This window comes from Macaca nemestrina, chromosome 17 (genome assembly GCF_043159975.1).
Source record: "Macaca nemestrina isolate mMacNem1 chromosome 17, mMacNem.hap1, whole genome shotgun sequence".
Lineage (NCBI taxonomy): Eukaryota > Metazoa > Chordata > Mammalia > Primates > Cercopithecidae > Macaca > Macaca nemestrina.
In genome coordinates, this window is record NC_092141.1 from 35,132,210 (window position 1) to 35,271,446 (window position 139,237).

Here is a 139,237-nt window from a genome sequence, read left to right on the forward strand (position 1 = left end):
GCGCCCGCCACCTCGCCCGGCTAGTTTTTCGTATTTTTCAGTAGAGACGGGGTTTCACCGTGTTAGCCAGGATGGTCTCGATCTCCTGACCTCGCGATCCGCCCGTCTCGGCCTCCCAAAGTGCTGGGATTACAGGCTTGAGCCACCGCGCCCGGTGAAGGTGGATATTTCTAACCTAGAGCCTGACATATGAACAACAGGAGCTCAACAGACGCCAAGATCCTTCCTTCCTGGCTTTGCAGTGGGCTTTCCCTGTTCACTCCCTCCAATGGGGCTAAAGTGGGAGTATCGCTTGAGCCTGGGAGGTTGAAGCTGCAGTGAGCTGTGATCGCACCATTGCACTTCAGCCTGGGTAACAGAGTGAAACTCTGTCTTTAAAAAAATTTCTTTTAGGGGCAGGCGCGGTGTGTCCCCCTTGCACCCCTTGCACCCCTGTTGAGACATATATTGAGTCAGAAATGGAAACTTTCCTCTCAACACCTCCCTAACTCTATTCATCAGCTTCCAGTTCCTGTTCTCTGGGTCAATGGGGCCCTCAAGTCCAGACTTGGGCCATGACCTTTCAAGTCTCCAGGTATAGTTCTAAAGGTGGCTGTTGAGTGGAGCCTGGGTGTCCCTACTGCCTCAAATCCTTCCCGCCATCAGCCAGGCCTTTACATCCCTCCCTCCCTGCCAGGACAACCTGTTTGCTTCACAGCTGCTGTGGAAGAGATAGGCAGCCTGGATTATCAAGCCAGACAAGGCTCCTTGCTGACAGTTCCCACCCACCCAGAGGCAAGTGTTCCTTAGCCCTTAACCCCCTCTGTGCTGGGTCTTCAGGCCTAGGGACTTGGCACAGCAGGGAAGATGGGCAGGCCTGGTACCCTCTATACCAAGTTCCCAAGTCTGGTGTCATGAGCACAACAGGGTAGGAAACAGCATCACCTGTAGGCTCCAGGTGACCATTCTGCATACTAAGCCCTTTCCTTCCTGGGTTCATGGAAGTTCATGGTAAAGAGGGCCTTAATAGGCCTCTGAAAGCTTAGGCGGAAGGCTCTATACTCTCCACTCCCTCTTCCTGAGGCTGGTTCCAGGCTCCGGGGACAGAGGCCTGGCTTTCTCCATTCCGGGGGTCCACTGGTGTTAGCACAGGTGCTAAGGCATCTTCTCCTCACTCCCTATCCCCACATCATTGCTCCTTCCTCCTCTCCAGCACCCTTCAGATCTCTATCAGCAAGGCCCCTCCCATCTTCTTGCTGAAGTCACTGTCCTTGACACTTAGGACAACCTGGACCATCTCCTAGTTGGGTCTCATTGCAGCCACTGAGGACTCCATTTCCTGAAGGTCAACAGGAAGCAGTGAAAAAAGCAGTAGTGGGCCAGGCATGGTGGCTCATGCCTGTAATCCCAACACTTTGGGAGGCTGAGGCAGGTGGATTGCTTGAGCCTCAGGAGTTCGAGACCAGCCTGGGTAACATGGTGAAACCCCATCTCTACTAAAAATACAATTAGCCAGGTGGTGGTATGCGATTGTAGTCCCAGCTACTTGGGAGACTGAGGCAGCAGAATCGCTTGAACCTGGGAGGTGGAAGTTGCAGTGAGCCGAGATAGCGCCACTGCACTCCAGCCTGGCAGAGCGGGACTCCGTCTCAAAAAACAAACAAACAAACAAACAAAAAATTAGCCAGGTATGATGGTGCATGCCTGTAGTCCCAGCTACTCAGGAGGCTGAAGTAAGAGGATCACTTGAGCTCAGGGAGGTCAAAGCTGCAGTAAGTCGTGATGGTGCCACTGCACTCCAGCCTGGACTACAGAGAGAAACTCTCTATCTCGGAGAAAAAAAAAAAAAAGTCTGCTCCCTCAAATATTTTTCCCATTTCAGTAAATAGCAACTCCGTTCTTCTGTTCTTCCAGATGGGACAAAGATCTTGGAGGCAATTTATTTTCTTTTTTTTTTTTTTTTTTTTTTTTGAGACGGAGTCTTGCTCTGCCACCCAGGCTGGAGTGCAGTGACTGGATCTCAGCTCACTGCAAGCTCCGCCTCCCGGGTTCACGCCATTCTCCTGCCTCAGCCTCCCGAGTAGCTGGGACTACAGGCGCCCGCCACCTCGCCTGGCTAGTTTTTCGTATTTTTCAGTAGAGACGGGGTTTCACCGTGTTAGCCAGGATGGTCTCGATCTCCTGACCTCGTGATCCTCCTGTCTCGGCCTCCCAAAGTGCTGGGATTACAGGCTTGAGCCACTGCGCCCGGCGGCAATTTATTTTCTTAATTAACTTTTTGCTGAAGTAGAACATATATTCAAAAAGTGCATGACTCATAAGTGAATTATCACAAAGTGAACACACCCATGTAATCACCATCCAGTCAAGAAACAGGACATTCTCAGGGGGCTCCTATGCCCTCTATCTCAGTCTCTTCTTCCCCAAAGGTGACCTTTGACCTTACTTCTAATGTCATAGCTTAGTTTTGCCTGCTTTTTTTTTTTTGAGACGGAGTCTCGCTCTGTCACCCAGGCTGGAGTGCAGTAGCCGGATCTCAGCTCACTGCAAGCTCCGCCTCCCGGGTTCACGCCATTCTCCTGCCTCAGCCTCCCGAGTAGCTGGGACTACAGGCACCGGCCACCTCGCCCGGCTAAGTTTTTTTGTATTTTTAGTAGAGACGGGGTTTCTTTTTTTTTTTTTTTTTGAGACGGAGTCTCACGCTGTTGCCCAGGCTGGAGTGCAGTGGCGCGATCTCGGCTCACTGCAAGCTCCGCCTCCTGGGTTCACGCCATTCTCCTGCCTCAGCCTCCTGAGTAGCTAGGACTACAGGCGCCCGCCACCGCGCCCGGCTAATTTTTTGTATTTTTTTTAGTAGAGACGGGGTTTCACTGTGGTCTCGATCTCCTGACCTTGTGATCCGCCCGCCTCGGCCTCCCAAAGTGCTGGAATTACAGGCTTGAGCCACCGCGCCCGGCAAGACGGGGTTTCACTGTGTTAGCCAGGATGGTCTCGATCTCCTGACCTCGTGATCCGCCCGTCTCGGCCTCCCAAAGTGCTGGGATTACAGGCTTGAGCCACCGCGCCCAGCCTTGCCTGCTTTTTGGACTTTATATAATGGAATGATACAATCTGTATTATTATTATTTTTTTTTTTGAGATGGAGTCTCGCTGTGTTGCCCAGGCTGGAGTGCAATGGCATGATCTCGGCTCACTGAAACCTTTGCCTCCTGGGTTCAAGCAATTCTCCTGCCTCAGTTTCCCAAGAAGCTGGAACTACAGATGTGTGCCACCATGCCCAGGTAATTTTTGTATTTTTAGTAGAGATAGGGTTTCACTATATGTTGGCCTGGCTGATCTCAAACTCCTGACCTCAGGTAGTCCACCCGCCTCGGCCACCCAAAGTGTTGGAATTACAGGCGTGAGCCACCATACCCGGCTATTATTATTTTTGGGACAGGATCTCGCTGTGTCTCCCAGGCTGGAGGGCAATGATGCAATCTTGGCTTACGGCAGCCTCAACCTCCCAGGCTCAAGCAATCCTCCCACCCCAGCTTCCCGAGTATCTGGGACTATAGGTGCAAACCACCATGTCCAGTTAATTTATTTTGTATCTTTTGTAGAGACAGGGTTTTGCCACACACTCAAGTGAACTACCCACCTCATGCTCCCAAAGTGCTGGGATTACAAGTGTGAGCCACTGCACCCAGCCTATGTCTGGCTTCTTTCACTCAACATTAAGTTTGCAAGATTCATTCACGTATTCGCACGTAGAAGTAGTTCATTTGTTTTTATTATTGCATAGTATTCAATTTCATGAATATGATACACATTTTTCCTTCTACCATTGATGAACATTTGAGTTGTTTGAATTTGGGGGCCATTATTCATAATGCTGCTGTGAGTATTCTTGTATCCATATGTATGTATATCGCTGTTGGGAATGAAATGGTTGGGTCAAAGCGTATGCTTATGTTCAGCTGTAGTAGATTCTGTCAAACAGGTTTCCAAAGTGGTTGTATTGACATATATTTCTACCAGCAGTGTATGAATGTTCCAATTGCTCTTCCTCTTCACCCATACTTGATATTATAACTTTTTTTTTTCATTTTAGTCATTCTGGTGGGTGTGAAGTGATAATCTCATTTTGGTTTTAATTTGCATTTCCCTGATGACTAATGAAGTTATGCATGCTATTCCTGCCATTCTTTACTATATAACAAATCAACCTCCAACTTAGAAGCTTAAACAATGAACAGTCCATTTACTATCTCATACAGTTTCAGGAGTCTGGATTTTAGTAGGTTGGCTGGGCAGAACTGGCTTGGGGTCTCTCCTACAGATGCAGCCAGATGGGGGCTGGAGGTGCTGCAGGTATCTCTCTCTCTTCACATAGCCAGGGCCTAACCCTGTGGTCCCTCTCTTGGGGCTTCCTTACAGTACAGTGGCCTCAGAACAGTCATACTGCTTACATGGAGGCTAAAGGCTTAAAGAGAGAGTATTCCAGCAAACAAAGCATAGGCTTTGCCATCTTTTGTGATCTAAATTCAGAAGTCAAATAATGTCACTTCTGCCATACTCTTTATTGGCCTAAATAGCCACAAAAGTCCGCCAGTTTCAAGGGAAGGAAGCATAGGCTCTACCTCTGATTGTAATGGTCAAAGTGACACTGTAAGAGGAACATATAGGATGGAAGATATTGTTGCCACTATCTGTGGAAAATACAGTCTGTCACACACATTTCATACATCTATTGGCCACTCCTTTGTCTATTCTTCTGTGGCATTACCATTTCTTCCCTTACTGATTGGTAAAATATATTCTGAATGCTAGTTTTTTTTTTTTTTTGCCAGGCATATATCTTGCAAATATTTTTTCTGATTATTCTGAGGCTTGCCTTCTCATTCTTTTTTTTTTTTTTTTTGAGACGGAGTCTCGCTCTGTCACCCAGGCTGGAGTGCAGTGGCCGGATCTCAGCTCACTGCAAGCTCCGCCTCCCGGGTTCACGCCATTCTCCGGCCTCAGCCTCCCGAGTAGCTGGGACTACAGGCGCTCGCCACCTCGCCCGGCTAGTTTTTTTTGTATTTCTTAATAGAGACGGGGTTTCACCGTGTTAGCCAGGATGGTCTCGATCTCCTGACCTCGTGATCCGCCTGTCTTGGCCTCCCAAAGTGCTGGGATTACAGGCTTGAGCCACCGCGCCCGGCTTTTTTTTTTTTTTTTTTTTTTGAGATGGAGTCTTGCTCTGTCGCCCAGGCTGGAGTGCAGTGGCGCGATCTCAGCTCACTGCAAGCTCCGCCTCCTGGGTTCACGCCATTCTCCTGCCTCAGCCTCCCGAGTAGCAGGGACTACAGGTGCCAGCCACCTCGCCCAGCTAGTTTTTTGTATTTTTTGTATTTTTTTAGTAGAGACGGGGTTTCACTGTGTTAGCCAGGATGGTCTCGATCTCCTGACCTCGTGATCCACCCGTCTTGGCCTCCCAAAGTGCTGGGATTACAGGCCTGAGCCACCGTGCCCTGCCTTTTTTTTTTTTTTTTTTTTTGAGACACAGTCTCTGTCACCTAGGCTGGAGTGCAGTGATGTGATCATAGTTCACTGCAGCCTCCATCTCCTAGGCTCGTGCGATCCTCCCACCTCAGTCACCAGAGTAGCTGGGACTACAGGCTCAAACCACCATGCTCAGTTAATTTTTTTTTTTTTTTTTTTTGAGATGGAGTTTTGCTCTGTTGCCCAGGCTGGAGTGCAGTGGCACGATATCAGCTCACTGCAATGTTCGCCTCCTGGGTTCAAGCAATTCTCCCTGCCTCAGCCTCCTGAGTAGCTGGGATTAAAGGAGCCTGCCACCATGCCCAGCTAATTTTTGTAGTTTTAGTAGAGACAGGGTTTCGCCATATTGGTCAGGCTGGTCTCAAACTCCTGACTTCAGGTGATACGCCCGCCTCAGCCTCCCAAAGTGCTGGGATTACAGGCATGAGCCACCATGCCTGGCTGGCGAAGACCTATTTTGATGATGCAATATATCAAATTTTTCTTTTATGGTTAGTCCTTTTTTTTTTGGTCTTAAGAAATCTTGCCTATGTCAAGGTTACAGAAACATTCCCTGCTTGCTCTATGAACTTTATGTTTTGAGGTTTTTTTTTTTTTTTTTTTTTTGTTTTTGTTTTTGTTTTTTTGAGACGGAGTCTCGCTCTGTCACCCAGGCTGGAGTGCAGTGGTGTGGATCTCGGCTCACTGCAAGCTCTGCCTCCTGGGTTCATGCCATTCTCCTGCCTCAGTCTCCCAAGCAGCTGGGACTACAGGTGCCCACCACCATGCCTGGCTAATTTTTTGTATTTTTAGTAGAGACAGGGTTTTACTGTGTTAGCCAGGATGGTCTCGATCTCCTGACCTGGTGATCTGCCCACCTCGGCCTCCCAAAGTGCCAGGATTACAGGCGTGAGCCACCACGCCCAGCCTATTTTTGTAGTTTTTAGTAGAAACAGGGTTTCACCATCTTGGCCAGGCTGGTCTTGAACTCTAGACCTTGTGATCCACCTGCCTAGGCCTCCCAAAGTGCTGGGATTACAGGTATAAACCATTGTGCTTGGCTGCAATTCAATTTTTTTTCCCCAATACAGACCCAGTTGTTCTAGCACCATCTGTTCCTTTCTCCCTTGAATTGTCTTGGTGCCTAGAATTACCTTTTAAGGTGTATCAAATGGTATCACTCCTTTTTCAAAGCCTTTCAGTGGTTTCCCACCTCAGAATAAAGGCCAAAATATGCCTCATTAAGGTTCTACATGATCTGGAAAAATGAGATCCTGACTCATCTTCTGATACCCTGACTTACTCCCTTGCTCCAAACATCCTGACCTTGCTATTCTTTCATCATGCCAGACACTCTCCCGCCTCAGGCCTTTGGATGGAAAGCTCTTCCTTCAGATATCCACATGGCTTATTCCTTTACTTTCTTCAGGGCTACGTTCTTAATGAGGCCTTTTTTGGATCCCCTAAAATTTCAGCGGCCTCTCACACTTCTTATTTCCTTCTTTTCCTTATGACTTACCATTATCTAACATACTGTATGTTTAATTTTTCTTGTTTCTATCTGAATGTAAGCTTGAATGGCTATGCATTTATTTTGTTGACTCATCACTCTGGCATCTGAGACAATGCTTAGTACATGGCAAGCATTTGATAAATTCATTAAATGAGTAAGAATGTTGGCTGGGCGCAGTGGCTCATGCCTGTAATCCCAGCACTTTGGGAGGCTGAGGCAGGTGGATCACGAGGTCAGGAGATCGAGACCATCTTGGCTAACATGGTGAAACCCCTTCTCTACTAAAAAATACAAAAAAATTAGCTGGGCGTGGTGACAGGCGCTTGTAGTCCCAGCTACGCAGGAGAGTCTGAGGCAGGAGAATGGTGTGAACCCAGGAGGCGGAGCTTGCAGTGAGCTGAGATCCGGCCACTGCACTCCAGCCTGGGCGACAAAGCGAGACTCCATCTCAAAAAAAAAAAAAAAAAAAAAAAAGGATATCGAGGCCCAGAAAGATGAAGTTACTCACCTAAGATTACAGATAATAAATAACAAAGCTAAAATTTAAACCTAAGTTGCTTTACTTCAGAGTCTAAGCTCTTAAGCCTGAGAGATGGGCTCCATTACTGAGTAGGGCTCAGTATACTGGTACAGAGGTGCAGTGAACTGGCAGGTTCCTCCACCTTTTCTTTTTTTGTTTTTTTTTTTAAGAGATGGAGTCTTGCTATGTTGTCCAGGCTGGACTCAAACTCCTGGGCTCAAGCAATTCTCTCACCTCAGCCTCCTGAGTAGCTGGCACTACAGGCATGTGCAACTGCGCCCTGCCAGCCCCCTCCACCTTCTGCCTGTGATGGAGCCAGATGTTCCAGGGCTGGGGTTTGACCTCAGCATCTTAGCCAATCAGGCATGTCCAAGGCACAAGGCGGGGGCGGTGGCGCAAGGCCAGTGTGCTGTGTGCTGTTGCCCTCCAGTGGCTAGGGTGGGGAAGAACAGGCTAAAAGCTGCCTTGAAGCTGAAGAGGGATAGGGGACGTGGTTGGTTCTTGGTTCTCTCCTCACAGAAGACACAATGCAGGGGTGGGCATTAAGAGATCTTTATTTTACCAGAAGGGACAGGCAGTGGGGCAGTGCAACATCCAAGCCCCAAACCAGACATGCAGCATCCACATGCAGGAAGAGCTACACAGGCTGGGGCAGGGCCAGGGTGGGGTGCTGGGACCACTGGACATTCACAGCACCCCTGCCAAGACGCTTGGGTCCTGGGCTCTTCTGCCTCCATTGGAGCAACGAGACAGAGTATTGGGTTGCTTCCCCATGGCTGGAACCCCATCACTCTGGCCAGGAAGAAAGATGGCACAAGGGCTCTGGGGTCTGGCCAGGTTACAACACTCTATTCTGTACAGGGTTGGCACAGCCTTGTCCACCAGAAGGGCCCAACACCCAGGACAGTGCAGCCCTAGCAGGAAGAAGGTCTACACGCTTTTCTGTCCCCAACAGGGCTAGACCCTTATCTCAGAAAACTTAGCAGAGTTGGCACCAAGCCCCACCGCCCCAGCAGACACATGCCCATGAAGAGGCCTTCCCTGAGCACAAGCAGGGGCCTCCTAAGGCAGTAGGAAACTGAGGAAGCTGCTGCAGACAGGAGGCCTTGCCTCTGTGCCCGTGGGGTCAGGGAGAAAGGACAGGGTATGAGCGCCAGCCGGGGTCTTGGGCAGATGAGGGGAAAGACAGTGGTGCTAGGCCCTGCAGGTCATGGCTGCCCAGACCTAGAGGGGCAGCAGCAGGTGAGGCTGTGGGCTTCCTGGGGCAGGATTTAGGGCTGGGAAGACCAGTCCGGGAGAGAGGACAGTGACCGTCCTACATAGAACCCCTGCCCATGCTGAGCTCTGGCCACAGCCATAGGGAGGATGGGCAGATGCACAGAGAACTTCAAGGCACCAGGATTCTGAGGAGCAGCAGGGCCACCCCCCACAGACAGAGAGTGATTGTAATAAACATCTTCAGCTTAAACTACATGATGTGCATAGGGGGAAAGAAAAAGAGATAAAGGAAAAGACACACAGGGAGATGAGACACAAACCTGATGAAAGTGGCAGTGAAAGTGGGGTAAAAGAGAGGAAGAGGAGGAGGTGGGACAGAGACAGGAGGGACAGGAAGACAGCCAGAGATGGCCTGAACACGCAGCACTTCTGGTCCCTTCAAGATAAGGCACCAGAGTCAGTAACATTCCCGTTGTTCTGTGGGATTAAAACGGGTGCTGGAGGGAGGGCTGGGTGGCTGCTGAAGAGAGTGGGCCTGCAGGAGCCTCACACCTGCACACCGGTGGCCTTCTTGATCAGGGGTATCTGCAAGGATGGGACATGCCATGAGGCCTTGGCTCCAGGACCCAGGACCACTCTGCCTGGCCAGTCCAATAGGCTGCCCAGGCAACCCCACCGCAGCTAGGCAGGCACACACCTTAGACAGGTCCACGCCCGTGAGGGCATGCACAGAGGCAGGCAGCTCGGCCAGTAGTCGGTTCACTTCTGATGTGACCTTGCTGTTGTCTCCACTGAGGACCACAATCTCATCGACTTTGGTAAGTGGGGCAGCGATTTTGGCAGCGATCTAGGAGGTAAGAGTGGGAGGAGAGCCTGGTTGGCGCCGACTCCGTTCCCAGCCTGGTTCAGCATCTTTCCCTCCCTTCCTCAACTCACTCCAACCCCAAAGCAGCCTGGACGGCCCTTAGTGAGCCATGGTAAGAGAGGCCCTGTAGGCCAGGGATGGCTTAGGTCTGTTGTAGGGTTCCTGCCCCCTGCTGAAGATGCTCCTCATTTAACCCTTCTAGCCACCTGTCCCTGTGTTACTCGCAAGGCCCAGAGAAGTTCTGGCACTTGCCCAGCTAGTCAAGCAAGGACACTTGGACCCTGGGACCCACTTAGGTGGAAGCCTCACCTGGGGCAGGGCCTCCAGCACCAAGGCCATCTTGGCTGCATCCCCGTATTTCTGGTAGGCTTCCGCCTTGAGCTTCATCCGCTCAGCCTCCGCCTTGCCCATTGCCTCGATGACTGCTGCTTCCGCCTCCCCGATTTTGCGGATCTTCTCAGCCTCTGCCTGTGCCAAGAGGACTTGCTTCACCCTGGGGGAGCCCAGGCCAGGCAGGATCAGTGGGATGTACCAGGGTCCCCTCAAGCCTTGCCTGGGGGCCAGCAATCCTTCAAATACTCTGCCTTGGGGGCTGTCAGGGGTGGGAAACATTTGAACGGAGGGGGGTGGCCTCACCTTCTAGCTCTGGCCAGGGAAAGGCCACCAGCTCCCAGCTCTCAGTGGGAGGGGACAAACCAGGATGCTGTCTATGCCCAAGCACTACAGGCACTGGAGCCTCCTTTATCTATTTAGTCTTCCTAACAGCAGTCCCACAGGGTACATGGGGTTATCCTCACTTCACAGTGAGTAAGAAGACACAGTGGAGGAGAAGTGGCTTCCAAGCTGTGGTCAGGAGAGTACAGGGAGTGCACTGAAGGCAGAGGAGGCTGACTAAGCCCTGACCCTGGCACCTGGGCGGCTCTCACTTTTCACCCTCGGCAATCTGCTGGATACGGTGGGCCTCGGCCTCGGCGGGCCGACGCACTGTAGCGATGAGCTCCTTGTCCGTACGCAGGATCTCCTGTGCCTCCACAGCAATCTGTTTCTTGCGCTGCACAACCTCAATCTCAATCTCTTCCTGCCGGATCTTCTGCTGCTCACGGGCCCCCTGCAGCTCATAGGCCAACTGGGCCTCAGCTGTCTGTAGCAAGAGGGTGGTTGGCATATTAGAGTCTAGTCACCAAGTCCTGATCCCTGAGGCCCAACCCAGGATGCCCTCAGGCTGCTCACCTTGATGTTAACCTCCTCACTGAAGGCTGACTTTTGCAGCTCGAAGGCTCGCTTAGAGTCAGCAATCTTGGTGTCTGCCATGAACTTTACATCCAGCATCTCCTTCTTACACTCAGCTTCCTGGGGGCAAAACGGGCAGGTGAGTGAGTAGAGGTCCCGAGTCATCATGGTCCCATCACCCCTGAGCTTCCTGTCCTTGAACCCACGTACCCGGATGCCTGCGTCCCGTTCAGCCTCTGCCACGCCAATGTCAGCATCTCTCTGCACCACGGCAGTCTGCGTCTTGCCCAGGGAGCTCAGATAGTCCACTTTGTCATACACGTCCTGGGGAGGGAATGGGGTAACAGAGGCTCAAAGGAGCAGCCAGAGGCACAAAGATGCCCCTCTAGCGAAGCCACCATCTGCCAGAGGGACACCAGGAGATACAGCTTCCCATCACATCGTACCTTGATGGTGAAGCTGAGGATCTCAATGCCCATGCGGCCAACGTCAGGGGCTGCCACCTCCCGCACCAGCTTGGCAAACTGGTCCCGGTCCTGATAAATCTGCTCCACTGTCAGGGTACCTGGGGGCAGAGAGATCAGGGGCTGGCTCCCCAGGGACCCAGCCAGCTGGGGAAGGGAGGAGGCATGCATGTAGAGGTCGGGGTGCATGCAGGGTGCTGCAGTCTGAACTGGGTCTCCTGGGGTATCTTCTCAACAGCACTCAACACCGAGCCTCCTGCTGCACAGTCCAGGCTGGACAAGGAAAAGTGTCCCAAGCAGCACTAGGTTCCTGAGCAGACTGACAGCCCCCATCCCACCCCAGTGCCCTCTCCTTCACTCAAGTCACCTGAGGTTTTGAAATTAAATATTTGAGGAAGAACGTTTTAGCTTGAAACACCAGTGAAACAAGTCCCCTGCCCAGCCCTGCACCCCTTCCTGCCTTGGCTTAGGGGCCCCGTGAGGCTCCTCAAAGGCAGGACAGGGCCTCACCGAGGATGGAGCGCAGATGTCCCTCCAGGGTCTGTAGGACGACGTTTTTGATGTCCTGCACGTTCTTACCCAGAAACTGCTCACAAGCCACAGCCAGGAGCTCCTTCTCTGTCATAATCTTCACCTGCCAGTGATGACAGAGGCACTTCAGCCAGGCTGGAGTGAGGAAGACGGAGGCCCCAGACCCAGAGGTAGGCAGGATGATGGCTGTGCCTCCTCCCTTCCTTTTTTCAGACCTGGAGGCCCTAGGGGGCTGGAATCTGTCTGAGGCCTCTAGTGGGGAGATAGCAGCACAAGGGCTTCTCACACTGTGAAACTTCACCTGCACTGGCAGCCCCAGGCCCTGCCATGGCCTCTCATGGGCATTCGGGACTTGTCTCCCCACCCCTTCAGCCTACTGTCCCCTCACCAGCCAATTCCTCCCTTGCAGGCTTCCCACACGTGGGAGACCCTGAGGCTGAGGAGCAGAGAGTATGACAAGCAGAATGAGCAATAGGGACACAGACAGAGAAGGAAAGCGCCTGGACAGGGCATGAGAGGGTTGGCGGATGCAACCAAGGATGCCTCTCTTTCTTGAGGTACTCAGCCAACCCCTCGCCGAGGCCTACAGCATGGCTGAACCTTGCTGCCCTGTGATGCCAAGAGGTGGATCGGGGCTGGAAGCCCTCCCCTAGGCCCCCAGCTGGGAATATGACACAGCTTCTGACTCCCAGAGTCCAGAGCTCCTCTGCCTCACATGCCTCTCCCTCTGGGCCCCACCCCTCCCACCCCATACCCAGGGAACAAGGAAGGCCTGGATTCTGGGGCTTGACATTTCCAACACCTGCAAAGAATGGGGGTGGGGTTAGTGAGCCAGGAGCCCTCAGCACTGGTTCTGTCCCTCGTGGGCCCGCTGAGGAGAGAAGGGGTGTCTGTTAGTCCTGCTGGGTGGCCAAAAGGGCCTGGTGAGCATGTTCCAGTGGCGACGACCCGACTGGCCCTCTCTTGCGGGACTTGTGGGGGCTGGGGCGCTGGAGAGAGACTGCCCCTGGCTGCCGTCCTCTCCTCCTCCCCCCGAACCCGAGTACAGGACCAGGCAGCTCAACGGACATGCGCAGGGCTGCTGAGTTACTATACCTGGGCGACACCCGTCACAGTTAAAGCTACCCCCTCGGCCGTCTCTACGTCCTCGCAGCGGGGCTGCAACGTCATAATCTCTAGGGAAATCCTGCCAAGAAACGCAAAACAGGGGCATGGGTCTGGGGGCGCAGGGCCTGGTGGTGTTGGGAAAGAGTCCAGTACCTCACTGCTCCGGCTGCGTCCTGGTGAGGAAGGTGGAGGAAGGACTCTCAATGGGGCTGAGATGGGAGTGTCTGAGAAGGAGGTGGGCAGGAGGGCAGGTGGGTGCAGATGGCCCCAGGGGAAGGAGTGGAAGTGAGCTGTGTATGTGCACATACTCTCTGCTCAAGCCAGCCTGGCTGGTTGTGAGGAAAACGAAGTAGAAAGAAGTGGCTGTAGGTGGTTGGGGGCTGGTGGTTGGGGGAGAATTCAGGTGTAGCTGTGTGTATGTTCTAGGATAGCAAGTCAGTGCTGGTCCTCCTGGCTCTGCTGCGTAGGCCATCGTGGATGTCATCTGAGCCTCCTGCAGGGGCCCTGGCCCATTCCTTGATCTACCCAGCACTCCAGGGTGCCCCAGGAAGCTGCCCGGAAAGTTCTGTCTGATTGCCTGGCATCCTGGAGTATGCGCACTGCTGGGCTAAGATGGAAGTGATTCTGTACCTGCCCCTTGCCAGAGAAGCCCTACCGGGTGGCTGCAGCCTTTTGACTTGAAACCCACATCTGGTATTAGGCCCAGGTGGGTCACATGGGGAATGCACACTGAGGTCACACTAGAGCTTCTTGGCCAAGGAGTGTTAACCCTGGAAAGAGTTGTTCTGGCCAGGCAATCTGATTCCTCCAGGGTCCACAGTCACCCGCCTTAAAAGGGATCTGGGCATGTGCAGGTGTTTCAAGTGCAGGTGTGGGTGTGGAGCGGGACAGGACTGCATCAAATGGGGTGTTGAGGGAGGCCTGGACCCTACCCCTTCCACACAAGGTACTCCAAGCCTCTCAGGCCTCTGCACTTCCCATGGCTACAAGGGCTAAGGAGATGGGGATGGTCCCCTTCCCCATTAGAGACGGCAGGATGGGTGAAGAAGGGAGTGGTGGTATAGTGTTTTTGCCTAAGTGGAGGCTGAAGGGCAATTTAATGCAGAGGGAAGGGGTGAGAAAGATGCAGTTCAGGCCTCTTTCAGCCTGGGAACCTGCTGGCACACAAGCTCTGAGGGGGCGGGGGCTTTTTGTTGTTCACTCCTGCAGTCCACATGCCTCGAATTGAGAAGGTGCTCAGTAGAGAGCTGGTGAATGAAGCAATGAAGAGGGGAACCCACACATGACAGAGTAAGCATTTGGAGCTACTTAACACTTAAGCCCAAGAATAGATTTCACCAGCTATGGCTGCATGGTAATGAAGGCTTGGCATCCAGGGACACTCACTGGCAGACTTGGCAAAGCTTCCAGAATCCCTTGCTGTTTTCCCACTTGCAGTCCAATAGGCAAGGGCAAGGGACCTGGGGATCTACAGGGATCCATACTGGCACCCAGAGCAGTTGGAAGAGAGAAAAGAGGAGAGGGAGGAAGGCACGGTCTCAGGAGGGGAGTCCACTGGCTCCTGTCTGCCAGGCCCCGCAGGGCAGGAAGAGAGAAGGTTAGACATGGAGGAGGAAGCAGGTGGGTTATTACCTGTGCAACCCCTGTTACGAATAGTGGAACCCCCTCCGACGTCTCAATATTCTCACAGCGACACAGGATGGTCATAACCTCCAGAGACAGTCTGAGGAGCAGCCAGGGGATGGGGAGAGGTAGGGACAGGAAGGGGAGGAGGGGACACAGCAAACACACACAGTAGTTACCAGACAAGCACCGATGCCTGATGCCTGGGGACGGCGGTGGGGGGGCATGCTGTCAGTAATCCAACCCCCCAACTGCCAGCTCAGCTGAGGGCTGCAGGACAGCAGAGACCCCCGGGCTGCTCCAAGGCCTCTGGGTCTCTTCTCTAGCCCCAAACCCTTCTAGTGAGGACCTGCTGGGCTGGGGAAGATGCCTGCTGCCACTCTGGGCCTGCGGCCTGAGGTCAGGAGGCTTGTGCACAGCGTACCTGGGTTGCCCGCCACCTCACTTTCCCAGGGATCCTGTCGCAATCTGGGAGACTGAGCCTTAGCCCCCTGTCTTCACACAGGTAAACCTGTGTTTCCAGAAATCGGGAGTAGGAGGCTATTCTGGGGACTCCTGAGCTTTAGCAAATGCTGAATCCACCAGGTCTGCACTTTCTATCACTAAGAAGGCAAGGCGAGGCCAGAAAAGCCCAAATGTTCTGATGTGGGGGTCAAGGAAGGCTGGGGGAGGAGAAAGTGTGTTCCTGCCAGAATATTCAGGGACAACTGGGAGATAAGGGAGACATTTAATTGGGAATTTCCAAAGTTTTCCAGGGGCAGAGAGAAGATTATTGGCAAAGAAAACAAGGTGCCTCGAAGCTCCCTGGGCCATGCTGGCTGGGCCTCCCTAGGCAGTGTGTGTGCAGGGTGGGTGTCTAGACAGAGTCTAGGCTGTGGACAGTGTGGAAGGTTTCCCTAAATCAGAGGAAGGAAGAGAGGACAGAGGCCGAGGGTGAAGGGGCAGAAGCAGGTGGAGGGGTGATAAGCAGCAGCAGTCAATGTGCAGCCCCCATCTCAGCCCTGGGAGGGGCCATCCCCACAGTGCCAGCCCTGGGGCTCTGGCCATGCAGATGTGAAAAGGTTGCCTTCGTTTGAGCCCCTAACACTAGCAGCCTTGGGCCTGAGAGGATTCTTGACCCGGCTCAGACGGGAACCCACCAAGCTCTCTTCTGGGGAAGGAGAGAGGGAAACAGGGGAGAGAGAGGGAGGGAGGAAGGGTAGTGGGGAGGGAAGAAGGGAGGCTGCAGCTCAGATGCCAAAGGTGGAAGAATTGCTCAGGTAAGAGAGAGCTGCCCACATCAGGGCCTCGGGATAGTATAGGATGTGGCAGCAAAGTGTAGCAGGAGGGGTCACTGAGCCTGGAAGAAGAATGGCTGACCCCAAGGGCACGTGACATATAGACAGTTGCGGAAAGGACCTCGAGAGGGAGGCTAAGTATCCAGGCTGAGTTAGAAGCCTCTACTCTGACCCGAGAGGCTCCTGCCAGCATAGGGAAATAAAGGCCCCAGCCTGTGGAGATGTCCCCCAAGCAGGCTAGGGATTGGGGAAGAGGCTGCCCCCGAAGAAAAGGGGATGAGGGAAGGACTACTGGCTCAGACTACCCAGCAAGTGAGACCAGAGGGAGGATGTGGAGCCTGGGTGTGAGGTCAGTGTCCTGGGAAGAGATACAAGGCCCTTCTCCTCTAACTTCCAAACTTGCTGTCAGAAAGGCTCGGCCCTTCTGTCCTGGCTCTGCCCCCTGGAGCAAGAAGGGAGAGCAGGGGACCAAGAATCCAGAGAACGGACTGCAGAGGAATTGGCCTAGCAGTGGCTGCCCATGCAGGACAGGTGTCTGGACAAGATACTCTGTTGTGCTGGGAATGCACAGTGTGCGGGCTGGCGGTATGTCTGCAGAGGGCTCCCCACGGCTTCTGACAGGCCACTGGCCCACTCAGGTGCAGCCAGGATCCTCTTCAGTGGAGGCTGTGGCCACTATTGATTACTCTGACACTTTGAGCTTTAAACCAGAAGAGTCCCCCAGCATCGCTCACCTCCGGCCAGGTAAAGTGAGGGAGAGGTGGGAGAGTTGAGCGGTTACTGGGAACCAGTGAAGTTAATCCATTGTGCCATGCTTCCCAATTCCCCCTGACCCTAGCAGATGCCCTCAGACTCCCAGGAGCCTCAAGCACTAGTAGCTTGGTGCAGACGTGAGCTGCTGACAGGTGGGGGCTGGGGCAGAGGGAGTTTCCACTGGAATCTCCATGATTTCCCCTGTGGGGTGACCGACCCCCTTGCAACATGACAGCTCTGCTGCCCTTGTTGCCTGGGTCGTGGTTGGGAAAGGTCTGCTCCTCTCCTCCCCACCACCCTATCTCCCATAATCAGGAAGGGGGCAATTGTGAAAAGGTAGCTGGCATGCCTCATCTCTTGGGTGGGCAGTGAGGGTGCCAGGAGAGGCCAGGTCTGGCCCTGCCCTAGGCTCTGCAGGCAGCGGCAGGTAGCGCCGGATGGTGGGTCCTCTGGGGAGCTGAAATCTCACTTCCTCTAGTAAGTCTTTCCAGACTGATTTAGGAGGTTCAGACCTGTCTTGCTCAGCCCCAGCACTAATTCATTAGGTCCCCCTCCCTGTCTAAGTCTAACTCACCACTGTCATAGAACCACTTTTGACTATATGTCCATTCTCTGCCACACAGTCCCTGACTGCAGTCCCCAGGGCCTGCATAGGTAAGGGTGTGCATGGGGTCTCTCCAGCCTTTCCTTCGTTCATATGCCCACTCCAAACTGGGTGTATAATAAAAGACTTCTTAAATAACTTTGAGTTGTAATCAGGAAATCAAGATTCTGCCTGGGATATGACCCTGAATTCTCTGGGACAGAAGTAATGCCACCTCCAGTGGAAAAAAGAACACCCACTAAGGAGGGGGTGCCCATGACAGACCTACCTGACGCGTGTCTCCCGCACCCCTGTGCAACCCCTCTCACATGCTTCTTAGGAGGCGCCACCTTCCCACCCCTCCAACAGAATGGAATGTGGAAACGGTGGATGCTCTAGCTGACCCTCAGGGTGAAGCAGAACAATGCTGGAAGCCCCTATCTCCCTGGCCCACTCCATGACAGGTCCTAGAGCCCCCAGGTGCTTACCTCTGAGTGTCGGAGATACACCACCAGGCCCAGGCCCAGCCGCCAAACACGTACTGTTTATAGTCGGAACCACAGCAGCCCCCTGGGGAGCAAAAAAACCACCACAGGTCAGTCTGTTCTTGGGTCTGTCTACCCTCCAGCCCACTGAGCTACTTTTGTCCTTTATCTGCTCTGATACTTTTTTTTTTTTTTTTTTTTTGAGACGGAGTCTCGCTCTGTCACCCGAGCTGGAGTGCAGTGGCCGGATCTCAGCTCACTGCAAGCTCCGCCTCCCGGGTTCACGTCATTCTCCTGCCTCAGCCTCCCGAGTAACTGGGACTACAGGCGCCCGCCACCTCGCCCGGCTAGTTTTTTGTATTTTTTTTTTTTTTAGTAGAGACGGGGTTTCACCGTGTTAGCCAGGATGGTCTCGATCTCCTGACCTCGTGATCCGCCCGTCTCGGCCTCCCAAAGTGCTGGGATTACAGGCTTGAGCCACCGCGCCCGGCCTTGCTCTGATACTTGACAACGCCTACTGTTGGGTGCCTAGTGCTGAGGTTACACATAAATGAGAGAGAAGTTCTCCCTGCCCTTATGGGACTTAAAATCTTGCTTGGTAGACAGGCAATTTACATAAAGAGAAGGATAGCCAATGAATAGTTCAGAATGTAAGTGCTTCCAGAGAACAGAAGAACAGAACAGGACAATGGGCAGAGGTGATCTGGAAAAGCTTTTTTTTTTTTTTCTGAGACGGAGTCTCGCGCTGTCGCCCATGCTGGAGTGCAGTGGCGCAATCTCAGCTCACTGTAAGCTCCGCCTCCCGGGTTCAAGCCACTCTCCTGCCTCAGTCTCCCAAGCAGCTGGGACTACAGGCGCCCGCCACCATGCCCGGCTAATTTTTTGTATTTTTAGTAGAGACGGGGTTTCACTGTGTTAGGCAGGATGGTCTCAATCTCCTGACCTCATGATCCACCCGCTTCGGCCTCCCAAAGTGCTGGGATTACAGGCGTGAGCCACTGCGCCTGGCCTCCATTTTTTTTTTTCAGACAGAATGCCACTGTGTTGCCCAGGCTAGAGTGCAGTGGCGCAATCTCAGCTCACTGCAACCTCTGCCTCCTGGGTTCAAGTGGTTCTCCTGCCTCAGTCTTCTGAGTTGCTGGGATCACAGGTGCCCCTACACCACACCTGGCTAATTTTTGTATTTTTAGTAGAGACAGAGTTTCATCATGTTGGCCAGGCTGGTCTCAAACTCTTGGCCTCAGGCAATCTGCCCGCCTTGGCCTCCCAAAGTGCTGGCATTACAGGTGTGAGCCACCTCACCAGGCCAGCTTTTTTTTTTTCTTTTCTGGAGACGGAGTTTTGCTCTGTTGCCCAGGTTGGAGTGCAGTGGCATGATCCCGGCTCACTGCAACCTCTGCCTCCCAGGTTCAAGCAATTCTCCTGCCTCAGCCTCTCGAGTAGCTGGGATTATAGGCATGTGCCACCACACCCGTCTAATTTTTGTATTCTTAGTAGAGACAGGATTTCACCACGTTGGCCAGGCTGGTCTCGAACTGTTGACCTCGTGATCCACCTGCCTTGGCCTTCCAAAATGCTGGGATTACAGGCGTGAGCCACCGCACCTGGTCCACTTCCATTTTTAATTAATTCAATCAGTAAACAAGTATGCCCTGGAGTTCACCTGTTATCACGGTGGGTGTAGACAGAGAGGGAACGCAGACGGGGACAACACTGGGGAGCTGGGAGGGGAGGAAGAGTCTCCCAGCCAAGGTGAGGGGGTTTGCTCTTCTGCCTGGCAGACACATCTCAGTGAGGCTGGTTCTCTACTTTCAGAACATTCAGAATGACTTTGTTCCCCACCCGTGGGAACGGGTGGGGAAGGCAAGGTCTCAAAACAAAGGCTAACTTGTGGTACCAATGGGAGAAGTGAAGACAAAGCAAAAAGGCCTAAAAAGGAACTGGTTCGGCCGGGCGCAGTGGCTCACGCCTGTAATACCAGCACTTTGAGAGGCCGAGGTGGGCGGATCAAAAGGTCAGGAGATCGAGACCATCCTGGCTAACACAGTGAAACCCCGTCTCTACTAAAAATACAAAAGAAATTAGCTGGGTGTGGTGGCGGGTGCCTGTAGTCCCAGCTACTCAGGAGGCTGAGGCAGGAGAATGGCATGAACCCGGGAGGCGGAGCTTGCAGTGAGCTGAGATCGCGCCACTGCACTCCAGCCAGGGTGACAGAGCGACTCTCCATCTCAAAAAAAAAAACAAAAAACAGGCCGGGCGCGGTGGCTCACGCCTGTAATCCCAGCACTTTGGGAGGCCAAGGCGGGCAGATCACAAGGTCAGGAGATCGAGACCACGGTGAAACCCCGTCTCTACTAAAAATACAAAATATTAGCCGGGCGCGGTTGTGGGCGCCTGTAGTCCCAGCTACTCGGGAGGCTGAGGCAGGAGAATGGCGTGAACCCGGGAGGCGGAGCTTGCAGTGAGCCGAGATCGCGCCACTGCACTCCAGCCTGGGCGACAGAGCGAGACTCCGTCTCAAAAAAAACAAAAACAAAAACAAAAACAAAAACAGGAAGTGGTTCTTGGAAACAGTGTGTCAACTATACAGAATATCTAATTCAGCCACAACCCAGATCCATGATTTAGACATGTTCTACATGTTCCCTATACAGAAATGAGAAAAATCAATTCCTAAGATTCTTGTAGTGAATTCTCTTGTTAATGTCAAAATTCCTCAGCAAGTTCAAGGAAACCTTCATAAAACTGGACAGGCAGTTAACTTGCAGTGCCAAAAAATGTACAGGAAACAAAATTCTAAGGAAATAAGTGATCTGGGAAAAACCAGAGAGTGTTATCATTTCTTTTTTTTTTCTGAGACAGGGTCTCATTCTGTCGCCCAGGCCAGAGTACAGTGGTGCAATCACGGCTCGCTGCAGCCTCGACCTCTTAGGCTCAATTGATCCTCCCACCTTAGCTTCTCGAGTAGCTGGAACCGCAGGTGTGTGCCACTATGCCCAGCTAATTTTTGTATTTTTTGTGCAGACAAGGTTTCACCATGTTGCCCAGGCTGTTCTCCAATTCCCGGGCTCAAGCGATCCACAGGCATTGGCCTCTCAAAGTGCTGGGATTACAGGCGTGAGCTGCCGCGCCTGGCCGAGCATTATCATTTCCACGTTCACAAATTTAGGTTTTCATGAAATCGTCAAAGAACCTCAAAAGGTTGTCTGACTCCCAAGGTCAAGGGTCTGGGGGAGTTTCATGCAGCTGGGTGTCTCTGGGGACTCACAGCAGGGAACAAGGCAAGAGGAGGGGCAGACGGCAGATCACACAGTGTCTTGTGTGTTAGGCCAAGAAGCTGTATGAGTGAGTGACAGGGAGCAAGGTTACCCTTGAGAAACACATAACACTTTGCACAAGGAGGAAGACACTGGGATCAGGGAGACTGGCCTCTTGCAGTAATCCAGGCAAGGCATGGTAGCTGATACTGGCAGACAACTTCTAGAGCAGTCTTATCCGTGACAACTTTCTGCAAGGGTAAGAATGTTCTATATCTTCTTCTGTGTTTATGCTGTGCAGTACAGCAGCCTCTAGCAACATGCAACTGTTGTGCACTTCAAATGAGGCTGGCATGACTGGGGAACTGAATTTTTTATTTAATTAATTTAAATGGCCACCTGTGGCTCCTGTTCACATTGGACAGTGCAGCTCTAGAGTCTGGGATTGGGTGGATGGTGAGGACAATAATAGAAACAGACACAATGGAGACAATGGGAAACTGGGGACAAATTTTGGGTGGGTGGAGGCAAAGAAATAAAGACCTCCCAGTGGGCTTGAAAGGTTGGAGAGCTGGCATCTAATACTGCCTACCAGGCAGGTAACCCCGTTTTCTGGGTCTGCTGCCATGCATGAAGTTCCAGTAGCAGAGCCAGAGGTTCAGGGATCAAAGAGCAGCCCTACAGTGTGGGCAGGGAACAGTAAGAGGGGGTCCTGGGTCTCTGTCTGTCTGTTTCTCTGGGGTAGAACTACCTGCTTACAGGGCTGCTGTTCAAGGTAAGCCATTCCGGGCTTCTCTGACCTGGGAAGTGGGGTGGGGAGGCCTCTGAGGACAAGCACTCAATCTGAAACCCAAACCATCTCAGGATCAGGTGAAACTGGAAGGGGACCAAAAATCACAGCTTATTCTACATCTTCTGGCCTGGTGGGGGCTGGGGCATGGTTGCCTTGGGCTAGCTCCAGGGGACCTCTCAATGTGCAGTGGGAAGGTGGTAGTGGTGGCGGTAGGATGAGGGAGTGAGTGGGGTGGGGGATGGACAGGGTAGATGGCCACTCTTTGTTTTCCATTTTGTTTTTTTTTTTTTTTTTTTTTTTTTGAGACAGAGTCTTGCTCTGTCGCCCAGGTTGGAGAGAATTGGCACAATATTGGCTCAATGCAACCTCCGCCTCCCAGGTTCAAGAGATTCTCCTGCCTCAGCCTCCCAAGTAGCTGGGATTACAGGCAACCACTAACACGTCTGCCTAATTTTTAAATTTTTAGTAGAGATGGGGTTTCACCATGTTGGCCAGGCTGGTCTCAAACACCTGACCTCAGGTGGTCTGCCTGCCTCAGGCTCCCAAAGTGCTGGGATTACAGGCATGAGCTACCGCACCGAGCCCACCCTTTACCTTTAACTTATTCTTTGGCTTGGGGAGCAGGCTGCCACAGCTCAAGCTGGGCCTTGGCTAAGGGCAACATGGCCAGGTTCCCAAGGGTTGCAACAACAGGAAGCTGAAACTGCCAGATTGCCCGCCCCTACCAGCATCCTCCCCTGGAAGGCAACTTCCTGCCAGTTTCCCGATCACTCAGCCTGAGCACCCCTCCCAAGAGGCCAGTTAGGTGCCTTTTTCTTGACTTCTGTAACTCTTACTCATCTCAAGACCTGGAAGTTTCTCCTGACTGTATCTCACTCTTTTTTTTTTCTTTTTTTGAGACGGAGTCTGGCTCTGTCACCCAGGCTGGAGTGCAGTGGCCGGATCTCAGCTCACTGCAAGCTCCACCTCCCGGGTTCACGCCATTCTCCTGCCTCAGCCTCCCTAGAAGCTGGGACTACAGGCGCCCGCCACCACGCCTGGCTAATTTTTTTGTATTTTTAGTAGAGACGGGGTTTCACCGTGTTAGCCAGGATGGTCTCGATCTCCTGACCTCGTGATCCGCCCGTCTCGGCCTCCCAAAGTGCTGGGATTACAGGCTTGAGCCACCGCACCCGGCTACCTCACTCTTTCTAATCCAACTTGCTTTCCCTTTCTACAATTAAGCTGAAGAACCACAAAATACTCCATGATAACCTCTGTTCCACTCTCTTAGCCCTTCTCCAGGACACAGCCCCACCACTCTGCCCTCTCAGGAGCATCCCCTGCCCTTCCTGGCCTTCCTCTACCTTTTTTTTTTTTGAGACAGTATTGTACTCTGTCACCCAGGCTGAATGCAGTGGTGTAATCATAGCTCACTGCAGCCTTGAACTCACAGGCTCAAGCGATCCTCCAGCCTCAGCCTTCCATACACTGCCATGACTGTCTAATTAAAAAGAATTGTTTTTGTAGAGACAGGGTCTTGCTATGTTGCAGAAGCTGGTCTCAAACTCTGGGCCTTAAGTTATCCTCCCACCTCGGTCTCCTAAAGTGCTGGGATTACAGGTGTGAGCCACCATGTCCAGCCCACCTTCTTCCCACTAGTCAAGAAGTCCAGGCCGGGCGTGGTGGCTCACTCCTGTAATCCCAGCACTTTGGGAGGCCGAGGCGGGCGGATCGAGAGGTCAGGAGATCGAGACCATCCTGGCAAACACGGTGAAACCCCGTCTCTACTAAAAATACAAAAAAATTAGCCGGGCGTGGTGGCGGGCGCCTGTAGTCCCAGCTTCTAGGGAGGCTGAGGCAGGAGAATGGCGTGAACCCGGGAGGCAGCGGAGCTTGCAGTGAGCGGAGATCGCGTTACTGCACTCCAGCCTGGGCGACAGAGCAAAACTCCGTCTCAAAAAAAAGAAAAAAAGAAGTCCATATCCTGGCTGGCATGATGGCACATGACTGTAATTCCAGCACTTTGGGAGGCTGAGGGGGGAGGATTGCTTGAACCCAGGAGTTTGAGACCAGTCTGGGCAACATAGGGAGACCCTGTCTCTACAAAAAATTAAAAATTAGCAGCCAGGCACGGTGGCTCACACCTGTAATCCCAGCACTTTGGGAGGCTGAGGTAGGCGGATCACTTTAGGCCACGAGTTTGAGAATAGCCTGGCCAACATGGTGAAACCCCATCTCTACTAAAAATATAAAAATTAGCCGGGCATGGTGGCGTGTGCCTGTAATCCCAGCTACTTGGGAGGCTGAGGGATGAGAATGGCTTGAACCTGGTAGATGGAGGTTGCAGTAAGCCAAAGTCACACCACTGCACTTTAGCCTGGGCAACAGAGGAAGACCTTGTTTTTTTTTTTAAAAAAAACACTGAGTGTAGTGGCATGCACTTACAGTCTCAGTTACTTGGGAGGCTGAGGTGGGAGGATTGCTTGAGCCTGGGAGGTCGAGGCTGCAGTGAGCTGTGATCATGCTACTGCACTCTACTAGCCTGGGTGACAGAGCAAGACTGTGTCTCTAAAAAAAAAAAAAAAAAAAAAAGGCCCTATCGTACTAGGGAGTTTAGCCTTTCTTGAGCCACATACCCCTTTAGCAATCCAGCAATGCCTAAGGACCCCTCCTCAAGAATATTTATTATTTATTTATGTTTTGAAACAGGGTCTCACTCCGCTGCCCAGGCTAGAGTGCACTGGTGTGATCTTGGCTCAATGCATCCTCTGCCTCCTGGGCTCAAGCGATCCTCCCACCTCAGCCTCCGGAGTAGCTGGGACCACAGGTATGTGCCACCACTCCTGGCTAATTTTTCTTTTTGGTGCAGACAGAGTTTCGCCATGTTGCCCAAGCTGGTCTCAAACTCTTGGCCTCAAGTGATCCATCTGCCTCAGCCTCTCAAATTGCTGGAATTACAGGAATTAGTCTGGCGAAGAATACTTATAAATTCATAAAATAAATACATAAGAAATTATATTGAAAGTTATCAAAATTTAAAACCAAATGTGCAATATAGTAATATGTCGTTCTTTATTAATACATTAAATATTAAGATCTAGTGGTAAATCTAATTACTAGCTTAATTTCAAAATGTAAATTATTTCCTTTTTTTTTTTTTGAGACGCTTACAAGCGCGTGCCACCATGCCCGGCTAATTTTTTGTATTTTTTTTTTTTTTTTTTTTTGAGACGGAGTCTTCAGGCTGTTGCCCAGGCTGGAGTGCAGTGGCGCGATCTCGGCTCACTGCAAGCTCCGCCTCCTGGGTTCACGCCATTCTCCTGCCTCAGCCTCCTGAGTAGCTGGGACTACAGGCGCCCGCCACCGCGCCCGGCTAATTTTTTGTATTTTTAGTAGAGACGGGGTTTCACTGTGGTCTCGATCTCCTGACCTTGTGATCCGCCCACCTCGGCCTCCCAAAGTGCTGGGATTACAGGCTTGAGCCACCGCGCCCGGCCAATTTTTTGTATTTTTAACAGAAACAGGGTTTCACCATGTTAGCCAGAATGGTCTCAAACTCCTGACCTTAGCTGATCCTCCCGTTTCAGCCTCCCAAAGTGCTGGGATTACAGGCATGAGCCACTACGCCCGACCAACAGATTTTCAAGGTACCAGCAATAACTGTAGTGTAGTAGGAAAATTTCTGCTAATACTATCATGAATTGTTGCCAACATTCATAATCACAGGAAACACTAAATTTCAGTTAGGGTGAGTGAAAATAAAATTATGCTTTTCTCCCCTCTTATCCCCACCCTGACCCCATCCAAATGAAAATGATTCCCCTTTAAAATTTTCAAAAGTAGAGAGAAAAAAGTTTTATGTTACAAACTGAAGGAGGGAGGTTAGATAAGAAAGGATGGAAAAGATGACCATGAGATGTATTAGCATCCTCCTTCTGAAACTGGGCTGGGTGAGATGCCTCTGGTCTTAGATGCAGGTCCAAGGCGCAAGGTAGACAGGTGGGGGCAGGGGTGGGAGCAGTTGCTCTGCTCTCTCAGGAGTCCACACGCAAGAGGGAGCTGGATCTCAGCTTGGTCATCTCAAATCCCAAGGTATCATTGTGCCAGGCATTATCCGCCACCCTCAACCTTCTCTGCTTCCCTGACTCCACATTCTCAGTTCTCAGCATGACCTCCTCTTCCCATCCCTAAAATGGCTTTGAAGCTAACAGTGCATTGACTTCTGTTCTGAACACCAGGTTCTCAGTAACTGGAAGGCACAGAGCAGCCCATCTCTGGGGCTCTTCTTGCCGCTCAGTCCCAAGACTTTCCACAAGGATGCAACTGTAGCTTTTGTCTTCTCAGTCCAGAGTCTGGGCTTCCTGAAGGAAATTCCACAAGAAAAACAAAGTGCAGTGCAGATTCTGGTCTCTAAAAACCTTCTCTAAGGGTGTGGACTGGGAGACAGGTCCAGGTCATATAGAGGAGCAAGTCTGGCTTCAGCGTTCTCTGGGAGTCTCCCTTCTGTCCCCAAGGCTATTTCTGGTCTTCAGGGGGGTAGGGTACTTATCTCCCACACACTGGGGATGTCCCAGTGGAGAGACTGATTTTGAGACCCAAAGTGAACTTGAAGCCATGTTTTGGAATGAAAATTCCCAGTGGATTTATCACACCTCTCCAAGGGTTGGCAGCTATAAGGCCTGGCTCAGGGCTTCTACCCCCTTCTACCTCTTCAGTAACCAGTTCTACCAAATCTGCACGCAGGCTGAAAAAAATCAGCACTGATAGTGGGAAGACAGAGAAGAGAAATTCCTCCAGCTCCAGGTCTCCAAGCTGTCAGGCACCGGGACCCCCCACCCCCGCCGCAACTCCTGAGAGTCAAGAGCTGCACAACCTGGTGGCTTGCAAGGTATCAGCCGCTTCTTAAAGCACCCCAAATATAAAATCTCAATAGCGGCTCCTTTTCCCCAGTACCGCAGTCCCCATGCCCCACCTAGACAGAAATAATGGAACTTGCAGCATTTTGCAATCCCGAGCTGCACAGCCCAGAACCGGGTTTCCCAACCTGTAGAGGCCGCACCCGCGTCTCCCGGGCGGGCAGTGCCAGTAATCCCCAACAAGCCCCAGCGTGTTTGGAATTAACGGGTCTGACTGTGCCCAGAGAAAGGACCTCCATCTCAGGGCCCCTCCCCATACAGGCACCTGCCCTCCGGGGCTGCGCGACCCGCCCCCAATCCCGGGTTCTGGAATCCAGCCAAACCTCCGCGTTCCCCAAACCACTAGTTCCCTCCTTCCTGGAACCCCACAGCTTCAGTTCTGGACCCCCCACCACACGGTGGAGCGGCGGGGAGGCCCCGCCTAAGGAGGGGGAGGGGGAGGAGAAGCAAATAAACACAGGAAAACACGCAGCGGGAGGGGGAGCGCCCGAGGGTGCGCAGCAAGGAAAGCGTGAGTACAAGGGGATCTCTCTTGTCAGGGGCCTCAGGTGCGGCCCGGGGGCCAGAGCCCTGCGCCGCGCGGTAGACTCAGGCCCAGCTCTTCCCTGTGCACTCCCCAGCCCTGTAACCACCCCGAGCACCCTCCACAGCGCCCACCTTCCTCGCCGCCCCCTCACCTGAAACCACCAGCGCCTCGTTGGGCCCCACCGTGTGGCAGTTGCCCATGGCGCCGGCGGCACTGAGGGCCCTCGGGACCGCACAGACCCGAAAAGCAGCAGCGGGTCCGCAGCGCCGGCCGCGCCCAGCCTATCCCGCCACCCCCAGCGGCCGGCCGCCCGCTCGCCCGCGCCCCTCTGTGGTCGCAGCCCCGCCGGAAGTGTGGCGGCGGAGGGCGGGGCCGGCGCGTTGAGGCAGGAGCTAGCGTAGCCTCCGCGGTCAACGCGCTTTTATTCCAAGGGGCTCCAGATACAGATCACCCCAGCCCTGCATCCGCCCGGAAGGCGTCCCCCTACTCCCATGGGGCACCTCGATACCTACTGCCCTGCCCTGACTCACTTCTCAGCACCCATCTTACGGCAGTCGGCCCTGGCCTCAGACCCCTGGGTTCAAATCTCAGGCCCTCCTCCTACTCACTGTGAGACCTTGGGCAAGTCCCTTAGCTCGGGAGCCTTATTCAACCTCATTAACATGGGGGTAATTTAACTACCTAGCTAGACCGTTGCAAAGGGCTCAATTCACTAATTCTCAATGTTGGCAGTGCATCACATTGCAAACTCCCTGCCTCTGCTCCAGAGCTGATCAGAATCAATGAGGGTGGGGCCTGAAAATACTAAATCCAAATTTCCGAGAAGCACAGGGTCTAGCATATTACCCCCTATCTCTCCATCTGGGGTTACTGTCACTCTCAGGAAGAAATAATCACCCATTATTTCTTCAACCAGGAAAAGAGATGTCCAGGGCACAGCTTGGGGCCCCAGAAAGTAACCATGGAGGTCAAGATAATAAACCCATCAGTGTCCAGGGCATGGCCTGGCACACATCCGAGGTTTTCAAGGGCCATGAAGTGCCATGGAAAGCATCCTGGCCTGAGGGTTAGGAGAGCTGGGTCTCAGGCTCAACTTTAGCCTGAATTCGGTGAGTCATCTTAGACAAATCTGGTGAGCTCTGAGGGCTGGGGTAAGGTTGAGAAACTGTGGGCTCCTCAGGGTGGGTGGTGCTCAGAGAAGATGGGGCCCCTGAGTCCTCAGACTGGGAGTCTTCATCGGGTTCAGCATCCTCCCCAGGCCCAAGCCCTGCCAGCCTCTTGCTGGCCTCCCATAGCCGATGGGCTGCCCGGTCATCTCGGGCAGCTGGAGGCACCTCTTCCACATGGCAGTTGGCAAAATATCTCCCACTGAGGGGCTCGATGCCCTCTTGTAGAGCACAATACAGGGGTGTCTGGGCACCCCCTCTTGGTGCCCGGAGCACCAGCCAAGCCAATGGGCGCAAAAGTGGGCGCAGCCATCCAGGAACATGGCGCAGGAACAGCTCCGAGTTCACAGGCCCTGTAGGCAGGAAGAAAGAAAGGAGTTGGGCTAGGCGCAGTGGTGTGCATTTATAGTCACAGCTACTCCCGAGGTGGAGCAGGAGGATTGCTTGAGCCCAGGAGTTTGAGACCAGCCTGGGCAACATAGTGAAGCTCTGTCTCTTTTAAAAAAAAAAAAAAAAAAAAAAAAAAGAACAGAGCTAGAAGAATAGGGACAGAATCTGGTTTCAAGGGAACCAGGATAGTATTTACCAGGCATTCGGGACTTCTGCGAGGTGACTTCACTCATTTCCTGCATGAAGCCTCTTCCCTTCCATCCAAACTGCTTGTTCACCTCACATCCCAGATTTTGCTCATGCTGTGTCCCATGCCTGAAACAATTCTCAGTCTCTCTCCATCTTTTCTTCTAGCTCAAGTCTTGTTCCTTGTTTAACCAACATTTATTAAGTACTTGCAGTACACCAGCCACTATTTTGGACATTAGGGATATGGAGTGTAATAGAGGCTTAATAAAGGCTAATTGTGATCATCGCTATTATAATTACTAATGAGCTTTAGGCAGTGACTATCTAAAATGCAGTATGGTAATATGAATACGGCAGATCTTGTTATCCTGGTATAACCTCTTGCATAAGACAAAGTGTGCCTCTGGATCCCCAATTATCTCACTCAGAGTAAAAGTCAGAATGCTTATAGTGAACCTCCCTCCAAACCCTATAGGACCCAGTGCCTCTCTGTGACCTCACCTCTTGCCACTCTCCCCCTTCACTCTGTTCCAGCCACATTAGCCTTTCTCAAGCACACCAGGCCTTAGGGCCTCTGCACTTACTTTTTTCTGTTTTGGAGACAGAGTCTTGCTCTGTCACCCAGGCTGGAGTACAGTGGCGAGATCTCAGCTTACTGCAACATCCACCTCCAGGTTCAGGCGATTCTCCTGCCTCAGCCTCCTGAATAGCTGGGACTACAGGTGCCAGACACCATGTCTAGCTAATTTTTGTATTTGTAGTAGAGACAGGGTTTTCTTTTTTCTTTTTTTGAGACGGAGTCTTGCTCTGTCCCCCAGGCTGGAGTGCAGTGGCGGTATCACAGCTCACTGCAACCTCCACTTCCTGGATTAAAGTGATTCTCCTGCCTCAGCCTCCTGAGTAGCTGGGATTACAGGCACACGCTACCACGCCTGGCTAATTTTTGTATTTTTAGTAGAGACATGGTTTCACCATGTTGGTCAGGCTGGTCTTGAACTCCTGACCTTGTGATCGCCTGCCTCAGCCTCCCAAAATGCTGGGATTACAGGCGTGAGCCACCACACCTGGCCTAGAGATGCGGTTTCACCATATTGCCCAGGTTGGTCTCAAACTCCTGACCTCAAGTGATCTACCAGCCTCGGCCTCCCAAAGTGCTGGGATTATAGGCATGAGCCACTGCTTCCGGCCCCTTTGCACTTATTATTTGCACTGTTCTCTCTTTTTCTGGGCATCTCCCCAGTGAGCCATGTATCTTTCAGGCTTCTGTTCAAATGTCACCTTTATAGATATGTCTTCCTTGACTGCCACACCATATTCCCATTCCATTTGCCCCTCGCCCTGTTTCCTCTTTCCTCAGAGAACTCTTATCACCACCCCTCATTGTATATATTTATTGGCTGTCTCCGTCTCCTCCAAACTAGAATGCAAATTCTGAGGGCAGGGTCTTTGTTTTGTTCACTGCTATATCCCCAGCACTGCAAATAATGCCTCATACAGAGTAGGTACTCGGTAAATGCTTCTTAGATGAATGAAAAATTATTAGCTATCATCATCATCATTATCAGTTCAGTCAGTGCAGATGGCTCCTGGGGGTGGGAATCCAGGTCTTATTCATGGCCATACACCCCCCAGGGCTCAGCACCCAGGCTTGTGCTGTGAGAGGAAGAACCTAAACCAGGAGAGCCTGGTTCCAAGATCAGCAAGGAACAGGTCTCTCCTTGGACTATGCTTCCTTCCTGCTCTGAGATTCTGTGACTCAGTGAGGGATTGGGGGTGGGGAGGTGGTAGTGGTGTGAGGGGCACAGGATAGGGCATGGAAAGGAGAGGGGAATCGGAAGCCGAAGAACCAGACCTCACCTGGGTGCGCTGCATAGCAGGTGATGCCAGTGCCCTCAAGCTGGTTGGCAAGCTCCCGGGCAAACAGTACATTAGCCAGCTTAGTGTCAGCATATGCCCGCAGCTCCTGCCGCCAGCCCACCACTGGGCGGTCCAGGCGTTTGAAGTCGAGACGTCCCCGACAGTGGGCAGCTGAGGCTACCACCACCACGCGGCTAGGGGCACATGCCTTCAGGCAAGGCAGCAGCAGATGTGTCAGCAGAAAGGGACCGATGTGGTTCACCCGAAGCAGCAGGTTAAACGCCTCGCGGGTCCGGCCACAGGAACTGATCCCTGGGGCAGAGGCTAGATGTAAGTGGCTGCTCCAGAAGGAGCTCTGCAGCCTTGGTATCCCTATCTATGAGATGGGAGTAGGGGGCATCCTTCCCATGTGTCCACTGGCCCCAGCAGGGCTTCCGCTGGAGGGGGCAGCTGCCCCTGGCCACCCGCCACCCCCCACCCCACAGGGACTGCTGCCCCTCACCGGCATTGTGGATGAGGATGTCCAACCGTGGCTCAGAGCTCAGGAAGGCAGTGGCAAAGGCCCGCACCGAGGCCAGATTGGCCAAGTCCAAGGCCATGAAGATGACCTCATTGTTCCCACTCTCCTGTGGAGCGGCAAGGGCTGGGCTTGTCACCAGGCATCTTTCTCCTCTTCCCTCTCTCCCCAGGAACCAAATTCTGAGAGTTCATCTCCTACTGTTTAATAAAATCTGCCCCTACGTCTTAGAGTTTACTAGATAAGTGTGTGGATTCAAATCCTGACTTTGCCTTTTACTAGAGTGTGACCTTGAGCAAGATACTTAATCTCTTTGGGCCTCAGTTCTCTCACTGCATAAAGGGAATAATAATAACAGTACCAATCTCACCCAGCTGTTGTGAGAATGAAAGGAGTTAACATGTGTAAAATACACTCCAGCAGCACTGGGTAGGTATTTGCTATTATTATCATCTCCTTTCCCCATTACCATTTACCCAAAATCTGTAACAGACTTCTCACTGGTCTCCTCTCGCCCGCTCTTGCCCCTCCACTCCAAGCACCACGCAGCCACAAAGGGGTTCCTTCCAAAGGCTATTCTGACAGTCCGGAGCCTACTGAGGGCCGTTTATGGTCTCCAGTGGTCTGTGCTGCCCAATCTATAAAATCCAAGCTTCTCAATAGGCTCTAGAAGGTCCTCTAGCCCCCTCATTTGCCCATCTTCCTCATACTTTGTGCTTCAGCCTCGTTAAATCTTTTTCTCAGTTTTTCAGATCAGTCCAGCTCTCTTGCTTACTGAGGGCCTTTGCTTATGCTGTGCCCTCTGCTGTTCCCTTTCCTACTAATCATTAACCCAACTTCTACTGATGCTTAAACGTCTCAGAACTGCAATTACCGCCTTCAGGAAGCCCCTCCCCCACTCGGCTCTGGTGCGCCTTCCTCGGGTGACCCCGGCGCTCCGTGCATTCCCTCTTCGCGCTCAGCCGCCCGCGCCGCACTCTCCTCCCTGGACCCGGATCCTCCGCAGCCCCTTTGCTGGCTTCTCTGTGTCCCGGCGGGTTCTCGGCTCACGATCCCACGCGCCCCCGCTGCCTCTCACCTGGCGGAGGTCGAAGGCAGCCGCCTCCCCGCGCTCCCGGCTGCGGCAGGCCAGCACCACGCGCGCTCCCCGGCGCGCCAGCTCCAGCGCCGTCATCTTCCCGATGCCGCTGTTAGCGCCTGCGGACCGCAGGCGCAAGCCGAGCTGAGCTGAGCCTGGCGGGCTGCTGCTACCGCCGGCCCGGCCTCCCCTCTGCGCGCCCCGCCAGCTCGCACTCACCCGCCTCCGCACTCACCAGTGACCACGGCCGTGCGACCCCGCAGGTTGCCGATGCCGCCGCACGGCGGGGCCTTCACCAGGTTGTAGTAGACAAGCACGTAAGCGCCCAGCAGCAACCCCGTGCCCAGCAGCAGCGCCTCCATGCCGGCCGCGCCTCCCGGCTCCCGCCCAGGCCCCGCGCCGGCCTGGATCGCCGCCAGGCGGCTGCCGATCCGCTCCGCACAGGCCTGGAACGGCGCCGGGGCGCGTCAGCCTCCGAAGGCGGAGGCTGGTAGGAGGCTGGGCAGGGGTGTGTGTGCGTGCGGGTGCTCGCCGGCCCTGCGAGCGCCCCCTAGGCGTGCGTCGGTGTCCTGGGGGCGTGTGCCTCCGTGGACACCTTTGAGGTGCGTGTGTGCACTTGGGCCCTGGGAGCGCCCCCTAGGTGTGTGCCTGTGTGAACACCTGGGTGTCAGTGTCCACGGACACCCTGGGAGTGCATGCTAGGTATGTGCATGCATCTACAACGCTTGTATGTGAATGACCTCCAGGTGTGTATGTGCCCATGGTCCCTAGGATCACCCTTCGGGTTGTGTGCGTGCCTCTCGATCCTGTGAGACCATGTAAGCACCTTGTAGGTGTTTGTGTGCATTCCGTCAGAGTCCCTCCAGGTATGTGCCTGCATCTGTAGTCTCTGCCAATGCATGTGCTTGAATATCTCCATATGTTTACTCGAGGTGTATGTAGCACGGTCCCTCCCTTCTGAAGTCAGGTGTGTACATGAATATACGTGTGTCTTTGAGTCTAGTCCTAGATGCTTTTCCCTCTAGGAACAAATCCTTTTCTTTCTTCCCTTCCTTCCTTTTTTTTTTTTTTTTTTTTTTTTGAGAGGGAGTCTCCCTCTGTTGCCCAGGCTGGAATGCAATGGCGCCCTCTCGGCTCACTGCAACCTCTGCCTACCGGGTTCAAGTGATTCTCCTGCCTCAGCCTTCTGAGTAGCTGGGATTACGGGTCCCTGCCACCACACCCGGCTAATTTTTGTATTTTTTTTTTTTTTTTTTTTGAGACGGAGTCTCGCTCTGTAGCCCGGGCTGGAGTGCAGTGGCCGGATCTCAGCAGCTCACTGCAAGCTCCGCCTCCCAGGTTTACGCCATTCTCCTGCCTCAGCCTCCCCAGTAGCTGGGACTACAGGCGCCCGCCACCTCGCCCGGCTAGTTTTTTTTTTGTATTTTTTAGTAGAGACGGGGTTTCACGGTGTTCGCCAGGAGGGTCTCGATCTCCTGACCTCGTGATCCGCCCGTCTCGGCCTCCCAAAGTGCTGGGATTACAGGCTTGAGCCACCGCGCCCGGCCAATTTTTGTATTTTTAGTAGAGAGGGGTTTTTGCCATGTTGGCCAGGCTGGTCTCGAACTCCTGACCTCAGGTGATCCGCCTGCCTCAGCAGCCTCACAAGGTGCTGGGATTATAGGCGTGAGCCACCATGTCCAGCTGTCTTTTTTTTTTTTTTTTTTGTGATGGAGTTTTGCTCTTGTTGCCCAGGCTGGAATGCAGTGGCATGATCTCGGCTCACTGCAACCTCCGCCTCCTGGGTTCAAGCAATTCTTCTGCCTCGGACTCTAGGGTAGCTAGGATTACAGGTGTGTGACACCACACCTGGCTAATTTTTGTATTTTAGTGGAGATGGGTTTTCACTGTGTTGGCCAGGTTGGTCTCAAACTTCTGAACTTGTGACCCACCTGCCTCAGCCTCTCAAAGTGCTGGGATTACAGGTGTCAGCCTCCGCACTGGGCCAAATCCTTCAATTTTTTTATCTTCACATCCAGCCCCCAGCTTCTAGGATTCTTCCCTGTTCTCCCCACACAGGCTAGAGGGGATACTGTTCAAGGTGGCACAGGCAGTTAAGGGGTGTCAGAATTCACTCCTTAATTCCCGCTCTGTATCTCCCTACCTCAGCCCCACTAGTGCCTTCATGGCTGAAGGGAAGCCGGAAGAGATAGACAGTAAAATCTATTATTGCCTTTCAGGAGGAAATTTGCCTTTGGAATGGTTCTCACGGGTGACAGAGACAGGCAGAGAAGCTCCATCACTCAGTTACAAGTGACCATGATGGCAAGAAGGGTGGGGCCAGCTAGGAACGAATGCGTAAGGGCATTCCAGGGCAGAAGGCCGTTGCCTGAGAAATTCAGTACAACCTGGAACCTGATATTTGGTACTTATGCTGTGCCCAGCAGTGTAGTTAGATTTGGAAATTCTGAGCGGAAGATATTCAAGTTTCTGTCCTTAGGGAGTTCAAAAAGCCCATCAGGACACCGGGAGCAGAGTGATGAAGCCTAGATGGGCAGATGAAAGTCAGGGACAGACCTCAGATTCCAGGGCCAGTTTCCATTGTAGATGCTGTGGGATGAGGCTGGGGATAGAATATTCATTCTTTATCCCTAAGGCAAAATCCTGACACACAAGCAGATGCACCTACACAAACAGTTCTGGAATATACACAGAGGTGCTCTCCATCTGAGGAGGCTGTCCTCAGGAAAACTTCCTGCAGAGTTTTTCACTAAGATCTGGGAGGAAAGCATGAAATTTGGTTTAATGAAGGTTCCCGGGACTTGAGAATTAAGGTAATGCAGCAGACTCATTTTCTGATGAGGAATAGCAGTTGTAGAGAAGCATGACTGCAGATTACATGACTAGAAGTGACATGTCAAGACTGGATTCTACTATCAGTCAGGGTTCTCTGAAGAAACTGCCCCCGCGGCCAGCAGACGCACCCATGTCCTTCCATTGTCCTCCATCCACCCTGGCTCACTTTTCTCCAACACTTCCCCTCCCAAACTTCCCTATGGGAATGAGACCTGTTCAAAAGGCCCCCCACCTGCTAGACCCAGATCTAAAAGAGGGTCTCCTCTGAGGGTGATGACAGGTAGGACAGACAGTCAGAAAACATAATTTGAAGTATTTTTGTTTTTTATATACAGAATACAGGAAAGTTTCTGTAAAGTCTAAAACATTACAATTACTATGTACATTGGTACTGGTTGTGGGGGTGGGAGGAGAGGAGGGAACCAGGGGCAGGAAGAAGAGGAGAGAAGTGGCGAGAGAACAAAAAAAGGAGACAAAACAGGTTTACGACAAAAACATTTTTGCTACAATAGACAATTTGAGAAAACGCTCTACCACATGTAGTACTGTACACGGTTTTTAAAAACATTGAAAAAATGTCATCACTAGATGTATTTACACAAAATCCAAATACACTTTTCCTTATTTGAAATAAAACAGATGGACAGCCAGAAAAAGAATTCATTTCTCATTTGTCCATAATACACAGTAGCTACCTGTAGTGCAACTGCTGCAGAAAGGGAAAATAACGTGGAGGGTGGGAACCATGGAAGGAAGGTGGGTAGCGATCTTTATATTAAATAAAACAATGATATTGTATAGATTTTGCTGTATGAAAACTGTATTTTTTCTTTTAATATAAAACTATTGTCACTGCCACAAAATAGAACAAGTTTCTGATTATTTTACAACGGCGGGCGAGGGGGAGGGAGTAGGAGATGGGTGGGGAAGGGTTTTGTGTTGGAGGAAGTGTCCAGACCATGGGTCTTTCCCTCCCTGCCCACGCTGTTCCTCAGCTCGGGTTTGCCGCTTTCCCATGAAATGTTGAGTACAAATATATGTGCAAATGCCCCCTAGAACTTGAGGAAAGAAAAAGGATTTTTAAAAAACAGTCAAAAGGTTTTCTTCATTTCATGCAAAGATTGTAGTTGAAGCGTTTCTGGTAGAGTATAGAAAACACCCGGGCTTGGTTTGTGTACATTTTTGCATTGCAGAAGTCTTGGGTGGGTGTACAGGCCAGTAGCGGGGTAGCTGCCAGTCCTAGGGAACGGAGTTGGAGCGCAGCACAGGGCCCTGGTGGGGCTTGAGAGAGAGCTTCTCGGCCAAGACCCCATCCTGCAGCAGGCTGGCATCGCCTTTGGGCTGTTTGGTCGCAAACTCAGTGATGCTGAAGACAAACTGCAGGCAGCCCAGCTTGATGTAGCTGCCATGGTGCAGTAAGGCCGTGCCCTCCCAGCCGGCCCCACTGCCCCCAATCAAGCTTGAGCTGCTGGCTTTGCAATTGCAGGGTCTCCGCTGCGGCCCTTGGGCCTGGGAACTCATCATGGCTGCCTCCTCACTTGGCTCTTCATCCTGTTTCTGGTGCCGGCGGCGCCCTGGGAAAAAGGGGGATGGTCACAGAAGAGGAACAGTGAGCAGCCAACCCATGTGGGCTGTTTGCCAAGGTTGGGCTCCTGCATCTCCCCATTCCAACTGCTGCATGACTACGGATGAAGGATGCTCAGAAAGGGTTGGTGGAGTCTGAAATCCCCACAGGTGTGTACACACATGGGGGTACTCAGCACTTGCTTCTCTGTGGCCTGCCCTGGGCCCATGAGGAAGTAGAGCTTGGCCAATAGGACTAGGAAGGCAAGAGACAGACCATGGGCAGCAAGTCAGAACCACCCTGACTGCGGTCTCAGCTTTGTGGCCACAGACCTCTGCTCCAACTTACTGATGACACTCTGCACTTTGGCAACAATACTGCTTGGGGGTGTTGGCGGGGTCTTCTCCGAGAAGTCACATGAATACAGCACATTGTCCACCGTTGTCCCATGCTCACTGTAGTTTAACAGCTCATAATGTTTGGTATTCTGAGGAGGAGGAGGGGAGATAAGATGTGTGGTTGGCTGTGTGGGGCCTGGGGCTAGGGGGAGAGGACATATGGAGAAGGCCGTGCTGCTCTACCTAGGGAGCCCTTACTTGCCTCCCCAGTCATGGCCCCTGTCCTTTCAGAAGGGGGCTGCAGATACCTCCTCAGGAAAGCCTTCCTTCCGGTGTCCCACACCCCCTACTCTCCCAATCCTCCTTCACTCTGCCTTCTCAGCACTGCTCCTCTTGGTGTGATACTCACTGGCCCGTGATGATAATGAAATTCACAGGGACACATCCACAGGGCTTGGCTTCCTTCTACGCTGGTCCCCTCCCCTGCTTTAGGGTAGGCTCCCTCTGCTGTGCCTGTGACTAACCTCAGGAAAAATGGTAGCCCTGCTCCTGTGAAGCAGGTACCCCTGGTAGGATGCTGTTTTACATCAAGACTGTCCTCCTCCAGGAATGACAGGGAGGGAAGAAAAGGAGAGGACTCCCAATCCCTCTTCCCTCCCCTCAGGGCACTGAACAAAAACCTACTGCCTGGGAGAGGCCTTAGGTTGGGAAAGCTCCCTCCCACCGCATCTCCAGCCCTCACCTCATCGTAGAATATGCAGGCATGTTTCCCGGACACGTAGTTACAGTGACCATAGTTTGTAAGGCACACATCCATGTCAGCTCCTGCAAGATGGCAGGAGTAGAGGAAAAGGAAGGCAGAGAACAGATTGTAAGGTGCATGTGTCGGGGAGGTGAGACAGGGAGGGAGTTAGCTTCTGGGTTGGCACTAGCAGAGACTTCAAGGGTGAGTAGCTCAGGGCCCTCCCCTTTTATTTTTGAACAAAAACTGATGTCTTTTCCAAGCTCCTGATAAAGAACAGCTGTCCCTGCCAGCTGATCTGCTTTAGAACATGTGGCTGCTACCCAGAAGGGAACAGTGAGCTACTGAAGAGGATGGGATATTTCTATGAAAATACAAGAAGAGGGTGCAGAGCCTAGAAAATCATATCACCTTAAAGAAAGGGAAGTTTCTAGGGTAAGGACTAATCTGTCTGTCCTTCTGTACCAGATATAGAACTATCTGTCTCTAGGACTTCTAGGGAAAACAAAACAAAACAAAAAACAGATACAGGGCTAACTGAAGATTGGGTATGTGTGAGCCTATCACTCTTTCAAAGACCACCAGGGACAAAGCATCTGCCTTCTCCTTGGGTTCTTCCCCGCAGTGTTTAAAGTGCCTCCCTGGGCAGTAGTCAGAGCTGACTTTCATCTCTGCTGATGCAACACTGGGCAAAGCCAAAGCAAAAGGGCCTGAACAAGGGAAGACAAGGAAGTGATCGTCTCTTTTATTTTTGAGACAGGGTCTCACTCTGTTGCCCGGGCTGGAGTGCAGTGGCATGAATAGGATCACTGCCTTGACCTCCCAGGCTCAGGTGATCTTCCCACCTCAGCCTCCCAAGTAGCTGGGACTATAGGCATGTGCCCAGCTAATTTTTTTGTATTTGTTTTTGGTAGAGATGGGGTTTCACCATATTGCCCAGGCTGGTCTCGAAGTCCTGGGCTCAAGTGTTCCTCCTGCCTCGTCCTCCCAAAATGCTGGGATTATAGGCGTGAGCCACTGTGACCGGCTGATTGTCTCTATTCTTAATTTCTCTTGTCTAGCTATCCACTGGTTTAAAGCAGTCAACTCTGGAAAGGGCTTCCCTCACCCCTTTCTAACTTCTGTGGGTAAGGGTATCAGTCTTTAGGGCTGAACAGATTAAGTGTCTCTCCCAGCTTCCTGGCTGGCTCACCTGTCCCGATGTAGAGGGTTCGATAGCACATGTTCACAGCTCCTCCCAACCCTAAGAGGGGGTAGAACACAGCTCGGGCCTGTACCTCCTTTCTTTGCACTACAAGACAAACATAGGAATAGGATCATTCAGAAACTCAGATCCTGTGATCCAAACATAAACCAACAAAATCTGGACTTTTGGCTCATGGCCTGGAGAAAATCCCGCTGGATGACTCATCTTTCCAAACTCACATCCAACACTGAGCTGCTGCAGGGTAGACTTTCTCTCCCCACCCACAGCATTTCCAACACAGGGTGCAGAGGACCATCTTTGAAGATAGTCAGAGAAGTCAGAGATGACAGTACTCTGTAAGTTCCTGGGCTCCTGGTTGGCTAATCTGGGATATTCCAGCTGGTACTATAGGGAGAACATGGAAAAACAGACCGCATGGACCAGTGTTTCTCAAACTTTAATGTGCATATGAATCGCCTACATATCTTGTTGAAATGCAGATTCTGATTCAATAGGTCTGAGGAGGGGCCTTAGCTCTGCATTTCTTTTGCTGTTTTCTTTAAAAATAGGCAAAAAACCAATGCACTGAGCTCTGCATTTCTAACAAGCTCTCAGGGGCTGCTGATGCTGCTGGTCTGGGAACCACACTTTGAAGCAGCAAGGCTTTTAATGGCCAGTGCTCAGACATACCTGAAACAGAGTTAACCACTTGGGGAAAATTTCCAGAAGGCTGGCCTACGGTTATTCTATTTCTCACCTTGAACTTGAAAAGTTCCTTCTTGGGAAGCCATTCTTTTAAAAATTTTATTTATTATTTATTTACAGACAGGGTCTCACCCTGTCACCCAGGCTGGAGTGCAGTGGTGCAATCATAGCTCACTGCAGCCTTGACCTCCCAGGCTCAAGCGATTCTCCCACCTTAGCCTTCCAAGCAGCTGGGACTACAGGTGTATGCCACCATGCCTGGCTAAGTTTAAAATTATTTGTAGAGATAGGGTCTCACTGTGTTGCCCAGGCTGGTCTCCAACTCCTGGGCTCAAGTGATCCTCCCGCCTCAGCCTCCCAAAGTGCTGGGATTACAGGTGTGAGCCACTGCACTCAGTCGGAAAGCCCTTCTAATTCAAATATTTGAAAGCAAGTAAGCAGAAAGTACACTACATATACCCAAAGGTACTGGTAGCTGCTTTGCTGTGTCTCAAAGTGGACTTATATATGAAAGAAAGTTACAGCAGACTTCCCCAAGTCTGATAAGAAAGCTGTGGTTGCCATCTTGTTCCTGCTCTCTTCAGAAAAAAACCATGGTGCTTTATTAAGCCCATGAAAAGCACACAAGAAGATTTGAATACTGGAAGCTCAGATTCTCCATGGAGGCAAGGTGACCATTCGCACACGTAGAGGGGAGATCTGATGATGTGGTGACAGGTGTGTACATGCGCACCTTCTGTGTGGTGCCCTCCAGAAGCCAGCTGATGTGTCCCGACACTGCCCGGTGAAGGTTGGACCCGGGAGGGGAAAAGCTGATGTATTCTCTGCAAGGCCAGAAACTTGATCAGCTTCTCGTCCAGCATATTTATCTCGATTTCTATTAGCCAAAGAGAAAGATTAAAAAGCTGCTGAGATGGAAGTGGAATGTGGAAGCAAATCAGGGTCACAGAGCAAATAGTTCGGCATTTCTAAAATCCAGTCAAGTAACTTTTACTCAAACAGCATTGAGTACAGAGCATACAAGGATCTGCAGCTGGGCATTTCACTTGCTATTTGCAGTGAGATGGGTCCCAATGCAGCCTGTGCAGCTGCCTCCTGTAGTTGGGTGAATTGATTTTAATAGTGCTCCTAGAACGGCAGAGTGGAATAAACCACTTGCCTGTCTGTGGGGGAGGGCCTGGATGTCTGATATTGAGACTTGAATTTTCTACCCACCTTGTGTTCACAGAGATCAAGATCTGTCCCTGTTCTCCTGGACTTTAGGGGTTTCCCACAGATGAGGTCCCTCCTTTGGGAGTGAGGATCCTAGTTTTATTCTGCAAATCCAGGTGATCTGCCTAAAGTGATTTTGTTTTTGTCTCACTGGTTCAGCTTGGCTCTGTCCTCCCTCCATCTTTGATTATGTGTATATGCACATGTAGAAGGCAGAGCTAGAGAAGGAGCTTTCTTTTTCACCCTACCCCCCTATCCAAAAGGATACTCCTCATTCCCATCTCCCCCTAGGCCTCTGGGATCAGGTGCTCCTTCCCTCCCTTTCTGAAATGAGCTGAATGCTGTATAGGAATAGCACCTTCAACATAGCAACCAATGGAACAGCAGCAGCTCATTCACTCACCTCCATTGACATCCATAAATGCTCGAAGTGAGTTGGTGAGGTCCACCATGGCAGTAGAGTTGGCTGGGAAAGAGGGTACGGTTAAAGCGCTTCCTATGGATAACGTGCCGGGGCTGACCTTGCCATCTGGGGACGGAGCAGGAAGACTGTTACTTACGTCGCCTGAGGGAAACCCACCGGTCCAATCCCCCACTGCTGAGACAGGTCTGGATTTCGGACCCAAGGTGATGTTCCCTTCTTGATTCTCAACCCATAGGCTCTGGAACTCCTAGAGCTAAAAACGTGTGGTGAGGAAGGGCAGATGGAATGACAAAGCACCCGGGCACGCAGGAGTCTCCAGAGCACTGGGAATCATTGAAATCCACTGCTCTGGGGAAAGTGGTGGGGCAGCTTCATTCTTTGGGCCATGACCACCTCCCTGCTGCCTCTACTTTTAAATAAGTGGTGCCTGCCCTTATAATTCCTGCCTACTGAAATATGACTCACAGCATGGAAAATCTACCCACACTGGTATTAAGCGATAAACAGAGACAGGAAAACAGCCTGGGAGTGGGGCCATCCTGGGACCAGGGGCCCCCATGCAGAGAAATCACAGTCACCTGGTTACCGAGACTCCCAGCTGACTAGGAGGCCAGCTTCAGTTCAGACGGGAGAGACCACAGGGGGTTCCGGCAGCATCTGAAACCTGGTTCAGATGCCGGGGTCAGCAACCTCAAGGTACTGAGTGCTGTCTGGGGACAGCTGAGAGAGCAGGTCCACAGTAGGCCAAGTACAGACCTAAAGGACCGCCCTTTGGCATGTGGCCCGAGGGCAAGCTTCTGGGCTAGACCAACCCCTGTGGGCATCCCACTCTACAGCTCCTCTGAAAGACAGTGCTGCTGTCTATCCCTGCTTCCTGACACGGAAGTCCATCAGATGAACTCTGAGAATATGCATCAAGCATGAATCCATTCTTTTGTGTGGATCTAACAATACTGAGGCCATCACGCAGAACCTCAGGCTGATCACAGTAATTCCAGAGAGCACCCTGCCTTCTTTTAAGGTGACAGAACAAAACAGGCAGGAGCCTAGGCCTGGAAGGTGTGGGATGGAATCAGGAGACCTGGGCTGTGGTTCCAATCCTGCCACTGACTCCGTAGGTCAATTTAAGGAAATCACTGAAGCTTTCAGAGTCTAAGCAGTCCCATCTATAAACGGGACAAGTTAACATGTGCTTCCTCTTCTATTACGGAAATGGGAGTAAGACAAACAATACAGAGGCCAAAGTCCTCTGAAGTATTCACAGGGATATAAGTGCTTTTGGAATCTTGTCTTATTTGCCAGAAAGAGCATAAAATTATTCCAAATCACCCCAAGGCTGAGCAGCACTCACCTGACGATGGCGCTGGTGAGCTGAATCGTTGGTTGGCTCCTGTGGCCAAGATACCATCTCCTGCTGCTTGGGGGGGAGTGAGCACCCGGGTGGCATTTGGGGGTGAGCCCAGTGGCCTTGAATCTGTCAACGGAGGTCCTATCTGTGATTGGACAGTCTTTCTTTGCAAAGTGCTGGTGTTCTCGATGCTGGCACAAGAGCTGGGAATGGAAGGGGGCAGGCTTGGGACAGGAACCAAACTCCTCTGGGGGCAAGAGCTGGGGTCAGTGGCATTCTCTGTCTTCACAATGATGCCGACGGTGTGGTTCTGAAGGCCCCCAGCCGCTGGTGGCGTGAGGGGCCGGGGCCAGCCTTGCCGGTGTGAGAGGCCTGGTAGGGGGGTGTTAGCGCCTGGAAGTCGCCGGGGGTCCGTGGAATCAGTAGGGCTGCTGTAGAGGTGTGGGCCATTAGCTTTCACCTCTGTGTTCACTGGCCCATTGGCAGTCCCACAAGGGGTTTTCTTGGATTTTTCTGCACAAGAACTGCAGCCGATGTCCTCTAGGGCTGGGGGCTGGTGGGGTGGAGAGCAGCTCAAGGAATTCTGGGTGCTAATCCCTGAGGGGCAGGACAAGGGGTAGTGGGAAGGTGTAGGTGTCTTGTCAGCTGTTTGCAAGGAGGTGGTGATTGAGCCGTCAGTCACAATAACAGGCTTAATATCAGCCTTCTCTGTCTGTTCAGAGTCCCAATGCGAAGGCATCTGCTTAGCAGATAAATGTTTCAATATGCTGCACTGGAGCGCAACAACACTACAGAGCCACTGCAATGGAAGGAGAGGAGAGGAGACGGGGGTGAGAGGTCTGAGAGGTGCTGGTCCTTCCTGCCACAGTGGTTAGGGCTGCAGCAAAGCTGACAAGCAGTTTCCAAGGTCCCATTGCAAATGCTCACAAAAAGTGTGCTTGACTCCTCACAGAATTCCATTTCCATTCCCAAGCAAGACTTGTGGGTACCCTCAGCAGGAAACACACCCTCTGGCCAACAGAGCTTGGGATCTGCATTTTGACTCTGCCTTTAAGGCTTACTTGTGACCAATATTCAGCAAGTACCCCGAGCACCTGTGGTATGTCCAGCACTATCACCTAACCTCTCTATGGGTCTACTCATCTCTTTCTACAGTATAGATTTGACCATCTCACAGTGCACTGGGGTAACAACGGAGAGAAGTAGACCAGGTGCCTTTGTAGATCTCTTACTTGCCTTTGGGATTTGAGTCAGAGGTTCCCCCTGGATTACTCAACTCTTGAGGGGTTAGGATGAGGGTGGGTGGGGACTGGAATAAGAATGACACTGAGGCTACTTCCGATAACAGCTGTGGTGACATGGAAGGAAGATTGGGTTTGGAATCCCAGCCCTGCCTTCACTCACCTCTTGCTGCTCTGCTTGGGTGGCTAAGTGCTCAGAGTTCAAAAGGTGCATCTGTGATTCCTCAGGGATCCCATTGCAGATCAGCTCCCCGTCCCGAATGGCCGCGGGTGCAATGAGAGGGGGTGGAAACTGGTACTGAGATTTTATAGCATCGGGAACCTGTTCAGGATAGATAGGAGGAGGAAGGAGAGGGAGATAGTTCCAACATGTCCAGTTGATTCTGCCCTGGTATGCTGTTCTGTCTGTGGTGCTGGTGCTCAAGGGACCATCCACTCTGGGGTCCGCTGAGGAAAAGGAAGCTCAGAAATGGAAATAGCAGGTGGGGCCTCCACTTTTCTTCATCAAGGTCTAAGGCCTGCAGAACACAGAAACCACTGCGAGCTGTCTTCTGCTTCAGCCTGAAAGGTGTAAGACTGGCACTGGACAGGACTTCAGAGTGGTACTCTGGGTTCTTATTGCTCAGTGTCAAGTTTGGGAGTGGGTGAGCAGTCACTGAGACAGAAACATGCTTGACATGAGGCCTGGCTCATGATAAGCACTCAATCAATGTTAGTTTCCTTCATCCATTCATTCATGACTCATGAAACAACTACAGACATTTTTGTGCAACAAAAACAGAAGACACACTCTGAATCACACCATGTAAGAATGAAAGAGCCACACAAACAAAGAGTCATTCATACATTCAACCAACATTTATTGAGCACCTCCCGTGTCTAGGCACTCTTCCAAGTTCTAGAGATCCAGAGATGAATAAAACTTAAGACTTGCCCTCAAGAAGCTCACAGTCTAGTGGGGAGATAAACACAGAAATATTATAACACAAGGTAATGGGTTCTAGAATAGAAACATGTCTAAGGTGCTATTAAAAACATAAAGAGTGCTTATTTTAGTTTGGGGGACAGGAATTTAGGATTAGGGACGATTTTATAGGAAGTCAGTATTTGAGTTGACACTTGGAAGTTGAGAAGGATCTTCCAGGCAGATAAAGGAAAAATAAGGGAGGGGGAGAAGCATGTAAGGCATAGAGATGTGATAGCACTTTGTGGATTTGGAAAACATCCAGAGAACCAACAGATTTGGTGACAAAATCCTTATGGTAGACAAGGGAAGAAGAACTGAAAATGGTTCCCAGAATTTGGTCTGAGGGACTGAGTAGTGATCATTGTTATTTACTTTAATAGGAGACACAGGAGGCAGAGCAGATGTGGAGGCAGAAGACTTTTGGTCTTAGGGAGGTTCATCCTGAGATATCTGTGGGATGGGCAAGCAGATATGAGTCTGGATATAAGGAGAAAGGCATGGAATATGGAGTTGAGAGTCATCACCAAGGGCTGGTGATGGCCTTAGCTGGTGCCATGGGCTTTCCGAGATCACCCAGGAATGAGAGGAAGAGGAATGGAACAGTGGACTAGTCTAAGGCTACCCCTGGGGAAGAGTGAAGGGCTAAGTGGAAGAGAAATTCACAACCAAGATACAAAGTTCTCAGCAGATTTTTCCTGAATTGCTAGAATCAAGCAGGAGAGAGCTGGGGTTCTTCACCAATGTTCTATGGTGCTACAGTCCTCATTTCATTCTCAAACCGTCCAAGTACAAAATGCTTTGCAGGTAACTCATGCCCTTTGAGTTTCCTCACTCGAGAAACACTTAAAAAGCGGGGAGGGGCACCATACAACAACAGGATTTTTATCAAGGTCTCCTGGACTGTTCACTTCAGCAGCCATGTTCTCTGACAAATCTATACGGTGAATTACACAGTCTGGATTACTTTTAGATCTGTTTCACTAAGATAAGGCATACTACTTTTAATATCATCCATCACCAAAATATTTGAATCTAGTTTTGGAAAATCTATGTCTCCACTGACGTGTAAATATTTGCCCAGTTAAGTTTGTTATACAGTTTTCAACAGTTAGCATCTTGTTAGGACTGATACCCAATGAAGGTAATGGCAGCGGTGTGACTGATTTTTTTTTTTTTTTAGACAGAGTTTCACTCTTGTTGTCCAGGCTGGAGTGCAATGGCGTGATCTCGGCTCACTGCAACCTCCACCTCCCAGGTTCTAATGATTCTCCTGCCTCAGTCTCCCGAGTAGCTGGGATTACAGGCACCTGCCACAACGCCTGGCTAATGTTTTGTATTTTTAGTAGAGATGGGGTTTCACCATGCTGGTCAGGTTGGTTTCGAACTCCTGATCTCAGGTGATCCACCCGCCTCGGCCTCCCAAAGTGCTGGGATTACAGGCGTGAGCCACCGCGGGTGATTGATTTTAAAGTGTGGCTGCCACCAAGTGGTCATACTTGAGAAGTGCTGGTTTCTGTTAGCACATAAGACTGTGGGATCATTTCAAAAGAGAAAAACAAGTTTATATATGGGTATATAGTGTTGGGCCCTCTAGGTTAACTGAATGAGGGGACTGAATGGTTTAAAAACATCCTCACTACCACCAAATGCTTTTCAAGGGAAATTTTTCTGTCAGTCTCTGTAAACACACTTTGGTCAATGTCAAGTGCATATAAATGTTAGGTATTATTACAGCTATGCTACAATTTGGAGTACTGGTGATATATTAACAGCAGCCTGGAAAAACAGATTTAACTTTTCTTTAGATATTTTCCACTTAAGTTCCTGAGCTGGGATTAGCTCTTCACCTTCCACATGGCTCTTTCTGCTTAATCACCCCCACCTTTACCTTGCCTTGTGGACAGAGACCATCCAACAGAAACAGATAGAATGAGTGGTGAGGGTGGCGTAACAACAGAGCACATTTGGGTTTGGTGGGATGGGCTGAAGAGTGCTTATCCTTTGGAAAACTAGACACTGGTAGACTTCGAAGGCTAACTTGAGGTTTGGCCCTCATAATCCTGACCATCATCCCCAAGTATTAAAATGAAGGTCACACTCATTACTCACTAGACACCACAAACACATCTCTGGGGCTTCAGTTTCCCTGCCTGTAAAACCGGGACAGTGATCCTCTGTCTAACCCATGATGGCAGGCAGACCACCATCTTGCCTGTCCCTGATTGTGACTCACCTTCAAGCTTCTTCTTTTGACTGACTGGAGCACACGCCGGTTAGGGGGGTGCTTCTTGTGGATTCGGTTCAGGAAGTCCACTTTGACAACATGCTGCGAAATGGTGTCCTGGAAACGATCAAACACCTGGCACCGATTGCTCAGTGTCATATTCTTCTGGTTCAGCTAGGGACAAAGCAGACACAACCCTGTGGTGAGCCTCAAAAGGCACCTCCTGTCCCAGTTAACCCCATTCCCTGTGTTTAAAAACTAGAAGCCCTTGGCCACATGGGTTCCCTTAATTAGAGACCAGGATGTCGGCACTCTTGTCAGAGAGCAAGGGAACATGGACGAGACTTCCTACTCAGCCCTGCCCAGTCCAGTGGAAGAAAGCCAGTATGTTCCCGCTCCCTAGAGAGCCTTAAGGAAGGCAGGAGAAATCAAGCAAGAAGTGCCCTTCCAAATTCAGCCTCTGACAGTCTTCTGTTCCAGCTCAGAGAAGCCTTTGCAGGGTCCTCTAATAGCAGCACAGGTTTCAGAGGAAACATATGCTTTGACCTTTAAGAGACCCAGACTCCCTTCCCAGCAAGGGCCTCTCTCACAGGAAAAGCAGGACTGTGTTCTACATAGGAGCTTGGCTGACAACTGGGTCAGAACCAGAACTCTGTGTGCTCTGCTCTATTCCTACTCCACGGTACCAAGGAGCGTAAGTTAACCCATCTTGGTATCAGTCTTCCTCTACTGGAAAGGAAAACCCTGGATTGCTCTTAGAGGCCAAAGGGAGAAAAGAAAGAAGAGTTTCTGCAATAATATACAGAAGGCATACTGAAATTATGCCACTTTTCCTCTTCTACATCTGGGCCCCTACATTTTAATTCAAAAGAAAGGACCTGTTGTGGCAGCTTCCTAATTCATAAATCAGGAAATACCTTTAAGTGGCTAGTAAAAATGTAACCAACTAAGAAGTTGTCAACTGCTAGAAAGCTGCTCTTTAAGTTTCATATTTGGGTAAACTGCTTATGGTCATTTTTTTTTCTGGTTCATCAGGAAGCAAAACAAGACTAGGAGAGATACAAGGAAGCAAAACAAGACTAGATTTTCCTCCAGAAAAATTTTTGAGTAGCATGAGTCAAAAGAACACAAAGTAACTCTTCTCTTTCACGTGTGCAAATCTTTAACGTGTGCAAATCTTTAACCGAGGTTCCTCTCAGTGTAAGGTCAGCAGCACATTGCCATGAAGGCCAACGGTCATTCCATGGTTATCATCATTTGACAGACAATGTCTTAAGCAGTAGCCCTGTTAATCTGGAAGGTTGCTCTTATGAGGGAGCTCCTCCTCCTCAAATCCTCTCCCATTCAATCTTGTGAGTGACTGTTCTAACTGCCTATAAAAAGATGTCCTAAACTTCTTTTGGAGATAGCAAGTGACAGCTCTGTTCTAGCCTCAGTCTGGAAAATAAACCCAAGACTCTTGGAAGATAAAGCAATAGGAACCTTCACACCATTATTCATTCAACAGCTTATTTACTGAACTTCATTTGGTGCCTGGGACACACATACCCCCAGACAGCCAACGATTTATTTCCTTAAGGTTGGATCTAATATACTCCCCTTTTAGGGCTGTAACATCAACTGCTTAATTCTCTATAGGAGAAGTCACTTACAAACAGCAAAGCACTAGTGAGTAAAGTCTGTGTGGGTAGCCGAAACAAAACATTGTGAGAAAAAGCATAGCTGAAATATGTCAAATATTTGGTAAATATGTGGTAAACTTGGCACCAAGCTGACCTTAATATGCTTTCTACTAATCAGTCCACGCTCCAGCTATGCCTGTTGATGACTGAATGGACACTGCTGTGCTTACCACTACATGTTCGATGTGATTTGGACACATCCATCTGCCCAGGGGCATGGCAGTGAGCGGCGGCTCGAGGCAGTCCATGTGAAATAGGAGAGGGCAATAGTCACACTGGATGAGAGGAGCCATGCGGCAACTCCTGCAAAAAAGAGATGTAGGCCATTTCTGTGGCAAGAAAAGGAAAATTCAAACTAACTCTTGACCTATGGAACAGCCTCCTCTTCTTAATCCTAACATTCTCCCACATCTTCTTCCAGTGATTCAGTTACACTCATGATTAGAAAGATGGATGGGGCTGGCACGATGGCTCATGCCTGTAATCCCCGCACTTTGGGAGGCTGAGGTGGACGGATCGCCTGAGGTCAGGAGATCAAGACTAGCCTGACCAACACGGGAAACCCTGTCTCTACTAAAAATACAAAAAATTAGCCGGGCGTGGTGGTGGGCGCCTGTAATCCCAGCTACTCGGGAGACTGAGGCAGGAGAATCGCTTGAACCCAGGAGGCCAGAGGTTGCATGCAGCAAGCCAAGATGGCACCACTGCGCTCCAGCCTGGGTTACAAAGCGAAACTCTATCTTTAAAAAAAAAAAAAAAACCAGATGGATGGATTTGGGGGCTCCCATTAGGTTCTCCATTATTCTCTTTTCTAAGAATAATGTGTCTTGTGGGAAAGTGAATGTTTAGTTGGAGTACAGCTAAAGTGGCTGTCAGAGCAGGGATGATCAATGTTCAGTACTCACTAGGGGAAAACAGTGAACTCTGCTCTGATCTCCCTACTTCTTAAAAGAGAGAGGCTACTTCATTAAAAAATCACTAGCAACCTTTCTGGAGTCTTAACTATAGCAAGAAAATATTTATCTTCTGTATGAAGCACTCAGCAGAACTGACAATTAGAGGTGTGCTGGAAAGATGATTTTGTAATGTATTCATGTAAGCAGGGTTCAAGGGAGGAGGACTAAGCAAATGACAACTACAATTTGTTTTTTTTTTTTTTTTTTTGAGACGGAGTCTCGCTGTGTCTCCCAGGCTGGAGTGCAGTGGCGTGATCTCGGCTCACTGCAAGCTCCGCCTCCCGGGTTCACACCATTCTCCCGCCTCAGCCTCCCAAGTAGCTGAGACTACAGGCGCCCGCCACCACGCCCGGCTAGTTTTTTTTTGTATTTTTAGTAGAGACGGGGTTTCACCATGTTAGCCAGGATAGTCTCGATCTCCTGACCTCGTGATCCACCCGCCTCGGCCTCCCAAAGTGCTGGGATTACAGGCTTGAGCCACCGCGCCCGGCCGACAACTACAATTTGTAACTACAATACTTCTGGGGTCCCCAAGATGCACTGGAGCCACAGTTTGTCCTGGCTCAGAGTTCTGCCACTCTACTATCTAGTTCCCTTTCCCTATAGCTTTTGCTGTGAAATACTTCTTTTTGATAGTTACATTCTCTTACTGCTCTGCTCTGACCATAATACAGTACTTCTAACACACCTAAGCCAACAAGTCCAGCTTCAGTAACTGAAACAGCTGGTTTCTGTCAAAGAGATCCTATTTGAAGGAAACCTGTGTCCCAGACACTACAACTGGGGCAGCCCTAGGGGCTTTTGGAAGTTATCCAGTCCAATATACACTATCACAGATCCTTATACTACTTTTAAACTTATCTTAAGTGATTCAAGTTAATGTTTAGTTTAAGTCCAACTCCTCTCGTTCTAGTGTCTAAACACAGTTTTTTTGAGATGGAGTCTTGCTCTGTCACCAGGCTAGAGTGCAGTGGCGTGCAACCTCAGCTCACTGCAACCTCCGCCTCCCGGGTTCAAGTGATTCTCCTGCCTCAGCCTCTGGAGTAGCTGGGACTACAGGCGCATGCCACCATGCCGAGCTAATTTTTGTATTTTTAGTAAAGATGGAATTTCACCACGTTGGCCAGGATGGTTTTCATCTCCTGACCTCGTGATCTGCCCGCCTTGGCCTCCCAAAGTGCTGGGATTACAGGCGTAAACCACCACGCCAGGCCATTGTTTTTGTTTTTAAAATACAGGGTCTTGCTCTGTTGTCCAGGCTGGAGTGCAGTGGCATGATCACAGTTTAGCCTCCAGGGCTAATCTGCTTAAGCCTCCTGAGTAGCTGGGACTACAGGTGCATATCACCATATCTGGCTCATTAAAAAAATTTTTTTTTTGTAGAGACACGGTTTCACTGTGTTGCCCAGGCTGGTCTCAAGCTCCCAGGTTCAAACAATCTGACTGCCTTGGCCTCCCAAATTGCTGAGATTACAGGCATGAGCCACCGTGCTCAGCCTCAACACAGTTCACAGTACTCTTATACTGTGATTCTTCAGAAAATATGTTGTTAACACATACACATTAATGGCTCTCATCAGTCCATTAGTCAGTCTCTGTTTACTCATACCATCAGAATATGGGCTGTTCCCATTTAACATACCTGGTCTGGAAGAGGTGATGACAGAAAAAGTATCATTTGCTAAACATGAGAAAGAGCCCCTTAGTATGAAAGAAAATACCTGTTACACGTGAAGCAGACTTTGACCGGTAAGGGAACGAGACCATTGTGATCTAATTCATGCTGTGTCTTCTTAACATTTTTCCCTGTTGTTTCCTCCTTTCTTCTCCTCTTGCTAGAACCTAGAAAAGAAAGTGATGGTGCTGAGCTATCCCTGGCTTCCGAGTTCCTAGCCTGCAATATGGAAACAACATAAGGGAAAAAACAGATCTTAAGCATGTGCCATGACCTAGGCATGGATTTCTCTCTAAGGCCCCTGGGGTTGATTTTAAGTTAGAAAAAAGAATGAGAAAGGAAGAAAAAAAAGAGACTAATACATAAGTCAGAATCAGAAGTCATCTGTTCTATGGCAGAAACACATCTAACTGTTTTGCAAACATAAAATGGTCAGAAATGCTAGATTAGATACTGGCAACCTAAGAAATGTAAATGTCCAAGTCATGTAGTCAACAAGGACTATTCTGTGGAGTTGGCCTGCAACTTTGAACTACTGGGCTCAAGCAACCTTCCTGCCTTAGCCTCCATATTAGCCAGGACTACAAGTGTGGGCCACCAAACTCAGCTAACTTTTTTATTTTTATTTTTTGAGAGACAGGGTCTCATCATGTTGCTCAGACTGGTCTCCAATTCCTGGCCTCAAGTGATCTTCCTGTCTCGATCTCTCAAAGTACCAAGATTACAGGTGTGAGCCACCACACTTGGCCCACCCACATTTTCATAAAAATCAGAGAAGCTTTGATTCCATATGCATTCTTCTTAAGTCTACCAATTTCACTTTCTCTGGGAGGAAAAAGTAAGACGTAGAAGCTTTACGGTATCAAGAAGCCAGGACTTAAAAAAAAAAAGAAAAAAGAATGGAGGACAATTTGGCAATATCTATCAAAACTATAAATGCATAGTTTTGACCCAGCAATTTTATTGTCCTATAGATATAGTTACACATCTCTACATGTATACAATGATGTATTTACAAAGTTATTCACTGAAGCACTACCAGTAGTAACAAAAGATTTGGAACCTAAATGTCCATTAATAGAAAATTGGTTAAATTAATTATGACGTATCTGTATAATGAACTACTATGAAACCATTAAAAAAAGTGAGAAGGCCAGGTGCAGTGGCTCATGCCTATAATCCCAGCACTTTGGGAGCCTCTGAGGCAGGAGGATCGTGTGAGCACAGTTCGAGACCAGCCCTGGCAACATAGTGAGACCCTGTCTCTATAAAAAATATAAAAATTAGCTGGGTATGGTGGTGTGCAACTGTGGTCCCAGCTACTTGGGAGGCTGAGGTGGGAGGATTGCTTGAGCTGTGGTCACACCACTGCACCACAGTGCAGTGCAGCCTGGGTGACAGAGCAAGACTGTTTCAAAAAAAAAAAAAAAATCTATATTAATATAAAAAGACTTCTAGAAAATATTTTAAAGTGAAAACAACAACAAAAAAAGCAAGGTGTAGAATGGGTTACCTAGTATGTTACTTAAGGGGAAATTAATCAGCATATATCTGTATTTGCTTTTACATGCACAAAGAAATTTGAGAAGAATCAACCAGTGGTTACCTGTGAAGAGCAGGAAGGTGGAAAGTAGGCAAATGGCAGATGGGTGGGAGGGAAATTTTCATTGTAGCCCTTAATATTTTTTGATTTTTGAACCATGTGAATGTATAATATACATCCATCTATCTATCTATCTATCTATCTATCTATCTATCTATCTATCTATCTATCTATATTTTTAAAGATAATTCTGGGGCCGGGTGTGGTGACTCACACCTGTAATCCCAGCACTTTGGGAGGTCGAGGTGGGCGGATCACCTGAGGTCAGGAGTTCAAGACCAGCCTGACCAACATGGTGAAATCCCATCTCTATTAAAAATACAAAAATTAGCCAGGCATGGTGGCATGCGCCTGTAGTCCCAGCTACTTGGAAGGCTGAGGCACGAGAATTGCTTGAACCTGGGAGGCGGAGGTTGCAGTGAACTGAGATCGCACCACTGCACTCCAGCCTGAGTGACAAAGTGAGACTCTTTCTCCAAAAAAAAAAAAAAAAAAAAAAAAAAAAAGGGAAAAAGGTAATTCTGGGGGTGGGGCGGTGGGAAAGGAGTTCAGAAACTGAGAAAATGGAAAACTGAGTAAGCTCTGTAATGGCTAAGACCTTCAAAGATCTCTCCAAGCAGAACCAGGAACAGGAACCCAAGACAGTAGCTACATGAACAGTGACTCCACAGGCAGCACTGCTTTTGTGCTGGTCCTTTGGGGAAACTGGGGTTGGGGAGGGATATGATGATGGTTTGGCTGACCTGGTAGTGCAGTGGTACAAGTCAGTTCATTGGGCAACTGAAATTGGGTGGGGTTCCGCTCCATGGCGGCAGCAATCAGCAGCTCAAAGGGCCGCCTCAGCTGGGGCTGCACATAGTCTGGCTCCGCTGCTACTGGTTCCTCATCCACGTCAATAATGTCTTCGTCAACATCATTCTGCTCAGAGGTGGGGGTCTCTGTGCTGGCATTGGATGTGGGCGTGCCAGGCCTGCTGGCTCTCCTTTCCAGGATCCGAGCATGGGCAATGGCCTTTAGTTCAGTTTTGCTGGTCGATCTGTCCAACAAGTCAGTGTCACTGCTGGGGGATGTAGTCCGTTTGCCAGATTTGTCCACCAGTCCATTGACATGACCCAGCTCCTTTTTCTGCTCTCGTTTCTGTGCAAATGAACAGGTGGGCCCATCATGAAAAGTATCATGAAACAAAGAGATGGGTGCTACAAAGTCCTGGTAGACCACTAACCAAAATTGTAAAAGGCCTTCACATATCACAGACTCATCTACCTGGTGACTTGGAACACTGGTCTGTTAAAGTTGACACAACTATAATTGAACTAAAGCTGATAAAACTGTTGCATCAGAGAATCACCAAAAAGCATGGAAAGTTAGGAATAACTATACAAAATATATATCATTAACACTAATTCATCATATGACATACAACATCTATAAAGTATAGGGTAAAGGGCTAAAAAGGTAACACAGTGAGAATAAATTTAGTGAGACTAATAGTAAAAATCAATGGGCCAGGCACGGTGGCTCATGTCTGTAATCCCAGCACTTTGGGAGGCTGAGGCAGGCAGATCACCTGGGGTCAGGAGTTCAAGACCAGCCTGGCCAACATGGTGAAACCCCATCTCTACTAAAAACACAAAAATCATTTGGGTGTGGTGGCACACGCCTGTAATCCCAGCTACTCAGGAGGCTGAGGCAGGAGCATCGCTTGAACCTGGGAGGAAGAGGTTGCAGTGAGCTGAGATTGCACCACTGCACTCCAGCTTGGGCAACAGAGCAAGATTCCATCTCAAAAAAAAAAAAAAAAAAAAAAAAAAAAAATCAATGAGATCACTATACAGCCTCCCGACCTCTTGAATGGTTTTAAAAACTTTGCTCAAAGTAAGTGACACTTATTAGAAAGTGGGGAAATGGAAAAAGATTAAGTGTACTCAGTAGGACTGGATATCTATATGATAGAACATTTTCCTCCAGGACTCCAAATAGAGTAGTCAAATGAAGGTTTAACACTGATCTCCAGGTAGGAGACCTGTGATCTTGTCCTACTTCTGCCACTGATTCCCTCTGACCTTGTGGTGACTCATGCTGGTGGGCAAGAATTTCTTCATCTGTAAAATGAGACAGAAAAATCTTTCTTTTCCTCTCAGGGATATGGTGGAGGGAGATAAAAAGGGTCATATATATGAAAGGGATAATTTGGAGTTGGAGTAGGACCTAGTGCTTCCACTACGAATCATGATAGGACCTGAATGTCAGGAGCTGATGAAGGCCAGAGGATGTATTATTTCAGTTCACTTCAGTGTAAATACAGGAGCCAAAGGGGAGTAGTGCTGGTGATGGTGGAAAAGGCAGACTTGGCACTGGTAGGCAAAGAGGTCCATGTGAAAGGTAAGAGGCATCTTAGGAGAAGTGCCCTGTTAGAAAAGGGCATCCTATAATCCCCAACAAGTAGCTCTGCTCCTAGAAAACTGATGAAGACGTAACAGAGGTTCGGAATGAGAGAATTTGGTTCAAATATTGGTTCTGTCAATTCCTTTGAGTCCTTGGGAAAGTTAATCTACATTTTTGAGCCTCCGTTTCGTCCTTTCTAAAATGGAAATCTACTGCCAGCATTCGGTATCCATCTATGGCTGGATGGATAGATAATGGGATAACATGGCCGGGTGTGGTGGCTCATGCCTGTAATTCCAGCACTTTGGGAGGTCAAGGCAGGCAGATCACCTGAAGGCAGGAGTTTGAGACCAGCCTGGCCAACATGGTGAAACCCTGTCTCTACTAAAAGTATGAAAATTAGCTGGGTGTGATGGTGAGTGCCTGTAATTTCAGCTACTCAGGAGGCTGAGGCAGGAGAAAAGCTTGAACCCGGGAGGGGGAGGTTGTAGTGAGCCCAGGTCGCACCACTGCACTCCAGCCTGGTGACAGAATGACATTCTGCCTCAAAAAAAAAAAAAAAAAAGTCACAGAGATAATGGGATAACATAATTAAAACACCTGGCATACAAACTAACATAGTATTTCCTTTTCTCCACCCTCTTTACCTCTTTTCCTTCAGCTCCCCTAAACCTTTTCAGGTCCAGCTTTTTTGAGTGGCAAGTTTGAGAGGGCTCTTAGCTGGCAGGTGCCTCTAACTAGCCCTGCTCTTACCTAATTAGGGATGCACAGGAAAGGATCTTGGAAGGTGGAGAGGCTGGAAGATAGCTTGGTTTATGGAGAAATTTAACTACAGCTGTGGTTAGGTGGTTGACTGGGCTTTGGCTTGCTTTTTAATATGAACCCTTATGCACATATTTGAAAAATAATGTCTGCTTGTTTACTTTCTTTCTTAAAGGCTGAAACTGTTACACACATAAACCACAACCTGAATCATCTCATCCTGTTTCTGCAACCAAGGAAGTCATCATTCATTGTGACATCACGTTCAGGGACCAGGCAAATAGAGGTGAGGTCACAACATAGGAAAGTTGCTTGGTGTATAATTAGTGTGGGGAGCACAGGGGGGTGGATTACAATGCACAAATTCTAATCCATAGCCTATAATTTGAGGGTTGGGTCAATCATAATCTGGGTGCAAGCACACCTACTTCCTTTTTTAATAAGGGAGAATATAGCTCTTGTTGCCCACAAGAGTTCTGAAAGTAGAAAATAATAAACCATATTCTTGAAGCCAGTACTAAATTATCAAAGTTGAAGGACGGGAAGCTAAAGAAAGATAGGCAACCTGGGGTACAAATGGGTTCAAAATCCTCTCCGTCAGTATGACAAGTCTCTGGATACCAGTGACTTATTTGCCTTGGGGTGAGAGAAAACTCCATTTTCCATCAAGCTGGAGAAGCAGCCTTCGTTCTTCAGTCATGGATAAGGCTGCCACATTCAGGCCACTTATTAGGAGGTTAACAAGAAGATAAGACTACTCCTGTCACTAGTGACTAAACACGGCTCAGTAAGTTAACACACCTCTTCTGCCCATTTCAGCAGCCCATGTTTGGATTTTTAGGCCCTACTGGATTCCAAACAGTCACCATGGGAAGAGTGGGGTGATTCCAGGGCTGGAAGAGACAAGAAGAAGGGACAAGAATGCCTTCAGGGCTAGGCCGTCTGAGCTCTAGCATATCAGTGCTCTGGATCAGGCTTTCTGGACAGTCTTCAGAAAGCAGCATTATTACCTTTCGGCGAACAGTGCACCGGTGACACATCCACTCTCCAGGAGGCAACATTTCTTCACTCAGTGGAGGGTTACTGTGGGGAACAGACAAGGGCAAGACTAAGTAACTAGCCCTTTGAGGCAGTAGGAAAAGCCTAGCTAGGTTTGCATGTTCCTAAACTCCTATTGTGGCCAGTTCTGCAGGACTGCTAGGGTTGTCTCCTCCTTCAAAATGCCTAAGTCAGCATCACTCATAATAACCTAAGGAGTGAGCATCCCTTCCCATGCCTTAGAGACAGAAGCCAAATCCAGAGCTATTAACACTGGGTTTAAGGTATAATAACCCAGTGTTAGGGAAAGGTATAAAATACCTGAGAGGTCCTCCACACTGTTTTCTTAAAGCCTGTTAGTATAGGGCCAAGCTTTTCTAACTGCTATTCAAAGCCCTGTCACATGGTCCCATTCCATCTTCCCAGATCCCTTCAGGTGCTCTTCCCACTAATCAAATGGAAGACTTCCTATTTCTTCCTCTAGAATACCCTTCCTTTAGAAAGCTATGCCTGTCAAAACTCTATTCATCCTTTCATATCTGCCTCAATCAGCTGTGATGGATTAAAGACAGCTGCAAATTATTTGCTCTGCCTCCCATCCACAGGTAGTCCCTTTCCCTCCTCTTGAATTGTGCTTGTCTTATGACTTGCTTTGATCACAGAATGCAGCAGAGGTGACAATGTTGCAACTTCCAAAGCTGGGCCTTAAGAGATCTGCAGATTCTACTTTTTAAAAAATATGCTTGGAAAGTTCCATCTTAGAGCCCTGCTGTCATGCTATGAGAGAGGACATGGAGGAGACAAGGTATTCCAATCAACAGTTTTAGGTCGGGCACGGTGACTCACACCTGGAATCCCAGCACTTTGGGAGGCTGAGGCTGGTGGATCACTTGAGGTTAGGAGTTCAAGATCAGCCTGGCCAACATGGCAAAACCCCATCTCTACTAAAAATATAAAAATTAGTCAGGTATGGTGGCACATGCCTGTAATCCCAGCTATTTGGGAGGCTGAGGCAGAAGAATTACTTGAACCTGGGAGGTGGAGGTTACAGTGAGCCAAGATCGCACCACTGCACTCTAGCCTGGGCAACAGAGCGAAACTCCATCTTGAGAAAACAAAAAACAAAAAAACAGCTTCAGCTGAACTCCAAGCCAACACACAGCAGCAACTACTGCTATGTGAGTGAGTCATGGTATGTGACATACCAGTTCAGTGAAGCCTCCAAATGACTGCAGTCCCAGCCAACATCATGTGAAACAGAAAAACCACCCAGCAGAGCCCAGGCAACCCTCAGAACTGTGAGAGATAATAACGAGTTTCTATACCAGGCCACTGAGTTTTGGTGTTGTTTGTTATGCAACAATAGATAACCAAACAGCTTTTCCATGAGTTCATATTACTCCTGTATCTTGGACCTCTTGCTGCATGGTTTAGTTCTCTTTTGGTACTTCTCATGCTTTGCCCATTTCAGTAGTTCTCTTATTTATTTTATTAGAGGGACTAGGACAATGATTGGATCTCTTCCCTCCTTGTATCTTTATAATATAGAGGTTGTGCACACAGCGGATCACCTGAAATCGGAAGTTCGAGACCAGTCTGGCTAACATGGTGAAACCCCATCTCTACTAAAAATACAAAAATTAGCTGGGCGTGGTGGTGGGCACCTGTAATCCCAGCTACTTGGGAGGCTGAGGTAGGAGAATCCTTTGAACGCAGGAGGCGGAAGTTGCAGTAAGCTGAGATTACATCATTGCATTCCAGCCTGGGCAACAAGAGCGAAACTCCATCTCAAAATAAACAAACAAACAAACAAACAACCAAAAAACAGGCCAGGCATGATGGCTTAAGCCTGTAATCCCAGCACTTTGGGAGGCCGAGGCAGGCGGAACACGAGGTCAGGAGTTTGAGAACAGCCTGGCCAACATGGTGAAATCCTGTCTCTACTAATAATACAAAAATTAGCTGGGCGTGGTGGCGCGCACCTGTAGTCCCAGCTACTCAGGAGGCTGAGGCAGGAGAATGGCTTGAACCTGGGAAGCAGAGGTTGCAGTGAGCCGAGATAGTGCCACTGCACTCCAGCCTGGGCGACAGAGCGAGACTCCGTCTCAAAAACAAAAAACAAAACAGACTACATCTATGCTTAAGAAATTCCTATCTTTGATGCCGGGCACAGTGGCTCACGCCTGTAACCCCAGCACTTTGGGAGGTGGAGGCGGGTGGATCACCTGAGGTCGAGAGTTCAAGACCAGCCTGACCAACATGGAGAAACCCCATCTCTACTAAAAATACAAAATTAGCTGGGCATGGTGGCACACACCTGTAATCCCAGCTACTCAGGAGGCTGAGGCAGGAGAACCACTTGAACTGAGGAGGCGGAGGTTACGCTGAGCCGAGATCATGCCATTACACTCCAGCCTGGGCAACAAGAGTGAAACTCTGTCTCAAAAAAAAAAAAAGAAATTCCTATCTTTGGGTTCTTGGTTAAGTAACCTACTTGGAATGGTATGCAGGAAATTTTTCTTCGAAGAATGGGAGAAATAGTAAAACAAACAAACAAACAAACAAACAAAAAAAACCAAAAACCAAATGAGTATTTTTACTATACAAGGACTCTCCTTATTTTCTCAGCACTTAAAGTTATGCTGTTTTACCATTTCTACATAAAATAGCACTTGACTTGGCAAATTTTCTTAGCTCCCTGTTTCCCCAGAGCCCTAAGCATACACGTCAGATGCCCATCGAGGCTTCACAGTTCATTACTTCCCTTGCTTCCTGTTTCCTTAGTGAAATCTCAGGAGGATGCTTACCAGGAATCAAGAAACTGGAAAAACAATGGCCTGCTAGGACAGGTCTCCAAGCCCTAGAGGATCACAGGTGAATGAATGTTACCTGTAAGTCTCCACTCATTCTCGCCAATGTAATTCTGCAAAAGGCCATATCTAAACTACTGAAATGCATGCAAGTAATTTTCAAAGGCCTACAGGCTCTGCTATGCTTCAGTAGCTGTCCTATCAAAATTAACCCTGAAGGGTGTCACTTCTGATTCTGTTTCTCATCACTTCTGTTCATCTGCCCACTGGCTTTGTACCAAGATATCCTACATCAAACATTTAAAGTAGAGAAGAGTAAGGTAAGGTGGAATGGGCTTAGATCTTTCACCAAGACGTGAATGGTCTCTCGGCCACCCTTCAGGCTTTCCTCAATCTATTCTCAACCTTGCTGGCAGAATGATTATCCAAGACACAATTCTCATCATATCACTCTCCTGATTTAAAAGCCCTTCAATGATGCCCCTCCCCGACCCATTACAAGATAAAGTTCAAGCTCCTCAGTATTGAAGATAAGACCCCTGTGGCCAGAACCCTCTTCTTTCTCCAGCTCGATCAGTTGGCCGGCTCCCTACACAGCCCATACTGTTTCTCATCTGTTGTCTCTGCTTACTCCAGGGCTACTACCCACAACTACATTACTCTTCCCCAGCTGCTTCACCTGGTAAACTCTTTATCTTTTGAGACTCAAGTCAGGTATTCTTTCCAGAAAGCTTTCTCTGAAAGTCTCTGGTTCGCCAGAGTACTTCTGCACCACGCTGTATTCAAACTATTACATGTCTGAATCCCCTTCTCCATGCCTCATTTGCCTTTGTACTCCCACACCCTGTACAATGCCTGGCATGTAGTAGGTACTCAATAAAGCTTTAAAGACTGGGGAACACTAAAGAATGGGCTTCTAGGAAGTGAGTGTAATCCTTCAAAGCTATGAAGCAAGGTAATGCAACTGGGCAGGCATCTGTTTTGTTGGTTAAGTCACACATGAAATTACTTATGTTTTCTTTTTTTTTTTTTTTTTTTGAGACGGAGTCTCGCTCTGCTGCCCAGGCTGGAGTGCAGTGGCCGGATCTCAGCTCACTGCAAGCTCCGCCTCCCGGGTTCACGCCATTCTCCTGCCTCAGCCTCCCGAGTAGCTGGGACTACAGGCGCCGCCACCTCGCCCGGCTAGTTTTTTGTATTTTTTAAAGTAGAGACGGGGTTTCACCGTGTCAGCCAGGATGGTCTCGATCTCCTGACCTCGTGATCCGCCCGTCTCGGCCTCCCAAAGTGCTGGGATTACAGGCTTGAGCCACCGCGCCCGGCCGAAATTACTTATGTTTTCTAAGTTACCAACCAATGAGATGAAACAGGAGTCCAAGTCCATACTGGCAAACCTGAACTTATTGAACCATCCCACCTCTACTCATTTTAATCTTCTTTAAACAATTTGATTTTTAATCTCGTTTATCTTAACACAGGGGTAAAATGCTTAAAACTTGTATTAAGAGGCTCTCAGAAGTAGCATCTTGCTGGTTTATTTTCTTTTTTCCTTTTTTTGAGACGGAGTTTCGCTCTTGTTTCCCAAGCTGGAGTGCAATGGCGCGATCTTGGCTCACCGCAGGTTCAAGTGCTTCCCCTGCCTCAGCTTCCCGATTACAGGCATGCACCACCACGCCTGGTTAATTTTGTATTTTTAGTAGAGATGGGGTTTCTCTATGTTAGTCAGGCTGGTCTCGAACTCCTGACCTCACGTGATCTGCCCGCCTCGGCCTCCCAAAGTGCTGGGATTACAGGCATGAGCCACCACGCCTGGGCATATCTTGCTGGTTTCTAAAGGATCACTTTTAGAGTTACCAAGTTTAAGAACACACCTCTGGCCGGGTGACATGGTGAAACCCCGCCTCTACTAAAAATACAAAAAATTAGCCAGGTGAGGTAGCATGCGCCTCCAGCCCCAGCTACTTGTGAGGCTGAGGTGGGAGGATCACCTGAGCCTGGGAGGTAGAGGCTACAGTGAGCTGTGATCGTGCCACTGCACTCCAGCTTGGGCAATGGAGTGAGACCCTGTCTCAAAAATAACAACAAAAAACAAAGAAAACCACACATTTCTCAGAATTCTAGATAATGACCATAGGCTCCTTTTGTTAAGTCTGCCCTAAAGTATGGATAGGGGCTATGAATTTAGGGAGTAGTCCAGGGAAACCCAAGCATTGTCTCCCAGATGAAGACAAAACATTTAAAAGACTGAGACCATCCTTCCAAAAATTTTTTCTTTTTGAGATGAAGTCTTGCTCTGTCACCCAGGCAAGAGTGCAGTGGCGCGATCTCAGCTCATAGCAAGCTCCGCCTCCCAGGTTCACACCATTCTCCAGCCTCAGCCTCCCAAGTAGCTGGGATTACAGGCGCCCGCCACCACGCCCGGATAATTTTATTTATTTATTTATTTTTATTTTTAGTAGAGATGGGATTTTACTATGTCAGCCAGGATGGTCTTGATCTCCTGACCTTGTGATCTGCCCGCCTGGGCCTCCTAAAGTGCTGGGATTACAGGTGTGAGCCACCGTGCCACGCCCGGCTAATTTTTATATTTTCAGTAGAGATGGGGTTTTCCCGTATTGGCCAGGCTGGTCTTCACCTCCTAACCTCAAGTGATCCGCCCACCTCGGCCTCCCAAAGTAGTGGGATTACAGGTATGAGCCACTGCACCTGGCCAAGGTCATCACTTCCTAAGATTTGCTTTTTTTTTTTTTTTTTGAGATGTAGACTCACTGTATCACCCAGGCTGGATGGAGTTTAGTGGTGTGATCTCGGCTCACTGCAACCCCTGCCTCCTGGGTTCAAGCGATTCTCCTGCCTCAGCCTCCTGAGTAGCTGGGATTACAGGTGCCCGCCACCATGTCCAGCTAATTTTTTTTTTTTTTTTTTTTTTTTTAGAGATGGGGTTTCACCATGTTGGCCAGGCTGGTCTCGAACTCCTGATCTCAGGTGATCCACCTGCCTTGGCCTCCCAAAGTACTGGGATTAAGGCGTGAGCCACTGCGCCTGGCCAAGGCTATCACTTCTTAAGATTTGCTTTTTTTTTTTTTTTTTTTTTTGAGATGTAGTCTCGCTGTATCACCCAGGCTGGATGGAGTTCAGTGGCGTGATCTCAGCTCACTGCAACCCCTGCCTCCTGGGTTCAAGCGGTCCTACTGCCTCAGCCTCTCGAGTAGCTGGGATTACAGGTGCCCGCCACCACGTCCAGCTAATTTTTGCTTTTTCAGTAGAGATGGGGGTTCACCATGTTGGCCAGGCTGGTCTCGAACTCCTGACCTCAAATGATCTTGCCTGCCTCGGCCTCCCAAAGTGCTGGGATTACAGGCATGAAACACTTGGCCCAGCCAAGATTTGCTGCTTTCTTAGGGACAGAACACACATCTTGAAATAACAAATTGGAAAAGATGGTATATTGGGAGAAGGCAGTAATATCTAAGATTAGATGGATAGGAAAGAAAGATCTTAGAAAATGATCATCATGGGCACAGCTGGAACACAGGAATCACCCATCATAAAGCTTTCTCATGACCATGTTTCCTCTCTGCTCCAAGCAATTAATTCCCTTCAAGCTATTTAGAAAGCAGCTTTTCAATTCAAACTTCTTTCTCTTTTTTGAGGCAGGGTCTCATTGTGTCACCCAGGCTGGAGTGCAGTGGGGCAATTTTGGCTCACTGAAGCCCCGACCCACTAGGCTCAAGCAGTTCTCCCACCTCAGTCTCCTGAGTAGCTGGGACCACAGGTGCATACCACTACGTTGGGCCAAGTTTTGTGTTTTGTAGAGATAGGGTTTCACTAAGTTGCCGAAGACTGGGTCTTGAACTCCTGGTCTCAAACGATCCATTTGCCTCTGCCTTCCAAAGTGCTGGGATTACATGTGTGAGCCACTGCGCCCGGCTCAACGCAAATTTTTTAGAGGAAAGGGATTCATAAAACGGTTCCAGGAAAGACACTGTCATTGGGGTAAGCTCAGGAACCAAGTCTGAAAGAGGCTGTTTTGCTCCATATCAGAAATACTGATGACAGGGAAAGGATTCCAGGGAGTAAGGAGATTCTGCAGCCTCATGGTACTCATGTACTTACTCTGAGGACTCCCCACCTCAGCTGCCCATCTCAAAACTCCTTCTGCAGCTGGGTGTGGTGGCTCATGCCTGTAATCGAAGCACTTTGGGAGGCCAAGGTGGGTGGATCACTTGAGGTCAGGAGTTCGAGACCAGCCTGGCTAACATGGCAAAACCCCATCTTTACTAAAAATACAAAATTTGGCTGGGTGTAGTGGCGTACACTTGTAGTCCCAGCTATGGAGGCAAGAGAATTGACTGAGCCCAGGAGGTGGAGGTTGAAGTGAGCCCAGACCGCATCCAGTGTACTCTAGCCTGGGTGACAGAGCGAGGCTCTTCCTAAAACAAAAACAAAAACCAAAACCCCTCCTTCCTTGAAAGAATGGTATTCCCATAAGCCTAGTGTGCAACTCTGAAACAATTACATGCACACCAGAGTCATTAAATCATGATATGCTTGTCAAGAAAAAAAGACTCTGCCCTCGCTCCCTCTCATTCTCATGTATCAATGAAGGCAGGGTGCTGGGGGTCATCCTTTATTAAAAAAAATCATTTAAAGTTAAAAGTCACGTAATACTGAGATTACCAGAGTTTCAGCTGCTCAGCTATACATTATAACACTATAATGAGCCGATGCTGCTTTTGTAAAGACATCAATGTGTTTCTTAACCTAAAGCCTAGAAATAGCATAGTGATAATTTCATTGACATCTAGGTATTACGGTTCACAAAGTAGTTTAACAGATGTTCTTATTTGATCTTCACTACCACACTCTGAGATAATTCTTATTTCCATCTTACAGGTGAGGAAACTGACTAATCTAAGGCCACTAAGTAGCAGAGTTGGAACCCAAATCAAAGTTCCTGGCTCTTTGAAATCTTGAGCCTAAGCTATTTTTGTTGTTGTTGTTTTGTATATGGTTCACTCTCGGGATACGCTACAGAGCCCAAGTTGTTTTTTAAGAACCTTTAGTAGTTTTCTTATTTCTGGGGTACACAGTGAAATATCCATGAGGGTACCCTCCTTAACCTCAAGGCTGAAAATTTCCTTCTGCATCAGTCAGTATTTATTGAGTACCCATGACTTTCTCATCAGTGTACTAGGTACCACACTGAAAAATGAATGCAAAGCAAACAAATTATCATCTACCCCATCAAAAAAGTAGCCTAGGCCAGGCTGTGGCTCATACCTGTAATCCCAGCACTTTGGGAGGCTAAGGTGGGAGGATTGCTTGACCCCAGGAGTTAGAGGCCAGGCTAAGTTGGTGAGACCCCATTTCTACAAAAAATACAAAAATGAGCTCGTGTGGTGGCATGCATCTGCAGTCCCAGCTACTTGGGAGGCTCAGGCAGGAGGATCACTTGAGTCCAGGAGGGCAAAACTGAAGTGAGCCGTGTCCACACCACTGTACCCCAACCTGGGCTTCAGAGCAAGACCCTGCCTCAAAAAAAAAAATAGCCTTGGGGAGAGAGGATCAAAGTCATCCATCCACTCAAACATTATTGGATGTTTATTTTAGGCTAGGCAATGTGCTACGTGCTGGTATTTCAGACATGGTTCTTGATTTTAGGGATCATGGGCTGGAGACAAGGTGAAAAGGACCTGCAGGAATGAGACCATATATAATCAACTACAAACTGATTCTTACCATAAAGACCTACATAAAACTCAATTGCTTACAGATGCCAGAATCAACAAAGAGCCCCAAAGTTTGGACATTTGGTCCCTGAAGGTGACAATGGGCTTTTTCCTACTCTTTTCATAATTCAGAGCTATTTAACAAATGCTAATTCAGCCAGTGAGCCTTTAAAGACAGTGAAGTTAAGGACAGTGAGGAGTTCAGGAGGAAGCCATAGTTTCAGAAGCTGGTATATTTCTGCATTTTGATAAAATACCTGATAAAAGGAAGGTTCTAGGAGTGGGGACATTTCTCCTGAAAATGAATTTTTAAGTCTGTCTAGAGCACAATAGTGTTTGAACCTTTCTTTTCTTCCTTCCTTCCTTCTTTTTTTTTTTTTTTGGAGATGGAGTCTTGCTCTGTTGTCCAGGCTGGAGTGCAATGGTGCGATCTCTGCTCACTGCAACCTCCGCCTCCCAGGTTCAAGCAATTCTCCTTTGGAGTAGCTGGGATTACAGGCATCTGCCACCATGCCCAGCTAATTTTTATATTTTTAGTAGAGACAGGATTTCACTATCTTGGTCAGGCTGGTCTCAGACTCCTGACCTAAGGTGATCTACCCGCCTCTTCCTTCCAAAGTGCTGGGATTACAGGTGTGAGCCACTGCACCCAGTGTGTTTCAACCTTTCGATTCCTTCTGAGAATTATCTGAGTACTTGGGATGGTGAGCCCTGGAATAGCTGTCTTCTGTACCAGAGCTGGCTTGTCTTGGAAGCTTTTTAGCCAACAGGTCAAGGACCTCTACTTTATTTTCTGGCTTCAAAGGAGCACAGCCTGCATTGCTATGAGACAGGCATTCTTTTCCATAGGCAGAAATGACAGTGCCCTCTGAAGACAGAGCTCTTGCAGAATATCTTTCCATCTTCACTGCTGTTGATAAGTTTCCTTCCAGATCATTTGTTAAAAGGCCCTGGTCTACAATTCCTGGCCAGAAAGCGACTGTTCATTGCTTTTACAACTCACTATTTTATTTATTTTATTTTGAGATGGAGCCTCGCTTTGTCAACCAGGCTGCAGTGCAGTGGTGTGATCTCAGTGCACTGTAGCCTCTGCCTCCCGGGTTCAAGAGATTGTTGTGCCTCAGCCTCCTGAGTAGCTGGGATTACAGGCATGCACCACCACACTGGGCTAATTTTTGTATTTTTAGTAGAGATGGGGTTTCACCATGTTGGCCAGGCTGGTCTTGAACTCCTGACCTCAAGTGATCCGCCCTCCTTGGCCTCCCAAAGTGTTGGGATTACAGGTGTGAGCCACCACTCCTGGCCCCAGCTCACTATTTTAACCACTACCTGATCTTAAAGACATGTTGTTAGTTATAAAGCTGTTCATAACAATAAAGCCCTGAATCTTCAGACTGTACATTCAATTGGAGGATATGTTTCTCAGTTTGGTGTGGCTCTCCGTGAGGCCTAGAGGGCCTACAAAGTGTTACGAGTAATATTTACACACAAACCAATTCCTAAAGCCAACCTCTGCAGCATGACTCCAACATACCTAGACTTCCATAAACAAATCCAAATGGCCCATCTCTAATGCTGAGGAGGGTATCTAGATCAGTCTATTTCTGGAGTCATCAAGGAGAAAACCACAAACACACATCCCTCAGCTAACTGTAATGCCTGTACTGACAGACCTCTGTTTCAAAGATTCAAATCAAAGCCCAGAGCCTGATGATCCCAACTGTTAGCCCAAGGATAAAGTCCAGTTTTAATTTAGAATGCCTTGCATTCACTAATAAGGCTGCAGCTCAACACTGCAAGTGGAAGATGTTGGTAGTTGTCATGGTTCTTGGCTCTCTAATTAAGAGGATCTATTTCAAGCCATATACCAATGTGGTTGATCTGAGTCTAACCTCACTCACCTCCCTTGCCTATTAATACACGTGAACCTGCACGACATTAACATTTACTTCAGATTTAGTCGCTACCAGTGGGACCTGTTGCTCCACAGCACCACGTTAATTATCCATCCAGCACAAGCAGCTTCTCAATCTGGAAATGGAGGGGAGGGGGGGATGGGGGAATAAGAGAACAAAGGGAAGAGGCGAGAGGTAGAGGGAGAGAAAGCGATCGGGAAGCAAAAAGACTGCCTTTTATTTTAGAGACCTTTTTTTTGGTGTCACAACATGTAGATAAAAATGGTATTGGGCTCTGGACTTTTTTTTTTTTTTTTTTAAATCTATATGAGGTTACTGATGTGTTGCTTGTAGCTGTCCACCCACCTAAGTGACACTGACATTTTAACACTTGAGCCAAAGGCAGTCTGAGACATGTGAAAATCTCACTTAACCAAATTAAAAGCTTTGGTGTATATCTTAGTCCAAAAGAAAGCAAGTAGACGAAAAATATTTAAGAAACAGCACACTCCATTTTCTCTTTCTGGATTAACAAAATAATTCTACTTAATACAAATACTTAACAGGAACACTATGTAAATAGCATATCCATATACAATATACCAACAGCCTACTAAGCGGGTTCTCTTCCAAAAGAGGTCAGTCACATGAACTGGTAGGGTCCTTCTTGTCAGAACCTGTAATTCTTCAGGAATCAGAAGCTCTCTAGCCATCTATGGCGGTTTCAGTTGAAATAAAACATCAGTTGGACTAAGAAAGACTAAAAGGCAGTTCACTGCCCCTACCATCATCTGTATGCCTCCCCACCCTTTTTTTGGTAGGGGAAGAGGTGTTCAGCCAACAAACAACAGGACTGAGCAGTTTTGATTTTTAATTTCACCATTCACGGGGCTCATCCATCCATCTGAGGACCACTACCAGATAAAAATCCTGCAATTATATTTAGTGGCACTGTGAAAGACAAACTGCAAAACATAATACGTGCTCAGAACAAGCCTATTCTCCCTCAGACTGGCCCTGCGGCCCTCAGCCAGTTCAGAAAATGTGTCGGTACTAGCCAAAATGGGGAGTGAAGGTGATCACTGAAAGGACCACAATCATGCCTCAGCCTCCTAGCAGCCATCTTGCTCTATATAGGGACCCATGAGCACAGGGAACCAGCCTTTTAAAAATGAAAACAAACTTATGTCCTGGAAAAGCTAAGTGGTGCTGGGTAAAGTTTAATTTAAATTAAAAGTTGCATTAATACACCCAAATTTTAAAGTGTATGTTTTGAGGGAACATTTAATGAAATTTAAATGTCAGCAGAAATAGCAAGCTTCCTCTGGACACTTGTGTGGGCATCAGCTTTTCTCTTCAAGTATGGCCTGTCTTTTGCAGGAAGATAGCTATATTGAAGGATATTAAAGAGATGGAGAAAATTCATACAGTCCCTCAACCTTAATCCCTTATCCTCCTTCATCCTGGCTACTGACTCAAATACCACTAATGCCACAAAGTACATAAAAAGGTACAAGGACTGCTGGTTTTTTCATGCAAAGCCTTAGTGAGAGTGTTAACCAGGAAACCGATGAAGTGCCAGGCCATTACAAATGCCCCATTGAGAAACTTAGCTAGTTGCGTCACTTCCACAGGCAAACAATCCTTTTAAACTGGCTGACTGTGCCCCCAAGTTTTATCGCCTTCTATGTAGAGCTGGCTGGTGGCATCTTCCCAGTAAAGGACACCTGGATACGAGTGTTATTAGTTAGTACAGGGAAAAAACGAAGGAGGGAGAGTAGAGCACTAACATTTATACCAGTTGTTTACCTCTGCTAACTTTTCTACAATCTGAGCCTCAGTGCCAAAGGCCTGATCTATCACTAGCCTGGTTTGGCTATTCTTGCAATTCTGGCTTCTCTACAAAGAAAGATGGGCTGGGGTGCAAACATTTTAAAAACGGGCTTCATTCATTCACCTCATGATAGATACTAGAGCCCACCTGTTTTGGAAAAGGGACAAAATTCTGGCCTCAACAGTAATTTTCTAACACTCTTGGGAACATTCCATTGGAAGGAAGAACCAACAAACTGTCAACTCTGTGTTCTGGAAGAGTCTCAGAGGTATGGAAAACCGGGTACTATTCTATTGCCAAATTTTAGCAGACTATCAAGAAAAAGGAAATAGCCAGGTGACACACTTCTTGCAGACACAGCTCAGGAATCTGGGCCAGTTTACTGTTTATATATATAGGACTTAAAATTCTATAAAGGCTCAGAAAACAAAAAATACTAACAATGTATTTAAAACTCAACAAAATCAAGATAGCAGGTTTCTTTCTTTCTTTCTTTCTTTCTTTTTTTTTTGAGATGGAGTCTCGCTCTGTCACCCAGGTTGGAGTGCAGCGGCACGATCTCAGCTTACTGCAATCTCCGCCTCCCGGTTCAAGTGATTCTCCTGCCTCAGCCTCCTAGCAGCTGGGATTACAGATGCGCGCCACCACACCCGGCTAATTTTTGTATTTTTAGTAAAGATGGGGATTCACCATGTTGGTCAGGCTGGTCTTGAACTCCTGACCTCGTGATCCGTCCACCTCAGCCTCCCAAAGTGCTGGGATTACAGGCATGAGCCACCGCACCTGGCCTCAGAGCAGGTTTCTACTTAAGACCTAGTTGTTTTTTCCTAAGGAGGGACTTCTGCTTAATTTACTCTCCCCTGACAGGGTCAATAAAAACAGGAAAGAGGGAGAATATTACTTGGGCTATGCCAGCATAGGGATTATACCCGCCTTCTTTTACCCTTACCCTCTCCCATCCCCGACTTCTACTCATAAACATCAAAGCTCCCCACCCTACAGGACTGAAGTAATCTCCTGGGCATGCTGTCAAACTGTGCTGCCGTAGTTTGATGCCACAGCTCAGTATTGACTTGGGCTTCCAAAGCCTTCCAGTTATACCCACCAGTGAGCTATTTATGAGTTGAACGTGCTTCTCCAGAGCCATGATTTTCCCCTTTGGTCCAATTTTCTTTCAGATGGTCCCTAACCAAAGAATGATCACCCTAAAGTTCTGCATGTTTACACACAAATGGTGAGATCTGAGGAAAGCCCTCAAAGAAAGGCAGCAAGCATATAAACCTTGGACATGCTATAACAAATAAAATGGAGATACTTTTCTTAACATACAGCTTACTTCAACACCAACAAACTGTAGCCCGCAGTCAGATGTCTGATATCATAGAATTAGGCATTTCCTTTGGTATGACAGTTCGCTAAGTTAAAATGGCTAAGTGTCACCCATGCCAGGCAAAACCACAAGGACCACAAAGGAGGGATACAGCAAAACAAAAATGACAAAGCAAAGTAATATTTATTAAAAAGTCAAAATTACTGACAACTCTCCCTACATTTTAGATGATACTTTGGCAAAAAATGGCAAATAAGATCAAGGAAAGTTAAATATAGCCAACCTATGTATAGAACTATGACAAGTTACAGGTTTAGACACATTTAATGAGATTAATGGAATACAATTTTCACAATTATAATATATTCTGACTAGTAATTGATGACTGTTAATTGAAAAAGTTCACTGTAGAGTTTTCCTCTAAAACTGAGAATCAGCAGAACTATGATGGTTTAGTGAACATGGGAATTAACAAGCACTCAGCTCATCACAGGAGCCTAGGGGTAGTGGAAAGAAAAGCAAGAGTAGGTTACCATTGCCTGATTTCATAATGCAGAGGCTTCTTTAAACTCACTTGAAGCTCTGTGCATTTCATTAGTTTCTCTGCTCTGTTCTCTGCACAAATGCAGACAGGAGAAAAATAATATTCAACATCCCTCTGAGGATCATAACTGAGTAAAAAAGGTGCTTGTGCTGCCACAAACAGGGGTCCACCTGGACCTCAAGCTTGCTAGTAATTCTGAGAGGTTCTCTTATCCCTGCCTAGCTTGGAGGTAAAGTGATGTCTTTGGGCTACGGTTAAATTCAAACCCTGCAGAGTCCTCTTTTGCTCACTCAAGCTTATTTCAAAAAGAGCCTCACGCAGAGAGCCCAGATCAGTGGGAAAGACTGACGCTACATTCAGGCACGGAGTTTCTCCCTGCCCTGCTGTTACTCTATATGTCTTTTGTCCTGTCAAGACTGAGAAACATTTCCTGGGAGATATCCTTTACAATTTGTCAGAAAACAGGGGAGAGGTACAAATTAAACACCAAAGTGATTAACTTAAAAGAAAGCAAATGTAATTAGGGGAAAAGAAATTCTACCTTGTGTTCGTGTTAACAAAGGTATCATCCACTTGGAATAACCCAGATATCATTTTTGTTCCCCAACTAGTGTTTACCTTTGCATATCTCTCATCTGTAATACCACCAGGAATTACACAGCAGTGAGAAGAGGAAATGGGTCAGCCTCCGGCTTTCAAGTAGTTTAGTGAGCATTTATGTAGTATGATTACAGCAAAAGGGAAAGTAGGCAGCAGAGCAAAAGGGACTCACTCTTGGAGTGAACAAGTCGAGTTTTTCATTACTTTGAAAATGGCATCAACCTGCAAGGTGCACTTGTAATTTACTTATTGTGAATTCCACAACAGCTCTATGTAGTAGTCAAGTTCCTTCTTGCTGATGGGTCAACTCATGTATTCCTCCTTTTATTAGTGTCTATTGTACACCTCAGCTTTTGCCTCATACATAATGTGCTAAAACCTCATCTTTGTTCTTATTTGCTGAGACGACTTAGATTTAGGAATAACCTTAGGCTTAAAGGATGAAGATTTTGATATCTGGAAATGGCAGGCAGAAAAAGGAATCACATTCTCATTCTTCTTAACTGCTCTCAAGTCATGGGAAAAGCAGTCAGCTAGTGACCTGTGCATGCGTCCTGGGCACGGTGACAAATTTGCAATACCAAAGTGCCTTTCTGAAATTTGGTCTAGGACTTGCACTGAATACAATGTCCTCCTCTTTCAGGAAACTGGCAGGGGGACAGCCGTACTCCTGTCCTGTGTTCTCTTGGGAGGCACGCATTATGCAGAGGTTCTCTTCTAAGTGTCACTCATTGAATGGCAATGCGCTGGCCATGTTGTACTCCCTGGAGCCTCTAAGTCAAAGGAGGAGCCCAGTGGAGGGGGGAAAACAGGCTTTTTTTTTTCTGTTCTGGTGACTTAAAATGCTGGCATCTTAAAACTTGAATGCATTTCCAGGAGCCTGCGCTGCATTAATGTACAAGGGCTACCATAAACCCAAACATAATCTTTTACCAGGGTGGCCTACTTAACTGTATACTCAAGGAATTGTCTCTGTGTTGGGGTTGGGACAAGAAAGTTGAGAGATGGATTTCAGTATGTTTACCCATTATCAAAAGCCAAGAGTATTAATATATTTTCTATTACTTTTCACTTGTGGGAGAAAAGATGCACCCATTTCTGTTCAAGAAGCAGGACATCTGCATTTTTAGGTAGCAAAAATCCTCTTGGGAGGATCAAAGCAGATGGTTTCTTTTTATGATCCATATAAAACTGTCAGGTAAATATTCTCTGCACTCTCTATTTACTGTTATCTGGGCTTACATAAAGATACAAATAAACAGGTGAGTTTGCTGCAATACACAAACAACTTTTTGTTCTTGTTAATTGGACTCAAAAGACAGCACAGTTTAATTGACCTGAAATTATTTCCACCACAACCAATAAAACTGAGACAATTAAAATCTCTCTTTTTTTTTTTCCTTTGAGATGGAGTTTTGCTCTTGTTGCCCAGGCTGGAGTGCAATGGCGTGATCTTGGCTCACTGCAACCTCCACCTCCTGGGTTCAAGTGATTCTTCTGCCTCAGCCTCCCGAGTAGCTGGGACTATGAGGCGTGCATCACCACGCCTGGCTAATTTTTTTTTTTTTGAGACGGAGTCTTGCTCTGTCGCCCAGGCTGCAGTGCAGTGGCGTGATCTTGGCTCAATGCAAGCTCCTCCTCCTGGGTTCACGCCATTCTCCTACCTCAGTCTCCCAAGTGGCTGCGACTATAGGCACCCGCCACCGTGCCCGGCTAATTTTTTGTATTTTTAGTAGAGACGAGTTTCACTGTGTTAGCCAGGATGGTCTCAATCTCCTGACCTCGTGATCTGCCCGCCTCGGCCTCCTAGTGCTGGGATTACAGGCATGAGCCACTGCGCCCAGCCTCTAATTTTGTATTTTTAGTAGAGACAGGGTTTTACCGTGTTGGTCAGGCTGGTCTTGAACTCCTGACCTCAAGTGATCCACCCGCCTCGGCTCCCCAAAGTGCTGGGATTACAGGCGTGAGCCACTGCCCCCAGCCAAAATCTTCTTTCTTAAACTAGGGTCCTCCAAGTATGAGAAGTGCTCAAACACAGAAATTTTCTGTTGTGGCTAGTGGGTGACAGGTGAGCATCCTATCTAAAGAAAGATGGTGGATTTTTTGTACTTCCTCTAAGGCAACAATACAGCTTTAGACTTCTTTGCTAGGAAGGGACATCCAGAAAAGTTGAAACAACAACATACCAAATCACATCGTAAGGTTCTCTTCACTGGGATGTACCATCCTGACTGGAGCTCACAGAAGAAATTCTTCATTTACTGACATTACAGAGATAATATAGGCATAGATATTAAAATGTGCTTAAATCAACCATCTTTTGTTAGGTTAAGATTCAAAAATAAAAAATAGAGGCTGAGGCAGGAGGATCAGTTGAAGCCAGGACAGGAGTTTGAGAACAGCCTGGGTAACACAGTGAGACCCTATCTCTACAAAAAAAGAAAAAAAATTAGCCGGGTGTAGTGGCAAATGCCTGTAGTCCCAGTTACTCAGGAGGCTGAGGGGGGAGGATTGCTTGAGCCTAGGAGTTGGAGGTTACTGTGAGTTATGACTGTGCCACTGCCCTCCAGCCTGGGAGACACAGCAAGACTGCCTCTAAAAATAAATAAACAGGCCGGGTGTGGTGGCTCACACCTGTAATCCCAGCACTTTGTGAGGCCGAGGCGGGCAGATCATGAGGTCAGGAGTTTGAGATCAGCCTGACCAACATGGTGAAACCCCGTCTCTACTAAAGATACAAAAATTAGCTAGGCGTGGTGGCGGGCGCCTGTAATCCCAGTTACTCAGGAGGCTGAGGCAGGAGAACTGCTTGAACCTGGGAGGTGAAGGTTGCAGTGAGCTGAGATCACACCACTGTTACTCCAGCCTGGGCGACAGAAGAAGACTCTGTCTCAAAAAAAAAAAAAATTAATTAATTAATTAAAAAAATAATACTAAAATAAATAAAAAGATGGGAGAAGTGTAAAGACAACCCACAAAATGGAAGAATACTTGAAAATCATATATGTGACAAGGAACTTATATTTACAACATATAAAGAACTCTCACAACTCAATTAAAAAACCGAACAACTCAATTAAAAATGGACAAAAATCTGAACAGACATCTCCAAGTAAACATACAAATGGCCAATAACCACATGAAAAAAAGTTTAACATCACTAGCCTTCAGGGAAATCTGATTCAAAACTACAATGTGATACCACTTCACGTTCACTAGGATGGCTTTAATCAAGAAGGCAGAAAATAACAAGTGTTATCAAGGAAGTGGAGAAACTAGAACCCTCCTATGCTACTGGTGGGAAAGTAAAATAATGCAGCTTCTTTGGAAAACGGGTAGTTCCTCAAAAGGTTAAGAGTTACCATAAGATCCAAAAAATTCCGCCTCTAGGTGTACATCCAAGAGAAATGAAAACTTGCACATAAAAACTTGCACCCTTCGTGGCATGGTGGCTCACACCTATAATTTCAGCACTTTGGGAGGCTGAGGCGGGCAGATCACTTGAGGTTAGGAGTATGAGACCAGTCTGACCAACATGGTGAAACCCCGTTTCTACTAAAATTACAAAAATTCGTCGGGTGTGGTGGCGGACATCTGTACTCCCAGCTACCCTGGAGGCTGAGGCAGAAGAATCGCTTGAACCTGGGAGATGGAGGCTGCAGTGAGCTGAGATCACTCCACTGCACTTCAGCCTGGGCAACGAAGCTAGATTCTGTCTCAAAAAACAAACAAACAAAACCAAAACCAGCAACAAAGAAAACTGGCACCCAGATGTTCACATTATTTACAACACCAAAAAGCAGAAGCAACCCAAGTGTCTATCAACTAATGAACTAATAAATAAAATGTATATCCATACAATGGAATATTGTTTAGCCATTAAAAAGCTATGTAAGTATTGATAAATGCTACAACCAGGATGAACCTTGGAAAGATTCACTGAGCTCCACAAGTAATTTTAGGTATCACTTGTACTTTCACTCAGGTTAACAAAAACCAGTGTTTCATTCAACACATTAATAGTGACTAGTTGAATTTCTTTTAAATTAAGATTAGACAATTTATTGAACATTACTGATTTAACTTTCAAAAATACTCCTGGAGGCGTACTTGACCAAGAACTTACAACAGACCAACATGAATCCCATCTCCAGATTCATATGAAAGCAGTACCTAAATATTCCTTTGAACCTTTATATCTATTAAAAACATACAAGTCATTTACAAAGGCCAAAACTGTCCTAATATATTATTAGTGGAGCTATCTATAAAGTACTTTGAGAGCCTTAAGAAACAGCAGCAGATTGATGAGACTGTAACTGCACCCTACGTTTTATTGAGTATGGTAATTAATTTTGAACAGGCCTTAACTGAAAAATTTCCTGTAACAGTACTACTAAGTACTTGCCTTACTTTACACAAAAACCGTAATCTTTCAAGAGTATAACCTCCTTTTCTACTTTAAATATTTCTGAGACTTGCAATCATTTCATAAGAATTAGCCCCTGAGCCCTACATTAAGAAGCATGCATCTGAACCTGAGTTAAAATTGAACATTACTATATCTTCCATATTTAGGTGGACCATTAAGACAACATGACACAGGAGGCTAAGGCAGGAGAATCACTTGAACCGGGAATGCGGAGGTTGCAGTGAACTGAGACCACGCCACTGCACTCTAGCCTGGGCAACAGAGTGAGACTGTCTCAAAAAAAAAAAAAAAGACAATACGACATACCTAGATTCCAATTCAACACAGAAAATGCAAAACAAATAAATAAATAAAATAAACATAGAACCAAATTAGGTTTGTTTACTGTAGAATCATTTTACTATTGATGGGGCTGGGTGAGGGGAAGGAATCTAGACGTTGTCACCTCCAGTTCAGCAGTGCCAGGCTTCTAAGCACTTACAATATTAAAAACAACATACTGACAAGATAATGTTAAAATTAATGTGTTTTAATCCATCACTTGCCTGATATTATTCTAATGAGGAGCTAAACACAAGAAAATCAGAAAAACCACCTCCTTAAAAGTTCAAACAGGTTGGGCATGGCAGCTCACTCCTGTAATCTCAATACTTTGGGAGGCCAAGGCGAGAGGATTCTTGACCTGCCTGGGCAGCATAGTGAGACCCTGTTTCTACAAAAAAATTAAAAAAATTAGCCCAGCATGATGGAACATTCCTGTGGTCCCAGCTACTTGGGAGGCTTAGGTGTGAGGATCACTTGAGCCCAGAGTTTGAGGCTGTAGGGAGCTAGGATCAAGCTTTGGAGACCCTGTCTCCAAAAACAAACAAACAAACAACCCCACTTCAAACATCAAACATTTTCTGCAAGGCAGTTTTCTATTCTATGTGTGAAACCTTTGTTACGACTCACTGAAAATATGCAAAACTCCAAGCTGAGCTTAGTTTTGCCTGTGCACAGAGACCTTTTTACTCTCATTCTTCGAAAACCTCATTTTGGATCTCGCTGCCAACACCAGAGAGAGGAAAGCTGGCCAACAATTCCAAATATAACATGCGGAGGCAAATGCTACAGAAATCTGTCTGACAGGAAGGGACCATGCTGAGGTCTGCTGAGGTAGATGCACTTCTCAATCAGACGATTTTGGTCCCTCAGTCTGTTTGGAGCAAAATGCCATGAGAAGGCAATCACAGGAAACCAGCCAGTTTTATCATCCTGATTACTGATGCCCCATGGTATTCACTCTGTCAGTGACAACAATCAACAATCCTACCGATCTCAAACAGAAAGATGGGTCAGTGGCAACTAAAGCTGAACTGGTTATTCTAATTTTTTACAGATTTTTTGGGATCAGTTCAGTGACCAGAACTTTCAGAAAGCTCAACTCATGGCATGATAATTATGATGAAGTCAGGTTCACCAAGGGACACTTAAAAACATATCTCTTTCCAAGGCCGGGTGTGGTGGCTCACGCCTGTAATCCCAGCTCTTTGGGAAGCCGAGGTGGGCAAATCACGAGGTTCGAGACCAGCCTGACCAACATGGTGAAACCCTGTCTCTACCAAAAATACAAAAAAATTAGCCAGGCCTGGTGGCATGCACCTGTAATCCCAGCTGCTCAGGAGGTTGAGAAAGGAGAATTGCTTGAGCCTGAGAGGCAGAGACTGCAGTGAGCTGATCGCGCTACTACACTCCAGCCTGGGCAACAAAGCAAGACTCAGTTTCAAAAAAGCAAAAACAAAAACAAAAAAAACCATACACACATCTCTTTCCAATTCTCTAGGGACAGGTTTAGTAACTCCTACCATCACACTGAATAACTGATAAACCAGTTAAACTTGGATAAAGTGATTACACTATCACTTAATAAAAAACAAAGACATCAGTTCTTCAAGTTTAATTCTTCGGTGAAGTCATGGTACTGAGCACAAGACAATTAATTCCTTCACCCAGAGAATCATTACAGAAAATCCAGAAATAGGGCTCCCAGTCTAACTGGGAAGAGATGATGTGCCTCATACAAAGCACTAGCTCCTGAGAAAACACAGAACAATTAAAACAGCTTATTTGACTAGTCATTTCCTTACTATTTATCTTAGAAAGATCCCCTGTGGTTTATAGCTATGTCACTAAGCCCAGGAGGTAAAGTTTGCCTAGAACCACTTCTGGAACACTGCACTGGATTCCGTTCACAGTGAGGCAGACTGGCAAGGAATACTAGAGACTGAAAAAAGACTTATCCCACAAAGCTTTGGATGGAGAACCACAGCAGCACTGCAATTAATACCTACAGCATTTGCAAAATTTAAACTTCACTTTTTCTTTAAATTTTGTAGAAATGGAGTCTCGCTATGTTGCCCAGACTGGTCTTGAACTCCTGGCCTCAGGAGATCCTCCCACCTTGGCCCCTTTAAGTGCTGGGATTACAGGCATGAACCACCATACTCAGCTTCAACCTTACTCTTGTACTTTCTGTACATAAGGAAAATTATCATTATCTTACCTACCTAAGTAATTCAGTCTTAGTCAATTTAAAAGGGAAGCAAAAGGAACTATAACCTTACCCTCATGTGATACAAGTAAGCAGTGATAGGACAATTTTTTTTTTTTTTCCTGAGATGGAGTCTCACTCTGTCATCCAGGCTGGAGTGCAGTGGTGTGATCTCGGCTCACTGCAACCTCCGCCTCCTGGGTTCAAGCAATTCTCCTGCCTCAGCCTCCCGAGTAGCTGGGACTACAGGCTCATGCCACCACACCAGGCTAATTTTGTATTTTTTGTAGAGATGGGGTTTCACTATGTTGGCCAGGCTGGTCTCGAACTCCTGACCTCGTGATCCACTCACCTCAGCCTCCCAAAGTGCTGGGATTACAGGCGTGAGCCACTGCACCCGGCAGGGACAAATTCATGAAAACACATTCAAGTATAAAAATGTTCTGAGACATTAACTACTTAATCTAACTACTCTGGTTGAGTTAATAAAATACTTCACTCTCCAGCCTGGCCAACGTGGTGAAACCCCGTCTCTACTAAAAATACAAAAATTAGCTGGGTATGGTGGCAGGCACCTGTAATCCCAGCTACTCAGGAGGCTGAGGCAGAAGAATCTGTTGAACCTGGGAGGTGGAGGTTGCAATGAGCCGAGATCGCACCACTGCACTCCAGCCTGGGTGACAAAGTGAAGACTCCTGCCTCAGAAAAAAAAAAATAAAATACTTGACTCTTGGTGGAAAGAGTGTGGCTTCAGACGCAGAAAAGTGGGATAAGCCTCACTAAATGAAATTCGTCTAGGGAATTCCTACTTAAAAGACTTCCTGCCTTTGCACCAATATCTACAATGCTTTGTGATTTAGATAACAACTCAGATAAGTCAATGGTACATTCAGTACCGACATCTTCAAAGGGAGAATTGGAGATGTTAAACAAGCACTACTTCATTTACTACTATTCACAAATCTCTGATTACTAGTTCCTATTCAATGTCTCAAAAAAATAAAATAAAATAAAATTCAATGAAATGCACAGTCTAGGCAAGTCTGAATCTCACCAACGGCTAAAGAGTCCCTCCTTCTCTCTCCTTTCATCTAAAGTGCAAACTGTTAATTGTTACAACTTGATAAGACTTTAGACTCACCTAATTAAAAAATTCAGTGGTTAGGTTTTAGAGTTTAAAAGCCCAATCGCAGGCAAACCAGACAGCACACTTTTCCCATGCCTGAAGTTTCTAATAAACAATTGCAGCTTTATCAAATAAATGAGCTTATCAAATTCTCACTCAACATGCATGTCAACCATCATGGTTAACACCAAGTTCATCCTAGGGGTAGGATGTAAGCCCACGTTTTAAATCAAGAAGTCTACAACTCAGTCCTGGTATACATACCAAACAAACACATTAAAAAAAAAATGTAAGCAACTGGGAATAACTGGTAAGCAACACAACGTATATTCAGGCACAAATTTCTTCTAAGAACAGCAAAGGAAATGTGACCAGAGATATTTTCTCCAGGTGGATTACACCTTATAGGAAGTAAAGGCTAAAAACCACAGATCCTTAGTCACTTCATAATAAAAATTTTAAAGTCAGCAGCAAAACTTCCTCTAGGATAATCATTTTTGTCCCTGCAATTTTACAAGCTGGGATGGGGTGCCCTCCTGGGCAAAAGTATCTTGGGAATGGTAATGGGAGCTTCCTACAGAACTTCTGACCACAGACTTAATTTGCTCAGTATCAGTCATCTGTCTAGTAAGTGTTCCCAAACCTGCAATTAGTACAAATATATAGTAGACACAACTCCGCAAACCGAGCGATGGAACGTGAATGGAACTGTTAAGAGACCTTCGGTGAAATTTCACATAAAAAAAAACAAAACAAAAACAAAAACAGAGGGCTAAAAAAGGCAACATCAAAAAACTGGTGGGAACACAGAAACAGCCCCCTCTTCCCTTCTCCCGACTGGCTCCTCTCTCAAACCTCTGCCTCAGTCAACTGTTGCAGAACAACAGAACGAGACCCAGTAGAACAAGACGAAATCTGGGTTTGCTGCCGCAAATGTGGGATTTTTGCGGAGGGCAGAGGTGATTTCTGCCGGCAGAAGATGGAGTTTAAACTCTTCTTTGCCGGATTGTTCTGGGCTGAGCCGCTGAGGAGGATCACGCAGCGGGCGATCAACCCACGTCCCTCCCTCTCGGTTCGGTTTCTCCCCTCCCCTCGTGTCCAGTAAGGGGGAAAAAAGCGTACGGCTTTCCAGCTCTCAGTTCCTTAAAAATGCCTTTCCAATGCCACCGCACACAATCCTGCTCCTGGCAGCAAAGAATTTTGCAGTGAAGGGCTCGCCGATCCAGAGCGGAGAAATGAAATCGGCGCCCAAGGGCAATTTTAATTGTCTAACCCGGCCCGATTTCCTAAGAGGCAGTGGCGCCGGGAGGGAGGAGGGAAGAGGGAGGAGGAAGGAAGGCAGCTCTGAGAGGCAACAGAGGGCAAGCGGAGGTAGAGAAAGGGGACCAAAGCGGCGACATCCCAGCCTGGGCCCCTGAGGAGCTTCTGCAGAAAGGACTCGGGGGCTGTCCCCACCGTTCCCCGGGAGACGTTTGCAAATCATATATGCAGCCAAAATGGCGCTGAGAATAAAAATATAATTTAAAGGCAGGTCGCCATATTGTAAACAGAGAGGCAAGGAAGAGGCGGACTCGAGAGACACCCTCCATGATTTCTTCTACAGCCACAAGCGCCCGGTTGCCGGGGTCTGGACCACTGCAATTCAGGTGGCCGAGGGCTCTACGCACCCACCCCAAGGAGAGCCCGGCCGGGCAGGAGCCCCGAGGGCAGCGGGCGCGCGGGCAGGCAAGAGGCACTGGGCCCGGAGCTCCTCCCCTTCCTCCCCCGCCACTGCCGGCTGTCCCCGGCCGGCTCTGTCCCGGCTCCCCAGCGACTTCCAATCCCATATGGGGTTCTCTTCACTCCTCCCAACCCCCACCTCGGGGTCCGGACCCACCGCTGCTCCTCCCCCCTAAACTGCCAGAACCCGGCGGACACCTGGGGGCGGGGAGGTGCTCGCCCGGGCAGCTGCAGAAAGTCAGCTAGCGGCTGCAAGCGCCCGTTATTTCGGCAGGCAGGGGCAGGCCGGGTGAAGGAATGCGCAGAGAAGGGTCCCCGGACCTTACCAGCACTGGAGGTGGAAGGCAGCCGGGCAGTGGTCGCAGCACAGGAGATCTCCACCTTCCTTGCAGCTATCACAGCTGTCGTGGTTGGTGGCCCTGCCGCTTCTCCGGGGCTCCTTCTCAGGCTTCCGACTCCGCTTTTCTGCCTCGTCCGTCTTGGGGGGGGCCAGCAGAGCTTGGATTTGCTGCACACACATACAAACGGCGTGTGTGCACACTCGGAGCTCCCGGGCGGTCCGTTGCCCCCCCGGCGCGGCTTCTCCGTCACCCACCCCTCTCCCCCCTTTTGTCCTTCTTCCTCCCATCCAGGCTGCTCCCAGAACCTCTCAGCCCCCGGAACCAGGGAGAGCCCACCCTAACCGCGTTCCTGCAGCACAAGAACGAGAACAGCTTCTTCCAAATGGGGAGGATCAAGGGTAGGGGGATGGGAAGAGGGTGCGCGGTTCCCTTCTTGGCCACTTCCTTGTATGGACAGTGGGGGACTCCAAAGCCTGGCTCTGGAGAGGCCCGAAGCCCGGTACCCGGACGTGCTGGGGGAAGCACAAAGGGGCCAACAAGAAGGGGGTGGGGAGGCCTGCCGGTGCAACGAGATGGAGTGGGCTGGCGCCTGGGGAGAGCGAATCGAGGGCGGCGGGTAGGTGAAACTGCTGCAAACGTCCTCGGAGGCTGAGCTCAGCCCCCTAAATTGCAAAGAGGGGAGGGAGAGGCTAAGTAAGGAAGAATCCCCCTCCCTCGGTTCTCTGGGCGCTTCGAGTTTAGGACCGGCTTTGTGGGGCGGAGGGCGGAGGTTCCCTCCCGGCGCTGGGGGAAGGGGATGAGGAGGGCCACTCTTACCTCCATCAGCCCCCCTGATGTGTCCAAGTCGTACACGATCGTCTTGGTCTCCATTTTCTCCCACATTCATCCACCTCCCGGGCTGGGTGCTCTCTGCTCCGGCCCCCCCAACCCCGGGGGGAGGGGGGAGGTGGGGGTAGGGGGCGCTCCTGACCCCGGTCCCGCTTCTTTTTTCCCAACACGGGTCCCGACTTCCTCGCCCTGGCTCCCCCCCACCCCCCGGCCCCCAGTCCCCGGGACGACAGCGTCCTCCCGACGGGCCGCGAGGGGGGAGCAGCCCCTCAGTCCCGGCCCGGCTGCTGGCTGCACAGTGGGTCCTGGCTCCAGGGGTCAGGCCTCGGCAGGGCCTAGTCCCACAGGCTAAAGCCGGCACTGGCGACCGCCGGTCCGGCCGGGAAGGCTGGCGGACGCTGCCATCCCGGGGCTGGGGGTATCGGACGGGGGGGGGTAAGAGGTTAGGTGAGGTTGTGGTACGTGAGGTGACTGGGGGGAGGGTGATGGGGGGTGGTCCCCGGGCTCCGCCTCTCGCCGCCGCCGCCGTCTGCGTCCCGGCTGCCGCGCACTTGGCGCAAACTTACCGCGAGCGCCCGCAAAGCCACCCGCGCAGGCGCCCCGGGATCGGCGCTCGCCGCGCGCAACCGCAGTGACAGCCGGCGGCCTGGCTCCCGCGCAGCCGCGGTGAGGGAGTACCCCCCAGCGCGCAGCCGCGCTGGCATTCGTCTGGAGGACCGAAGCCCCACCTTTCTGCCCTGCGCCAGCGCACTGAGACAAAAGGGCGGGACCTGAGGGCTCGCGCAGGCGCTTGGGAAAGCTTGTAGGGGTCAAGGCGCAGCCGCAGGAAGCCAGGGACTCTTCATCCATTGGTGTTTGTGTGCAAACTAAGAAGACTCCGTCCTGCGCAGGCGTGTTGGGAGTGCTCCCCTCCCACTCCGTAACACAGAAGCCTCCCGCGCAGGCGTATTGTCTTCCGCAGGCCCTCACAAGAAGGCTGCTACTTTCGCCATTTTGGTAATGGGATATGGGCTATCATGCCCTTGGAGTCCTCAGGCATGAACAGAAAGGAACAAGGTGTGGTGTTGGATGGAGCTGGTCGCCTGTCGGTGACAGCAGTGTTCCTAGGGATGTTGTACTGGACTGTTCGGTTCTAGCATCAGGTGTGGCTGGACCAGGCCACCATATTGGTAAAGAGAAAAGCCATTTGCGACAGAAAATGACGCTTTTGGTGGCGTGTTGGATGACTGTGGTTCCTAATTCTCTCCCGTCCTGACAGTTAATTTTATCAGTTAATTGTATCCTGAGCATCCCTGCCTTGCGTGGTGGTGGCACTGTGGAGAGTTCCGCCTGCCCGTTACCACCCTCTCTTCACCACTGTCCCTGAGATCTGCTCTTCAAGAGGAAGCCTAAAGCGGAGAGTTTGTAATCCTGACAACGCCCAGCTACCTGCGTACCCCGGACTCCAACTCCCAGTTTGCAATGCCAAAGGGTCTAAAGGGCGAACGGGGGGGGGGGGGGGGCGGTCCATTGCACCCTGGGAGCAAGAATCGCGATAGGGCTGATGGATTGTGGGAGCTGTAGTTCCATGTGCGTGCGATGCACTCTATGGTAGGATAGACCCAGGGAAGAGTCATTTGCCGGCCAGGAAGGGATACTTTTGAGAGCGTCAGTGCTGCATGCCGGGATTTGTAGTCTGAGGGCCCGCCTCACGTTCTGGGCGGGGATTCATGCTCCTTTTCAGGGCGCCAGCTCCTCCCCTTGGTATCGCCGTCAGAGATGGGCGGTTATTGCTGCCTGAGGGTGGATGAAGCAGTGGAGAAGAGAACTGCATCGTTGTGCTTGACACTAAGGGTTTAGTTGGAGTTGTTGCTTCGTAGCTGTGCTCGGCCCACTTTTTAAAATTTTTATTATTTATTTATTTATTTTTGAGACGGAGTCTCACTCTGTCGCCCAGGCTGGAGTGCAGTGGCCGGATCTCAGCTCACTGCAAGCTCCGCCTCCCGGGTTCACGCCATTCTCCTGCCTCAGCCTCCCGAGTAGCTGGGACTACAGGCGCCCACCACCTCGCCCGGCTAGTTTTTTGTATTTTTTAGTAGAGACGGGGTTTCACCGTGTTAGCCAGGATGGTCTCGATCTCCTGACCTCGTGATCCACCCGTCTCGGCCTCCCAAAGTGCTGGGATTACAGGCTTGAGCCACCGCGCCCGGCCTACTCGGCCCACTTTTAATGTTAAGGGACCCTTAGCATTCTCAGAGTCGTAAAGCTAGAAAGGATTTAGAGACCATCTGATTTAATCCCCTCGTTTCTAGATGCACAGGGAGGAGCAGTGATCTGCCTAGGTCACATAGTGCATTTATGGCAGACCTAAGAATTAGATTTCTTGATTCTCAAACCAGACACTGTCCATTACACCATGTCGACTGTGTGTAAGGAATTGCTGTGCTTTCTTTGGGTACAGTAAGGAGGATGAGTTAGGTAGAGTAGGGATGTCAGTGTACAGAGTCTTAGGTTTCTGTTTTCCTGACTTTTCGCTTTTCTGATGACCCTCTTGGTGCCTGGAAAGAATGATAAGGTCGTGGATGGTGGGGTGGAGAATGTCATGTGAATTGGCTGCTCTCTGCTTTCTACCAGCCTGAGCCAACAATAAACTTCAGTGGCTGTGGACCAGAGATGTGGCCCTCAGAGAGGGGAGGGCTGAGCTAGATTGTTTGTATGAAAGAGGCAAGATTTTCTATCTTCTACGGCTATACTTTATGCCACAGGCTCTCAGAGGTTAGAACCTCATGTGCCCTCTCTCTTTGGCTTTTTTTCCTACTGCTCAGGGCCCAGCTGTGCTGCTGTGTCAGCCTGAAGGCATTATGGAACAGATAAATAAGCCATTGGTGTCCATCCACTGAACAAGGCTTTGCTTTGATCAACACCATCAGTTGCAGCTGATAATAGGAACTATGGGCTAATGAGGGAAATAAGACTTGGCTCTGTTGACAAGAGCCAGGGAAACTTCACACATCTTCTTCTTGGAACTTGGAGGATGAGGTTAGGCCAGTGGGGCCAAGGAATGGTGCCACCTTGGAGAGCTCCCGCTCTGACCGTTCAGGGGGGATTGAGGAGCGAGCAGGTGGGATACAGATGCCTTTGGAAGTGACCTCTTGTGGCTAATCTAGGCACTGCACTCTGCATTGACAAGAGGTTCTCATCCTTCAAGGTGGCTTGTGCTAGAGCCAGGGGTAGGCAGCATAAGTGGTCAAGACTTCCCTGTTGGAACACTGTAGAAGCAGAAGGCGCTGGTTGCTGCTATTATTTCTTTCGTGAATTTTTCTCTACTGGTTTCCGAGCTCCCATAATTTCCTGTTGCCTGCCTCTTGCTGTTACTCTTGGAGAGCAGTGACGCAGGGCACACCTCTCAGCATGGAATGTGCATACTGGGGGGCGACGCTGGGCACTTTCCATCTTGGTAGGTACTGGGGCCCATAGGGAAGGGGCAAACTTAAGAAGATCCTCCCAGCCACCTTTTTCCAGAGGCCATGATTAGGGCCTTTGCCTAACTTAGGAGCCAAGCCCCTAAGCTGCATTACCACTGCTCCCGACAATCTGTTTTCTAACGCCAAGCCAGATTAGGGCTTCATGTTCTGGGGAATCAGTCTCTGTTTCCTATTCCAATTTCCCAAGCCTTGCTTACTTAGAAATAAGGGGAAGGAGAGCATCAGGCTTCCTGAGCCTAGTTAGCATTGAGAAGGGCATCAGTGGCATTGAGAAGGGATTTGGGAGTGTGCCAGCCTATAGTTCTGGACCTGGTAAGAAGGGGGAAATAAGGCATTGGGTGGATGTGCAGTGGGGTTCCTGGGCTCCCACATCCCTGCAACACCAGCCATTGGGACCTCTGATTTTGCCTGCCATCTGTTGCACTGTCTCTTTTGCGACAGGGGACCCTGTTCAACTGCATGTAACAATTTGTTTTAAAATAAAATCTGAGCACTTTGGGTGGCTGAGGTGGGAGGACCACTTGAGCCCAGGAGTTGGAGACCAGCCTGGGCAACATAGTAAGACCCTGTCTCTACAATAATTTTTGTTTTTTAATTAGCCATGTGTGGTGGTCTGCACCTGTAGTCTTAACTATTCAAGAGGCTGAGGTGGATCACTTGAACCTTGGAGGTCAAGGCTGCAGTGAACTGTGAGCCAGCCACTGCACTCCACCCTGGATGACAGAGTGAGACCCTATCTCAAAAACAGTAGTAATAAAAATCTGAGGATGACTGGTTGGTGGGTCTAGCATGCCTTCTGGTCCTGAAGTCCATATCCCATTTATCTCTCACCTCCTGTCCCTCCAAGAAAGCATCATTCACCTGGCCATTGCTTTTTTTTTTTTTTTTTTTTTTTCCAAAAACACCATTTTAGTAAGGAAACAAGAGAAATAAAAGATTGTTCTCTGGCTGGAGCCCAGACCCCATATAATACATTACATGTACAAAGTGGTTTTCAGCTAGCTCCTGGGTGTCTCTCTGGGGCTCTCCTACCACCTGTTCCATGCCAAATTCCTGGGTCCTTGGACCTCTGCTCCTCTCCAGAATATGCCCACCCCCTCCCCTTATCCCGTAACACAGTGGCCAAGAGGAGAGCCTGACAAGTGGCTGGAATTGGAGGAGGGAGTATTGGGATGAAGATGTTTGTAACAGCCAAATAAACATTGGAGGAAAGTCTCCCTCTCCTCAGGGTATAGGGCGGTCATGGAGAATGGGGTGTCCTGCTTTGGTGTGGAGCATGAGTGCCCAGGGAAGCCCAACCTGAGGTGGGGGTAGGGTCCCCCTGAACCCCTTAGGATCTCCTAGAATTACTGCCTCCACTGGGACAGGGCAGGAGGTGGAACTGTCCAGAACTTTAGAGAACTAGAGACCTCCCAAGAGGCTGATGTTGGCATGCCAGGACTACCCAGAGGTCACCATTGAGAGGAGTTTTGGCCATTGGTGATGGCCCTGTGAGGAGCACCCTGGTGCAGTTTCCACCATGGTCAAGTTGACCCTGCTGCAGGTTGCTATGCCAGGGCGGGATGGTGGTCATATGGAGAAAGGTACTCCTGCTCTGCTTGTGTGTTCCAGGCTGGTCCAGGGCATGATGAGGCTCAGGATGCTGGCTGTTGATGCTTGTGCTCCAGCTGTGTTCTGTCCACAGGTAGATGCCCCCTGACATGGGCCCAAAGAAGGGCCCCTAGTGGGCAATGACACCAAGAAAATAGGCCATGGTGGGCATTGCAGGCAGGGAAGGGCACAACTTCTTGAGGGATTGGTGGCATCTCCTCCCAGGTGGTATGTACAGGAGGTGGAGGGACAGCAGGAAACAAGGAGCCTTGCTGCTGGACTGGTGCAGGTCTGAGTTGGCTTCCCTAGGCTGCCCCCACCTAGATGGAAACTTCATATTCTCTCGTCTCCTGCAAAGGAAAGAGACTGCTGGGAGTTGGAAACTTGTATTAGGTTTGCCAGGCCATAATTCACCTTCCCTAGGAAAAGGAAAAGTGAGAGGGCTTGGCAGGACCCTCAGGGTTATCTGCCCAAAGAAGCAAAGAACTGGGTCTTGGATAAGGTGGCAAGGTTGGCATGGTTACTTACTCCAGTCTCGTAAGTTGGATTGTCAAACGCTGACTCTACGGTAATGCGGTTGTAGGGGCGGGGGCGTGTGCGGGGCAGCTGCAGGGAGCTTTTTCCCTGGAGCCTGTGGGGCAGAGAAGCCTGTGAGTCAGGAGCACTGGGTAGGAGTGAAGTATGCAGGTATGCAGAGCAGAAAGAGAAACCAGACTCACCTGGAGAAGTAGAAGTATACACCTCCTACCAACAACACCATCGCCACCAGTGGCAAGAAGATGGCAGCTGCAATGTGGGCAGCATCCAGGGTGCTGGAAGCAGCAGGCGCCTTGGCAACTGAAGACACAGAGGGTGGGACTGGAGCAGAGGTCTCTGTCACTTGGATCCCATATTCTCTCACCTCTGCCCAAGGGCATCTGGCTACCAGCTCCCTCTAGCTGACTGGGTGCAGGGAAACTTTTTACCCTGCTAGGCCCAAACCCCTCTCTTTCTCTGCCCTCCATCCTTGGGAAGCCCATGACCTGGGAGCCGTGAGAACCAGGACCAGGGAGACCACTTATGTGGCCCTCAAGGGTGGAGACTCACCATCCAGGCTGCGGCTGTTGTAGAACCCATCCAGAGAGGCTGGAACAAAAGAGGAGGGCCAAGGGCAGTGGGTGAGCCCAATGGCCCAAACCACTAAGGCAGGGAGCAGAGGTAGTGGGATGATCATAGGAAGGATTTGTCCAAGGAGAGCCCACTCCAGCATTTGTCTTGGTGATGCCAGATCAGAAGGATCTGGCAGAGACTGGGGAGACCAAGGGTCTATTCTATTACTATGAAGGTGGCATGGGCAGGTGGTTCTGGTTCTCAACATTGGACATCTTTGCCAGAGCAGCTCTATGGGCCAGGGAGGGTTTTGAGGAGTGACAGGGCACTCACCAGCCTTACAGATGGGTGGGGGGTCACTCCAATGTGAGGGGTGCCCAGGCACACACTTGATGCTGGCCTGGCCTTTCAGCACATAGCCAGGGGCACAAGAGAAGTGGATGGTGGCCCCTGCTGGATGTAGCCGCTTCTCAGGACTTCGGGCACCATTCTCAGGGGCACTGAGACCATGGCATGGCTTCAGCTGTTCCACTGCAAAGCAGGCAGAGCGCAGTGAGGGTGTCATGCCCTTGGCCTCCAAGGCAGCATCTTTTATCTCCAACTAGAGGTTTTCCTTCCTACTCAACTGACACTTACGGAGACATTTAGGGGCCCGGTCACTCCACTTGGGGCTGCCGGCCTGGCGATCATGGCAGGTGAGGATGGAGGTGCCCGTCAGCACAAAACCCTGGTCACAGATATATTGCACGGTGGCCCCCACAGGAAACTTGGGGCTGGATATGAGGCGTCGGCTGTGCTCCACATCTCCGGGATCATGGCAGGAAGTCACTATGGGTAGGGGATGATGGGGAGAAGTAGCCCAAGGAGAACTAAGCAGAGGCCAGTCCACCCTGGCTTTGTTCCAGGCCAGCTAACTTCTTCATGTCATATGGGTCTACCCCCTATGTGTCTGTCCCTACCATTGTGCTGGTGTGTCCCTGCCATTTGTCCCCTTTCCATCTATTAGGTTCAATAAACACTGATTGGCCATCTACCAGGAATGAAATACTTAGAGTACTTGGCTGATAACACCATGAAAAGGTATCATCCCCATTTCACAGATGAGGAAACTGAGGCTATAAGAGGTGAAGGAACTTTGAGGATACTAGCTAATAACAGCTACAGTCTGGTTCAGAATCCAGGAGAGAGGTGTGGAGGTTGCATTGGGAAGGGGAGCATGGGGAACAGATATACTCACCCCTCTGGCATGAGGGCAGGTCCTCACTCCAAGTCAGGTCCCATTGGCACATGAGGACACTGGATCCCACCACCTGGTAGCCAGGGTAGCACTGGTAAGTGACCACAGTGCCGTGCACTAGATCAGGCTGCGATGGGCTCTTCCAGCCATTGGGAATCTCAGGCAGCTCCGGACATGTGTCATTGCGGGGCACCTCTGGGGGCACAGAGGCACAAGATGCAGGTCCTCGGCCAGCACCAAAGTGACTGTCCCCCTCATCTTCAGGGCACTCTGGCTCCTTCTAATTTGTCCTGGACCTAGACTGTCCTGAGCGGGCTCAGTTATCCATTCCTCTCTTCTCAAGGGCCCCTCCTTGACTGCCTCTGACATTGCTCTGTCTCCTAGATTCCGGGGTTAGCATTTAAGCTTTGGCCTTACTTCCAAAAGCACCTTGACCAGTTCCTTAGGCCTGAGAGATGGGGCCAGGCAGGGTGAGGGAAATTGTCACTTCTATGAAAGATTGTCAGAAAGAAGCCAGCACCTTTCCTTAGTTCCCCCATTTTTGTTTGAAAGTTGTTCTGGCCAGGTGCAGTGGCTCACACCTGTAATCTCAGCACTTTGGGAGGCTGAGGTGGGCAGATCACTTGAGGCCAGGAGTTTGAGACCAGCCTGGCCAACATGGCGAAACCCTGTCTCCATTGAAAATACAAAAATTAGCCAGGCATGGTGGCATGCACCTGTAATCCCAGCTACTCAGGAGGACGAGGCACGAGAATCACTTGAGCCCAGGAGGTGGAGGTTGCAATAAGCAGAGATTGCACCATGGCCTGGGTGACAGAGGAACACTGTCCCCCCCACCAAAAAAAAAAGGAAGAAAAAGAAAGTTGTTCTGCTGCCTACCCAAACCCCTCTTGCCACTTCAGAATTCTGGCTCCCCCTCAGGGCAGATGGAGAACAGGACTAGCTTCCTCTGGGTGATCCCTGGTGCTTTTCCAGCTTCCTCTTGTCTGAGAGAGCATTCAGGCACCTCACTGCCCTGGCCTCTTTGACTTGCCATGGCTTGCTGTCTGCACTCTGAGTAGGGTAGGGACAAGCTCACCAAAGAAGTGGATGACGAAGCCCTGCTGGTAGCCCAGCACTGAGGTCCCGGGGTCCGACTGGAACTGAATGGTGACATCAGCCATGGAGGTAAAGAGCTTGAAGTGGCTATGGGGCCCTGAGTACTGGCCCAGGACCCGGGCTGTCAGGTCATCCCCATCATAGAAGGTAAGTACATCACCAGGGCCTACGCGCAGCCTGTGGAGGAGGAGCGTCAGGGCAGAGCTGGCTCGGGGGCCCGAGGATGGGCTGGACAAGGGATATCCCCAGACCTTAGGAGTTGGCTCAGCCTGACCCGGTAGGCACTCACACTCGGACGTCCAGCATGATGCGCTTGTCCTCTTCCACATGCACACCCCAGATGCAATCCTGTCCACGACCGTAGGGCTCTGGCCAGTTGGGAGAGAGCACCACACCAGCTGAGTCTGTGATCTCCCCGCTGCACACGGCTGGAAGGCAAGGGAGGTCCAGAAGGGTCTTTTCCAGCTTACCATGGTGTTGTTTACCATCTGCCCACAGGAGTGCCCACCAGTTGCTGGGACCCCCCACCTCCTCCTTGGAGGAAGCCTGAACCACGCATATCACAGGGCCTCTGTGGCCCCAGGCTCTGTGGCTATTCCCCTGATACCCACCCTGCTTTTTGCCTAGCAGGCCCATCCACTGGTGCCTACTGACCTCGGCAGGCTGGCTCTGTCTCATTCCACTGGGGGTCGTGGGGGTCAACACACTCGATGATGATAGAGCCCTGCTCCAGGGTGTAGCCAGGGTCGCAGCTGAACTCCACAGTCGTACCCACAGGGTAGGTGGGTGCGCTGCTGCTGAAGTTGCCGTATTTGACAAAGGGCTCATAGCAATGGCCCTGCTGGAAGGCTGTAAACCACAGGGCCCAGCCTAGCTCAGCCTTGACTGGTATTAAACACAGTGGGCAAGAATCCCCCTACTTCCCTCCCCAGAGCCTTTCTTTTCCTGGGTACGAATGACAAATATATGTCCTGGGGTTGGAGCAGAAAGGTGATGGAGGAGGAACAGCCAAGAACATCCATCCCTATTATGCTCAGGAGGCCATCTTGATCACCATGCTGTTCCCAGTGCCTGGTTTTGTGCTTAGTACACAGAAGGTACTCCGTACATGTTTTTTGAATGAATTAATCAATGCATACATGCATAAATGGTTCTAGAATGTCTCCTGCAGCAATTCTTTCTTAAGGGTTGAGGCCTTTTTTGCTTTTCAGAATCTGGAGAATTTATTCCCTTGGACCACAGGGACTGGGTCCAGGCAGAGGTTTCCTGCAAAGCTGGGGTAGGGATCCTGGACCCAAAGAGAGGGGCAGGGAAAGGGGACCTAAGTACCGAGTGAGCAGGGGCTGACTTGGAAGGAGTGACAGCATGGAGGCAGAGAGGGGTAGGGTGTGGGAGAAAGACCCTAGGCCCAAGCCCATTCCCCTGGACCCCCCACCCCCAGTGAGGCCCCAGCAGGCTCACCCTCATAGCGCAGGGCCATGCCTGCAGCTGCCCCGCTGCTGTCAGTACTGAGCTCGACAAAGAAGTGTTTGCCAGAGCTGAGCAGGCCCTCAATGGGCAGGTATTCCACCTCATAGGAATCATACACCGGTGGGGCCTCCACGTTGTCCCCATTGCGAATGATGAGCCTGAACCAGGAGAGTGGCAGCTATGTAGGCTGGTGGCTGACCCAGAGGGGGTGTGGCCCCAGGCTTGGGTAGCGTCCCTCCAGTAGGGTATTACCAGGCCAGGCACTCCCATTCCACTAGGACAGCCCCTCACCTGTCATCATCCTCTGCCAGGGAAACCTTCTCAAAGTGCAAGTGTAGCCGCTGGCCCTCAGGAGCCTCAAGCAGCCAGTGACAGGTGAGGTTGTTGCTGTAGTTGCCCGGGAAGCCTGGAGAGACGATGCGGCCGGTGGTAGCGTTGCGGATCACTCCGCCGCAGGCAGCTGTAAGACCAGGACAGGAGGTAGCCTAGGCCCCTGCCTGAACCCAGGCAGCCTAACATGCCTTCCTCCCTTTCCCAGCTCTGCTTCCTCTGCTTGGAGCAGCGGGGACCTTGCCTCCCTGCCATCTTTGCTCTCATGGTCCTGAAGGTAACCTTTTAGCCCTGTGAACTTGCATCTCCAGGCATCTTGAGCTCCAGAATCCTGCCGCCTAACCTTTCACACCCTTGGGGCTCACCAGGGCATCTCTCTTGACTGTGGGTAGATGTGTCACTGCCTGCTTGTGTGCCCAGGTAAGTCAATTTCCCTCTCTGCTGACTTCTCTAGAAGGCCGACTCTTCCCCTTACTGTGGGCTTCAACCTTCTTGGAGTTAAAGCTGAAAATAGCATTCAAGCCCTTTATGAATCCAACTCTCTCTAGACTCTGCTTCAGTCCCCTCTCCCTGCATACCCTCTCCTTCAGGCACACTTCACTGTGTCCTCACTATCTCATGCTATTTCATGCCTCCACACCTCTGCATATGCTGTTCCAGGAATCCACCCCACTTTCCCAAACTAATATTTCTGAAATCCTTTCATCCTGTCTCCTTGGGAAGCCTTGCTGGTCTCCTCCCTCATCTTGGAGTAGCTTTCTGTCCCTGAGGCCCCTCCACCACTCTGCCTTTACTCCTATTGTAGCATCCTCTGCACTGAGCTGCTTGCTGGCCTCCCCGCTAGATCCTTGAGGGCTGAGAATGCGTCTGTGTTATTCATCTCTGGTTGTGCCTGGCACCCAAGAAGAATTTATAGAATGAAATAAGATTCATCGCTGGATTCAACGGTGGCTGAAGCCTGTAATCCCAGCACTTTGGGAAGCCGAGGCAAGTGGATCACCTGAGGTCAAGAGTTCGAGATCAGACTGGCCAACATGGTGAAACCCCATCTCTACTAAAAATACAAAAAAATTAGCTGGGTGTGGTGGCATACACTTGTAACCCCAGCTACTCTGGAGAGTGAGACAGGAGAATCACTTGAACCCGGGAGGCAGAGGTTGCAGTGAGCGGAGATCGTGCCACTGCACTCCAACCTGGGTGACAAAGGGAGACTCCATCTAAAAAAAAAAAAAAAAAAAAAATCAAAAGCCTAAGCCCATACCCACTAAAAAGAAAAGCCCAAGCTGCCTTTCATACTGCAAATGAAATACTGCGTCTTCCTTTCTCCAACAAGCCCCCTTTCATTGGTGGCAATCCCAGACCTGATCACTCAGGACCAGACCCGGGAGTTCCCTTTCCCTTTCCCCAGTTCCCATCAGTTTCTGGAACTTCCCTCCTCTTCTTTCCCCAACTCACAATGTAAGTTCAAACTGTCTTGCCTGGCTGGCCTCCCAGCCATCTCCTGAGGCATTCTAAGCCCCTCCCTTCTCTCATAAGCTTCAACAGCTCCTCAGCCTGTATCTTGCCCCGACACTCAAGGCCCTCCCATTGCCCTTGCCACATTGTCTCAGACTTCAGCCAAACCTGGCTGTCTTCTGTGTCCCTAAACACCCTCACCTTCCTGCCTCTATGTCCCTGCCCACGTTGTTCCCTCCATCTAAATGTCAAACCTGCAGTGCCACCTCCCCTAGGAAGCCTCCTAAATGTCCAGCTAAGAATGATTGTGCCCTGGCCTCCCAGGTCACTTTATGTCTTTTCATTGGTGCTTTTTACTTCTTGCCCTGGAAATTGGTGACCTCTCTGCTTTCTCCTTTCCCCCTTTCCTGGAAATGTGGGTTCTTTGAGGGCATAGTCCCTGTTTAATTCAGCTCTGTATACCTGTGGTGCTTTCATCTAGTAGATGCTCAGTAAGTGCAGGTTGGATGAATGCCACTGAGGTGCGCGGCCATTTTCTGGCTTCCTTATGAAGAGCAAATTAAAGTGGCAGACAGCAATAGAGAGCAGGGGGGAGCCCCCACCTCACTTCTCTGCTCGGCACTGAGCCCTTTCGCCTGGGGACACTCACCGATGCAGACGGGCTCCTTTGAATCCCAGAAGGGCTGGGTGGCATTGAGACAGGTGAGATGCCTGGCGCCCTTCAGCTGGTAGCCAGTGGCACAATGGAAGCGGGCACTACCCCCTGGGTGGAGGCTGGTGACAGTCACATCTCCATAAGCTGGACGATGGGGAAAGTGGCAGCTCAGGAGATAGGCTGCAAACAGAGAACGGGCGACACTGTACATGTGCAGGGTGGGGGCGGGAGCTAAGCCATTGGTGGGGGAAGGTCTGCCTCAGTCTGCCTGGAGGTGTCATTTGGGGCCAGAGGAAGCACTAGGAGTTCCAAAACGACTCCAATCTCCTCCCTAGAAGGTGTCAATGATATTTCCGGCAGCCTGGGCTGGTTAGTGGAGCAGACACAGAGCTGGAAATTAGAAGGATTGGGTTCTGGCTCAAACTTTGTGACACTTTAGGCAGGTTATTTAATCTTTTTGTGTGTGTTTCCTCATTTGTTAAATGAGGTTTAAAATCCCAGCCCACCCACAGGGTTACTGTGAGAATAAATGGGATAGTATTTTATCTAGCTTGGTATCCCTGGTACCCAGCTGATAATATATCTTCAATATATGCTTATTGAATGACTCTAGACATGAAAGCACTCGAAATAGTGAAAAACCTATACTGATGTAAAGTGTTGATACTGTTTTTCCTTTAGGGAATAAATATGAATTGCAGCAGCAAAGACTGAAGTCAGACGGTAAAGGCTTTCCCAGTATTCACTGAGAAATGCTAAAAAGCTTGATGCCAATGGCTGTGGACTTCTTTTAAAACAGAATGGCGGCCGGGTCGGTGTCTCATGCCTGTAATCTCAGTACTTTGGGAGGCTGAGGCAGGTGAATCACCTGAGGACGGGAGTTCGAGACCAGCCTGACCAACATGGATAAACCCCGTCTCTACTGAAAATGCAAAATTAGCAGGACATGCTGGCACATGCCTGTAATCCCAGCTACTTGAGAGGCTGAGGCAGGAGAATCGCTTGAACCCGGAGGTGGAAGTTGTGGTGAGCCGAGATTGTGCCATTACATTCCAGCCTGGGCAACGAGAGCAAAACTCCATCTCAAAACAAACAAACAGCCGGGAGCGGTGGCTCAAGCCTGTAATCCCAGCACTTTGGGAGGCCGAGGCGGGCGAATCACCTGAGGTCAGGAGTTCGAGACCAGCCTGGCCAACATGAAGAAATCCCATCTGTACTAAAAATACAAAAATTAGCCGGGCGTGATGGCAGGTGTCTGTAATCCCAGCTACACGGGAGGCTGAGGCAGGAGAATCGCTTGAACCCTGCAGGCAGAGGTTGCAGTGAGCGTGGTCATGACATTGCGCTCCAGCCCGGGGGACAAGGGTGAGACTTCGTCTCAAAAAAACAAACTTACAAACAAACAAAATCCAGAATGGTGGTAGGCTGGGGCAAGGTGGGAGGGTTGCTTAAGGCCAGGAGTTTGAGACCAGCCTGGGCAATATAGTGAGGTATCCCCATCTTTATAAAAATTTTTAAAAAAATAGCCAGGCATGGTGATGTGTACCTGTAGTCTTAGCTACTCAGGAGGCTGAAGTGGGATCGCTTGAGCCTAGGAGTTTAAGGCTGCAGTGAACTATGATTGCACCACTGAGCTCCAGCCTAGGTGACAGAGTGCATCCCTGTTTCAAAAAAACAACATCAAACAAGAAAAAGATGGGGACGACGGCAGGGAGGCAGTGCACTGCCTTCATGGAAGTTGCAGGAAGAACAAGTTGCCCTGGGAAACCTGGTCGCTTTGGAATTGTCATACCAAATTTGACCAAATGGTGGCAGCAAATCCTACAAAACTACCTGGCATATCCAGATCCTGGGGTCAAGCTGGGGTGGTAGCTAAAAGGCTCAACCGCATGCAGTGGCTCACTCCTGTAATCCCAGCACTTTGGGAGGCTGAGGCGGACAGATGGCCCGAGGTCAGGAGTTCAAGACCAGCGTGGCCAACATGGCAAAACCCCATCTCTACTAAAAAAAAAACAAAAATATTAGCTGGGCACGGTGGCAGACGCCTCGGGAGGCTGAGGCAGGAGAATCGCTTGCACCTGGGAGGCGGAGGTTGCAGTGAGTCGATATCGTGCCACTGTACTCCAGCCTGGGCGACAGAGTGAGACTCCATGTCTCAAAAAATAAATAAAATAAAATAAAATAAAATAAAATAAAATAAAATAAAAGTGAAGATCCGGCCAGGCGCAGTGGCTCACGCCTGTAATCCCAACACTTTGGGAGGCTGAGGTGTGTAGATCACAAAGTCAGGAGTTCAAGACCAGCCTGGCCAACATGGTAAAACCCCATCTCTACTGAAAATACAAAAAAAATTGATCTGGGCGTGGTGGCACCCGCCTGTAGTCCCAGTTACTTGGGAGGCTGAGGCAGGAGAATTGCTTGAACCCAGGAGGCAGAGGTTGCAGTGAGTGGAGATTGTGCTACTGCACTCCAGCCTGGGTGACAGAGCGAGACTCTTTCTCAAAAAAAAGTGAAGATCCTGGCTTGCCTCTGAGAGGTGAGAGCAGAGGCCTGGAGGGGTCAAGGAGAGGCAAGAGGCTTGTGCTACAGAGCCTGATAACCCCTGGGGTGGTCAGAAAAGTGAGGATTGTCTAGACTGAAGAACTTGGGTCTTGGGGTAGGGGGCAGCCCCACTGATAGTATCAGGTAAATGGGAGGAGAGGTCCATGCAAGGTCTCTGTTCCTGGGTGCCTTTGTGTGAATAGAAAAATGGGCCCTCTTTCCTCCCCCCATTAAAAAGAAAAAGAAAAAGGGGCTGTCTCTGTGCAGACCAGGGTCCATAAATTTGAGTTTTATGACTTTCACCTGTCCTGTTACTATATCTGTGAAAGTGGGAGGAGAATTCGTCCTCTTCTGTCTCTCACGGGGCTCTGGAAAGAATGGTCAGTAAGTGGCTAGTTGTGCTTGGCAGGCAGTACAGGGCAGTGCTCAGCAGGTGGACTGTGGGTCAGACTGCCTGGGTTTGAATGCAGGCTTCTTCCCTACGTGCTGTGCCACCGCGGACAAGTTACCTAAATTCTCTCTGCCTCAGTTGCCTCATTTATCCACCCATTTTCAGTATTACATCCAAGGTTGTGGAGGTTAAGTGAGAAGACATATGTGCAGTTCCTGAACAAATGCCTAAGACATCAGCCTGCTGTTATTGTTTGTAATCTTGATTAATAATAGCACCTCACATCTGCATGTACCTTCCAGATTCTAAAATGCCTCCACACTCTTCTTTCTTGATGTCTACAATATGCTTGGGAGGAAGGCAGGCAAGGTAGGGGCTATTAGCCCATTTTCAGATGAGAACAGGTTCAGAGAGACCCTGTGCCCTCATCACATAGCAAGGAAGCGCTAGACCAGGAACTTGAAGCTCCTGGGCTCTGGAGCCTTCTTGCTTTCCACCACCACCCCACCTGCATCCCCATTTGAAGTAGAAACTTGGGTTCAGGAGTCAGAGAAATCTGAGAGTAACAGACAAGCCTGCTCTGGGTTGTCGTCCAGGGCAGCCACTCACAGTGACCTGGGGAGAGATCCCCGGCCAGGATGGGATGGGGAAAGGGGTGGGGGGCACCACGCCCAGAGTGGCGGAGGTTAAGAGGTTAACTGATGCCTAGTGGGGTCTAGACCAGGCCAGATTCAGGCCCAGCATTTCCCCCTACATCTTCCCCTTTGAGTTCTTATCACAACTCTAGTAAGGGAGGGCCCTCATTTCACAGATGAGGAAACTGGCCTGGAATAGGGTGAGGGTAGGAGGCTGGGGGCAGACAATGAAGACCCCAGACTCCATAGTAGTTAAAGTACCACTTCCCAGGATGAGCTTCCTCCTGTTGCCATGACAACCGTTCCCGGGGAGCCTGTACCACTGCAATCTGTTGAGTTATTTTCTCACTGGAGTCTGTTTCTGGAGCCAAGTCCAGTGCCAGGAATGCTGGGGATGGAGGAGGGGAATGTCTGTCAGGGCCGTCTGCCTCCCCACCCTGCCTGAGGCTGTAGGAAGGGAGTTGGAACTTGGTCCTGCGATGAGGCCCTTGTGAGGGCTCATCCTTGGGACCTCCAACATCAGCTTGGACAGCTCCAGCACAGGTGTGGGTACTAGGCCCCTCACCCCCTCTTCTGGCACCCTCTTTCTCTAGCCCACAGAGATTGGCGTGTGAGCACATGCTCCTCCTGTTCCCATCTCTGGGATCAGGGCTAATTACAGCCTATAATTAGGGGAATTACACTCATTAAGGCAAGAGCTGATCATTGACAAAAACTGGGCTGACGAGGGAGGGCTTCTGGGAGCTGAGAAGGAGGTAGGACCAGGCCAGCTCTCCCAATCCTTCCTTGGAGGTTGCTCCCCCTTGCTGGGCCTCCAGCTCACTGCCATTCAGCCACCTTTGTCTGGCCCGACAGAGAGGAGGTCCAGAGTTTTGTGCAAAGGAATTTGCAGCAAGAGAGAAGGTTACCATGGCGTGAAATTATGCCTGCTGCCAGGGAGGATTGATGAGCCATTAGGGAGGCTAGCTGGGCCGCCTAGACGTTTCACCCTTGCCTCAGCTGGCCCCTTGCCTCTGCCAAGCCACTCTACAGCCCCATCCACTTCCAGGCTCCCTGCTGCTATGCCAGACTGCTCCCTTAGTTTGGGTGGAGGGCTGAAGGTGGGGTGAGTGCTCCTTAGGTGGGGTTCCAAACAGCCCCATCTCCAGAGTGCTGGCTCTTCTGCCCAGCTGTGGTCCCCTGCAGGGCCACAGAAGTGGTCCATGACAATGCAAGACAATCCCGTGATTGTTCACACCAATTATTTCCCTATTAGTTCTCCCTAGTCTCAACTAGTTAACCCATGCAAAGGATCAAGCTGACTTTGTGCTCAGAGAGGGGGATGGGTAGGAGGGACACAACTGAGAGAGCTTCGAAGTCCTGAGCCCCTTTTCCTCCCTTTCCCATCCTGCCAGTCATGTAATACTGGTTTCCTTAATGGAGCATGTGCTAAGCACTTGACGTGTACCATTTTGCTTAATCCTAACCATGACTTTGTGGGGTAGGTGTTTTGGTTTCATATTACAGCAGAAGGGTCAGAGAGGTCAAATGACCTGTCCAAGGTCAATAGCCAGTGAGGAGATTCAAACACAGATCTGCCCATTGCCTGAGTCTGTGATTTTTTTCATCGCATCATGCTGCTCCCTTATTTCCAGAGGTGTTCTGAGCTGATTGGGGCATGGGCCAGGTCAAGGTGGGTGAGGCAGTTCAGGAAGGGCAGTCTGGCAGCTAAGACCTCCAGATGGTCATTGTCAAATCCCTTTGACCTTCACCCTCTTGCATAGGGGGAGGGCTTCTATTGTTATTGCCTGTTTAAGTGTCTGCCTCCTCCTGAGAAAGAACTCCTTGAGGACAAGGACGTTTTGGTGCATCCTGACATTGCCAGTGTCCAGCACAAGCCTGGCAAAGAGCAGGTGCCTAGGAAAAGTTTGCTGAATGGATGAATGAGGGACAATGGGCACACCTGGAGGCTGCCTGATCCTGAGTCAAGACCAGCTCTCTGCAGGGTGGTGGGTGGAAGAGAGAAGATCCTGGAGGTTTCAGATGTGCGATACTTACCTCCAATTGTCCAGAGCTTTACTGGACACTTGTGCTATGTGTCACTAGCCCCTCCCTGCTTCTTCCCTCTAGGATGTAATTGCACAGAGACCCGTCTCTCCCGCAAGGAGGGCAGTGAGTCTGGGCTGGTTCCGCCTTCAGCTACCCAGGCCTTACCTTGGTAATGGAAATGGAAGGTGCCAGGGCCAGCCGGTGGTGGGAGGCTCTGGAACCTCAGGGCCGCTTGGTGGGTGGGGCTGCGGATGACTTGACCCCGTAGCAAGAAAGACTGGTTGGCCAGGGGCAGTGGGTCAGGCCCCCCCAGGCCCTCCACAGTCACTGTCTCCCCTTCCCGGAGGCTGATATTCTGGACCTGCCGGTGGAGTAGAGAGAGGAAAGCAAAGCAGTCAGGCTTCTTCCTGCTGCCTGGATCCTGCAGGCCCCGGACAGATCAATCCTCAATGCCCCTTGAGCATCGGAGCCCCCAGCCCCTAAGCCGGGCACTTCAGCAGTGTAGGAGGAGCTCATCACAGTGTGAGACAGGACCAAAAGTTCAGAGACATTAATTATCCAAGGTCCCATAGAGTTCTTAGAAGAACTGGGATTTGTAAACACATCTTTCTGTCTCCACAGATTTTCAGATACACCAGCTGCTTCCTGTCCTTCCCCTCCCTGGGCTCTGTTTTCTCATCTGTAAAGTAGGGATGGGGGAGGTGTGTTGAACCAGATGGAGTCCGATGCCCTGGTCAGCAGTATGAGGTCTTAAGTGTCGGATCCACGTGCCCAGCTTCCCCTGGACATCCCTGTTGGATGCCTCACACCCAGCCTGCCTCATGCTAGGTGACTGTCTTCCCCCAGCCAGCAGTTCACCTGGGAATGATCTTGCTAGCTCCCTCCGTGTCCAAATCAGAAAATGGTATCTTGCCTCCTCCCTCATACCCAATCAGTCATTCAGTCCTGTCAACTGGATCTCAAATCTATTCATTACTCTTCATCCCCACTGCCACTTCCCCAGCTCATCGCCATTACTGCGCACTACATCACTGCAGCAGCCTCCTGGCCAGCCTTCCTGCCTGTAGGGCTTAATCCACTCCTCCCTCTACAGCAGTATTTTCTGAACACAGCCAGTTAACAGTCTTAGATCTGTTGCTGATCATGGTGCTTCCTTGTCTAAGTCCTCCAGTGGCTTCCTATTGAGTCCATGAAGCCCATAATATGTAGTCCAAACTCCTTGCTTAGCCCTCAAGGCCCTGCCCAACTTGGCCCCTGCTGACTGTCAGCCGGGCCTTACACTACGCCCCTCCACATGTCAGTCGTGATTCTCTGTCTCTTTTATCTGAGCCTCTTTCTCCGATCCTTTCCCCTGACTGTCACAGGCTCCTCTGCTACCATGCTGATCTTCAGGCCCTCAGTCCCTTGAGCATCTTTCTGGGCTCCATGCCTCCATTCAGGCAAACAAGGATTGGACAAGGACAGACTCTGCCCAAAGGGAAATTAGCAGCATGGCTTGATAGAAGGAACACTGGATTGATTGGGAGCCCAGAGATGTGGGACCTCATCCTAACCATGTGATCTTGGACAAAAAAGCTGCTATTTGAACTTCAGTTTCCTCATTTTATAAAACGAACTAGTGGAGTTCTCTGCTACTTAAAACGTGGTTCCTGGACCAGCAGCATCAGCCTCACCTGGGAACTTGTAAGAAATGCAGAATCTTGGCTGGGCGCTGTGGCCCCGCCTGTAATCCCAGCACTTTGGGAGGGCGAGGCGGGCAGCTCACCTGAGGTTGGGATTTCAAGACCAGCATGACCAACGTGGAGAAACCCTATCTCTACTAAAAATATAAAAATTAGCCGGGCGTGGTGGCGCATGCCTGTAATCCCAGCTACTCGAGCAGCTGAGGCAGAATTGCTTGAACCTGGGAGGCGGAGGTTGTAGTGAGCTGAGATCACGCCATTGCACTCCAGCCTGGATAACAAAAGCGAAATTCCATTTCCAAAAAAGAAAAAGAAAAAGAAAAAGAAATGCAGAATCTCAGACTCCACCTCAGACCCACTAAAGCATGCTCTGCATTTTAACAGGATCCTCGGGCAACTCAAAAGCACTGATCTACATGGGCTCAAGTTTTCTACCATGTTGCTCTGAAGCAGGGTCTTCAAGGGTTCACCACCTGGTTAAGTGGCATCAGTGAGTCACCAAATCCTTCCCAATCTTATTTCCCAAATACTCCAATGGGTTCCTCTTCTCTATCCTTTTGTTAATGTCCTGGCCCTAATTACCTCCTGCCCATTATTTTTCACTTGAGAATGGCTTTCTGTCTGTCTCACACTTCCCATCCCCAACTCATCTCCTGCTGATTTCAGATTGCCCAGAGGACACGGTCCAAACTGCCCAGCTCACATTTGGTGCCAGTGTCTCTGCAGCCCTCATTAATGTGCACTGCAGCCACAGACCACCCCTCACTTCCGCACCCTGGGCATCCACATATGGGACTCTGTGGGGGGCAGTGCCTTCCCTTCTTCCTCTCCTGATGAAGCTGGTCATCTTTTCAGATCTCAGGGCCACATCCTCTGCCTCCCAGCCTAGGCCAGGCAGTCCTTCTGTTTCAGACTCTCCCCACTGGCCCCTGCCCATCTTGCTGTTAAAGCCCAGGGTGGCATGTTGGGTCACAATGCCCTCTTCGCTGGCCAGTCTCAACAAAGATGTGTGGAGAGAGTAAATGTGTGGGTTGCTGGAGGAACATTCCCCATCAGATACCTGTGAGCTGAGAAGCATAGAGGATGCTGAGCCCAGCCAGGTCCAAGGAGATGGCTGCTGCGAGGCTCAGGGCCCCTCAGACTGGGTGCTGAGAAGAGATGTGCCCTGGGGACTTCAGAAGGGGCAGCTGGGCAGGGAGAGGTCCCTACCCCTGCCTGAGAGGAAAGACCTGGTGGGTCTTTGGGCTGAAGAGAAGGCTCAAGGCAGGGTGCTGGAGGCCGAGGCATCTCCTCTCTGTGAGAAACTCCCCACCCAGGCACGTTTGGGCGGAGGCTGCCTGACCATCTGCTGGGGACATTCCTCAGGGAATTCCTGCAGCAGGCGGAGGCTGGATGAGGTCCCTTCAAACTTGGAGATTCTGTGATTCTAGAGTTGGGAAAACAAGACTCACACACGTGGAATCTGTAATTATCGAGAGATGCCAGGCAGCATATAATTCCGCCTTAAGTGGCACCGAATGCAGGCAGCAGGAATCCTCGGGGGGAAGAGCGAAGGGCTTAGAGGCTCAGGGAAAGCGCCTGAAGCAGGTGGGTCTCAGAGCGCCTTGAAGAGAGGAGCACTGGGAGAAGGAGGAAGGGAGGATGCTCACTACAGGGAAATTACCACGAAAGCAAAGGCAGAGAAGTATTACTAGAAATTAATTTGGATTTTCTTCCTAGTTCCCCGTATACCTCTGGCTTGACCTCTAGCTTCTTGCTCCTCATCTTGCTGCTTTGGGGGACCAGAGAGAAGCTGTAGTGACAGAGTAACAACAATTGCCATCATAGAGTGTGTCAAACCTTGTAGTAGGTGCTTTTCGTCCTCACCACAGTTCTATAAGATAGGTGGTAAAATACCCACAAGTAAACAGAAGCACAGAGAGGCTAAGGAACTTGCAAAAGATCACATAGGGGTTAAGCAGTCTTGCCTTGCTGAGACAAGGCAGCTCTCTATCCTCCCAACTTCATGGGGGCATCTTCTGTAGAAATAGACATCTAGACATCTTTTTTTTTTTTTTTTTTGAGATGGAGGCTCGCTCTGTCGCCCAGGCTGGAGTGCAGTGGCCAGATCTCAGCTCACTGCAAGCTCCACCTCCCGGGTTTACGCCATTCTCCTGCCTCAGCCTCCTAAGTAGCTGGGACTACAAGCGCCTGCCACCTCGCCCGGCTAGTTTTTTGTATTCTTTAGTAGAGACGGGCTTTCACCGTGTTAGCCAGGATGGTCTCGATCTCCTGACCTCGTGATCCGCCCATCTCGGCCTCCCAAAGTGCTGGGATTACAGGCTTGAGCCACTGCGCCCGGCCTGACATCTAGACGTCTTTATTCCCAAGCTCCAGCCCCGCCAGGTTTAGCAAGGAGATGGGTCTTGGCTTGGCCTGGCTTTTTTTAAGATGTTGGGATTTGAGTTCCCACCAGCCACCCTTGCTCCTAGCAGTCTGTAAAGCTGGGAAGACTGAGACTGAGACCTCTGGCCCCTTCTGGTCTGGGGGAGGCATGGCCCTTTCAAGCTGGCCTGGCTCCCAGCCCAGCTTGGTGGTGAGGGTTGGGATGAGAGTGTGGAATGAAGTGGCTCCTATCCAGAAGGCTCCCTGTTCTCAGTCAGAGGCTGTCTGTGCAGCTCTGGTCCCCTGGGTTTCAAGCACCCTCTTGCGGGTCTGCTGCAGTGGCTGGAATGTAATTTGTCACTTGTTTGAGGGCCAGGCTGACAGGGGCCAGACAGGGCTGGGTGTCAGACAAGAGGGGTGATGAAGTCTTGATGCAATTTGCAGGCATCCGTAGAGCTTGGGAGACAGATTGAAATGTCAGCTGTGTTCATGAGGGCTGTCTTCCATATCCATAGCCAGTGATAGGAGGGGACCTGGGGGCCAGGCAGGGGGAAGACAGAAGCAGGGGGAGCTGAGGACAATTCCTACAGGACCCTGGTCTGTCTAACACTGCCCTGCTTCCAGCAGACCATGGGGTCAGCTCAAGGAAGAAATATAGCCACTTTGAGAGGCTGGCCCTTTCCAGGATGGGAGGTGGGAAGGATTCAGGTTGTCTTCTGCCAACCCCTAGATCAACAGCCTCATCTGGCCTGTCTGTCCCCATAGAAGCTGTCAGTCAGGCCTCCAGCACGTGCCCTAATGGCGTAACCCACAGGTGAGATGGCGCTACGGTTTTTGTACACATTTGCACCAGTACAACCCAGCATAGGCAGATGAGCTCTAAGATGACTCTTGTGTGTGATCCCCACCCCCAGATGCTGGCTACAGGTCTCCTAGTCTCTCTTGGTCACCATCACCTGTGTGTACTCGGACACAGACCCACTTACAAGCACACAGCCCCTCAAACGTGTCCTAGTATGTGCAGGCCCTCACATACCTGTGCTCCCTCCCAGCAACCATAGGATGATCACAATTTTCCCATAAGAACCTTCGCAGTTTTCACATCCATTATGTCTTCAGCTCTCACAAAGCCTCAATAAGGAAGACAGGGCAGGCTGTTTTCCTGCACTTTATAGATAAGGGAACCTTGAAATCAGAGAATTTGAGAGATCCTCTTTGGTCACACCGCGAGTCCAAGACAAAGCCTGGACTCTAGGCCAGGACTCCTGATTCCTGGTCCAGTGCCCTGTCTTGTGTGCTTGGCAATCCCAGGCCCTCCCCAGAACTGGGTGTCCCCCAGAATCAGGCAGGGCTGACTTGGAAAGGGCATCTGGGGCAGATCCTGACAGGTGCCCGTCTCCACCTGGGCCTCCCACTTTGAATTTGCCTTGTGCCACAGACAGGCCTATCTCCTGGGTCAAGGGAAGAACAAGGGCTTTTGAGTCTTGGATTGAATCCTGGCTCCATCAATGACCAGTTGAGGGGCCTTAGGCAAGTCATATGACCTCTCCGAGCCCCCGTTTTGCCTGTGAAATGGGGATAGTTTACCTACTTCATGGGTTTGTAAGGATTTGGTTAGATCCTGCCAGGAAGGGTTTTAGCACAGCGGGGCACAGTGGTAGTAGTCATCTTCCCATTTAATGGGGAGATGTGGGCCACACCCTGGTAAAACCTTGGCATTTGCAGCAGAAATGATAGCTGGCTATGAACTTACTTTACCCTCAGGTCTGCCAGGGCTCTGCCTGGGAGGCACTGTACCTTGGAGCCACCCTTTCCCTGGCCCAGGCTCTGCAGCTGCCAGGAAGCAAGCAGCAGAGCCAAGAACCTGAGGTGCCCCTGCTCAGTCAGGCCTATGAGGGAGCTTGCTGACCCCAGAGAAGGAGCTACACTCAAAGGAACTGGCTAGGAGGAGCCAGGTGCATCATCTGATTCAATCTCCTTTTGTAGAGAGGTAAACTGAGGCCCAGAGAAGGCCAGGGATTTAGCTCACAGAGAGGTGGGCCGCAGAGCCAACACTGAAACCCCAGTCTTTTTTTTTTTTTTTTTTTTGAGACGGAGTCTCGCTCTGTCGCCCAGGCTGGAGTGCAGTGGCCAGATCTCAGCTCACTGCAAGCGCCGCCTCCCGGGTTCCCGCCATTCTCCTGCCTCAGCCTCCCGAGTAGCTGGGACCACAGGCGCCGCCACCTCGCCCGGCTAATTTTTTGTGTTTTTAGTAGAGACGGGGTTTCGCCGTGTTAGCCAGGATGGTCTCGATCTCCTGACCTTGTGATCCGCCCATCTCGGCCTCCCAAAGTGCTGGGATTACAGGCTTGAGCCACCGCGCCCGGCCTGAAACCCCAGTCTTACAAGACAGAGTCTGTGCCCTTCTGAATTGGCATTTATCCAGAAAACCTTATGGCGTAATGTCTGTTTTAGGGATGAGGAGAGTGGCCAAAATCCATGGGGCTAGACCTGCCTGCACCCTGTCATCCCTCTTGGATGAGCCTGCCTAGAGCCAGGAAATACAAAGTTGCCCAGAAATTTCACCCAACTGACCCCCTACCCGATGCCCACATCAGGCCTGGTCCTGACCTGGCTTAGAAGGGCAGAGTATTCTGCTATCAAACTATCAGTTGGCCTGGCATGGGTGAGCTGTGTGCCAACAGAGCCACCTGGGGCATGAGGGCAGGGACTGTGGGCAGCTGTGCCCAGGCTCCAGATGGTACAGAAAGCAGCCAAGCCAAGATGGAGGCTGGCAGTGGGAAGGCTCTTGGAATGCGAAGTGTAGACAGAGGCAGGCGCCAGGCCCGGAAAGGCCTGGAGCCCTCAGGGGGACACTGACTGCCTGGGGAGGGGCTGGGACCCACATGGGCCATGAGGCTCATGCCCACCCATCCTGAAGGAGCTTCTCTGGACCTCCCAAGAAAGAGCCTAGCCCAGTGCCTGATCCCCAGATGAAGCAGGCAAGCCTCCTTGGATCACAGAGGGCCTGACCTGGCCTCCTCCCTATGGACAGACCTTCGGCCTTAGAGGGCATCAATAACTGCAGCACCATCAGAGGAGGTAGGAGGCAGGAGATGAAGCAGGTTATGAGAGGCTGTGGTCCAAGCCATAGAGAGTAGGGCTTTTAGGGATTCTGGTACCCCGAGGCTGGTCCTCCAAAAAAAAAAGGGAATTGAGAAGGTCTTGCTCAAGGCCCCAGACTTTAGGCAAGGGCTGTGGTCTCATGCTAGGGGCCCAGTATGGTGTCTGGCGGCTTTGCTCAGGGGTGTGATTTGTGGGTCCCCAAGACAGTCCTCTCCTCCATGGCTCCTGTCACTCTCCTTGCCCAGACTTTGTCCCATCTACCTGCCCTCAGTGATCCCAGTGAATTCATAGCATGGCGGGTAGGGAATTCTCCATGATGGAGGGAAGCCACAGGCAGTCCCTTCTCCCCAAGCCTGAGAAGCCATGGGGAGCTCTGTAGGCCTTCCAGCTGCCCACCCATCCCGCCCCCAGTGTCCAGCATGGCCTGACCCAACTGTCAGCCTGGGCAGAAGGACGCTGCTCTTGGGCTGAGCCTCTGGCAGGAGTGTGATCCGGAAGCCCTTACGCTTACCCTCTGCCCCTACACAACAAAGCCACCTTTCCAAAACAGCCAGGGCAGCCTTCAAGAGCCAGGCCTGCTGCACCTGCTGCTGCCCAGGCCAGATTTGGCTGCTGGCTTCTCATCCTACAGGTCTCAGGCCAGGTGTCATCACCTCCAGGAAGTCTTCTCTGACCCCCAGGCTGGTGGAGTGTGCCCGTCCTGTGCTTCCCATCCCCATTCCCGCCAGCACTGGGCATTCCATGGTCATTGTTCTTTCTTCCCTACTAATCGTGAAGGTCTGTGTCCCCAGTGCCCAGCGCAGAGCGTGGCACGGAGCAAATTCTCAATGTATACTTGTAGAGCAAATCCACTCAACAAAACTCATTAGTTAGTGATTAACTGACCGACTTTTGGCAAATCCCTTTTCTTGCCTGGGCCTCAGTTTTTCCAACTCTCCAGTGGGTATTGGTGTGTAGTGTAGAAATTCTTCAGGTCCCAAGTGGCCTGGGTGGGGGTAGAGGTTGCCAGAACTAGCCCTGGAAGAAGAACCTTAAATCCTGCTTAGTTCTGGCTGATTCTGTCTCTTGCTCCTTCCCCAAATTGGGTGCTGACCCAGCTCTGGCCACCCTGTGCCCGCCTCCCCTCCATGGCTTCAGACTATCTCAGGCCATCTGGGCCGACAGTGTCCCCAAGGACCTTGCCTCCATGGTACCGAGGTGGAGGGTGGGGCCAGCATCTGCCACATTTCCTGACAACAATCCAGGGCTGTGGCAGGTCTTCGTCTCAAGGTTGCCTGGTAACGGCTTTTGCATTCTGATAAAAGAAAAAAAATGTGGCAGCACCAGACAACAGACACAGGGTTTGTGTGAGGGGGTGGGCATCCAGCGTGGGGCTTGTGCCTGGGCCAGAGCGGGGGGCAGGCAGAGCCAGCATCTTGCCCCATTGTGGAGAGTACCAGGGCTGGGTTCAGCCTTGTCCAGTGGGCTTCAGTAGGGGTGGTAGTCCTTGAGGGGCAGATAGAGCCTCCCAGGCCTTCAGGGTGGCACTCAGCCTGGCACCTGCCCCCTCCACCCCCTTTCCCACACCTGCAGCTGGTGCCTTCCACCCAGTGAGCCACAGCCGGTGCCACCTCTCATTAGGTGATGATTTTACATTAATTACCTTAATTAAGCAGTGCTGAGTGCTAATGGCTTGAGAGGGGGGGTGGCTGTTCCTAATTACCCTCCCAGTCAGCCCAGAGTGAGGGGCACAGGGCTTGGCAGAGTAGGAGGAAACGGTTGTAGGAAGAAGGGGAGGGGCCCAACAGGGGTAGGAGAGGGTCCCTCTGACAGGGTCTGATTCAGAGACCTGGACCTGACATCCCGAGAGGGGAGGACTGGAGGCACTGCCCCAGGACAAGTCTAGACGGCTCCAGGCCCCAATCCAGGGACATGCAGGAATTGGAATGGGTGGGAAGCAGAACAGAAGGCAGGGAGCAGGGAGCAGGACACACTTCTCAGCGCCCTGCCAGATTCCCTCAACCGGGCTAAATGCCTTTCTTGCCCACCCCTGGTCAGTCTCCAAGATTCAAGTCAAATGTCACCACATCCCTTCCTTCCTCGTTCCTTTGTCCAGTCATTCAGTCAGTGCATGGAGTGCCCACTGTGGGCTCTTCACTACAAGGCACCCCTCAAGGAGCTCACAGTAGCTGGGGAGGTGGATGGCTGTAAATAGATGGATGGAAGGCAGACTGCTGCTAAGAACTAAGATGGGGGATGCCCCAGGCTTTGGGGATCTGAGGGAATTCCCAGAGAGGGTGATGCCAGGGTCGAGTCCTAAGGGAGGGCATCGTGGGATGACTCTTCCAGGCAGAGGGACCAGCATGTGCAGTTGGGACTTGGGAAAGAAGGTTTGCCCCATTCAGTTAGCTGCAAGCTATTTAGTGCAAAGTAGGGGTAAAGAACAAGGGAAGGAGTGGCTAGGGGTGGACCCAGAGATTTAGGCATCCTTAGAGAGGTGTAGGGGCAGGATTGATTTGAGAAAAATGACTGCAGTGGAGGTGGAGATGGGTAGAGTAGGGAGCAAGTGTGGGCGGGGGGACCAGTGAGGCAGCGACTGCATCATCAAGGGAGGGATGGTGAGGACTAAACCACGTGTGGTTGCAGGGACGGAGGGAGAGAAGCAGACAGATTTAGAGGGGAGTGTCATGGTGACAGAATTTTGGGATGAACTGATGGGACTGGGGGAAGAGGGACAGGGAAGGGCCAAGGTGACCCCATGTTGCATATCCAGGGACACCATCCACATTGCACTGTGGTGGTTCTGCTCCAGGTTTCTGACCTGGACAGGAGTGGCTCTGGGGGAACAAAAGGAAGATTTGGGTTTGTGGAGGTTGAGAAGCCTGTGGGACATCTGTGAGGACCTGCAGCCTCAGGCCTTGGGATTAAGAGAATGTCTTAATTCTAATAGAGGGATGAGATAGCCCAGGGAGGCTGGGGACAGGAGGCTGGGCTATAGATCTGACTTTCTTATCAGCTGATCACCTCTCTAATGGTGTGGTCAGGTCTGTCTTCCCCCACCTCTGCATCCCAGAAGCCAGCACAGGACCTGACCCAGAGGAACTGCTCAGAGAGCATTTGCTAAATGAATGAATGAATGAGGCTCCATGACTCTCTCAGGCCCAATGCGGCAGCCCTGTGTTCTCTGCTTAGCCCATAGATTCAGATGTAGGGTTTATACTCACCCAATCCCCTGCCCATCCAAGGCTAGAGCCCCCTCCCACAGCCCCTCTAGGCCTAGGCCATTGCCAAGCACACGGGACAGAATCCAACCATGTTTTAGGCCCATCTCCCAGCCCTGGCCTTAGGCAGCCCCCGACAATTGATGCTCCTAAGCATCCCCACATCCTCTCATAGCATGTGCCTCTCTGAAGAAAGAGAATACAACAGGCCCAGCTTTGCCCTTGCCAGATCCAGATCACTCACCTTGATTTCCACACCATAGCCAGGGTAGACAGAGATGTAGAAGAAGCAGTCCAGGCCAACATCAGGGGGTGAGCTGAGGTCTGTAGGGGAGTCCAGAGAGCCCTCTGGGCCTGAGAAATTCCAGCTACAGGGGCCTGGGAGGCAGGAGGAGACACAAAGCTAGTGCCATCTCTCGTGAAGTAGTCCAACTAAGGTTGAACCGTGTGTGTGTGTGTGTGTGTGTGTGTGTGTGTGTGTGTGAAGTGAACACCACCTCTTGTGATGTCTAGTCTCCTGTTGAAGGAAGGGGAACACCTTTTATTGGGCACCTACCATGTGCAATCTTATCTCAGTTCTCACAGTGACTCAGTGAGGTTTGTTTTTGTTTTCTTTTTTTTTTTTTTTTTTTGAGATGGAGTTTCATTCTTGTTGCCCAGACTGGAGTGTAATGGCATGATCTCAGCTCACTGCAACCTTTGCCTCCTGGGTTCAAGCTATTCTCCTGCTCAGGTTCCCGAGTAGCTAGGATTACAGGCATACGCCACCAGGCCTGGCTAATTTTTTGTATATATATATATATATTTTTGAGACAGAGTCTCGCTCTGTCGCCCAGGCTGGAGTGCAGTGACGCAATCTCGGCTCACTGCAAGCTCCGCCTTCTGGGTTCACACCATTCTCCTGCCTCAGCCTCCCGAAAGCTGGGACTACAGGCACCTGCCACCACACCCTGCTAATTTTTTGTATTTTTTAGTAAAGACAGGGTTTCACTGTGTTAGCCAGGATGGTCTCGATCTCCTGACTTCATGATCCACCCACCTCAGCCTCCTGAAGCGCTGGGATTACAGGCGTGAGCCACCGTGCCTGGCCGAGGTTTGTTTTCTTATTGCCATTTTACAGATGAGGCTCAGAGATGAGATGTTAAATAGAATTCCTAGGGTCATGTTATAGGTGGAAGAATCAAGATTTTTTCTTTTTTGAGACAGAGTCTTGCACTGTTGCCCAGGCTGGAATGCAATGGTGCAATCTCGGCTCACTGCAACCTCTGCCTCCCAGGTTTGAGTGATTCTCCTGCCTCAGTCTCCCGAGTAGCTGGGATTACAGGTGCTTGCCACCGTGCCCGGCTAATTTTTGTATTTTTAGTAAAGATGGGATTTTGCCATGTTGGCCAGGATGGTCTTGAACTCCAGACCTCAGATGATTCACTGACCTTAGCCCCCCAGAGTGCTGGGATTACAAGCATGAGCCACTGCACCTGGCCAAAGAAACAGGATTTGAGCTCAGGACTATCTGGGTCCAAACCACATGCCTCCTGTAGGCTGGCCCTTGGTGCCAAAGGACAGGGTAGGCTGGCACAGTGTCAGAGACAGGCTTTTAGGGGCCCCGCAGCCTCCCTCATCCCCATTTCCACATCTGCAAGCCAGCAGGGAGCTGACCTGGTGTCTGGACTGTGGTGATGGTGGTGGTGATGATGGTGGTGGTGGTGGTGGTGGTGGTCTCCTCATCGTCTCCTGAAGCTGTGGAGGAGGCGATGGTCCCCTGGATCCCAATCCCTGCGCCCTGGGACACAACCTCTGGAACCCATGGCCTTCCCATGTCTCCAGGACCCTCTTGGGTTGGTGTCCAGGCTCTGCTAGGGGGTGTAGTGCTGGGTCTCTCCCCTGGGCCTAGGGTGGGCACTGCCATGCTGGGCCCTGGAGGTAGGGGAGCTGTGATTCGAAGCACAGGGGGCTCTGACTCCAGACTCCAGGGCCCCTCCTTGGACTGGGGCTGGGTGGGTACCGCAGCCGTGGCTGGAGTGGGGCTGGTAAAGACAGGGCGGCTGTCCTGGTTGGCTAGGCGGGGAAGGGGACTCGGGGTGAAGGGTGTAGGTGGGTCAGGCTGGAAGGGCAGCGCTGGTCTCAGCTCCTCATCTCCCTTCTCCAGCCCCTCTTGTAGGAATTCCTCAAGCAGCGGGTGGTGGTTGAGCAGCTTCAAGGTGGGGGCTGTGGTGACAAAGTGGACGCCTCGTTCTGGCTGCTCAGGTGTGGGGGCTGCTGTCAGCTCGCCATCTGTCTCCTCGATGCCTGGGGCTTGTCCTTTCCCCATGGTTGGGGCCTCTGAAGAGAGTCCTGGAATAATAAGGGATGGTCAGAGGTTCTCCCCCTGCTCCAGAGAGCAGCATCACGCCCAGCTCGAGTAGTTGTTGGGGGGCAGCTCTCTTTGGACAGAGAGCCCTGAGGAGCGTGCTCACTGCTGAGAATCACGGAACTACAGAACTGATGAGCTGGAAGTGAGGCGCTATTACATACTTCAAGGGTGGCACGTGAGACACTCTTTTTTTTTTTTTTTTTTTTGAGACTCTCGCTCTGTCGCCCAGGCTGGAGTGCAGTGGCGCGATCTCGGCTCACTGCAAGCTCTGCCTCCCGGGTTCACGCCATTCTCCTGCCTCAGCCTCCCGAGTAGCTGGGACTACAGGCGCCCACAACCGCGCCCGGCTAATTTTTTGTGTTTTTAGTAGAGACGGGGTTTCACCGTGGTCTCGATTTCCTGACCTTGTGATCCGCCCGCCTCGGCCTCCCAAAGTGCTGGGATTACAGGCGTGAGCCACCGCGCCCGGCCGAGACACTCTTTCTCCAGCACCAGAGGCAGACATTTCTAGCCCATCTATGTACCATTTCCTACTGTTCTCAGGTTCAGCCTCAAAATCCTCCTCAACACAGCACTCCACCAGGTCACACCTGACACCTCAGACTGACGTGACAAATATTTGCCATCCCTAATGAAAAGCAGAGACCTTATTTTACTAATGAGGAAATAGGCCAGAGAGAGGAAGTGACTTGCTCAAAGTCACACGACCAGTTGAATTGAGATGAAAACCTTAAGCGAGCGTAAGTGTGTCTCCCACCACAGTGTCTTTCCTGCCTGAGATGATAGGGCATTCAAGTTCATTTCCCGTTCTCAGTGAACCTGCTAGTCATTAGCCTCAGGAAGTGCGTCACATATTTGGGATTTTATTTTAGATTTCCTCATGGTTGCATGACTTCTTTTTTTATTTGTTCGTTTTGAGATAGGGTCTTGCTCTGTGGGCCGGGCTGCAATGCAGTGGCGCAATCATGGCTCCACTGCAGCCTCAACCTCCCATGTTCAAGTGATCCTCCCACCTCAGCCACACTCCCCACACTCCCACTTCTAGTAGCTGGGACTACAGGTGCTTGCCACCATGCCTGGCTAATTTTTAGAATTTTTGTAGAGATGGGGATCTCACTATGTTGTCTGGGCTGGTCTCAAACTCCTAGGCTCAAGCAATCCTCCCACCTCAGCCTCCTAGGGATTACAGGCATAAGCCACTGCACCCGGCCATGGGTGCATGACTTCTTTGTTAGGGGCCCAGTAGTTTCTCTCAGTTCTCAGGAAATCATTTCTTTTGTACTCTTTTCTGTTTTTATGGTCCATAAAGCATGGTCCATAAGCTACTGCTCTTTATGGTCCATAAAGAGCAGTAATATGAGTAGAGTGGGAAGAGCCAAGTTCTGGAGCTAGGCAGACATAACTTCAAATCCCAGATCCACTACTCTAGGGCTGTGTGCCCTCAGGCAAATCACCCAAACTCTCTGAACCTTAGTTTTCGCATCTGTAAAATTGGATTTCCTTTTTAGGATTGACTGAGATAATATTACATCCCTTCTCTATTTGATAGATAGTTCCCTTAATCTTTCTGGTGACAATAGTCAGGTTCCATCTAGGGCAGGGTCAAAAACAGGTGTAGAATGGAAATCTAGCATGCTATGCACCCACCCCCTAATCCATGGCAGGCATTGCTGATCAATTTTGGTTATTTCTTGCTAAGGCCCATGTGGGAGCAGCTTCCTTCTCACAATGTTATCCAGGCAGCCACTACCAATCAATGAGATTGGCTCTGGGGGATGAAACTTATTTGCTATCTCTGGTCTGAGGTACAGATTGCTCTGCTATTGATTATGTTGACTTATTCAACCACATAGCTGGAGAGATGATGCGTATTCTGCTTGTGGCCCACTCGGATCCCCAGATCCTTAACTGCCAAGAAAGGTCAATGAATGCTGGCTCCAGATTCAGCTCACACAGAATTTTGCCAGCTCTGAGAAGCCTGGGAGGATATTTCTGATCCTTACAGCTCTCAAAATGGCTGCATGAGGACTTGAAGGGAAACACAGCCGGGGTGAGATCACAGAGTTTGCAAGGAGAAGGTCGCTTCCTCCGCACGTCTGATGGTGGGGCTGTCATTCCACAGGCTCACACCCACTCCATGGATTGGCAGGCGTGAGGAAGCAGCAGATGGCCTACGTTCTGTTCAGGAGACCATAGCAGCTCTGATGTGTCAGACAAATGGGAGGAGGGAGGAAATTGGGTGGGGGAGGTGGGTACAGGTTGGAGGGCTCTCCATTCTTCTGGGGCAGAGGAGCTTGGGCACCCCCAGCCCTGAGAAACCAGGACCAACTGCTATTTCCTGAGATGCCCACTAAAGCAGCCCATCTGTGTCTTGGCATTGTATGCCAGCCACTGACAACGCTGTCCAATCTAGATGTCCAGCCAGGCCCATACCCCCCAGAGCAGATGGTCCACCAGTGCCTGTCTTTCATCTGAATCAGTTATGGAAGGTCCAGGCAGTGCCTGTGACATGCCAGAACAGGGCTCCTCTTTTTGCCCACCCCCCAGATGTCACACAGGCTTTGCCAGGTAAGCTGAGACTGATTCTAGCATGGCACAAGGAAGGGGTGCTTTTCTAATCACATAGATTGGAGCCCCCTAGAGCCAGGCATTGTTTATGTGGCCCGTTTCCACAGTACCCAACAAGAGATGGGGCCCTTGGCTCTCAAAGTAGGTAGCTGTGGGACTCTTCCCTGGGAGAGGGAGTGCACAGAGATCCTCTAATTCAGGAAGTGACCAAGGCAGGCACAGCTCTTCCTGCTGGCTGCCAGGTGGGTGCTGAGCAATGGAGCAGCACTAATGGGCACCTCCCGTCATTGTCGATTGCACTGGTTGTGCTATCTGGGATCGAGATAGCATATCAAACAAGCAAATTGATTCCAAAATCAGCTGCCATTTGGTCCCAGCGGGTGCCACCCGCTGTCAGAGATGGTAAGATAACCTCTGGGAGACAACCATTTCTGGGGAGAGGGCATCTCCAGACCCCCTGGTTGACTCTGTTGGAGGCCTGAGGTCCTGTGACCTGTCTCCTAGTTTCCCAGGATTGTGGCCAGGGGATAGGGGCTTCTCTCTGCCTGGGTTGACTGAATTCAGAGGTGCAGGGACTGACAAAGGGAGAGTATGATACAGGGGACAGCAGAAGAAGGTGTCAGGGGCTCCGATGCCCAGTCTCATCAGGCACTACTGTGTCAGGCCCTTCCCAGACTTTGTATCATTTAATAGACGCTGCGCCTCTGGGAGATGGGAATTTTATTTCCACTTTACAAAGACCTGAAGCCTAGAGAGGTGAGACAAAGACTCACCTGAAGTCTCGCAGTGATGCAGTTGGGATTTAAACCTACGTTGATCTGGCTTCAAAGCCCTAGGTCTTTCCACGCACCCACCTGCCTCATGGGAGGGAGAGACTGGAGCTACGCAGCAGAGAACACTCCAGCCAGTTGAAGAAACTAAGTCCAGGGAGAGGTAAGGACTTGTCAAAGATCTCACGCCATTTAGAAGTCTGGGGCCAGAACTTCTGGCATTGGGACTTGGGTTGGGCCCTGGTTGAGCAGGCCCTCCGGAAGCCTTCTGGCTGGGACCCAGGGAAGTCCCGACCCCATGCCTGAAGCACATCTGAGCCACGAACCCAAACTGGAGACCCAACAACACTGCTGTGCCAGGGCACAGAGCCACACAGACCTGGGTTCAAGTGTCAGTTCTGCCACTTAAAAGTCATGTGAGCCTGGCAAGTTGCCTCTCAGAGCCTTCACCTCCTCAGCTATAAAATGGGTACTTTGCAAGGGTTTTGTGGGAATCTGCATGCCCTGAATAGCAGAGTTCTGAAGGCTGAGGGAGAAGGCCACAGTCAGAAGTTGGGCAGCCCCTGTCAAGGGAACACTGAGGCAGGCTTCTAGGGTAGGAAGCGGCTGGCCCCTGGCAGGTAGGGGTCCCTCCTCTCTGGGGGACTACCTATGTTCCATGTTGGGTGGCAGCATGTGTGACCCTGAGGATGTCAAAGACCTCATCCATAAAACAAAGATAATACTGCACCATGCAAAGGGCAGCCACCTTCAAGGCCCTGCATGTCCGTGGGTGGCAGCAAGATTGTCCCCGGTGATCCCCACTTGCCAGGCCCACCTGGTGTGAGAACACAGGATGCACTCCCTGTTGCTCGGTCCTCCCCTCCCGCAGGGCCTGGGGCTGTATTCTCCAAGTGGGCTGGGTCCGGGAAACACCCCTCCCCTCCCCGCACGCCATCCCGGGTGGAGACAGCCCAGGAACTTCCCGGGGCCTGCAGCCCCCAGCCCTGGCATGGCCCCGCCGCCGCCTGGGCCCTCCCCCCGCATTAGCTCTTAAGCTATGCAAATAGACATCGGAGGGAGCCCTGTTTAAAGTATTTAGACGAAATGAAAAAAGGCTTTCATCGGCACTAATGAGCCATTCAGGATGCCTCCCCGGTGGATTCTCTCCCGCTCCCGCCTCCCTGCCCGCACCGCCCCCCTACGGCCCCTCTTGGGATTGGAGGCCCCTTCCCCCCAACCCCAGCCTGAGACTCCCTGAGAGGACCGCTTACCCTGCCCCAATTCCCAGGGCCCAGCTGGGTGAGGGTGGAGCAGAGGCCCCATGCGCTCCAGATCTGGATCCGGATGCGGGGGTGGGGCCCAGCCTGTGTTTAGGGGAAGCCTTAAGGACTGGGGTCTCTTCTAGCGTCCAGCTAGGTAGATGTTATGGCCTCTGTCTTATAGATGGGGAAACCGAGGCTCAGTGAGGCCCAGAAGCTTGCCCAGGTTCACAGTGATGGTGTGCGGTGGAGCTGGAGTCATTACACAGTGCCCCAGCCTGGAGGAACCACCGTACCAGGCAGTGGTGCCACCTCAGGGCCAGCTGGCCTGCCCCTTCAGCGCTGCTGTTTCTGCAGATCTTTCTGTACCAGTCAGCCAGAAAACCTTGGGTTCCAATCCCAAATCGATGCAACACTAGCTGTGTGTCCCGGGCGGGGGCTGCCCACTCAAGCCTCTGTCTGCTCATCTGTAGAGTGAAGACATACTGGGTTTGGGGAGGGCTCATCTGTGGACAGACATATAATGTCACCCACTGTAGCCTCTGGAAGGGCAGGCGGCGCTGCCTGTCACTCTGGCAGCCCCTGAAGAGGTGCCATGTATTCCCCAAGCCTCTGGCCCCTCCGAGGTGGGCAGGCACAGAAGCCAAAGTTCTGGGACAAGTTCAGGCCTGATCCCCGCCTTGTGGCAGCACCAACTGTCAGCTTCGGGGGAGGGCATGACAGCGTGTGGGTGCAAGGGGGAGCCTGAGGGACAGGGCGGGCAGGGGGCCCACTCCTCTGGGTTCCAGAGGTTAAGCTGGCCCGGCACGGGGAGAATGAGAATTTAATGGGATTCATTTATTATCCCATAAAAGTTAATGAGTTTATTCTGGAGGTTCCCTGGCCCCTTTCAAGTTTTAATAGGGGATTAGTGAGGGCCTGGTCCCTGCAGACCCCTATTATCCGAGAACCTGACGGAGCTGAGAGTGTTTGGGCCCCCCAGAGCCAGAGTCCATCCTTACAGTACAGTTCTATGGGCCCAGCCCTGCCCTCTGTTCTGTGAGGCCCCAGCTAGAGGCTGGCAGGGCTATATAGGGCTGCTGGGATCTGCGGCCTATTCTAGAGGCTTCCAATTCCATGTGCTGCTGAAATAATTACCCCCACAGTGTCCAGCACCTGAGGCAGGTTTGCTGCTGTCTATCTGCCTATATTGACAGGGAAAGCAATATAACCCCCACGAGACAGATGAGGAAACTAAGGCCCTGAGCAGGGGTGTGGCTCCTCCAAGGTCACCCAGAAGCTATGGCCGAGCCAGAATGGACACATTCTGTCTCCTGTGGTCTGTAGCCAGGAAACTGGGGCTGGCAAGAGCTGCCGTTCACTTACTCTGTGCCCACTGTGTGCTGACCGTGCACTCAGTGCCCTCATACCTAATTTCTCTTTCTCCCCTTGCTCCAGGAGGTTTGAGACATTATTCCAAGAGATGAAGACACTGGGGCCCGGAATGGTTATGTAACTTGTCCAAGGTCACGCAGCTAATGATGGCAGAGCCTGGGACTGGAACCCAAAGCTGGACAGCTCCATAGCTCAGCTGTCTACTGCTCTTGCTGGCTTTCAGCTGTAGCACCTGGGGCCTCCTATCTCCCCACCAAGCTGGACACCACTATCCTAGGGTACTCATGCCAGGAGCCCTGCAGCTTGGATGATGGGGAAGGGTGTTTTGGTCGTGTCCTGGAGGGGCAGTTGTTGGGCTGGACACAGATACACTCAAAAGGACCTTCTCATTTCCAGAATAGGTGCCTTCCCCGTTTTGGCTCCATTTGCTCACGCGATTCTGTCTCCTTGCCATGGCTTCTCTACTCCTTTGCCTCTGCAAATCCTCCCCATCCTTCACAGGTCAGTTCCTATCCTTCTCTGGAGAGCCATCCTTGCCTGGCCCTTCTCTTGACCTCCTGGGGGCACTTCCTGGTGGGCTCCTAACACATGAACAGCTTGTGTCCCCTGGGCAAGGATCCAGCAGTGGGTATCTCTCTTCCTGTTTCTCTCCCTGGTGCTAGGCATAGTGAAAACTGGGCTCAGGGCACACTGTTTCCAAGCCCTGATTCTGCCTCTCTGCATACTCAGAAGGCACCCTGCTCCCCAAAGTGCCTAGCCCTTGGCCATCAGGGTGGGCAGGAGCAGGTCCTGCAGGGAGAAGATGGGCAGCCAGCCCTTGGCAGTGCCCTATCACAGCCCCAACTGGCAGTTGATGGGGAGTGTCTGCTGGCACAAGCTGGTGGGTCCCCATTGCCCCAGACTACCCTCTCTTCCCCTGCCACTGATCATCCCCATCACAGCCTCTCACCACCCTCTCTTTCTTGGTCAACCCCTGCAGTCCAGTCAAATTTGGATTGCAAATGAGAATGGGGGCACCTCCTCTTGGCCAGGCTCCAGGCGAGGCAGTGGCTGGTTCCCAGAACCTGAGCCCTTGTAGCCTTTGTGAGCATCTCATCCCTCCCTCACTTACCCAAGAGGAAACCAAGTCCAGAGGGTTTTCCCAGGTCACACAGCAAACTTGGGGCAGGGTTGGGACTCAGGTTGGGGCTGGGACATCTAGCCCAACTACTGGGAAGAGTGAATCCTCCAATCTGGAGCTGTCTATTACCTGTGGGCTGGCCTCCAGGGACAGAGAGCCCACTACCTCCTGAGCCGTCCTGGTTGGGGACAGGAGTAACTGTGGGCTTTGGCATCTCCAGAGTTGGGGTCTCATTGTCACATGGAGGGAGCATGGGTGGAGGTAATGGGTACCAGCTAGGAGTCAGGCCATGCTATCCTCATCCCACCCCTGACAGGCCAGGTCCCCACAACACAAGTCACTTCCACAACCTGAGTTTCCATATTTTCATCAGTAAAATGGGTCCCTGCCAGTTCTCACATTCCAGGATCTAGTGAACCACGAAGTGCTCTATGAATAAAAATATTGAATGCTGCTGTTTACTGAGTATACATTTACCACATGCCCAGCAACACTCTAAGTACTTTACCAGAATTAATCCCCATAATAACTTTATGAGACGGGAACTTTTATTATCCCATTTTATAGATGAGGACACTGAGACCCAGGGAAATGCATGAGCAGTTTGGATGTGTCTGATTCAAACCTGAGTTGTCTAGCCCTAGAGCAGCACTGTCCAATAGAACTTTGTGATGATGGAAATATTTTTATTTATTTGTCTTATTTTTAGAGATGAGGGTCTTGCTATGTTGCCCAGACTGGGCTTGAAACCACCTTTGCCAAAATTATAATGGTGAGAAAATTGTGACAGTGAAATTTAGATGTGATCTAACAAACTCATCTTACCATTAACCTCCAGACTGCCCTTGGTCATTCCTGGGTATGGGCCAAGCTAACTTTGGGAGAAATTTAGTTTACAGTTTAAATGATAATAGCCTTTCCCAAAACTAAACCACCTTTTAAAAACTAATGAAAGAGGCCGGGTGCGATGGCTCATGCCTGTAACTCCAGCACTTTGAGAAGCCGAAGTGGGTGGATTACCTGAGGTCAGGAGTTCGAGACCAGCCTGGCCAACATGGTGAAACCCCATTTCTACTAAAAATACAAAAGTTAGCTGAGAGTGGTGGTGCACACTTGTAATCCCAGCTACTCAGGAGGCTGAGGCAGGAGAATCACTTGAATCTGGGAGGCGGAGGTTGCAGTGAGCTGAGATAGCACCATTGCACTCCATCTTGGTTGACAAGAGTGAAACTCCATCTGCCACCCACAAAAAAAAAAAAAAAAGAATGAAAGACCACCAGGTTAGAGGATGAGAGGGACCTGAATTCTGCTGAGATGTAGGCTTAGTTAAACAATTAGCAGCCATTATTCTGGAAGTCACAAGATTTGCAACTTTCCCCATTACTCCTATAAATGACATCACTATTGTAGAACCTACGATTGGTTTGTTGGATGTCTTTTCAGACTTTTGCATTTCTTTTTTTCTTTACTCTGTCACCCAGGCTGGAGTGCAGTGGCATGGTCTTGGCTTGCTGCAGCCTTGACCTCCCAGGCTCAGGTGATTCTCCCACCTCAGCCTCCTAAGTAGCTGGGATTACAGGCGTGTGCCACCACACCTGACCAGTTTTTGTATTTTTAATAGAGATGGAGTTTCACCATGTTGCCCAGGCTGGTCTAGAACTCCTGAACTGAAGCAGTCTGCCCACCTCAGCTTCCCAAAGTGCTGGGATTACAGGTGTGAGCCACCGTGACTGGCAAGACTTTTGCATTTCTGTTGACAAGATGGCTCCACCTGGCTTAAGACTCATGACTCCTGGGTCCTGCGGCCCCCACCCAGAAGTGGACTCAGTGTAGGAGGACCATTTTCTAGACCCCTATGATTTCATCCCCAACCAGTCAGCAGCACCCATTCCCCGACCACCGGCTATAAAAAAGCCTAGCTTCCTTCAGGCTTGAAAGATGACTTCCAAATAATAATAATAATAATAGTAAAAAACCAAAAAACCACCAAGACCCTAGTCTCCAAATATCCAGGGAGGCTGAATTGAGTAGTAATACAACTCTGGTCTCCCATTTATTTATTTGTTTATTAAAAAAACTTTTTTTTTGAGACAATCTCACTCTGTCGCTCAGGCTAGAGTGCAGTGGCATGATCTCATCTCACTGCAACCTCTGCCTCCTGGGTTCAAGCAATTTTCCTGCCTCAGCCTCCCAAGTAGCTGGGGCTACAGGCATGTGCCACCATGGCCAACTAATTTTTGTATTTTTAGTAGGGATGAGGTTTCACCATGTTGGCCAGGCTGATCTCAAACTCCTGACCTCAGGTGATCTGCCTGCCTTGGCTTCCCAAAACGCTGGGATTACAGGCGAGAGCCACTGCTCCTGGCCTTTATTAATTAATTAATTAATTAATTAATTGAGACAGAATCTTGCTCTGTCATCCAGGCTAGAATGCAGTGGCACAATCTTGGCTCACTGCAACCTCTGCCTCTCAGGTTCATGTGATTCTCCTGCCTCAGCCTCCTGAGTAGCTGGGATTACAGCTGTGCACCACCAAGCCTGGCTAATTTTTGTATTTTTAGTAGAGATGGGGTTTTATCATGTTGGTCAGGCTGGTCTCAAACTCCTGACCTCGTGATCTGCCTGCCTCAGCCTCCCAAAGTGTTGGGATTACAGGTGTGAGCCACTGTGCCCAGCCCTTGGTCTCTCATTTAGCTGGCCTTGTGTATTAAATAATTTTTCTATTGCAATTCTCCTATTTTGATAAATAGGTTCTATTTGGGCAGTGGGCAAAAAGGAACCCATTGGGCAGTTACAGACTGGAACTTCTGGGCTCAAACAATCCTCCTGCCTTAGTCTCCTGAGTAGCTGGGACTGCAGATGCATGCCACCATGTCCAGCTTGGGAATGTTTTATATACGTGTGTCTAGTATGGCAGCCAGTAGCCGCATGTGACTATTGAGCACTCAAAATGTGACCACTGAGAATGAGAAACTAAATTTTAAGTTTTATTTCATGTCAATGAGTTTACTTTTTTTTTTTTTTTCTTAGACAGAGTTTCTTTCTTATTGCCCAGGCTAGAGTGCAATGACACGATCTCAGCTCACTGCAACCTCCGGCTCCTTGGGTTCAAGTGGTTCTCCTGCCTCAGCCTCCTGAGTAGCTGGGATTACAGGCGCCTGCCACCACGCCTGGCTAATTTTTGGTGTGTGTAGTAGAGACAGGGTTTCACCATGTTGGCCAAGCTGGTCTTGAACTCCTGACCTCAGGTGATTGGCCCACCTAGGCCTCCCAAAGTGCTGGGATTATAGGTGTTAGCCACAGCGCCTGGCCAGTTTATATTTAAATAGCCACATGTGGTCAGTGGCTACCATAATGGAAAGTGCATATCCCTACCTGTCTTCTCAGCCTTACAGTATTCACCACCTCTCAGTGAGGAAGAACCCAGGGTGGGACTCCTGAAAAAGAGTTAAGATGGGGTGTCTAGCTGGGCGCGGTGGCTCAAGCCTATAATCCCAGCACTTTGGGAGGCCGAGACGGGCGGATCACGAGGTCAGGAGATTGAGACCATCCTGGCTAACACGGTGAGACCCCATCTCTACTAAAAAAAAAAAAAAACACAAAAAACTAGCCGGGCGAAGTGGCGGGCGCCTGTAGTCCCAGCTACTCGGGAGGCTGAGGCAGGAGAATGGCGTAAACCCGGGAGGCGGAGCTTGCAGTGAGCTGAGATCCAGCCACTGCACTCCAGCCCGGGCGACAGAGCGAGACTCCAGACTCCGTCTCAAAAAAAAAAAAAAAAAAAAAGATGGGGTGTCTGCTCCCCTTCTTTTGGGTCCAGGAAAACTGCAACTTGGGATTGGCAGGGAGAGGTGACAAGGAGCCCTGGACTTCTTTGGGTTTTTTGGAAAGGCCTCGGGGAGCTGGGTGTAGCAGCCACTCATTCCTCAGGGAGGATTCTTGTCATCCACTGATGAGGTTTGCTTTCTTGGCCGCGCACTGGTGCTCTGAGGGTTGGATGTATGATGGGCAATTCTGGAAGCTCAGGCAGAGCCAGTTTAGGAGGATTTTATGGGTGGAGGACAGCCAGGAACACTTAGCCTCGTGCTTTGCCCTCACATGTGTGTTCCAGGGGAACGTTTGCTGCGCTCTGTTGGCTTGCCCCTGCCTCACTGCCCAGCCGGCAGCACGAAGGGCAGAGTATCTGGCCTGGCTACTACCCCAGAGCAGCTGCCTGGCCTCGGGCACAGGATAGGCACTCGCATTTACTGAGCACCCACTATGGGCCAGCCATGCACTTCACAAAGAGCTGTCTTCCACCTAGAGTGGCAGCCCTTTGTGCTTGGAATCAATAGTTTATGCTTGGCCTGTGAAGAAACTGAGGCTGAGAGGCAAAGTGAATCCTCCTAGTTCACACAGAGGAAAGTGGCAAATAAAGAGTTTGAACTGAGTCTGCCTATTCCATAGCCTGGGATGAAAATGTCTACTGCCTTGACTACTGCTTTGTATGAGCATGTGTGCACGAGCCCTGGAGTGTGTGTGTGTGTTCAAATGCATGTGCATGTGAAGGTCCAAATACATGCCTGTGCCACAAATCACTACCAAGTGTCCCTGCCCAAGGATGCCACACCCTGGGACCTGGCTTCAAGCAGTCCCCAAGCCCAGAAAGTCCCTACCCCCCAAAAGAAGGGATATATTTCTCTCCAAGGTGGCTGTTGTGCCCCCTCCTTTTCACTCTGCCCTCTCCTTGGGCCCTGACCTGACCCACCCCAGGGCCGTCTGTCCTGAACAGCGTCTCAGACTCTGGGTAGGTTGGGGAGGGACAGACTAGCCGGAGCTGCGGCTGGGCCAGTCCTCTTTGCTCCAGTGTCCCCTCCCTCCCATGAGGCTGTGACCAGGGGCCCAGAGGAGAGGGAGCTCCCAGCTAACTGCCACGTTCTCTGCTTTCCAATTTACAATCTAATATGGTCTTGCCACTGCAGAGTTGGGGGCTGGAGAGGTGAGGAATGAGGCCTCTGCTCCCGTGTCACCTGCTGCACTCTACACCTTCCCCTGCAGCCCTGTGCTCCGCTCTCCTGTCTGCCTGCTGGCCCTGGGGACCCCAGCCCTGCCTGCCCACAGTTCCTCAGACTGGGCAGGTGGCACCAGAGCTGGGGGCCTGGAGTGGGGGTTAGGTGAGAGGGAGGGACTGACCTTGAGGTAGGGGCAGGAGTTGACCCCGGCCCCTGGGGTAGGATGGAAGGAATTGTCTTGGCATCACCCCCTCACCAGTCTGATAAATAACCAATCTGCTGTACCTCACCCTGCTTATGCCAGCTCCCAGGAGTGTGGCCAGGGCAGAGTCCTAGGTAGGGCTGGAGCTGGGAACTGGGCTTCATTCTCTCCCTGGAGGGGTTTCTGTCCATCAGCTCCTCCTGTCCATCTGCTAGCCCCAGGCCCCTTCTCCTACCTGCTACGTTAGCAGGCAGAGAATGAGGAGCTACCCACTGGCCCCAAGGTGGGGGCGTGGAGCAAGTGGGCAGAGGTATGTGGCCCTGAGCTGGGTGCTCGGCTCACAGCCCTCCCCCTGTGCCAGACACTTCTAGCACCACCATATGAGCAGCAGAGGCCATATTTCTCTGAGTGGAAAATCTTCGAAGTGTCAGCTGGGACAAGGAAGGATGTGGAGGCAGGAACTGCATTCTCCCTGGAGCCAGTACCAGGGTCAGCTCTGTCCAGTGCAGTGGTAAAGTTGGGGGACAAGGGTTGATCTAGGGAGGAATAGCATCCCCTCCATCCTTTGCCCTGCTGCCTGGCTCCACATACCCACCAAAGACAGTCCTGCCTAGCCATAGAGCCCATCAAGACAGGGCAATGAGATGCCAGGGCTGGAGAGCAGGTTCCTTCTGGCCAGCATCTGTGGACTACTGCCCCCTCCCAGCCTCTGTCCTGAGGTTCAAAAGGCAACACCACTGAGGCTGTTCCAGCACATGTGTCCACTTCTGAGCTGAATCACCAGCCTGGCAGCCCCAAGCCTCTGTGGCCTTTGGGTCAGATGAAGGGGCTTGTTTTGTGCACCAGGACCAAAGTTACCTCCCTGACTTTGTGACCTTTGCCCTGTGGTTACTTTTGTCTGCTGCTTCTGGGAGGAGATGAAGTTGGAGAGCTTGGCTCTAAATGAAGGGGCCGTGAGCCCAGACCCCTGGGCTACCCTGATGCTGAGGTGAGTTCTGGCCACTCACTACCCTGGAGGTCCCTAGCGTGTCTATTCTTAGCTGTGGAAGCTGAGGAGCCTGGTGAGGCCTTATTAGAAGGCCTTGAGCATGGAGGGAGCTCTGCCACTGACAGGCTATGCGACCTTGGGGTTGCCCGGCCTCTCTGGGCCTGGCCAGGTTTTCATACAGTACTTGGTTACTGACTTTTGTTTTTTGTTTTGTTGTTGTTGTTTTTTCCTTTTTTGAGACGGAGTCTCACTCTGTCTCCCAGGCTGGAGTGCAGTGGCATAATCTTGTCTCACTGCAACCTCTGCCGCCCGGGTTCAAGCGATTCTCTTGCCTCAGCCTCCCGAGTAGCTGGGATTATAGGTGCCTGCCATCGCGCCTGGCTAATTTTTGTATTTTTATTAGAGACGGGATTTCACCATGTTAGCCAGGATGGTCTCGATTTCGTGACCTCATGATCCACCCGCCTCAGCCTCCCAAAGTTCTGGGACTACAGGCACCCGCCACTGAGCCTGGCTAATTTTTGTATTTTTTAGTAGAGGCAGGGTTTCACCGTGTTAGCCAGGATGGTCTCGATCTCCTGACCTTGTGATCCGCTCGCCTCGGCCTCCCAAAGTGCTGGGATTACAGGCGTGAGCCACCGCGCCCAGCCAACTTGCCACTTTTCTTTTTGTGTGCGCTGGAGCCTGTCTCCTCATCTCCTTCTGCTGAGCATCTGGAGGGCTAGGCTGTGTGTATGTGTTTGTGTGTCTGTGTGTGTGCACATGTGTAAGTATGTAGATGTGTGAACATATTTGTGTGTGTGTCTCTGTGTGTGTGCGTGTATGTGGTGGCAGGGGTGCATGAGGTGAGGAATAGGAGTAGGGGATGGAAGTGTGAGAAGAGGGCCTGGAGAGAGCACTGAGGTTTCTGGGCAGCTGCTGTGTGCTAGACTCCATGCTGCCCTATCATCTACACCATCTGATTAATCCTCCCCATCCCACAGGTGGAGAAACAGGGTCTGAGAGCTGACGTGACCTGTGGGAGGTGGTCTAGCTGGGCCTGGGAGGCAGACCCTGGGGCATCCTTGTCCTGCTAAGCTCAAGAGACAGACAGAAGGACAGATGCAGGAACAAAAGACTTTGAAAGCAAAGATGGCCTACGACCAGAGGACTCCCTCCTTGGTCTCTCAGTTCAGACCCCTTGAACTGCCCTACCGTACCTTCTCCCAGCTGGTGCGAGTTTCCAGAGCAGCTGTAGCAGTGGTGGTGGTGGGACCTAGGGTGAAGGCTCAAGGGTGTGGAAGGCAATGAGCTCTAATGGTGGTCTTTTGGCAGAGTTGAGCTGTAGTAAGGGCCTGAAGCCCCGCTGGGGAGTGCAAGGGCAGTACTGGAGCCACCTCCTCCAGGCGTGCCTCCCTCCTCTCCACATCCTGACACTATGAGCTCCTTTCTGCCTCTCCCAGCCTCTGTGTGGGAGATGCAGAAGCTCCAGCCTTATTTCCAAACGGCCTAGGGAGGAGTCACTGGAGGCCTGGGCTCTGCCCTTAGGGATTTGGAGAGGTTGTCAGGGCAGAGGGAGGGCAACCTGGGACCTCTCCCAGCCCCAGGCAGGTGGGATCAGCTTCACCTGCCCCAGCGTGTGGGCCCTGCACCTGTGGGGTATCCCAGGCACCTTTTGTTCTCCAAGGCCTTGTGGGCCTGAGGGGAAGGGGCCCCGCCTGCCCAGCACTCCAGCCCATGAGGCTGGCCCGGCCCTTCACTTCCCCAGCAAACCTGAGTGGGGGAGGGGAGGGGTGCAGAGCTGCTAAAAATAGCAGCAGCAGCTCCAGTTATGAGTCTCCTTGAGGGGTCAGTGGAGCCTAAGATTGGGGAGGAAGAGACTGGAATGGGCTGCAGGGAGGGAGTGAGACCAGCCTGAGCTGGGGCCTGCTGTACCTTATACTCAGGCCACAGTCCTAGGATGCAGGGACAGAGGGCACAGACATGCAGGGATATATGGACACAGACACTCAAGGACAGGTGAACAAGCCAGGCAGAAATGCACGTAGACATGGCTACCAGCACATCTGGGGCTTCCTCTCCCCAGAACCTCAGGAACACCAGATGATCCCAGCTGCACGGCCCCCAGCCTCTCAGGCCTGTCCCTTGCCTCCACCTTGTTTTGACCTCCAAGGACCCTGCAGAGCTGGGTGTGTGGACACTTTGAGTTGAGAAGGCTAAGCCCACCTCCCTTGTCTCTTTCAGTCTCCTGTGTGTGCGGCTCTGTGTAGGAAAGGACCAGGGGTCACCAGAGGCAGCATCAGAGATAGAATTACAGCACAGACCAGAATTAGGACACCAAGTGGCTGTCGCCTCAGGGGCATCACTCGACCTGAGCAACAGGCTCTTTCTAGCCTGGCTGGCAGGCAGAGGGAGGCATGGGAAAGAAGTGATTGGACCCAGTAGGGCAGGACTGGGGCTCTGCCAGGAGATGGGTGGGAAGTGAGGGAAGGGGGTCAAGGGGATCTAGAGAAGTAAATGCATGGATGACCGCCCTCATACATGCCTTGTTTGATCCCACCTTCACACCTTTGCCCAGAGATGCCCCTTTTGCCAGGGGCTCTTTGGTCCACAAAATTGACTCCATCTCTTACCTTTCCTCTAACCAGCCAGAAAATAGGGCTTCATGACAGGAGGGGGCCTGCCAGCTGCTGGACCAGAGGTTTCAAATCACCAGCATATCTCTCTGCTAGCGGTAAACAATGTCTAAGACAATGTCCATCAGAGCAGCAAGCCAGGGCGAAGGCCTCAGAAGCACCCTGACCTTGGTCCCTCTGCATTGCTAGTCCCACCTTTTTGGACAGACCCGAACCAACTGGTGCTCACCCCCACCCCTGCCTCAGCGGTCCAGCCCTGGACTCCTGGGTTGTATGATTTAGGCCCTGCAGGGATGCCTGACAAATCAGCCTCTCCTGGTGATGGACATCTCTGGCTGTTTGAGGGGCCTCCTCTCAAGAGTTCTTGTGGTTTCTTCCCAGTAATCATCCCCCCACCCTGATTTCCTTTGATCTTGAGGCTGCTCCACAAAAGAGGTGGGGCAAGGACAGGCATCATGAATTCTCAAGGAAACTGAGGCATAGGGGTGTGACACAACTTGCCCAAGGTCACCCAGCCAGCAAAACCCAGCACTGGGTGTAAACCCTGCAGTCCTGACTCCCTGACCAGGCTTCTTCCTCTTATGTTCTTCTTTTAAGACTCCTCCCTCCTCCTTGAGCAGAACTTGGCTCCCCACACTGCCTGATGCCACCCTGCCCCCAACCCCAGGCTCTGGGACTCCTTAGGCACCTGCTGGCTGGTGGGACCCAGGCCAGACACTCAGCAGGTGGCTGCCTGGGGGACAAAGGAGTTGGGACTCAGCTGCTGAGCTGGGAGGAAGGGAGGGAGGGAAGGAGGGAGGGAGGGAGAAGCTATGGGGAGGGAGGAGGGATGGGGTTGGAAGTGGGGAGGAGAAGTGTCCGCTTTGGTGTCTTTAACAAGGAGCCACGAGCAAAGAGGGGTAAAACACATGCCCATGAGCATAGGGGGCACTCAGTGGTTTAGGCATTTTTCCACTGTGACCCCAAGTTCTGTCCTACCAGACTCTCGACCAGTTAGAGGGAGGGGCTTGAGGGTAGAGAGAAGAGCCTGTTGGGAGGGGGGATGGAGAGACTGAGAGAGATGCCAAAGTTGATGCCACAGTGTCAAGGTTCTGGCTGGCCCGGGGGACCCAGGGATAGGGAGGGAGGGCATGGGAAGGAGGGCATGGTGAGGAGAGATTCTGCAGCACATGCGATTTGGTGCTGCAGAATCCAAGTAGCGGGTGTCCCCCTTCTTTCCCCACCACAAATTCATGATGCTTGTCCTTGTTCCAGCTCTTTAATGGAACGGCATCAGGATCAAAGGAAATCAGGGGGCTGGTGACTGGGAAGAAACCAGAAGTCCCCCCACCCCTTGAGAAGAGGGTCCTCCAACAGCCAGAGCTGTCCAGTGGCAGGAGAAGCCCTGTACCTGCTCTTCAGGGGCACACCTGACCCGCCAGAGATAGGAAGGGTTTTGATGAAGGGCACCCATCATGGATTAGCCCAGGGACCCCAGAGACAAACTCTTTTGCTACAAATGAGAAACTGAGGCCTTGAGCAGTTCCTGGCCAGGAGTCTCCTGTCCTTCTGGAGGCCAGAGTAGTTGGATCATATAGATGCTGTTTGTCATTTCATCTGTATCTCATTCTATTAAAATCAGAGGGTTGCTAGTCTAACTGGAAAGAGAGTCACAACTGAGCTCATTAAAAAGGCAGCTCCACTCTAAACTGAGTTCCTTAAGGGGAGGGATTATGTTGTATTCCTGCCTATCAAAGCACCTGGTAGGTGTTGAATAGAGGGTTGTTGAATGGAGACTGGATGGATGGATGGATGGAGGATGGACAAGCTAAGTTCTGTTGGTGTTTGGGAAACAGAGAGAGCCGTCCGGGCTGGGTGATCAGGAAAAGAGGGGATGGGAGAATTGAAATAAGCAGAAGAACCCAGGATGGCATTCCAGGTATGAAAAAAGGGCTGAGCAAAACTGTAGGGGATGAGTGAAACAAGGCACGCACAGGGTCTAGGATTCACCCTAGCATCCTCACGGCATCTCCCCACTGACCCCTTCATTCAGTCCCTGCTCATCTCCTGGCAGAGCCCCTTGTTCCAGATGGGCCCAGCCAGGACTTCCCACCCCACCCCCTCCCTCCTGCCAGACTGCCTGCCAGCAAGGCTGCAGGCTCTGCAGCCTGAGACCCAGAGACCCGGATTGTTGTTGGAGAATCGGCAGGTTTGTGGATTGTTGTTGGAAAAGCCGCAGGTTTGTTTGCTCTGGAACCCGCGGAGAAATCCCAACAATCAATGGCCAACAACACTCTGCCTGCGGCTGCAGCATCGATCCTCCCCTCCCACTTCTGGCAGTTTGGGCAGCAGGTAGCCAGGTGGAAGGAAGCTGGGGCAGGGTTGGGCCTTCTCACCTAGGGGCTGGGCCTCAGCGGAGGCTGAAGGGGAGAGGTAGGGAAGCCCAGGATGCCAGGACAGGAGTGACTGGTCCTCTCATTCACAAAGCCCTCAAAGGATTGGAGAGTAAGAGCCGCCCCAAATCACTCTGCTCTGGCCCAGCAGTTCAGCGACCATAGTTAACCTGACTCCCAGCGCCTTGCTCTTTCCTGGCCTCCAAATGTTGGAAAGGATGTTTTATTCCTTTGCCACTAAGGACTGAGAAGCATCTATCATCATCAGAAATGTGCTAGAAGAAAGTGAGGAGCTGTTTATGTCTTGGGTCTATCTGACAACATGGGTTTCAACTTGATTAATAAAAGACAGATAATAACTTCTATCTCATAGAGATGATAAGGGAACTAAATGAGCTAATGTATACAAAGCAATTTGTATGGTGCCTGGCACGTAGTTGGTACCAAATAAATGTTTGCTATTATTGTTGCTATTATTATTATTTGGATAGTGATACTCTGCTGGGTTCCCATCTGCCTGTAGTGAAACTCTCCCCTATACCAGGAAAGTGGACACAGTGCTAGCTGAAGCCAGGTTTTGTGAAATGGGCAGACACTTTGGAGTAGCTTTACTACTTATTGGCTGTGCAGCCTCAGGGTAAGTAACTTAATCTCTTCAAAACTCAGTTTTTCCATGTGTAAAATGGGAACAACTAATCTCTTACTGTCAGTACTAAATAGAAAAGTCATGTGAAAGGCTTGACCAGTGAAGGCTAGGCCCCTAGGGATTCTGGGCAGGCCTCGCACCTCAGTATATGTCTATGGAATGAATGAATGATGGATGGATGGATGGACGGGTAGATATACCCCAGGGACTGCTCTTTTAGGAGCTGTGGATCTTAATTATTATGGTTCTGGATGATTCTTAGGGCTCCACCTCTCCATTAAACGGCATGTAGGCTCATAGCTGCTCCCAAAGATTCATGTTGGTCCCTGTAAGCTATGTGAGAGTGTCTGAAGCTGGGAGATGGATGAGGGGCTGTGGAGCCAGATGACATAGATTCATCCTTCCCTTACCTCTCAGTGCCAGCCAAGTCCATATGCGGCATCCCTCTCAGCAATTAGGGGTAGTGGGTGGGTGCTTAGGGTGGCTGTTATGGGAGGGGGTCAGGAAGCCTGGGCTTTACCTCTGCCAGTATCCACCTGTGCAACTCTCATTAATTTATTCAACATGCATTTAATGTCTTCCATGTGCTAGACTCTGTGCCACTGGGGACACAAGGAGTGGTGGCACTAAGGGGTGACTGGGGAGAGGCTTCAGCCCATGCAGAATGGCCGTCAGCACACTTCCCCGGAGCCACCTCAGGCTGATGGCGTGACAGCTTAATTTGCAGAAGGAAAAAACGAAGTAAAGGCTATAATTTACAGTTGGGATAATTGGCCAACGTTAGGAAAGGAAAAAATTCTAACATACAATCTATGTAAAAATAGCGTGCTTGCTACGCAAACTCAGCTTCAAGATTCGGTCGCAGCTGCCATAGGCCCGCCTTGCCTTTCTAACCAAGCAACTGACCCTAAACTTCTCCGGAACAGGATTTCTAGAGCTTCCCCAAGACATAGCGGGCGAACAAAACAGACTTGGGATCATCTTTGCTGAGTTTAGTTTTGCTGCTGGAGCATCAAGCAATCAGGGACTTGTGACCCAGCAAGACGGAGACCTGGATGGGGGAAGCCAAGGAATGGTGAGAGCACAGAGGAGTCCTCTGACCCAGGCTGGAGGACGGGCAAGGCTCCCCTGAGGAACCATATAGTAGACGCCCCTTAAATATGTACTGAAGAATTACAGGAAGTGCCAGCTAAGCTAATACTTGAAGCATGAGGTACAGTGAGCCAGACTGGCCCAGGAGGGGAAAGGAATTTCAGGCAGAAAGGCTGATAAGAGCCCAGAAGCTGTTGAGAACTTGGTTCATTTGACTTGGCTAATTTGGAAAACTGAAGCTAAAACTCCTTTGGCCTGGCTGGGTGGGTTGGCTTCCCAGAATTGCTGCTTCCTGTTGGAATTGGTCTTGGAGACCCCCTAGTGCCTGCTTCCCACCACCCAGCTGCAGACCAGTGCTGGCAGCATAGTCTCCTCCGGAAGCCTCTTCCATATAGAACCCGGCTCCTCCTCCCTGAGAATAAGCCAGTAAGCTGGGGACCCAGAAATCTGCATGACTTGACAAGAACTTTGAGGCTCTCCTGTGCTATAAGGCATGGCAATCTTACATTGAAGGCTCCAGAGAGTGGAGAGCCAGAGAGGGCAGGGGTATACGTGAGATCACATGGGAGCCTGGGCTCTTAACTACCTGGACTGAGAAGTCCCTTCACTAGTGTAACCCTTGCCTAATAGGCCTTTTTCTGTACTCTCTTTCTTCTTTTTTTTTTTTTGATGGGGGTAGGGGTGGGGTTGGTAGAATACTGAGCCCTGACAGCTCTGCCCAAGTGGGGGCACAGCATTCCTGAGCTGATCCCAGTCTGGCAGATGGGGCTTGATAGGGCTAAGATAGGTGGGGACAAGGAGCAGAGGAAGCTGGAGGGCCTGGAACTGGATGGATGGAGGGGCTAAGGAGGCAGGCTTTCTGATATGCCCCCCATATTTAGGCAGGTGTGGTAGTACTGGTGGGGAATGGAAGCTCAGTTTCTAATTAAGCCCAGCCCTTGTGTCTCCTTGCTCTCCATTAGTGCCCCACAGTGTCCCCAAGGCATTTTAAGCTGCCACCCTGCTGAGGAGGCCGGGAAGGCTGCCAGGGCCTGCCAAGCTTAGACCTATGAGGAGCAAAAAGCCAGCTCAGGCTTCTCCTGTCCACGGCAGTCTCTGGGTCCTCCAGCCTCCTCAGAAGCCTGGGGCCAGTGGGCAGGGGTGTGCTGCTGCCTGCCATGTCAACCTCTGGGGTTCTGAACAGAATCTGGACTGTCTCCCATGGGGTCTTGTCCTCAGTACCACTTCCTGATCCTGAAGTGCCAGGCTGAGGACAAGGAGCAGGACCTAGTATTGGTTTCAGCCGCAGCCCCCAGACTCAGGGATGTGCTGTTAGAATCCAGCACCTACCAAGGAGTCTGCAGGAAGCAGCAATTACCATTTTAGGTTAAGGCAGCCCTAGTTTGTTAACCCTTGCAGCACTGGAGCTCCTGGAAGCCGAGTCGTCCTTCCTCTCTTTTCTCCTCCGGATCTTCCCTCCCAGACATCATCCCTCAGTTCTTGGCAGAGTGAGCAACCCAGACTTGCCATCCCCAGGCTCCCTCTATCACCACATTCTCAAGTGGAGCCCAGAGAGGTGGAGCAGCAGGTCCAAGGTCACACAGCCATGGAGGCAGCCTCCATTCCCGAGACCCAACATTACCCCAGTCTCAGTGGCTTCCACCTTCACAATCTCTCTAGGCCACATTCACACATGCAGAGTTTAATTAACTTTATTGATATTCAGAAATTAGGAGAATGACTAAAGGTAATTGCTCATTAAAAATCATTAAACTGACACAGCAGGCTCGGCATACGCAGCCCCTTCCACACCGCCTTCTTCCTTCACTGTGGCTGGATCGCCCAGGCACCCCACACAGCTTGGGAAGATATCCCGTGACCCAAGGCGCCCCTGGTGCCTGACGCCAATTGAGCCTTGGAGGCTGCAGAAGGGAATAGGGGACTGAGCATGTGAGGTTGGGCCAGGCCCAGCACGATCTCACCCTACCTCCGTAGCCTCAGCACACCAGGCCTCCTGAGGCATCTGGGCCGTGCCTGGTTACATCCTGCAGCCTGCATCCCGCCTATGAGCAAAGCTCTGAGGGCCTCATCAGAGAGGTGGCAGGGCCGAAAGGCTGAGGGATGCACTCCTCTGGCCGAAAAGGCTCATAGCCCAAGGCCTTTGCTCCTTTAGGCTTGCCTTCACAAAGCTAAAGTGCCCAGGGACCCTGGGATGGCCAAATGTGCTGCTCCTCAGTGAGATGACTCGCTATCCCAATGTCTGGGAACTCCAGCCCAGCTGAGGAGAGAGGAGCCTCTGGTCACCCAACTCTGACATCCCAGCCCTCTCACCCTCAGGCTTGGCACTTCAGGGCTGCTGCTGCTTCTCCCTTGGGGAGTGAAAATAAAGGTCTTTCCCAACAGCCAGACTCCTACCCCACATATCTCATGGGCACTGGAGATCCTGATAGTCGGGAAGGGACACTGCCCAGGGACACACAGACTTGAGGCCACAGAGTGAGCAGGCTCCTCCTAATACCCACACCCACATCCCAGTCAGGGCTGGTCGGATCCCTGGTCACACCAGCCTTCCTTCTGGATTCCCATAGTCTCACTCTAGCCCTTCAGGGAGCTCACTGGCTGAGGCTGCACCCACACACTAGTGGCCTCACACGGTCCTCACACCTGTTCACTGCTGACCCCTCACCCAAGGTTTGGACCACCTGAAGTGCAGACACACTGGGACTGGCTCCTCTAGGCATGCAGGGCCCTGATTACTCTCACATTCAGACTCACAGACTCACACACAAGGCCTTGACTACTTGCCAGGGGACAGGGCCCTGTGCCCCAGGGGAGCTGTCCAGCGCCAGGACCCATCAGGACCCAAGATAGGTTCGGAATTCCTAGGGACATTCTCAGGCAGCTGGGCAGGGATTCATGCTTCTCCTTCCTGGTTTCCGTCCCTGGGGTGGGGCTTGCAGGACTCTTTCCCTCTCCCCAAAAGTGAGCACACGGTTTCAAGTTCTGGGCACTGCCGGAGACCCAGCGTGGGCAGACGGGTGGTGGGGCGAGGACACTGGGCTGTGTGCAAGTGGAGCTACAGGCTCAGAAAAAGGCTTCTGCGTCTCTGGGGCCGCAGTTTTTCTTCCTGGATGAAGAAAACTGCCATCCAGCGGCCCAGCCTGTCCCTGGCCGCGCTGCCCTGACCTCGGCAGCGGCCTGAAAAGATCGAGCAGGAAAACTCCCACCCTCACACTTCTCCACATCAGACGCTTCAAACCATATGGCAAGGGACGGCAGGTCTCAACTCCAAGTGAGGTTCTGCCGACGACCCTACCAGCCGACTGGCTGCAGCGGGAGAAGGACGTGGGTGCCAGTAGCTTCTATGAGAGCTTGTTTGAGCCGGGACGGCAGGTCCAGACAAGACTCTTCCCAGAGGCACGGAACCCCCATCCTCTCCCCAGCACTCCCTTGCCACTCACACCATTGCCAAGCTTCCCTTTACTCCAGACCGATGAAGTTGGGGACCAGACTCCTAGAGGGGGCGCGGGGATTCTCAGGGTGTGGGGAACAGGTCCTCCAGAGACAAATCTGCCGCGCAGGTGGGGAGTGGATCGGGGCCAGGCAGGAAGGCAGAGCTCGGGGCAGTGGTGTGTGTATGCGTGTGTGTGTCTGTGTGTGTGTGTATGTGTGTGTACAAGGAAAAGACTTTGGGGAGGACAGAGTCTCTATCCCAGGATCTCCGCTGCTGCAGCCCAGGGCAGAGCTAGGAGCTAGATAGGGGGCCCAGGCCCTCGGAGTTTCTCTCTAGAATTGTGCTCTAGGTCCCGACTCTGGCGTGGCAGCGCCAAGGCATGGGGAGGTAAGGGAGGTCCCAACCCCGGGTCCGGCCGCCATCCGGCCCAGTCTCCCCGCAATAAGAACACGAGAGGCCCCGGAACCGGCGGCAAAGTCGAGCGAAGTTTGGCGGGCGGCAGGGGAAGCGGGACCGCGGGTCGCCAGCTGGACCGTCCCGACTCACTGACCTGCGCCCCCCGGCACGCGCCCCGGCGCCCTGAGACGCCTAAAGTGTGGCGAGGTAGCGCGCGGGTGAGCGCGTGTATGCGGGGAGTGGGTGGCGTGATGAATTGCAGCAGAGAAATCCCATTAGATCTGGGGAGATGATTAAAGGCGAGGTCTCGGCCGGGCGCGAATGGCGGGAGCCGCGGCAGCTTCCCGCCCGCGAAGCCCGCGAAGCCCGCGCCCCGCCCGGCTTGGCCGGCGCCGGGGGCAGCGCAGCCGGCGGGGCGCGGTGCTTGGACTGGGCAGCCAGATGCCCAAAGCTGGGCACCGGGTCTCCCTTCCCACCTCTGGGGCCCCGCTCCCGCCCCCGTCCTGCCGCCGAACGCCGGAGTCCCTTACCGTGAGCTAGGAGCGCCAGCAGCGAGGGCAGAAGCAGCAGGGCTGCCGGGCGCATGGTGCTGGTTGCGGCCGCGCCCCAGGCTGGGACCGCGGCGGGAGGGCGGGGGGCTTGGTGGGGCTTGGGTGCGTGGGCAGAGCCAGGTCCGGCGGGGGAGAGGGAGCGGGGCCGCCGCCGTCACCGCCACTGCCGCCGCCAGCGCCTGACAGAATCAGCACCACGGCCAGCGCCTGGCGTCGGCGCCGGGGATCGCCGCGCCGGGCTGGGGGCGGGGGCGCGGGAGGAGCTGCTTACCGTAAAGTCTCAAGCAAAGGCGCAGAGACCCAGGGGCAGGAACCCAGGCTCCCGAGCCACCGAGACTGCCCTACTCATGTGGGCACACGGCCCCTGTCCTTCTGCGCTGCCCACACCCAGTCAAGCATGCCACTCTCTCTACCGTTAACAACCTGCCAAGGAGGTGGATTGTCTTCTGATTCTCCATGAGAAAGAGCAACACCTTCCCCACCCCTCTCCACCCAATCCTGGTACCTGAGGGCATCAAGGGTGACCTGGGAAGACATCCGAGAGTGAGGCAGCTGGTGAGGCTCGTGTGCCCTTGTGGCAGTTCCATCTTGGGCCGATAATGAAGATGGCTTTTGAGCGTACAAAGGACAATAAATTATTACTTTGTGCTCAATAAATGCCAGGGCTCCAGGCAGCTGCATCAGCAGCAAACTGTGCTCACAGAAAAGCTTAATTATCCTGATATTACAGTTAAAAGCCAGTGGCATTCGCGTCTTGGGGAGATATTCTTCACTTGGCAGGAGGCAACCTGGGCCAAGCTGTGGGCAGCTGAAGGTAGTATCCTGGGTCTCCATGTAGCCCTGGATCTCCAGGACTCTGCCTTGGCCCCTGTGCAGGACGAGAAAAGCCACAATGACAGTCAGTACAGACCCTTCCCATGCCATCTCTGTCCAGGTTTCTGGAACTGGTGGAGAAAATGGGATAGGCATGAGACAGGGTTTCCTAGAGCTGTTTTATTTTATTTTATTATTGTTTTTAGAGACAGGGTCTCTGTTGCTTAGGCTGGAAATGCAGTGGCACAATTATATTAATAGCTCACGGTAACCTCAAACTCCTGGGCTCAAGAGGTCCTCCCACTTCAGCCTTTCCAGTAGCTAGGACTACAGGCATGCGCCACCAAGCCCGGCTAATTTTTAAATTTTTTGTAGATATAAGGTCTCACTATGTTGCCCAGAATGGTCTTGAACTCCTGGCCTCAAGTGATCCTCTTGTCTTGGCCTCCCAAAGT

At 50.7% G+C, this 139,237-nt stretch overlaps 4 protein-coding genes and 1 long non-coding RNA gene across 11 annotated transcripts in view; all 5 read right to left on the reverse strand.

Annotated features, from left to right (window-relative positions):
• Positions 1-8,053: 8,053 nt before the first annotated feature.
• On the reverse strand, positions 8,054-27,483 carry LOC105476455 (flotillin 2). Of its 4 annotated transcripts, none has more exons than XM_011732424.2 (11): positions 27,279-27,483; positions 17,657-17,738; positions 12,921-13,011; positions 11,805-11,928; positions 11,277-11,395; positions 11,041-11,154; positions 10,831-10,950; positions 10,527-10,741; positions 9,910-10,093; positions 9,433-9,582; positions 8,054-9,320 (listed from the first exon to the last, which is right to left on the reverse strand). In XM_011732424.2, the coding sequence occupies exons 1-11, from the start codon at positions 27,325-27,327 to the stop codon at positions 9,282-9,284; spliced, it is 1,287 nt and encodes a 428-aa protein (XP_011730726.1). In that variant the 5' UTR covers positions 27,328-27,483; the 3' UTR covers positions 8,054-9,281. The 4 variants fall into 4 exon arrangements, with proteins under 4 accessions (XP_011730726.1, XP_011730736.1, XP_011730743.1 ...); XM_011732434.3 differs by lacking the exon at positions 12,921-13,011 and adding an exon at positions 14,565-14,655; XM_011732441.2 differs by lacking the exons at positions 17,657-17,738; positions 27,279-27,483 and adding an exon at positions 14,565-14,644.
• A 47-nt stretch (positions 27,484-27,530) lies between these two features.
• LOC105476446 (dehydrogenase/reductase 13) lies at positions 27,531-32,821 on the reverse strand. Of its 2 annotated transcripts, none has more exons than XM_011732422.3 (5): positions 32,560-32,821; positions 32,325-32,443; positions 31,232-31,355; positions 30,730-31,041; positions 27,531-28,646 (listed from the first exon to the last, which is right to left on the reverse strand). In XM_011732422.3, the coding sequence occupies exons 1-5, from the start codon at positions 32,684-32,686 to the stop codon at positions 28,195-28,197; spliced, it is 1,134 nt and encodes a 377-aa protein (XP_011730724.1). In that variant the 5' UTR covers positions 32,687-32,821; the 3' UTR covers positions 27,531-28,194. The 2 variants fall into 2 exon arrangements, with proteins under 2 accessions (XP_011730724.1, XP_024646981.1); XM_024791213.2 differs by having other exon boundaries at positions 32,544-32,672.
• A 3,387-nt stretch (positions 32,822-36,208) lies between these two features.
• Positions 36,209-83,547, reverse strand: LOC105476509 (PHD finger protein 12). 2 transcript variants are annotated; one of them, XM_011732481.2, is made up of 15 exons: positions 82,918-83,547; positions 82,087-82,268; positions 57,184-57,256; positions 53,770-54,163; positions 51,470-51,590; positions 48,963-49,095; positions 47,120-47,284; positions 44,083-44,241; positions 42,682-43,477; positions 41,310-41,435; positions 40,428-40,571; positions 38,996-39,094; positions 37,804-37,886; positions 37,072-37,210; positions 36,209-36,733 (listed from the first exon to the last, which is right to left on the reverse strand). In XM_011732481.2, exons 1-15 carry the CDS (start codon positions 82,981-82,983, stop codon positions 36,399-36,401), a joined length of 3,015 nt encoding a protein of 1,004 aa, XP_011730783.1. In that variant the 5' UTR covers positions 82,984-83,547; the 3' UTR covers positions 36,209-36,398. The 2 variants fall into 2 exon arrangements, with proteins under 2 accessions (XP_011730783.1, XP_011730792.1); XM_011732490.3 differs by lacking the exon at positions 82,918-83,547 and adding an exon at positions 74,140-74,214 and having other exon boundaries at positions 82,087-82,189.
• Positions 83,548-88,193: 4,646 nt separating this feature from the next.
• On the reverse strand, positions 88,194-138,168 carry LOC105476472 (seizure related 6 homolog). Of its 2 annotated transcripts, none has more exons than XM_011732469.2 (17): positions 137,949-138,168; positions 112,920-113,594; positions 111,508-111,641; positions 101,078-101,273; positions 95,312-95,497; positions 93,169-93,337; positions 92,869-93,035; positions 92,062-92,256; positions 91,697-91,835; positions 91,388-91,584; positions 90,310-90,504; positions 89,709-89,900; positions 89,406-89,603; positions 89,070-89,108; positions 88,703-88,820; positions 88,512-88,614; positions 88,194-88,333 (listed from the first exon to the last, which is right to left on the reverse strand). In XM_011732469.2, exons 1-17 carry the CDS (start codon positions 138,001-138,003, stop codon positions 88,304-88,306), a joined length of 2,988 nt encoding a protein of 995 aa, XP_011730771.2. In that variant the 5' UTR covers positions 138,004-138,168; the 3' UTR covers positions 88,194-88,303. The 2 variants fall into 2 exon arrangements, with proteins under 2 accessions (XP_011730771.2, XP_011730764.2); XM_011732462.2 differs by having other exon boundaries at positions 88,211-88,349.
• A 517-nt stretch (positions 138,169-138,685) lies between these two features.
• LOC105476519 (uncharacterized) overlaps positions 138,686-139,237 on the reverse strand; it is a 6,414-nt gene continuing 5,862 nt past the window's right edge. Inside the window, exon 3 of the long non-coding RNA XR_011615566.1 lies at positions 138,686-138,837. This is a non-coding gene — a long non-coding RNA (uncharacterized lncRNA). The remainder of the gene's footprint in view (positions 138,838-139,237) is intronic.

What these genes read in the sequence shown, in the direction of transcription:
- LOC105476455 (XM_011732424.2), bottom strand. Translation starts at nt 27,327, where the DNA reads ATGGGCAACTGCCACACGGTGGGGCCCAACGAGGCGCTGGTGGTTTCA. An exon ending in CGAGGCGCTGGTGGTTTCAG is followed by an intron (nt 17,739 to 27,278) that starts GTGAGGGGGCGG and finishes TTTGCTCCCCAG; the next exon opens with GGGGCTGCTGTGGTTCCGAC. An exon ending in TGCTGGAGGCCCTGCCCCAG is followed by an intron (nt 9,583 to 9,909) that starts GTGAGGCTTCCA and finishes CTTACCTCCTAG; the next exon opens with ATCGCTGCCAAAATCGCTGC.
- LOC105476446 (XM_011732422.3), bottom strand. Translation starts at nt 32,686, where the DNA reads ATGGAGGCGCTGCTGCTGGGCACGGGGTTGCTGCTGGGCGCTTACGTG. An exon ending in TCGCACGGCCGTGGTCACTG is followed by an intron (nt 32,444 to 32,559) that starts GTGAGTGCGGAG and finishes TGCGGTCCGCAG; the next exon opens with GCGCTAACAGCGGCATCGGG. An exon ending in CATCCTCATCCACAATGCCG is followed by an intron (nt 31,042 to 31,231) that starts GTGAGGGGCAGC and finishes CCTCTGCCCCAG; the next exon opens with GGATCAGTTCCTGTGGCCGG.
- LOC105476509 (XM_011732481.2), bottom strand. Translation starts at nt 82,983, where the DNA reads ATGTGGGAGAAAATGGAGACCAAGACGATCGTGTACGACTTGGACACA. An exon ending in GTCTGCTTCACGTGTAACAG is followed by an intron (nt 49,096 to 51,469) that starts GTATTTTCTTTC and finishes TCTTTTTTGCAG; the next exon opens with GAGTTGCCGCATGGCTCCTC. An exon ending in AACCCTCTACATCGGGACAG is followed by an intron (nt 37,887 to 38,995) that starts GTGAGCCAGCCA and finishes GCCATCTTGCAG; the next exon opens with GAGCTGACATGGATGTGTGC.
- LOC105476472 (XM_011732462.2), bottom strand. Translation starts at nt 138,003, where the DNA reads ATGCGCCCGGCAGCCCTGCTGCTTCTGCCCTCGCTGCTGGCGCTCCTA. An exon ending in GCTGGCGCTCCTAGCTCACG is followed by an intron (nt 113,595 to 137,948) that starts GTAAGGGACTCC and finishes TTATTATTCCAG; the next exon opens with GACTCTCTTCAGAGGCCCCA. An exon ending in CCGGGCCCCTAAATGTCTCC is followed by an intron (nt 89,604 to 89,708) that starts GTAAGTGTCAGT and finishes CCTGCTTTGCAG; the next exon opens with TGGAACAGCTGAAGCCATGC.